Source organism: Adiantum capillus-veneris, chromosome 30 (assembly GCF_014529385.1).
Source record: "Adiantum capillus-veneris isolate H3 chromosome 30, ASM1452938v2, whole genome shotgun sequence".
Taxonomy (NCBI): domain Eukaryota; kingdom Viridiplantae; phylum Streptophyta; class Polypodiopsida; order Polypodiales; family Pteridaceae; genus Adiantum; species Adiantum capillus-veneris.
This window is the reverse complement of record NC_140960.1, coordinates 79,700,547-79,844,725: the sequence shown is the minus strand read 5'-3', so window position 1 is coordinate 79,844,725 and position 144,179 is coordinate 79,700,547. Positions and strand designations below refer to the sequence as shown.

General features: G+C 42.4%; 3 protein-coding genes across 3 annotated transcripts; 1 reads left to right on the top strand and 2 right to left on the bottom strand.

Annotated features, from left to right (window-relative positions):
- Positions 1-1,098: 1,098 nt before the first annotated feature.
- Positions 1,099-2,945, bottom strand: LOC147418276 (protein NOI4-like). Its single transcript, XM_086507405.1, has 3 exons — positions 2,614-2,945; positions 1,591-1,794; positions 1,099-1,398 (listed from the first exon to the last, which is right to left on the bottom strand). Exons 1-3 carry the CDS (start codon positions 2,617-2,619, stop codon positions 1,360-1,362), a joined length of 249 nt encoding a protein of 82 aa, XP_086363531.1. The 5' UTR covers positions 2,620-2,945; the 3' UTR covers positions 1,099-1,359.
- A 59,996-nt stretch (positions 2,946-62,941) lies between these two features.
- Positions 62,942-116,818, top strand: LOC147418275 (uncharacterized). The gene is made up of 7 exons (XM_086507004.1): positions 62,942-63,644; positions 63,737-63,779; positions 63,896-63,952; positions 64,031-64,145; positions 64,259-64,376; positions 64,768-64,867; positions 116,415-116,818. Exons 1-7 carry the CDS (start codon positions 63,310-63,312, stop codon positions 116,505-116,507), a joined length of 861 nt encoding a protein of 286 aa, XP_086363130.1. The 5' UTR covers positions 62,942-63,309; the 3' UTR covers positions 116,508-116,818.
- A 146-nt stretch (positions 116,819-116,964) lies between these two features.
- Positions 116,965-120,839, bottom strand: LOC147418274 (aureusidin synthase-like). The gene is made up of 3 exons (XM_086507003.1): positions 120,382-120,839; positions 119,927-120,229; positions 116,965-118,096 (listed from the first exon to the last, which is right to left on the bottom strand). The coding sequence occupies exons 1-3, from the start codon at positions 120,804-120,806 to the stop codon at positions 117,658-117,660; spliced, it is 1,167 nt and encodes a 388-aa protein (XP_086363129.1). The 5' UTR covers positions 120,807-120,839; the 3' UTR covers positions 116,965-117,657.
- Positions 120,840-144,179: the final 23,340 nt, after the last annotated feature.

Here is a 144,179-nt window from a genome sequence, read left to right as displayed (position 1 = left end):
CACTCAATTACTTCTGTGCCGAGTATTGACGAGTCAGACAACATGGAAAAGCTTCCTAGCAAAAGAACACTTTTGACATGATTTGTCCCTCAAATGCAACACGCAATGACGTGGGTCATAAAATAATTTCAACAAACCCTCGTTTTGAGAGGAAGCAATATAGAGCGCCGGCAATGATTCAAAATCATCTAGTCTTTAGAACACCTCTTACTGTGTGCTCCACATTATCCTCGAAAAATAAACAAAGTGTAAAACATTCAAGCTTCCATCCATAGCACATATTTCAGCTGCCAAATCACTGAACCAATGTCTATGGAGTTGAATATTTCCTTTATTAGATCCTCAAATGAAAGCACTCTTACAAGCGCCGACTACACGGGGGCAACTTACCTTCTACATGACATCCCCTTTGACAGGATAAAGTCTTGCATTGGCATTCTGAGACATAAAAATGAAACGGAAGCCATGTGAGGCTTGAAATGAAGGGGCCCATTGACAACCTAAAGTGCAAAGAAGATTACATGCAAAGGTAGGTTCTTAAGAATAAAGAATGATTAAATATTTAAATGTGTGCCTCCTAACTTTCTTCTTCACAAAGGCTTATTTTGAAAAGCCAAGAAGCAAGGGGCATACAAACATGTACATAATTTACTTCGTGGACAAAACGACAACGGCCTGTAACAAACGATATGAATTGTCTCACACATAATTAACATCAGGGAAAAAGATAATTAAAAACGTAAAAAAAACGAGGTCATGTGAAGCTTGAAATAAAGGGGCCTATTGAAAAGCTGAAAGACAAAGAAGATTTCAAGGCTTCACATGCAAAGGTACGTTCGAGAATCTAAAATTAGAAAAATGATAAAATATTCAAATGTGCACCTAACTCTCTTCTTCACAAAAGGGTTGTCTTAGAAAGACAACATAAGAGTACATCTACAGGAGGCATATAAACATAGCAATAATTTACTTTGTTGACAAAACACATTAGCAATATATAAGCTACAATGGCCAGTAATAGTACACATTGCCACCCACATAGTAAACATTGGCATAAAAATTGAGCTTTTTGGGCCTTATTACAGTGACTCATGAGTGTTGATTCAAAAAATCCAACTTGCATAATTTTTTGGCTTTTGCAATGACAAAGTTCAAAAATAAAAGCCAGCCCTGCCTTCAATCCAGCTCCATCAGTAAGATCTCCCCCTCCACATCATAGGCCCTCAAAGCAACTACCTTAAGAGCAAAGCTCAGCAAAAGGACCGAAAAAAAGGACGATAGTATCAATGTCTACTGACAAATCTGAGATATGCCTTTTAGTAGGAATTAACAGCCCTTTCCATTGCGCCAGTGAACGCATTACGCAGCATTTGATGACCGAAAGCAGCATCCCCATAGCTGACAAAGTCCATAAGAAAGGAAGATTAAGTTGGATTTAAAGTAAAAGACAGAAATTAGACAAGAAATTAAGTTGGATTTATTAAAAAAATCAGAAATTAGACAAGAAATCAAATTGGATTTAAAGAAAAATTAGAAATTAGACAAGAAGAAACTTGCAGCTGCAGAGTTGAGTCTAAAAGCAAAGCGCACCGAGGAGATTTTGGACGGTTCTGCTTTCTGCGGTTTGTCACCAAGTTGCATTTTTGCAGGAGGTTCGGGTTGTTGTAAGCGGGTTGGCCCACCTGTTTTTCTCTCGTCGCGGGCTTGATTGAAAATGACAGTAAACCCCTCACCTGAGGAAGGATCCTGCTCATCCCAAGCACCAAACTTGGGAAGTGGCGCACCTTTACCTGCCTGCAGAATGTTAAGAAAATGTTTTGAGAGACTCCAGATCAAAATGCCATCTTGCAGTTCATAGCAAGGAAACAGCTTCAGAAAATCCATGTGATTTCACAGCTCATATCATTGCAGCATCTGATGAAAACAAGCATAACGAAGGTGCGAACGTAGCATGACGCTCGCCTCTTGCTATTCGTGGCGTTTGATGCATCAAAATGATGCAGCAGATAAGTAAGCAGCGTAAAAGATGATGCTGAAAGGTCTTCCTAAGACCCTTAAGTGCAACTAATACACCAATAACTAGTACATGACACACTGAAGACAACCAAATTCCAATACAAAACATAGATAGTTAAATCTTCAATTTTGTTCATCAGCTGTAGCGCATTTGCACTTGCCCCTTATGTATGTAAACAGAATCTTGAGCGCTCAAGGTTACATAAAATAATAGCTTCACCCTTGAACTGCAATCATATTCATCATTTTATCTAAACCTGACGTTAGCAAAACTACTAATCCTCCCTTAGATGTGAAAAAATGAAACGAGGCCACCCAAAGCAAGCGTTCGTCCACAGCTACATAAAGATTGAGAAACATGCAAGTGCACTATCAAAAGCACCTTGAATTCAGTTGGCACACAAACGCGTGAACCTGATTGTTCTCCAAAGAAACCATCGAGAACCATTCATTCACATATATACATGTTCAAAACCAGGAAGTGTTCAGACGTGTCCAAAGATAGGTGAGAAGAAAAAGGATTTAATTGCAATTTTGTGCTTGAACAACAGTGATCAACAGCCAAAAATTTGACAGGTAGAAAGGGAGCCAACATACCGCCATAGCTGCAGTGGTACGAGCTCTTGTGGTTTTGCAGAAGAGCAATGCAGAGGGAGTAAGACTTCCGGTACTGGATCTGAAGAAGCCTGCGATTTGGCGCTTTTCTACCTTGCACAATGCTTACCTTCTTCGTCTTCCCTTGCGAAGTGTGGCAAACTGCTTCTTGCCCTCTCTCTGAGATGTTCGCTCACTTTCACAAGCAAGAACTCGCTATGGTGGAGAGAGCTGCGGAAAAGCAAGCTCTGCAGAAGACAAGAATGAGGAAGACGTGACAGGAGGGAGGGGGGGGGGGGGGGGGGCTATGGCGGTCACGAGCAGGCGAATTGTTTAATTGGGTAGAAAAGAAAGGGTTGCAAGTAGAGCGCACCCATGATGTGGGCATGTAATGGTAGGCACTGGGCAGCAATGTGCGCGGGAGTCAACAAGTCTCGGCTGTGGCAACACGGCAGTGGAGCTGGCAGCACACCCTCATTTGTCCCTTTAGCAAGTTGGGAGTTTCTTTTGACCGTGGGCGTTGTGTGTGAAAAGAGAGAGAGAGAGAGAGAGAGAGTGCGTGGATGTGCGTGTATTTAAGTGATTGGGTATGTGTCCAAGCGCTCACGAGCAAGAAGAAGACCTTTGTAGGAACAATCCCAAGCGACCTGTGATATCTAGCAAGAGTGCAACATCACACACATGCATACCTTGTCCAGTCTTTCGATGAAAAGCTCACCGCTTGTGGCAATATTACACCTTGTGCTTGTGCATTGCCATCATTGACCCATTCCAATAGCGGTTGGGAGTGCACACAAATTGTTGAGACGCCTGAGTTTCAAGCATTTATCGGTAGAATAAGTTTTGTGTGTGTGTGTGTGTTTTTCTATTAATAATTAATAATACTATATGAAAAATAACAAAATTTGTTTAAACTAGACTCGTAGTTTAATAGGACATAGAAGTCTCATGAAATTTCAAGGTTTTAAACAAAATTCATGTTCTCCTAGAAAGAGTGGGCTAAAACAATCATATAGCGTTGTGCGCTTTGTCGCACGTGTCGAACTTGCATGTGCATTGTGTGCGAGCCTCGAAAGGCTGCAAGCACATAACTAAACAGTCCTAGCGAGCTCAAAAGGGGTAGGGGTGTGTCACTCACCGCTCAATGCTTCCATCGTAAAGGATCCTATACCGCGAAGAAGAAGGAGCCGTCGTCGATGCCGCCGCAATGCTCTCTCTCTCTCTCTCTCTCTCTCTCTCTCTCTCTCTCTCTCTCTCAAGCATACACACACTCACACACATACACACGTGAGCACATGAAGGAGGAGAAGATAGAGGTAGAGCAAGAGCACTTCTTAGCTTGCACCTCAAAGAATGAGGATTTTTATATCAAATGGACCTTTTATAAGAGTTTGACCCATTCACACATAAGTGCCCACCACAGTGGCTTGCAAAACTACTGCAAAAATAAGATAAGTGGTACGCCTCTCATCGGCGATCACCTACACACCTATTGGACCGACAAGCTTGATCCAAACTCAGTCAAATAAATAATAAGGCGTCCGTCAAAGGTGATAGGGTGTCCGTGAGGGTTAACATGCCCCCCTTCCTTATGTAGATTCCGTCCTCAGAAGCTACTGAGATGAAGCTCGTCATGTATCTGCATAAGAGCAAGACAATGAGAGAGTGGGAGATTGTAGTGAGCAATCTTGTAGTGAGAGCATGCTTTTTCTGTCATTAGGGTCTCTTGAGATACTAGATTCTCAAGCGCATCTCTCAAAGGCAAAGATTTGACACCCACATGACAGATGGAGTGTGTTGGAGCAGCAACCGAGGAACTTATTCCGGCCAAGGTTTAGTTTTCTACATCGACATTATGTGACTACCTATAACCTATAGCCACTACAAGAATATGCAATTCTCACTCCTACAGGATGTGAGGGTGCACGTGTGTGGATGCATGCATGCATGGTGCGGTGTGGTGCGTGCGGGGAAGGGGAGAAGCACGAGAGTGTTGGTGGAGCAACCTTAGGAAGTGTTAAGTGAGGAGCTCCTTATTCTTATTCATACGTATATAATGACTAAGGGTATGTACACACAGTGGGCGGGCAACCGAACATCGGACGTCCAGCACCTAGAAAAGGTGCAACGCGGAAGAGCATCTGAGGTTGAATGTCTTTAGCTTTCGTCAAACACTGCAAAATCAACCAAAAATGGCACGATAATTGCATTCTTATATACAATTAAAAAGCATATGCAATGAATAGGCACACATATTGATTGGTAACAAAATATTAAACAATTTGTCAGCTACCATGGGCAAGCTTCTCAATTCTCTCTGGTCAATTAAGTTGTTTAATCGCGAGAGCAAAGTATCTCATGTTCAAGGGATGACTAGAGGCTATACCTAAAAGACCGTTTAGTTAAGCTATGAAAAAAAGAATTTCTTATGAAATCATCGCTTCAATTATTCCCATTGTTTGACTTTCCAAAGCTTTTTCACATTCTTTCAATTTTGATGTATGTGCTTATTTCGTATGTCTTGGGCTTTTTGTTACTTTTTGTTGCTCTCTCCACCCAAGCACTCTTGTTATTCTCATTAGGAATCTATTCTAATGAAATGCTCATTATGTTCATGCTATTTTCCGCTACACACAAGTTACTAGGCATTAGATGTTACATTGGTATCAGAGCACAAGGTTTCTCTTTTCTTGCTCAAGAAGGGAGGTCCTCAAGCTAGCTATAAATGGTTGGTATTATTAATTGCATGTGAGTAAGTAGAATAGGGACTTTTCAGCCTTGCAGTGCGCATGCCTTCATGTAGTTAACGGGGCATCACCGTCGAGAGCTATGGTCTTAATAGTGGAGTCCTACGGGGCTTTGCCTACAGCTTAACCACTATTGAGCTATTAGAAGCTTGACAGGAGCCGGTGTTGTTTTGGTGTTGAACGACCCTCTCTTCTATTCCTTGCAATTAATGGTATTCGAGCCACGGGTACAATAGCTTGAGTGCTTTTTCTAAAGGGGTAAAGAGGAGTAGCAACTAGGGCTTGAAGTGCCAAAGTAAACCTATAAAGTTTACACCTAAAAGTTGTTAGAATAGCTGACAATAGCAAAGAGAGTAAAATGAATGTTGATAACTTTGATTTTGCTAATGAGCAGGCTACTAATGATGCCCCTATGCTTGTTAACTACCTTGTTTCTAGGCTTCAACGAGCTATGGGCAATCCATCCCTCCAAAGTGAAGTGCAACGACAGCTTCGTGCTCATGGGATTCTCCAAGCTCCCCACCATGATGAGAGAGCAGCTAGGAAGCCTCCTTGCGAGACTTCTAAAAGAGGCCTCTCTCCGATTCGAGAAGAAGAAGAGGATCCATACGAAGGGCTCAGAAATTTGCTTCTTGATGACGCATCTCCTTTTCAAAGGAGAACTCAAGAGCCTCCACCAAAGGAACAAGAAAGAAGTGAGTCTCCTGCCACCTCGACGGAGATGGCTCCACGAAGATGGTGGGCTAAATGCTCTCCATCACCTCCAAAACGGAGAAGACCATTACACACTTCTCCACACCATACTTCAAAGAGGGATGACAAAAATCAAGAGAAGAAAAAGGCGAGAAAGAGGACACCCTCTTCTCCATCTTTTTCATCCTCTTCCTCTTATGAAAGTGATGGTGCAGACAAAGAAGATCAAGGCAAGAAAGAGGTCACCCTCTTCTCCATCTTCCTCAAATTCCTCATCTTCTAAAGAAAGTGATGGTGCAACTTTTGAACCATCAAAAAGAAGAGGCCATAGGAAATCCTATGCCGCGTGGAAGAGGTCATCCAAGCTCAAGAAGTTCAAAGAGGGAGGAAAGAGCAACTCTTTCCTTACCTACGATGGCACCTTTGGTTCCACGGACAAAGTCTTCACCTTTATCCAACAATTTGATGCGGCGTTTGGAGATGAGGGCTTCACGGAGTCCTCTAAGCTACGCCATGTAGCTATGCACTTTCAAAAGTCTGCCAGGCAATGGTGGTCTAGCCTACGGGCCAATAGTGAAGCTCCACAAACATGGAAAGCTTTAAGAGCTTCCATTAGTTTTTGGTGGCCACCGATGCCAAAGACAAAGTACTCACCGAATGGCGAAGCTTGAAGCTCTCTCCCTACGAATCTATTCACAAATATGTAGATAAGTTTTGGGACCTACAACTCAAAGCCACTGTCTTCAGAAAGTTGGATTTTGGAGAGCAAAAGCAACAATTTTGTGCGAGCTTAACTGAAAAAATGGCGGAGTATGTCAACTCTCAAAGGCCACACACCATATCGACGGTTATACACCATACTATGGTGGCTTCTCGAATCAATTTCCAAATAGGGGCTAAGAGAAATTCTAAGCCCACGGAAAACAAGGGTTCCAATGAGCCTAAGGGGAAGGACAATGTCCAAAAGTCTCCTAAGGGAAATTCCAACAAATCTAAGGAGAAGGGAGTTTACAAAGGTAAAAACAAACTCTCTCATGAAGAGCTTGAGCATTATTGCAAGAATAACCGATGTTTCAAGTGCGGCGAGCAAGGGCATGCGTATCGCGCTTGTCCCCAAAAGCACACCCGCCATGAGCCTCCTAGAGCTACCTTGGTTGAAATCCAAGAGGAGGAAACTCACCACAAAAGGATCTCCTCTATGCCATGCTTGGGGAAAGGTAAGAGAACATGATGCTTTTATTCTCTTTGACCCTGGTTCTGCTCACAATTTTATATCCACAGAGTTGGCCACCAAGCTAGGCATACAAGCTTACGAGATGGGAGATGTCCTATCCGCAGACGGTGCTTTCAAGGGACAAGAAGCTTCAATCACTCCCTTAATCGGGAAATTGAGGTTCCATGTCCAAAGCTATGTGGACAAAGAGGACTTCTTTATCTCTCCTCTCAAGCACGAGGATGTAATCCTAGGGGCACCATGGTTTGATCGCATGGCTGCCAATGTTAAATTCCCTGAAAGAAGAATCTACTTTAGGTTCAGGGAAAAAGATATGTACATAGATGCTAAGCAAATGAGTAACACCATACCCATTGTACATACGCAAGCTTTCAATAAGTCAATAAAGATCTCTATTTCCGTGTACATGATTTTTGTTAAAGATTCTTAAAATGAACCTAATGTTTTAGCAAAAGAAAATATACACACTCACAAGGAATTAGAGGTATCCAATTTTCTCAAGGGGTTTCAAGATGTCTTTATTGACGACATCCCTTGTGAGCTACCTCCTAAACGAGGCAATGATGACCATGCAATTGAACTTCTTCCAGGAAGTTCACCACCTAACCTCCTTATAGAGTTTCTCAAGCTCAACAAAAGGAGATTATGCGGCAAGTGCATGAGTTAGTTGAGAAGGGCATGGTTAGGCCTAGCTCATCTCCATTTTGCTCACCCGTGTAACTAGTACAAAAGAAACGCACATATCGAATGTGTGTCGACTATAGAGCACTAAATAGAATCACTATCAAGAATAGGTTTCCCGTTCCACAAGTAGAAGACCTATTTGATAAGCTATAAGGGTCCACCTACTTCAGTAGGATCGACCTAAAAAGCGGCTATCATCAAATAAGGATAGTTGATCAAGACATTGTAAAGACCGCATTTCGCACTACGTTTGGTCTTTACAAATATATAGTCATGCCTTTTGGCTTGACCAATGCATCAGCCACAGTCAACCGCTTGATGGAGAAGCTATTCTGACCTCATCGAACCTTTACTGGAGTGTTCTTTGATGATATCATCATCTACTCTATTTCATTAGACGAACACAAGAAACACCTCCAGGTAATATTTCAAGTTCTAAGAGAGAATAAACTTTATGTTAATCGAAAGAAAAGTGAATTTAGATTCAGTATTTAGGTCACATTATCTCTCAAGATGGCATCCAAATGGATCCATCAAAGTTAGAGGTAATAAAAGGATGGCCTAAACCAAGGAATCTTCATGAACTAAGAAGCTTTGTAGGTATGTGTGCATACTATAGATGCTTACAAAAGTTCTCACTAATAGCAGGACCATTACATGACCTAACAAAGAAAACCGTCAGGTATACATGGTCTGCCAAGGACAACAATGCTTTTGAAAAGCTTATCTCTCAACCTGTGCTTACACTACCAAATCTCTCAAAGCCATTTGAGGTCCAATGTGATGCTTGTGGTGATTGCCTTCTTCTTGGAGCTGTTTTGCTCCAAGAAGGGCACGCCATAGCCTATGAAAGTCGAAGGCTTGAGCCTATCGAGCAAGCTCTAGGCATATATGAAAAGGAACTCCTCGCAGTTCTACATGCCTTAGATTCATGGAAGCACTATTTATTGGGGACTCCTTTCATTTTGCGAACGGATCACCAAAGTCTTAAGTACTTCATGACGTAGACCAAGCTCTCCGACAAACAAATGAGGTGGACAAATTTCCTTTCGCAATTTCATTTTCATAATGCTCACATTGTTGGCAAGCATAATCAAGTAGCCGATGCACTCTCAAGATGGCCGAGAGTGAATGTGGTTTCCATAGCAACTCGTGATGATCTATCTTCTATGATAGATGAGTATGCTATTGATTCCAATTTTAGAGATGTGATTTCAGCCCTTGCACTAGGGAAGAAAGAGGAACCATTTACTTTACAAGATGGTTATCTTCTCTATGGCAATAGACTATGTGTTACTAACTCACTCCGTGAGAAAGTAATGTATGAATCTCATGCTCCTCCTTATGTGGGGCATAGGGGGATTCAATCTACCCTAAAGGGGATTGAATTATATTTTTATTGGCCTACCATGAAAGCAAACATACAAGAGTATGTTTCTAAATGTGTGGTATGCCAAAAGACGAAGTTTGATAGAGGGAAGCAACCTGGATTGCTTCAACCTTTGCCAATCCCTGATTCAACATTGGAGAGCATATCCATGGATTTTATCTTTGGATTGCCTAAGTCTATCCATGCGAATACTGGAATATGGACGATAGTAGATAGGTTCAGTAAACAAGCTCGTTTTATACCTATCAAAAAGACTATCAAAGCCCATCAAATGGCAACTCTCTTCATTTCACAAATCTTCAAGTACCATGGATTGCCAATGTCCATAGTGTCGGATAGAGATCCTAGAACGACCAGTAATTTTTGGAAGGGTCTCTTTGAGAATTTAGGGACAAGGCTAAACTTCTCTCCGGCTTATCACCCACAAACGGATGGCCAGAGTGAAATACACAACCTAACAATTCTTGATCTACTAAAAGCCTATGTAACGGAAGCAGATCAAAGATCACAATGGGAGAAGTATTTACCCTTAGTGGAGAAAAACATTGTACATATCTCAACTAGAAAAGCACCTTTTGAGGTAATTGAGGGAAGTCCCGTGCTACTTAAGGTAAACGGGGAGATCTTCGTTGCAGATGAGTATAGCCGAGACCTACAAGAATCTTTCCAAAAGATTAAGGATGCTACCTCTATCTCACAACAAAGGGAAAAGGCTCCCGCTGACAAGCACAGAAGAGCCCAAGCCTTTAAAGAAAATGATTGGGTCTTACTCAAATTTCCCAAGGCTTGATTAAGGCACACAACGGGCAAGAATCCTACGGAACACCAAAAGTACTATGCTAAGTTAGCAAAAAGGTACTATGGTCCCTTCCAGATTCTTAGAGCCATCAATGAGATGGCCTATCAACTCAAGTTGCCCAGCCATTGGCTCATACACAATGCTTTCCATGTGAGCCTACTAAAGCCTTACAAAGGAGAGCCACCTCAAGAACCAACTATTGAAGACCCACCGGAGATTGAGGACCAAGAAGAGGTGCTACAGCCCGAGTCCATCATCCGACATGAAGACAAGGTGCTAAAAGGCGGTAATACTATCCAACGATATCTTATTAAGTTTAAGAAGTATCCTTTTCAATATGCTAGATGGATGCAAGGCATACAATTAAAGGATAACCTAAACCTTGTCAATGCTTACAATGCTTCCCAAAAGTAAGCAAATGTACAAATGTTAAAAATGAGCAAAGTTTTTGTCTTATAAGGCTCTCTTTTTCTTTATTGTGCACAAAAATGAAGTGGTATGTGTAATGGAAATGTCCTATGAACTTTGAGAGTAGCGGAATTAGGAAATTAGGTGAAGCACTTTTGAGAGATTCTTTGTGAGTATAGCGGGTGAACTTATTTGATGGTAGCAACATAAACATGGTACTTAGTTTACTTGGCATGAATAATACTTTTGCAACAGAGAGAGTTTAGAGAACATGACAATAGTTGAGGACCGGATTCATATGAAGCCGGTCCCCCCTCAAATAGGCATTTGTATTATAGTTTCTCCCATCAAAAGAGACTTGGTACAATACAATCTTTGTGTTCCTTGTGACCTACGTGATGCAATGAAGATGGAAAGCTTCATGCATCACAAGCATAGCATAACTTAAAGAAAGCATTAACTATCCCAAGGCCTCAAACACCTTTGAAGGTGGAGAGAGCTAGCGGGGAATGAGGATAGGGAAGAGAAAGAAGAAACATTCCATAGGAGAAAGAAGTAGTTCCTCGCTTATCGTTACTCTTCTTGCTAGCATACATAATAGCATAGTAATGGAGATGGAGAAGATGGCAAGCTTAAGCATTGAAGCATGACTCTTGGTTGGATTTGCATTCCATAGCCAAGAGTGTTGGTGTAGGCTTTCACTCTCACAAGCTTGGAGAAGGAGGTGGTGTACCTCAACTTTCACCAAGTGAGAATGGTGTCTCAAATGAGTGTGTGTGATGGTGTATATCCCCCTAGCACCCCCCCTCCTTGCTTTGGGCGAGTGGAGACTTTTCCACATGCAGCAGGCTCATTGGACCCCCCTCCCCCTGGCCAATCACATGGAGCATGCAGTCAAGTACATGGGTAGTCTTTTGACAAGTGTCCTCCTTACCCCTTAGAGAGAGAGAGCTTGAAAATATCTAAATATTTCCTAGATGGAAATAGAAGCTCATTGGACCCCTCTTTAGCCCAACCAATAGCATTCAAGCACACCATGTGGTTAAGCTTAGTGGGAGTCTGACATGTGTCCCATGTGCTCTTTTAGAATTCCCCTAACTTTGAGTTTTTTATGTATAGAAAGTTTCTCAAGCAACTTCCTCATTAAGTGAGTAGGTTCTCTTTTTGACTCAAGCATCTTACCCCCCATGCATAGGAAGCTTCTTAAGCAACTTCCTCATTAAATGTGACAAGTACCTCGAGTACCTTAGTCACCAAGCATGACAAGCACCTTAGGTGGACTTCCCACCTCAAGCACAACCCTAGCTTGCCTAAGTTTAGGTCGGGTTCCCACCTCAAGCACAGCCCTAGCTTGCTTAAGGTTCCCACCTTAAGCACAACCCTATCTTGCTTAAGGTCAAAAGGACTTTTAACACCAATCATTGGAGGTCTTTTAGGCTTCATTAGTTAACCTTGCTCTTTGACATACCATCTCTTATTTGTGCCCCTTTACCATTGGCCCCGTGTTGAGATAGATCTGTAAGCACATGTCTATATTTTAACCCTTGTTCCCGTTTATTATCCCATATTAAATGATCAGTTTAATATGAGAAAATCATTTGGGTTGGTTAGATATTAGATAGATCCCTAAGCACAAGTCCCTAATCATTTGGATTGGTTAGATATTAGATAGATCCCTAAGCACAAGTCTATATTCTAACCCTTGTTCCTGTTTATTATCCCATATTAAATGATCAGTTTAATATGAGAAAATCATTTGTGTTGGTTAGATATTAGATATTTAATGACATTACCTCTCTCTTGAAATCATAGTCATCCTCGACTATGAGGTAAAAGAGATAAAGTCATAGTCATTAGTCAATTTGTCTTAGCGGGTAGAGGATCCCTTTTTACCCTACGACATCATTCCAAGATGGATGACTAATCCATTTAGTGCTTGGGAGACATAGCTGCCGCAAGCATGTCTGCTCTTTAGTTCATCCTCCCAAGTAGAGTGACAAATTCTACATGGTGTTTGAGAGACGTCGTCATCCCAAACATGATTCTTAGTATGCATACTACTTAAATTTTTTGTGCACAATAAAGAGAATTAGTCTTATAAGACAAAAACATTGATCATTTATAAGAAACATGTACATTTGGCTACTCTAATGTAGTATTGTAAGCGTTGACAAGGTTCATACTATCCTTAAGCTGGATTCCTTGCATCCATCTAGCATCTTCAAGAGGATAATTTTTGAACTTAATAAGATACCGTCGAATAATCTTACCATGTCGTAGTACCTTGTCTTCATGCCGAAGGATAGCTTCGGGTTGTAGTATCTCTTCTTGATCTTCGATTTCAGGAGGGTCTTCAATAATTGGTTCATTTGGAGGCTCACCTTTGTAGGGCTTGAGTAGGCTCACATGAAAAGCATTTTGTATGAGCCAATGGTTAGGTAACTTGAGTTGATAAGCTACCTCATTGATTGGCTTCAAGATTTGAAAAGGACCATAGTATCTTTTTGCTAGTTTAGCATAATACTTTTGATGGCCCATAGGATTTTTGCCCGTCGTTTTCCTCAATCGAGCCTTAGGAAACTTAAGTAAGACCCAATCATTTTCTTTGAACGTTAAAGCCCTTCTGTGCTTGTCAGCAACAACTTTTTGCCTTGGTTGGGAGATGGATATAGCCTCCTTAATCTTTTGAAAAGATGTTTGCAGGTCACGGATATACTCACCGGCAGCGAAGATCTTCCCATGTACTTTAAGTAGCAAGGGACTTTTAGGTCTTCCTTCTATGATTTCAAAAGGTGCTTTTCCCGTAGAAGTATGAATAGTATTATTATACGCATACTCTACAAGAGGTTAAGTACTTTTCCCATTGTGAGCGTTGATCTACTTCTGTGACATAGGTCTTTAGTAAATCAAGAATCGTAAGATTGGCTATCTCACTTTGGCCATCCGTTTGTGGGTGATAGGCGGAAGAGAAATTCAATCTTGTACCTAGATTTTTGAAGAGACCTTTCCAGAAATTACTGGTCATTCTAGGATCTCTATCTAACACAATGGATGTTGGCAATCCATTGTGTTTGAAAATATGTGATATGAAGAGAGTTGCCATTTGGTGTGCCTCAATAGTCTTCTTGACAGGGATAATGTGTGCTTGCTTGCTAAACCTGTCGACTATTGTCCATATTCCTGTATTCGCATGGATAGATTTTGGTAATCCAAAGATAAAATCCATGGATATACTCTCCCATGGTGAATTAGAAATTGGCAATGGCTGGAGTAATCCAGGTTGCTTCCCTCTATCATACTTGGTCTTTTGGCATACTTCACATTTTGAAACATACTCTTGTATGTCCACTTTCATGGTAGGCCAATAAAAGTACGTCTCTACTCCTCGAAGAGTAGGTTGAATGCCTCTATGCCCCGCATAGGGAGGAGCATGGGATTCATACATGACTTTCTCACGAAGGGAGTGGGTAACACATAGCCTATTGCCATGGAGAAGATAACCATCCTGCAAGGTGAATGGTTCCGAAATCTTCCCCAAAGCAATGGCTGACATTATGTCTTTAAAGTCAGGGTCAGTAGCATACTCATCTATCATAGAAGATAGATCATTGTGAGTTGCTATTGACACAACACTAACTTTTGGTCGTCCTGAAAGTGCATCAGCCACTTGATTGTGCTTACCAGCAATGTGAGCAATGTGGAAATTAAATTGTGAAAGAAAATTTATCCACCTCATTTGTTTGTCGGAAAGCTTTGTTTGCATCATGAAGTACTTGAGACTTTGATGGTCTGTTCGTAAGATGAATGGAGTCCCCAATAGATAGTGCTTCCATGTGTCTAGGACATGTAGAACAACTAACAGCTCTTTCTCATAAATTCCTAAGACTCGTTCATCCGTGTTGAACCTTCGGCTCTCATATGCTATGGCATGCCCTTCTTGAAGCAAGACTGCTCCAAGGCAATCACCACAAGCATCACATTGGACCTCAAATGGCTTTGAGAGATCTGGAAGCGTAAGGATTGGTTGGGAGATAAGCTTCTCTTTAAGCTTGTCAAAAGTACTTTGCTCCTTAGCAGTCCATGAATGCTTAACGTTTTTCTTTGTTAAGTCATGTGATGGTCCTGCTATGAAGAATTTTGCTATGAAGCGTCTATAGTATGCACACATACCAATAAAGCTTCTTAGGTCATGTAGATTCCTTGGATTAGGCCATGCTTTTATTACCTCTAACTTTGATGGATCCATACGGATACCATCTTGAGAGATAATATGACCTAAGTATTGAATCTCTTGAAGGAAAAATTTGCTTTTCTTTTGATTGAAAAAAAGCTTATTGTCCCTTCATGCTTGAAAAATCACTTGGAGATGTTGCTTGTGTTCCTCCAAGGAATTGGAGTAGATGATGATATCATCAAAGAACACTCCAGTGAATTTGCGGTAGGGTCTAAATTTTTTCTCCATTAATCGATTGAATGTAGTTGGTGCATTAGTTAAGCCAAAAGGCATGACTAGATATTCATAAAGGCCAAACGTTGTACGAAATGCGGTCTTTAGGATATCTTCATTCACTATCCTTATTTGATGGTAGCCACTTTTAAAGTCAATCTATTGAAGTAGGTAGAGCCTTGTAGCTTATCAAATAGATCTTCTACCCGGGGTACAGGAAATTTATTTTTGATAGTGATATGGTTTAGTGCGCGATAGTCCACACACATGCGGTATGTACCATCTTTCTTTTGCACTAAAAGGACAGAAGAGCAAAAGGGAGAGGAGTTAGGTCTCACCATTCCTTTGTCTACCAATTCTTGTACTTGCCTCATGATGTCCTCTTGTTGAGCTTGTGAAACTCGATAGGGAGGTTTGTTAGGCGGTGAGCTTCATGATAGGAGCTCAATTTGATGGTCATTGTCCCCTCGTTTTGGGGTAAGTCCATGGGGATATCATCAATGAACACATCTTGGAATCCTTTTAGAAAGTTAGACAAATCTAACTCTTCTGGATTCATACCATTCACCTTTGATGAAACATTAGGACCTTTTAGGGATTCTTTGATCATGTACAGAAATTGAGCTTTTCATTGATTTATCAAGGGCAAGAGGATTTACAAGTGGTATAGTACAACCAGACTCATTAGCATCTATATAAATATTATTTCCCCTGTAGGTGAAGTAGATTCTCCTTTCAGGGAACTTCATGTTGGCATCCATGCGGTTGAACCATGGTATCCCTAGGATAACATCCTCATGTTGGAGAGAGAGATGAAGAAGTCTTCTTTGTCGACATAGCTTTGGACATGAAGCCTCAACTTCCAAATCAAGGGAGTAACGGAGGCTTATTGTCCCTTGAAACCGGCATCGGCTGTTACAACATCTCTCATCTCAAAAGCTTGAATGCCCAACTTGGTGGCCAATTCCATTGAGATGAAGTTGAGAGCAGAACCAAGGTCAAACAAGATGAAAGCATCATGATCCCTTACCTTTCCCAAGCATAGGAGAGAGGTGATCCTTTGCAATGAGTATCCTCTTTTGGATCTTTGATAGTGGAAGCTCTAGGAGTCTCATTGCGAGCATTTCTTTTGGGGCAAGAACGATAGCCATGTCCTTGCTCCCCACACTTAAAACATTTGTGATCCTTGCGAAAAGTTTCAAGCTCTTCAGGAGAGAGTTTATTTTTATCTTTGTAAACTCCTTTCTCCATGGCCCGATTGTTGTTGTTGTTGGAATGGCCGTGGGAAAAATTTTGGGCATTATTTTTTCCTTTGCATCACTTTTGCCTTTATTTTCCATGGGTTTGACATCCGTCTAACCCGTTGTTGGAAATTGATGCGTGAAGCAACCATGGTATGATGGATTACCTCGCTAATAGAGTCAGGCCGTTGATAGTTGACATACTCGGCCATCTCTTCAGGTAATCCCGCACAAAATTGTTGTTTTTGCTCAGCATTTTGAAAGACATAGTCTTGAGATGTAAATTCCAAAACTTATCCACATATTTGTGGATAACTCATGAGAGAAAGCCTTAAACTTCGCCATTCGGTGAGCACTTTGTCCTTTGCATCACTTGCAAGGAATTGCTTCATGATGGAAACTGTAGAGTTTTCCATGTCTTTGGGCTTTGCCATTGCCTCGAAGGCTAGCCCACCATTGACGAGCCGATTTTTGGAAGTGCATAGCTACATGGCGTGGCTTGGAGGACTCGTGAAGTCCTCGTCTCCAAAGGCCGCATCAAATTGTTGGATGAAGGCCGATACTTTGTCGGTAGCACCAAAGGTGCCATCATAGGTGAGAAAAGAGATACTCTTTCCTCCCTCTTTGAACTTCTTGAGCTTTTGTGACCTTTGCCATGCAGGGTAAGATTTGCGATGTCCTCCCCTCTTATATTCTCTAGGAGAATAGCCATAGCTTTCATCGGTAGAGGAGGAAGGTGAAGAAGAAGGAGAAGAGGGTGACCTCTTCTTGCCCTTTTCTTTTCCTTGGGAAGGACTATGGGTTAACCGTTTCCTCTTCGGAGGAGTTGGCGATCGTTTAGTCCTCCTTCTTCGTGGAGCCACATCTTGGGAGGAATTTAGGGATTCATTGCTTTCTTGATCTTTGGATTCCTCCTCTCGTATGGGAGAGAATCTTCTTTTTGGGTCTCTTCAAGAGGCCTCGTAAGCTCTCTCTCCTCTCGGAGAGGAAAGATAATCCCATAAGCACAAAGTTGTTGAGTAACTTCGGCTTGCAAAGTGGGTTGCCCATAGCTTGTTGCAACCTAGTGACAAGATAATTAACAAACATGGGAGCATCATCATTGGCACCTTCATGTGCAAAAACAAAGTTATCAATGTTCATTCTCCTCTCTTGATTATTGTCAGCCATGCTAATTAAACTTATGTGTTTACTTAGTGTATGCTTTGGCAATTCAAAACCTTAGTTGCTACTCCTCTTAGCCTTTGAAAATAGGCATTTAAGTATCTACACCCATGGCTCGAATTGGTTAATTAAAGAGAGTAGTGGAGTGAATCTAACATAGCGAAGTTGTCGAGGGATAGCTCCATTAGGACTTCTTATGGCTCAATAATGGTAAAGCCGTAGGCAAGTCTAAAAGACTCCATTATTAAGTCCAAAGCTCCTGAGGTGTGCGCCATATCCCACATAGTGGGCTCAACAAAACCGATAATAGATCCCAGTCCCACTTACCCTAATATAATTAATAAAATCAACCATTAATAGGTTACTTAAGGACCTCTCTTCTTAAGCAAGAAAAGAGAAACCAAATGCTCTGATACCAATGTAATGAAAATTGCCTATGAACTTTGAGAGTAGCGGAATTAGGAAATTAGGTGAAGCACTTTTGAGAGATTCTTTGTGAGCATAGCGGGTGAACTTATTTGATGGTAGCAACATAAACATGGTACTTAGTTAACTTGGCATGAACAATACTTTTGCAAGAGAGAGAGTTTAGAGAACATGACAATAGTTGAGGACCGGATTCATATGGAGCCGGTCCCCCCTCCAATAGGCATTTGTATTATAGTTTCTCCATCAAGAGAGACTTGGTACAATACAATCTTTGTGTTCCTTGTGACCTACGTGATGCAATGAAGATGGAAAGCTTCATGCATCACAAGCATAGCATAACTTAAAGAAAGCATTAACTATCCCAAGGCCTCAAACACCTTTGAAGGTGGAGAGAGCTAGCGGGGAATGAGGATAGGGAAGAGAAAGAAGAAACATTCCATAGGAGAAAGAAGTAGTTCCTCACTTATCGTTACTCTTCTTGCTAGCATACATAATATCATAGTAATGGAGATGGAGAAGATGGCAAGATTAAGCATTGAAGCATGACTCTTGTTGGATTTGCATTCCATAGCCAAGAGTGTTGGTGTAGGCTTTCACTCTCACAAGCTTGGAGAAGGAGGTGGTGTACCTCAACTTTCACCAAGTGAGAATGGTGTCTCAAATGAGTGTGTGTGATGGTGTATATCCCCCTAGCACCCCCCCCCCTTGCTTTGGGCGAGTGGAGACTTTTCCACATGCAGCAGGCTCATTGGACCCCTCTCCCCTTGGCCAATCACATGTAGCATGCAGTCAAGTACATGGGTAGTCTTTTGACAAGTGTCCTCCTTACTCCTTAGAGAGAGAGAGAGCTTGAAAATATTTAAATATTTCTTAGATGGAAATAGAAGCTCATTGGACCCTCGTTAGCCCAGCCAATAGCATTCAAGCACACCATGTGCTTAAGCTTAGTGGGAGTCTGACATGTGTCCCCTAACTTTGAGATTTTTATACACTGGAAGTTTCTCAAGCAACTTCCTCATTAAGTGAGTAGGTTCTCTTTTTGACTCAAGCATCTTGTATGTCTTTGGGCTTTGCCATTGCCTCGAAGGCTAGCCCACCATTGACGAGCCGATTTTTGGAAGTGCATAGCTACATGGCGTGGCTTGGAGGACTCCGTGAAGTCCTCGTCTCCAAAGGCCGCATCAAATTGTTGGATGAAGGCCGATACTTTGTCGGTAGCACCAAAGGTGCCATCATAGGTGAGAAAAGAGATACTCTTTCCTCCCTCTTTGAACTTCTTGAGCTTTTGTGACCTTTGCCATGCAGGGTAAGATTTGCGATGTCCTCCCCTCTTATATTCTCTAGGAGAATAGCCATAGCTTTCATCGGTAGAGGAGGAAGGTGAAGAAGAAGGAGAAGAGGGTGACCTCTTTCTTGCCCTTTTCTTCCTTGGTTTCCCTCTTCCCTTTTGGAGTGACGAGGAGAAGGACTATGGGTTAACCGTTTCCTCTTCGGAGGAGTTGGCGATCGTTTAGTCCTCCTTCTTCGTGGAGCCACATCTTGGGAGGAATTTAGGGATTCATTGCTTTCTTGATCTTTGGATTCCTCCTCTCGTATGGGAGAGAATCTTCTTTTTGGGGTCTCTTCAAGAGGCCTCGTAAGCTCTCTCTCCTCTCGGAGAGGAAAGATAATCCCATAAGCACAAAGTTGTTGAGTAACTTCGGCTTGCAAAGTGGGGTTGCCCATAGCTTGTTGCAACCTAGTGACAAGATAATTAACAAACATGGGAGCATCATCATTGGCACCTTCATGTGCAAAAACAAAGTTATCAATGTTCATTCTCCTCTCTTGATTATTGTCAGCCATGCTAATTAACTTATGTGTTTACTTAGTGTATGCTTTGGCAATTCAAAACCTTAGTTGCTACTCCTCTTAGCCTTTGAAAATAGGCATTTAAGTATCTACACCCATGGCTCGAATTGGTTAATTAAAGAGAGTAGTGGAGTGAATCTAACATAGCGAAGTTGTCGAGGGATAGCTCCATTAGGACTTCTTATGGCTCAATAATGGTAAAGCCGTAGGCAAGTCTAAAAGACTCCATTATTAAGTCCAAAGCTCCTGAGGTGTGCGCCATATCCCACATAGTGGGCTCAACAAAAACCGATAATAGATCCCAGTCCCACTTACCCTAATATAATTAATAAAATCAACCATTATAGGTTACTTAAGGACCTCTCTTCTTAAGCAAGAAAAGAGAAACCAAATGCTCTGATACCAATGTAATGAAAATTGCCTATGAACTTTGAGAGTAGCGGAATTAGGAAATTAGGTGAAGCACTTTTGAGAGATTCTTTGTGAGCATAGCGGGTGAACTTATTTGATGGTAGCAACATAAACATGGTACTTAGTTAACTTGGCATGAACAATACTTTTGCAAGAGAGAGAGTTTAGAGAACATGACAATAGTTGAGGACCGGATTCATATGGAGCCGGTCCCCCCTCCAATAGGCATTTGTATTTTAGTTTCTCCATCAAGAGAGACTTGGTACAATACAATCTTTGTGTTCCTTGTGACCTACGTGAACCAAAGCAAACAACATACGCAAAGTAGACATCTTCACCACTGGGGAGAAGATCTCATCAAAATCAATGCCCTTCTGTTGCTTGAATCCTTTAGCACAAGCCTTGCTTTGTACCTAGGCTTTGCATCCATTGAACACAATTTTATCTTGTAAACCCACTTGCATGGTAGTGCCTTCTTACCCTTTGGCAAAGGAGGTAAGCTCCCACGTTTCATTTTGGATCAACGAATCCATCTCTGACTGCATAGCCTGCTCCCACTTGAGCTTGTCAACACTAGACATGGCCTCATCATAACATGATGGCTCCCCGCAAATCAGTCAACAATACATAATCCATAGAAGCACAAAACGTTGAGGCTGTCTTGCACGCCGCTCTGAACGCCTCAAAGACTATGCAGGAGGGTGCATCTGGCTGTCCCACATCTACATGATCTCCCAACAAGGGTCTATCTCCCACTTGAGGGTCAATGGGCTGCCCACGAGCAGCCATGGGACCATCATACCGATGACCATCCTCCTCAAATATCACACGCCGAACCTCAACCGTTCGTGGTGATGCTCTATACATAGAGTCCTCATGAAAAACAACATCATGGCTGCGCGCAATCTTCCTGTCAATAGGATCCCACAATCGATAACCCATCTCACCAGGGCTACCATAACCCAAGAAGATACATCTCTTGCTCTTTGGATCCAATTTGTTGCGTTTTGCCTTAGGTACATGTACATAAGCTTCACAGCCAAAAACACGAAGGTGACCATACGAAGGTGGCAAACCTGTCCATACCTCTTCAGGAACTTTGAAGCCCAAAGGAACACTAGGTGAACGATTTATCAAATGCACAGAAGTGGCAACTGCTTCAGCCCAAAATCCATTTGACAAACCAGCCATAGAAATCATACTACGGACTTTCTCCTGTATAGTCCTGTTCATGCGCTCTGCCACACCATTTTGAGGAGGTGTATAGGGAGCACTAAGCTCACGCCGTATACCCTTCTCAACACATAATGTAGTGAAAGCGTGAGACATAAATTCACCCCCATTGTCCGTACGTAAGCACTTCAACTTACAACCTGATTGGTTCTCAACAAGAGCCAACCATTGCTTAAATATATCAAAAACCATATCCTTCTTACGAATGGGGTATGCCCATACCTTCCTGCTAGCATCATCAATGGACGTAACAAAGTACATAGCACCTCCAAGAGAAGCATTGGGCATCGGCCCACATACATCACTATGCACCAAAGCTAGCTTTTCCAAAGATCTATGTGGAACACTCTTCTTATGAGAAGACCGAACATGTCAACCATAAAGGCAATGCTCACAAAACTCAAAACCACCAAATCTGAACGGGAATGTAATCCGCACGTGCCAACAACTTCAAACCTTTCAGTGACATATGCCCCAAACGCTGATGCCATAAAGAAGCAGGAGGTTGCTCAATGATCCCCACAATGTGATCAGCCACACTAGCTACACAAAGGAATACAACGTATTCCTCTTAGCACCTTTAACCAAAACAAGGCTGCCCTTAGTGAGCTTCCAACCTCCATCACCAAAATATACATTAAAACCAAGTGAATCCAACTGACCCACACTAATCAAGCTTTTTGCAAGAGCCGGCACATGACGCACGCTGCAAGACAAACGTAGTAGAGTTTGGCATAGCCAAATGAATATCCCCAATGCCATGAATCTGCATAGAACGCCCATCAGCAATCCTAATAGTACCTGTGCTCGAAGCATCATAGTGATGAAACCACGACCTATTAGGCGTTACGTGAAAAGAAGCACCACTGTCAATGACCCAATCCATAGGCATACTACTCTCATGAATGAGAAGAAAAGCATCATCAAAATAGGATGCAAGCAACACATCACCAAGCTCTTCACTAGTAGCACTAGTCGGAGCACATACATGGTCATCTTGAGAGCTACACTCTCCCTGTGTTGCATTTAACTCCTCAATCTTGACATTGGACTTAGGCTTGTCCTTAGCATCATGGTCTTTCTTCTTACCATCTCCATTTTTCCTTTTCCACTTGTAGCAATCCTTTTTGAAATGGCCTTTTCTACCACAATGAAAACATTCCACATCCATTTTACTTGTGCTTGCACGGGACTTGCTTCTAGATTTACCCCTGTTGGACTTATACTTGTCCATAGTCCTGCTCTGACAACCATTGCACTAGAAGACTTACTACCTGCATTATTCTTTCGATTAATCTCTTCCGTGAGAAGACTAGACTCCACATTAGTACTTGTCAACTCATCCGTAGGAACCGAGTTACTTATGGCTGTCCTAAATGTGTCCCATGACTCAAGCAACGTGACAAGTAAAAACATAGCTTTTACATTGTCCTCAAACGTAATTTTCTGCGTAGCAAGTTGGCTGAAAATTGTATTGAACTCATTCAAATGCACATTCATGGAAGCACCTTCCTCCATTCGCAAATCAATAAGCTTTTTAATCCAATACACCATAGAAGCAACCGAATGCTTATCATACATATCGCAAATCCGCTGCCATAGCTCATAAGCTCCACCCTGTGCATCTTTCACATTGTAATAAACAGACTTTGAAAGGGAAAGCCTAATGGTAGACCTGCACATCTCATCCAACTCCTCCCAATCATCCCTCTCCATGTTCTCTGGCTTAACTCCCTGCAACTTTAGAGGTCGAATATGTTTCTTCTGCACCAAGACATCCCAAATCTGATCTTTCCAATATGAGAAGTTAGCACCATCCAACTTCTCAATATTGAAAACTGTGTCCTCTTTAGTGCCCATTACAACAAGAATGCAACAATGAGAAAACTGTAACCAACCAACAAACTGCCACAACAAAGTAGTGTTGCAAATCTGACAACACCTTCTGCTCAATCAAAGAGCAAACGCATAGAGTATAAATCAACCCATAATATGGTCAAAAAACGTACGTAGAAATCCACAAACAAATGCATAAACCCGTGACACCTGTAACTCAACCGGCCTAGGCAAACCGTGCCACAAAATGCATCAACAATGAGCTCTCATAGAGGCATAAACATACTCCATGTCTGAATAACCACAATAGAGACATAAGCTGACCAAGCTTACACAAATCCGTGAGCATAAATGGATCCAAGTGAGCATATAACCAATGCACAAGCTCAACGAAGTCCAATCTCTACTGTCAACCAAGTACCTGTCCGTACTCAAACTGCAACATTGCAAGCAAGAGCAAACCCGCTTCATGTATAAGTGAACCAAATCTCCACAATATCATGCATAAAGAGTGTCTGTCAAACTGCCATATCCACATCCATTGACATACATAGATGATGCAAACCTGTAGCTCAAGAACACGCATAAACAGACTGCCCAGAAGAGTAGAAGCTCCCACTCAAACCACAACCATATACATGGCTATCCCACAGTCAAAATACATGTTTTGTAACCACAGAAGAAACCTGTATCCAAAGCTCCCTGTAACCTGTAACCTGTACCCGTACATGTACCTGTACCTGCACCTGTACCTGTACTTGTAGTCGAAGAAGACAATGCCGCCAAACTCCCACTCTATCTGTGTGTATGAGGCCACTCCAAGAAGAGGCTACACACTCTCAAATGAGCTGTGGGCTCACGTAAGTGGAAGACACTACAGCAATGGCACCTGTAATGGCTATGGAAGCTCTTGCAACAGAAAACTACCAAAGAGAGCTGAAAAACGCAGCTCCTAGTCTGTAGCTCAGATGGGATTTCTAATGGCATGAATGGCTCCGAAAGGGGGTTAAACTCCAGGACACCTCAGGACACCTACTGAAAATACTCGCGGAGTGCTGAACCTTCCAATGCCAAGCTCGGAAAAACCTTCTGCTCTTTAGAAATGCGCGCGTGCGCGAAACCAAAAAACGGCAATGAAACAGTAGCAATTTCCACCACACTCAAAAATGATGATGAAGCTCTCAATGCTCTCACTACCAAGCTCTGATACCACTTGTTGGGATCGGAGAGCACACACAGAGAGCCAGCACAAAGAAGGAGATAGACGCAGTGTGTGGCGGGGCGGTACTCACACTACAATGTGTAGTTTTGAGTATAGTTATTATGAATGAGTAAATGAATGGTTGTACATGGGCGGCTGAAAAACGTGCAGCCGGGCACACGGGCCTTTAACCCAACACATCTTACCCCCCATGCATAGGAAGCTTCTTAAGCAACTTTCTCATTAAATGTGACAAGTACCTCAAGTACCTTAGTCATCAAGCATGACAAGCACCTTAGGTAGATTAAGGTGCTTGAGGTGCCTTGAGAAGCTTGCCTGAGATGCTTGTGGGAACACCCCCTACTTCAAGTGCTTAGTCATGCGATGACTAAGGGGCTTGCTCATCCAAAGTCAAAAAGATCCCTACAAGGAGGGGGGCGAGCCTACAAGGGGGGGGGGGGATGAGAGAGAACACACACACACACACACACACACACACACACACACACACACACACACACACACACACACACACACACACACAAGGGAAGCCCCAGCTTGAAGAGGCAGCAAGGACACTTGTCAAGTTCCTCCTCATGTTGCCCTCATGGTGTGCTTGAAACCTATTGGTTGGCCACCCAAGGGGTCCAATGATAATAAAGGATATTTAATTAATTGATTTTGCATTTATCAAGTCCTCTCTCTCAAAGGGGAAAGGGGGACACTTGTCCCAAGGCTATCCCTGTTGCTTGTAATGGCTCCTGCTTGTGATTGGCTAGGCCTGGAGGGGTCCAATGAGCTTCAACCATGAGCTACAAGGGGGGTCGACCCAAGCAAGCTAGGGGGGTGCTTAGGGGTATACTCACCCACACACACTCACAAACACTCTCATTGTGTACTATGCCAAGTTAACTAATTGCTATGATTATGTTGCTATCTTCAATTATGTCTACCCGCTATGCTCACAAAATCATTTCTTGAAAGTACTCTCATTAAATTCCGCTACTCTCAAATTGAATAGGCAAATTCCATTACATTGGTATCAAAGCATTTGGTTTCTCTTTTCTTGCTTAAGAAGAGAGGTCCTTAAGTAGCCTATAAATGGTTGATGTTGTTAATTATAATAGAGTAAGTGGAAATGGGATCTAATATCGGTTTTTTTAAGCCCACTATGTGGGGGATGGTGCACACCTCGGGAGCTTTGGACTTAATAATGGAGTCATTTTAGACTTGCCTACGGCTTTACCATTATTGAGCCATAAGAAGTCCGAAAGGAGCTAGCCCTTGGCAACTCTGCTATGTTAGACCTACTCCTCTACTCTCTATAATTAACCACTTTGAGCCGTGGGTGTAGATACTGAAGAGCCGATTTTCAAAAGCTAAGAGGAGTGGCAACTAAGGTTTTGTATTGCCAAAGCATACACTAAGTATAAACATAAATCTTGTTAACATGGCTGACAATAATCAAGAGAGTAGAATGAACATTGATAGCTTTGATTTTGCACATGAAGGTGCTAATGATGATGCTCCCATGTTTGTGAATTATCTCGTCACTAGGTTGCAACAAGCTATGGGCAACCCTGCTTTGCAAGCCGAAGTTACTCAACAACTTCGTGCTTATGGAATTTCCCTTCCTCTCCCAGAGGAGAGAGAGCTTAGGAGGCCTCTTGAAGAGACCTCCAAAAGAAGACTCTCTCCCATTCGAGAGGAGGAATCCAAAGAGAAAGAAAGAAATGACAGTCTAAGTTCTTCTGAAGATGTGGCTCCACGAAGACGGCGGTCTAGACGATCGCCTACTCCTCCCAAGAGGAAAAGAGCAACCCATAGTCCTTCTCCTCATCACTCTGAAAGGCAAGAGAGGAAACAAAGGAAGAAAAGGGCTAGGAAGAGGTCACCCTCTTCTCCTTCTTCTTCACCTTCCTCCTCTTCCGATGAAAGTTATGGCTATTCTCCTAGAGAATACAAGAGGGGAGGACATCGCAAATCATTTCCTGCATGGCGAAGGTCACAAAAGCTAAAGAAGTTCAAGGAGGGAGGAAAGAGTATCTCTTTTCTCACCTATGATGGCACCTTTGGTGCTACCGACAAAGTGTTGGCCTTCATCCAGCAATTTGATGCGGCCTTTGGGGACGAGGGCTTCACAGAGTCCTCCAAGCTACGCCATGTAGCTATGCACTTCCAAAAATAAGCTCGTCAATGGTGGGCTAGCCTTCGTGGCAATGGAGAAGCCCCAAAGACATGGAAAACTCTACGAGTTTCCATCATGAAGCAATTTCTTCCAAGTGATACTAAAGATAAAGTTCTTACCGAATGGCGCGGCTTGAAGCTTCTCTCTCATGAGTCTATCAACAAGTATGTAGACAAGTTTTGGGATTTACATCTCAAAGCTACTGTCTTTCAAAAGATAGACTTTGCCGAGCAAAGACAACAATTCTGTGCGGGATTACCTGAAGAGATGGCCGAATACATCAACTCTCAACGGCCCGGTACTATTACCGAAGTAATCCACCACACCATGGTTGCTTCACGCATCAATTTCCATCAAGGGGCTAGACGTAATGTCAAGCCCATGGAAAACAAAGATAAAAATGATGCAAAGGGAAAATCCAATGCTCAAAATAATTCCCAAGGCACTTCCAACAACAACAATAACAACAACAACAATCGGTCCAAGGAGAAGGGAGTTTACAAAGGTAAAAACAAACTCTCTCCTGAAGAGCTTGAAGCTTTTCGCAAGGACCATAAGTGTTTCAAGTGTGGGGAGCAAGGACATGGCTATCGTTCTTGCCCCAAGAAGAATACTCGCAATGAGACTTCTAGGGCTTCCACCATCGAAGCTCCAAAAGAGGATGCTCATTGCAAAGGATCATCACTTTCCTATGCGTGGGGAAAGGTAAGAGAGCATGATGCCTTCATCTTGTTTGACCCAGGCTCTACTCTCAACTTCATATCAATAGAGTTGGCCACCAAGTTGGGCATTCAAGCTTTTGAGATGGGAGATATAGTAACAACTGATGCAGCTTTCAAGGGACAACAGGCCTCCGTTACTCCCTTGATTGGGAAGTTGAGGCTTCATGTCCAAAGCTATGTCGACAAAGAAGACTTCTTCATCTCTCTTCTCCAACATCAGGATGTTATCCTAGGGGCACCATGGTTTGATCGCATGGCTGCCAACATGAAGTTCCCTGAAAGGAGAATTTACTTCACCTACAGGGGAAAGAACATGTATATAGATGCTAGTGAGCGTGGTCGCACTATTCCACTTGTAAATCCTCTTTCTCTTGATAAATCAATGAAGAGCTCAGTTCCTGCGTACATGATTTATGTCAAAGAGTCTCTAAAAGCTAATAATGTTTCATCAAATGAAAATGATAGGAATCAAGAAGATTTAGACTTGTCTACTTTTCTAAAAGGATTCCAAGATGTGTTCATCGATGATATCCCTATGGACCTACCTCCAAAACGAGGGGATGATGACCATCGTATTGAGCTGCTTCCAGGAAGCTCACCGCCTAACAAACCTCCTTATCGAGTCTCACAAGCTCAACAAGAGGAGATTATGAGGCAAGTACAGGAATTGGTAGACAAAGGGATGGTGAGGCCTAGTTCCTCTCCCTTTTGTTCTCTAGTCCTTTTAGTGCAAAAAAAAGATGGTACATACCGTATGTGTGTGGACTATCGAGCACTACACCTTATCACTATCAAAAACAGATTTCCCGTGCCTCGGGTAGAAGATCTGTTTGATAAGATACAAGGCTCTACCTACTTCAGCAGGATTGACCTTAAGAGTGGCTATCATCAAATAAGGATAGTGGATGAAGATATCCTAAAGACCGCGTTTCGCACAACATTTGGTCTTTATGAATATCTAGTCATGCCTTTTGGCTTGACTAATGCACCAGCTACTTTCAATGGTCTCATGGAGAAAATTTTTAGACCATATCGTAAATTCACTGGAGTGTTCTTTGATGATATCATCATCTACTCCAAGTCTTTGGAGGAACATAAGCAACATCTCCAAGTGATTTTTCAAGCCTTGAGGGAGAACAAACTTTTTCTCAACCAAAAGAAAAGTGAATTCTTCCTTCAAGAGATTCAATATCTAGGTCATATTATCTCTCACGATGGTATTCGTATGGATCCATCAAAGTTAGAGGTAATAAAATCATGGCCTAACCCAAGGAATCTACATCAGCTAAGAAGCTTTATTGGTATGTGTGCATACTATAGACGCTTCATAGCAAAATTCTCTCAAGTAGTAGGACCACTACATGACTTAACAAAGAAGAACGTTAAGTTTGTATGGACTGCTAAGGAGCAAAATGCTTTTGAAAAACTCAAAGAGAAGCTTACTTCCCAACCAGTCCTCGTGCTTCCGGATCTCTCAAAGCCATTTGAGGTCCAATGTGATGCTTGTGGTGATTGCCTTGGAGCGGTTTTGCTTCAAGAAGGACATGCCATAGCATATGAGAGCCGAAGGCTCAATAGTGATGAACGAGTCTTGGACATTTATGAGAAAGAGCTTTTAGCTGTTCTACATGTCCTAGACACATGGAAGCACTACCTATTGGGGACTCCATTTATCCTACGAACGGACCACCAAAGTCTCAAGTATTTCATGACGCAAACCAAGCTTTCTGACAAACAAATGAGGTGGGTAAATTTTCTTTCGCAATTTAATTTCCATATTGCTCACATAGCTGGTAAGCACAATCAAGTTGCCGATGCACTTTCACGACGACCAAAAGTTAATGCGGTGTCTATAGCTACTCACAATGATCTATCCTCTATGATAGATGAGTATGCTACTGACCCTGACTTTAGAGACATAATGTCAACCCTTGCTTTGGGGAAGAAAGAGAAACCATTCACCTTGCAGGATGGTTATCTTCTCCACGACAATAGGCTATGTGTTACCCATTCCCTTCGTGAGAAGATTATGTATGAATCCCATGCTCCTCCATATGCAGGGCATAGAGGTATTCAACCTACTCTCCGAGGAGTAGAGACGTATTTCTATTGGCCTACCATGAAAGTGGACATACAAGAGTATGTTTCAAAATGTGTAGTATGCCAAAAGACCAAGTATGATAGAGGGAAGCAACCTGGATTACTCCAGCCATTGCCTATTCCAAATTCACCATGGGAGAGTATATCCATGGATTTCATCTTTGGATTACCCAAGTCTATCCATGGGAATACAAGAATATGGACAATAGTCGACAGGTTTAGCAAGCAAGCACATTTTATTCCTGTCAAAAAGACTATTAAGGCACATCAAAGGGCAACTCTCTTCATATCTCAGATTTTCAAGCACCATGGATTACCCACATCCATCGTGTCAGATAGAGATCCTAGAATGACCAGTAATTTTTGGAAAGGTCTCTTTGAAAATCTAGGAACAAGATTGAATTTCTCTTCGGCCTATCACCCACAAACGGATGGCCAAAGTGAGATAGCCAATCTTACGATACTTGATCTACTCAAGACTTATGTTACTGAAGTAGATCAACGCTCACAATGGGAAAAGTATTTACCTCTAGTAGAGTATGCCTACAATAATACTGTCCATACTTCTACGGGGAAAACACCTTTCGAGATCATAGAGGGAAGACCTAAAAGTCCCTTGCTACTCAAAGTACATGGGAAGATCTTCGCCGCTAATGAGTATAGCCGTGACCTACAAGAATCTTTTCAAAAGATTAGGGAGGCTATAGCCATCTCTCAACAAAGGCAAAAAGCTGCTGCTGATAAGCACAGAAGAGCCTTAATGTTCAAAGAGAATGATTGGGTCTTACTCAAGTTTCCTAAGGCTCGATTAAGGCAAACGACGGGCAAAAATCCTACGGGCCATCAAAAGTATTATGCTAAACTAGCAAAAAGATACTATGGTCCTTTCCAAATCTTGAAGCCCATCAATGAGACGGCTTATCAACTTAAGTTGCCCAACCATTGGCTTATACACAATGCCTTTCATGTAAGCCTACTTAAGCCCTACAAAGGAGAGCCACCAACTGAACCAATTATTGAAGACCCTCTCGAAGTTGAAGACCAAGAAGAGGTGCTACAACCCGAAGATGTCCTTCGGCATGAAGACAAGGTACTACGATATGGTAAGATAATCCGACGGTATCTTATTAAGTTCAAAAATTATCCTTTTGAAGATGCTAGATGGATGCAAGGAGTACAACTTAAGGATAGTATGAACCTTGTCAATGCTTACAATGCTACATTAGAGTAAGCAAATGTACAAATTTCTTTTAAATGACTCATGTTTTTGTCTTATAAAACTAGTCCTCTTTTTAATTGTGCACAAATTTAACTAGTATGCATGCTTAGAATCATGTTTGTGATGACGACGTCTCTCAAACACCAAGTAGAATTTGTCACTCTACTTTGGGAGAATGAAATGGACTAAAGAGCAGACATGCTTGTGGCAGCTATCTCTCCGAAGCACCAAATGGATTAGTCATCCATCTTGGAAAGATGTCGTAGGGTAAAAAAGGGATCCTCTACCCGCTAAGTACGATTGACTAATGACTAAGGCTTTATCTCTTCTACCTCATAGTCGAGGACGACTATGATTTCAAGAGAGAGGTAATGTCATAAAATCTAATATCTAACCAACCCAAATGATTTTCTCATATTAAATTGATCACTTAATGTGGGAGAATAAACGGGAACAAGTGTTAAGATATAGATATGTGCTTATAGATCTATCTCAACACGGGGCCAATAGAAAAGGGGCCCAAATGGGAGATGGTCTATCAAGAGCAAGGCTAACCAATGGAGCATAAGACCTTAGGGTTAGCTTCATTGAAGACCTCCAATAATGTGTATAAAAGTCCTTTGACCTTAGGTAAGCTAGGGCTGAGCTTGAGGTGGAAACCAAGCCCAAACTTGAGGTGCTTGTCGTGCTTGAGGTGCTTGTCATGCTTGAGGTGCTTGATTAAGATGCTTGAGGTGCTTGACTGGCTCCATGCTTAAGGTGCTTGACTTGGTGCATGATTAAGGTGCTTGAGGTGCCTTGAGAAGCTTGCCTGAGATGCTTGTGGGAACACCCCCTACTTCAAGTGCTTAGTCATGCGATGACTAAGGGGCTTGCTCATCCAAAGTCAAAAAGATCCCTACAAGGAGGGGGGCGAGCCTACAAGGGGGGGGGGGATGAGAGAGAACACACACACACACACACACACACACACACACACACACACACACACACACACACACACACAAGGGAAGCCCCAGCTTGAAGAGGCAGCAAGGACACTTGTCAAGTTCCTCCTCATGTTGCCCTCATGGTGTGCTTGAAACCTATTAGTTGGCCACCCAAGGGGTCCAATGATAATAAAGGATATTTAATTAATTGATTTTGCATTTATCAAGTCCTCTCTCTCAAAGGGGAAAGGGGGACACTTGTCCCAAGGCTATCCCTGTTGCTTGTAATGGCTCCTGCTTGTGATTGGCTAGGCCTGGAGGGGTCCAATGAGCTTCAAGCATGAGCTACAAGGGGGGGTCGACCCAAGCAAGCTAGGGGGGTGCTTAGGGGGTATACTCACCCACACACACTCACAAACACTCTCATTGTGTACTATGCCAAGTTAACTAATTGCTATGATTATGTTGCTATCTTCAATTATGTCTACCCGCTATGCTCACAAAATCATTTCTTGAAAGTACTCTCATTAAATTCCGCTACTCTCAAATTGAATAGGCAAATTCCATTACAGTCTATTCCTCTCGGTAGCAGGCCTTGTGATTTATCGCTTGTTGAAATTCAAAGCTGACATACTGGGTCTATCATGCTGTTCATTAATTTATTAATGAAGAAGATTCTTCATTCGTCGCCCTCGGGGAAGCAAAAGTTGCTCCATCCGCGGTTCCCACACCGCGTCCATCGGTTGTGCCAGCGCAGAGCAACGCAACCCTTCCCCTAGCACGCGCTGTTGCATATCTGCTGCGTACCCTCCATCTCTGTTCCTCATGGCCAACCTTAGTGTTGGTTAAGTTATTGCGATGCGTATCCCTTCACAGGTTCGAACTGGTCTCTCCTCCTCATGGTATGTTGCAGCAGCTCCATAGGAGAGCTCGTGTGTACCCAGGTTGTATACTGGGTCTACAGATGCCTTTTCATTAGCCTGCAAAACCATATTGACCACTTCTCTTGCTTCGTAGTCTCCTCCCTGCCCCAAGCCTGGGTCTCTCTCTCAGTTTCCTCGCGATGGTGATAACCATCACCTTCTCATGAAACTAGACGAAGACAAAGGGCTGCTGCATCATCTGCTTGTCCTTTGCTGGGCACACAACATGCTCCCCTCTCGTGGCCCTGCAAATGCAAAACGAAAAGGCATCGTAGTGCTAGTTCACGCCCACAATCGCTTCCCAACCCTGCGGACTGTGTCCTGCATCCACCCCGTTCAGGGCCTGCCTTGCATGCCATCCCCTCATCATCGTCGCCTTCCCTCTTGTATTGAGTTCCGTTCACAAAAGGCAAGAACGTCTCGTCTCCCACCTGCACACAACCACCAAACAGAGCATGACCTATGCACACAGAGAGAGAGGGAGAGATCAACACAGCACGTCCGCCACTTGGGATAATTTCCTACGACGTTAAAACTCTCTTCTTTTTCTTCTTCTCTCTCGCCTACTAGATGGCGACCCCTCACTTTTCCTATTTGATCAAGAAGTCGGCATCGTCCAAGATTTGCACTAATGCGACCATCTTCCAAAATTAGAGGGACATACTAAGCTGAGACACATTTTTCCCAAACACTGGCACTGCTGAATGTCCTACAAATGATTGGAAAACTCCGAAAGTTGCGAGCCTAGGCGCCTCGAAAGATCTACAGTTGATCGTGGACGTGACAAGGCAAGCCACGTTTGCCTTCTGCGAGAGTGTCCACCGCTCTTAAAACCAAGGCGTGGCAGGGCCAAGGATTACAGTACCACCGCTCTGCACCTCCAAGAGGAGGAAACTCACCACAAAAGGATCTCCTCTATGCCATGCTTGGGGAAAGGTAAGAGAACATGATGCTTTTATTCTCTTTGACCCTGGTTCTGCTCACAATTTTATATCCACAGAGTTGGCCACCAAGCTAGGCATACAAGCTTACGAGATGGGAGATGTCCTATCCGCAGACGGTGCTTTCAAGGGACAAGAAGCTTCAATCACTCCCTTAATCGGGAAATTGAGGTTCCATGTCCAAAGCTATGTGGACAAAGAGGACTTCTTTATCTCTCCTCTCAAGCACGAGGATGTAATCCTAGGGGCACCATGGTTTGATCGCATGGCTGCCAATGTTAAATTCCCTGAAAGAAGAATCTACTTTAGGTTCAGGGAAAAAGATATGTACATAGATGCTAAGCAAATGAGTAACACCATACCCATTGTACATACGCAAGCTTTCAATAAGTCAATAAAGATCTCTATTTCCGTGTACATGATTTTTGTTAAAGATTCTTAAAATGAACCTAATGTTTTAGCAAAAGAAAATATACACACTCACAAGGAATTAGAGGTATCCAATTTTCTCAAGGGGTTTCAAGATGTCTTTATTGACGACATCCCTTGTGAGCTACCTCCTAAACGAGGCAATGATGACCATGCAATTGAACTTCTTCCAGGAAGTTCACCACCTAACCTCCTTATAGAGTTTCTCAAGCTCAACAAAAGGAGATTATGCGGCAAGTGCATGAGTTAGTTGAGAAGGGCATGGTTAGGCCTAGCTCATCTCCATTTTGCTCACCCGTGTAACTAGTACAAAAGAAACGCACATATCGAATGTGTGTCGACTATAGAGCACTAAATAGAATCACTATCAAGAATAGGTTTCCCGTTCCACAAGTAGAAGACCTATTTGATAAGCTATAAGGGTCCACCTACTTCAGTAGGATCGACCTAAAAAGCGGCTATCATCAAATAAGGATAGTTGATCAAGACATTGTAAAGACCGCATTTCGCACTACGTTTGGTCTTTACAAATATATAGTCATGCCTTTTGGCTTGACCAATGCATCAGCCACAGTCAACCGCTTGATGGAGAAGCTATTCTGACCTCATCGAACCTTTACTGGAGTGTTCTTTGATGATATCATCATCTACTCTATTTCATTAGACGAACACAAGAAACACCTCCAGGTAATATTTCAAGTTCTAAGAGAGAATAAACTTTATGTTAATCGAAAGAAAAGTGAATTTAGATTCAGTATTTAGGTCACATTATCTCTCAAGATGGCATCCAAATGGATCCATCAAAGTTAGAGGTAATAAAAGGATGGCCTAAACCAAGGAATCTTCATGAACTAAGAAGCTTTGTAGGTATGTGTGCATACTATAGATGCTTACAAAAGTTCTCACTAATAGCAGGACCATTACATGACCTAACAAAGAAAACCGTCAGGTATACATGGTCTGCCAAGGACAACAATGCTTTTGAAAAGCTTATCTCTCAACCTGTGCTTACACTACCAAATCTCTCAAAGCCATTTGAGGTCCAATGTGATGCTTGTGGTGATTGCCTTCTTCTTGGAGCTGTTTTGCTCCAAGAAGGGCACGCCATAGCCTATGAAAGTCGAAGGCTTGAGCCTATCGAGCAAGCTCTAGGCATATATGAAAAGGAACTCCTCGCAGTTCTACATGCCTTAGATTCATGGAAGCACTATTTATTGGGGACTCCTTTCATTTTGCGAACGGATCACCAAAGTCTTAAGTACTTCATGACGTAGACCAAGCTCTCCGACAAACAAATGAGGTGGACAAATTTCCTTTCGCAATTTCATTTTCATAATGCTCACATTGTTGGCAAGCATAATCAAGTAGCCGATGCACTCTCAAGATGGCCGAGAGTGAATGTGGTTTCCATAGCAACTCGTAATGATCTATCTTCTATGATAGATGAGTATGCTATTGATTCCAATTTTAGAGATGTGATTTCAGCCCTTGCACTAGGGAAGAAAGAGGAACCATTTACTTTACAAGATGGTTATCTTCTCTATGGCAATAGACTATGTGTTACTAACTCACTCCGTGAGAAAGTAATGTATGAATCTCATGCTCCTCCTTATGTGGGGCATAGGGGGATTCAATCTACCCTAAAGGGGATTGAATTATATTTTTATTGGCCTACCATGAAAGCAAACATACAAGAGTATGTTTCTAAATGTGTGGTATGCCAAAAGACGAAGTTTGATAGAGGGAAGCAACCTGGATTGCTTCAACCTTTGCCAATCCCTGATTCAACATTGGAGAGCATATCCATGGATTTTATCTTTGGATTGCCTAAGTCTATCCATGCGAATACTGGAATATGGACGATAGTAGATAGGTTCAGTAAACAAGCTCGTTTTATACCTATCAAAAAGACTATCAAAGCCCATCAAATGGCAACTCTCTTCATTTCACAAATCTTCAAGTACCATGGATTGCCAATGTCCATAGTGTCGGATAGAGATCCTAGAACGACCAGTAATTTTTGGAAGGGTCTCTTTGAGAATTTAGGGACAAGGCTAAACTTCTCTCCGGCCTATCACCCACAAACGGATGGCCAGAGTGAAATACACAACCTAACAATTCTTGATCTACTAAAAGCCTATGTAACGGAAGCAGATCAAAGATCACAATGGGAGAAGTATTTACCCTTAGTGGAGAAAAACATTGTACATATCTCAACTAGAAAAGCACCTTTTGAGGTAATTGAGGGAAGTCCCGTGCTACTTAAGGTAAACGGGGAGATCTTCGTTGCAGATGAGTATAGCCGAGACCTACAAGAATCTTTCCAAAAGATTAAGGATGCTACCTCTATCTCACAACAAAGGGAAAAGGCTCCCGCTGACAAGCACAGAAGAGCCCAAGCCTTTAAAGAAAATGATTGGGTCTTACTCAAATTTCCCAAGGCTTGATTAAGGCACACAACGGGCAAGAATCCTACGGAACACCAAAAGTACTATGCTAAGTTAGCAAAAAGGTACTATGGTCCCTTCCAGATTCTTAGAGCCATCAATGAGATGGCCTATCAACTCAAGTTGCCCAGCCATTGGCTCATACACAATGCTTTCCATGTGAGCCTACTAAAGCCTTACAAAGGAGAGCCACCTCAAGAACCAACTATTGAAGACCCACCGGGGATTGAGGACCAAGAAGAGGTGCTACAGCCCGAGTCCATCATCCGACATGAAGACAAGGTGCTAAAAGGCGGTAATACTATCCAACGATATCTTATTAAGTTTAAGAAGTATCCTTTTCAATATGCTAGATGGATGCAAGGCATACAATTAAAGGATAACCTAAACCTTGTCAATGCTTACAATGCTTCCCAAAAGTAAGCAAATGTACAAATGTTAAAAATGAGCAAAGTTTTTGTCTTATAAGGCTCTCTTTTTCTTTATTGTGCACAAAAATGAAGTGGTATGTGTAATGGAAATGTCCTATGAACTTTGAGAGTAGCGGAATTAGGAAATTAGGTGAAGCACTTTTGAGAGATTCTTTGTGAGTATAGCGGGTGAACTTATTTGATGGTAGCAACATAAACATGGTACTTAGTTTACTTGGCATGAATAATACTTTTGCAACAGAGAGAGTTTAGAGAACATGACAATAGTTGAGGACCGGATTCATATGAAGCCGGTCCCCCCTCAAATAGGCATTTGTATTATAGTTTCTCCCATCAAAAGAGACTTGGTACAATACAATCTTTGTGTTCCTTGTGACCTACGTGATGCAATGAAGATGGAAAGCTTCATGCATCACAAGCATAGCATAACTTAAAGAAAGCATTAACTATCCCAAGGCCTCAAACACCTTTGAAGGTGGAGAGAGCTAGCGGGGAATGAGGATAGGGAAGAGAAAGAAGAAACATTCCATAGGAGAAAGAAGTAGTTCCTCGCTTATCGTTACTCTTCTTGCTAGCATACATAATAGCATAGTAATGGAGATGGAGAAGATGGCAAGCTTAAGCATTGAAGCATGACTCTTGGTTGGATTTGCATTCCATAGCCAAGAGTGTTGGTGTAGGCTTTCACTCTCACAAGCTTGGAGAAGGAGGTGGTGTACCTCAACTTTCACCAAGTGAGAATGGTGTCTCAAATGAGTGTGTGTGATGGTGTATATCCCCCTAGCACCCCCCCTCCTTGCTTTGGGCGAGTGGAGACTTTTCCACATGCAGCAGGCTCATTGGACCCCCCTCCCCCTGGCCAATCACATGGAGCATGCAGTCAAGTACATGGGTAGTCTTTTGACAAGTGTCCTCCTTACCCCTTAGAGAGAGAGAGCTTGAAAATATCTAAATATTTCCTAGATGGAAATAGAAGCTCATTGGACCCCTCTTTAGCCCAACCAATAGCATTCAAGCACACCATGTGGTTAAGCTTAGTGGGAGTCTGACATGTGTCCCATGTGCTCTTTTAGAATTCCCCTAACTTTGAGTTTTTTATGTATAGAAAGTTTCTCAAGCAACTTCCTCATTAAGTGAGTAGGTTCTCTTTTTGACTCAAGCATCTTACCCCCCATGCATAGGAAGCTTCTTAAGCAACTTCCTCATTAAATGTGACAAGTACCTCGAGTACCTTAGTCACCAAGCATGACAAGCACCTTAGGTGGACTTCCCACCTCAAGCACAACCCTAGCTTGCCTAAGTTTAGGTCGGGTTCCCACCTCAAGCACAGCCCTAGCTTGCTTAAGGTTCCCACCTTAAGCACAACCCTATCTTGCTTAAGGTCAAAAGGACTTTTAACACCAATCATTGGAGGTCTTTTAGGCTTCATTAGTTAACCTTGCTCTTTGACATACCATCTCTTATTTGTGCCCCTTTACCATTGGCCCCGTGTTGAGATAGATCTGTAAGCACATGTCTATATTTTAACCCTTGTTCCCGTTTATTATCCCATATTAAATGATCAGTTTAATATGAGAAAATCATTTGGGTTGGTTAGATATTAGATAGATCCCTAAGCACAAGTCCCTAATCATTTGGATTGGTTAGATATTAGATAGATCCCTAAGCACAAGTCTATATTCTAACCCTTGTTCCTGTTTATTATCCCATATTAAATGATCAGTTTAATATGAGAAAATCATTTGTGTTGGTTAGATATTAGATATTTAATGACATTACCTCTCTCTTGAAATCATAGTCATCCTCGACTATGAGGTAAAAGAGATAAAGTCATAGTCATTAGTCAATTTGTCTTAGCGGGTAGAGGATCCCTTTTTACCCTACGACATCATTCCAAGATGGATGACTAATCCATTTAGTGCTTGGGAGACATAGCTGCCGCAAGCATGTCTGCTCTTTAGTTCATCCTCCCAAGTAGAGTGACAAATTCTACATGGTGTTTGAGAGACGTCGTCATCCCAAACATGATTCTTAGTATGCATACTACTTAAATTTTTTGTGCACAATAAAGAGAATTAGTCTTATAAGACAAAAACATTGATCATTTATAAGAAACATGTACATTTGGCTACTCTAATGTAGTATTGTAAGCGTTGACAAGGTTCATACTATCCTTAAGCTGGATTCCTTGCATCCATCTAGCATCTTCAAGAGGATAATTTTTGAACTTAATAAGATACCGTCGAATAATCTTACCATGTCGTAGTACCTTGTCTTCATGCCGAAGGATAGCTTCGGGTTGTAGTATCTCTTCTTGATCTTCGATTTCAGGAGGGTCTTCAATAATTGGTTCATTTGGAGGCTCACCTTTGTAGGGCTTGAGTAGGCTCACATGAAAAGCATTTTGTATGAGCCAATGGTTAGGTAACTTGAGTTGATAAGCTACCTCATTGATTGGCTTCAAGATTTGAAAAGGACCATAGTATCTTTTTGCTAGTTTAGCATAATACTTTTGATGGCCCATAGGATTTTTGCCCGTCGTTTTCCTCAATCGAGCCTTAGGAAACTTAAGTAAGACCCAATCATTTTCTTTGAACGTTAAAGCCCTTCTGTGCTTGTCAGCAACAACTTTTTGCCTTGGTTGGGAGATGGATATAGCCTCCTTAATCTTTTGAAAAGATGTTTGCAGGTCACGGATATACTCACCGGCAGCGAAGATCTTCCCATGTACTTTAAGTAGCAAGGGACTTTTAGGTCTTCCTTCTATGATTTCAAAAGGTGCTTTTCCCGTAGAAGTATGAATAGTATTATTATACGCATACTCTACAAGAGGTTAAGTACTTTTCCCATTGTGAGCGTTGATCTACTTCTGTGACATAGGTCTTTAGTAAATCAAGAATCGTAAGATTGGCTATCTCACTTTGGCCATCCGTTTGTGGGTGATAGGCGGAAGAGAAATTCAATCTTGTACCTAGATTTTTGAAGAGACCTTTCCAGAAATTACTGGTCATTCTAGGATCTCTATCTAACACAATGGATGTTGGCAATCCATTGTGTTTGAAAATATGTGATATGAAGAGAGTTGCCATTTGGTGTGCCTCAATAGTCTTCTTGACAGGGATAATGTGTGCTTGCTTGCTAAACCTGTCGACTATTGTCCATATTCCTGTATTCGCATGGATAGATTTTGGTAATCCAAAGATAAAATCCATGGATATACTCTCCCATGGTGAATTAGAAATTGGCAATGGCTGGAGTAATCCAGGTTGCTTCCCTCTATCATACTTGGTCTTTTGGCATACTTCACATTTTGAAACATACTCTTGTATGTCCACTTTCATGGTAGGCCAATAAAAGTACGTCTCTACTCCTCGAAGAGTAGGTTGAATGCCTCTATGCCCCGCATAGGGAGGAGCATGGGATTCATACATGACTTTCTCACGAAGGGAGTGGGTAACACATAGCCTATTGCCATGGAGAAGATAACCATCCTGCAAGGTGAATGGTTCCGAAATCTTCCCCAAAGCAATGGCTGACATTATGTCTTTAAAGTCAGGGTCAGTAGCATACTCATCTATCATAGAAGATAGATCATTGTGAGTTGCTATTGACACAACACTAACTTTTGGTCGTCCTGAAAGTGCATCAGCCACTTGATTGTGCTTACCAGCAATGTGAGCAATGTGGAAATTAAATTGTGAAAGAAAATTTATCCACCTCATTTGTTTGTCGGAAAGCTTTGTTTGCATCATGAAGTACTTGAGACTTTGATGGTCTGTTCGTAAGATGAATGGAGTCCCCAATAGATAGTGCTTCCATGTGTCTAGGACATGTAGAACAACTAACAGCTCTTTCTCATAAATTCCTAAGACTCGTTCATCCGTGTTGAACCTTCGGCTCTCATATGCTATGGCATGCCCTTCTTGAAGCAAGACTGCTCCAAGGCAATCACCACAAGCATCACATTGGACCTCAAATGGCTTTGAGAGATCTGGAAGCGTAAGGATTGGTTGGGAGATAAGCTTCTCTTTAAGCTTGTCAAAAGTACTTTGCTCCTTAGCAGTCCATGAATGCTTAACGTTTTTCTTTGTTAAGTCATGTGATGGTCCTGCTATGAAGAATTTTGCTATGAAGCGTCTATAGTATGCACACATACCAATAAAGCTTCTTAGGTCATGTAGATTCCTTGGATTAGGCCATGCTTTTATTACCTCTAACTTTGATGGATCCATACGGATACCATCTTGAGAGATAATATGACCTAAGTATTGAATCTCTTGAAGGAAAAATTTGCTTTTCTTTTGATTGAAAAAAAGCTTATTGTCCCTTCATGCTTGAAAAATCACTTGGAGATGTTGCTTGTGTTCCTCCAAGGAATTGGAGTAGATGATGATATCATCAAAGAACACTCCAGTGAATTTGCGGTAGGGTCTAAATTTTTTCTCCATTAATCGATTGAATGTAGTTGGTGCATTAGTTAAGCCAAAAGGCATGACTAGATATTCATAAAGGCCAAACGTTGTACGAAATGCGGTCTTTAGGATATCTTCATTCACTATCCTTATTTGATGGTAGCCACTTTTAAAGTCAATCTATTGAAGTAGGTAGAGCCTTGTAGCTTATCAAATAGATCTTCTACCCGGGGTACAGGAAATTTATTTTTGATAGTGATATGGTTTAGTGCGCGATAGTCCACACACATGCGGTATGTACCATCTTTCTTTTGCACTAAAAGGACAGAAGAGCAAAAGGGAGAGGAGTTAGGTCTCACCATTCCTTTGTCTACCAATTCTTGTACTTGCCTCATGATGTCCTCTTGTTGAGCTTGTGAAACTCGATAGGGAGGTTTGTTAGGCGGTGAGCTTCATGATAGGAGCTCAATTTGATGGTCATTGTCCCCTCGTTTTGGGGGTAAGTCCATGGGGATATCATCAATGAACACATCTTGGAATCCTTTTAGAAAGTTAGACAAATCTAACTCTTCTGGATTCATACCATTCACCTTTGATGAAACATTAGGACCTTTTAGGGATTCTTTGATCATGTACAGAAATTGAGCTTTTCATTGATTTATCAAGGGCAAGAGGATTTACAAGTGGTATAGTACAACCAGACTCATTAGCATCTATATAAATATTATTTCCCCTGTAGGTGAAGTAGATTCTCCTTTCAGGGAACTTCATGTTGGCATCCATGCGGTTGAACCATGGTATCCCTAGGATAACATCCTCATGTTGGAGAGGAGAGATGAAGAAGTCTTCTTTGTCGACATAGCTTTGGACATGAAGCCTCAACTTCCAAATCAAGGGAGTAACGGAGGCTTATTGTCCCTTGAAACCGGCATCGGCTGTTACAACATCTCTCATCTCAAAAGCTTGAATGCCCAACTTGGTGGCCAATTCCATTGAGATGAAGTTGAGAGCAGAACCAAGGTCAAACAAGATGAAAGCATCATGATCCCTTACCTTTTCCCAAGCATAGGAGAGAGGTGATCCTTTGCAATGAGTATCCTCTTTTGGATCTTTGATAGTGGAAGCTCTAGGAGTCTCATTGCGAGCATTTCTTTTGGGGCAAGAACGATAGCCATGTCCTTGCTCCCCACACTTAAAACATTTGTGATCCTTGCGAAAAGTTTCAAGCTCTTCAGGAGAGAGTTTATTTTTATCTTTGTAAACTCCTTTCTCCATGGCCCGATTGTTGTTGTTGTTGGAATGGCCGTGGGAAAAATTTTGGGCATTAATTTTTTCCTTTGCATCACTTTTGCCTTTATTTTCCATGGGTTTGACATCCGTCTAACCCGTTGTTGGAAATTGATGCGTGAAGCAACCATGGTATGATGGATTACCTCGCTAATAGAGTCAGGCCGTTGATAGTTGACATACTCGGCCATCTCTTCAGGTAATCCCGCACAAAATTGTTGTTTTTGCTCAGCAAAGTCTATCTTTTGAAAGACAGTAGTCTTGAGATGTAAATTCCAAAACTTATCCACATATTTGTGGATAGACTCATGAGAGAGAAGCCTTAAACTTCGCCATTCGGTGAGCACTTTGTCCTTTGCATCACTTGCAAGGAATTGCTTCATGATGGAAACTTGTAGAGTTTTCCATGTCTTTGGGGCTTTGCCATTGCCTCGAAGGCTAGCCCACCATTGACGAGCCGATTTTTGGAAGTGCATAGCTACATGGCGTGGCTTGGAGGACTCCGTGAAGTCCTCGTCTCCAAAGGCCGCATCAAATTGTTGGATGAAGGCCGATACTTTGTCGGTAGCACCAAAGGTGCCATCATAGGTGAGAAAAGAGATACTCTTTCCTCCCTCTTTGAACTTCTTGAGCTTTTGTGACCTTTGCCATGCAGGGTAAGATTTGCGATGTCCTCCCCTCTTATATTCTCTAGGAGAATAGCCATAGCTTTCATCGGTAGAGGAGGAAGGTGAAGAAGAAGGAGAAGAGGGTGACCTCTTTCTTGCCCTTTTCTTCCTTGGTTTCCTCTCTTCCCTTTTGGAGTGACGAGGAGAAGGACTATGGGTTAACCGTTTCCTCTTCGGAGGAGTTGGCGATCGTTTAGTCCTCCTTCTTCGTGGAGCCACATCTTGGGAGGAATTTAGGGATTCATTGCTTTCTTGATCTTTGGATTCCTCCTCTCGTATGGGAGAGAATCTTCTTTTTGGGGTCTCTTCAAGAGGCCTCGTAAGCTCTCTCTCCTCTCGGAGAGGAAAGATAATCCCATAAGCACAAAGTTGTTGAGTAACTTCGGCTTGCAAAGTGGGGTTGCCCATAGCTTGTTGCAACCTAGTGACAAGATAATTAACAAACATGGGAGCATCATCATTGGCACCTTCATGTGCAAAAACAAAGTTATCAATGTTCATTCTCCTCTCTTGATTATTGTCAGCCATGCTAATTAAACTTATGTGTTTACTTAGTGTATGCTTTGGCAATTCAAAACCTTAGTTGCTACTCCTCTTAGCCTTTGAAAATAGGCATTTAAGTATCTACACCCATGGCTCGAATTGGTTAATTAAAGAGAGTAGTGGAGTGAATCTAACATAGCGAAGTTGTCGAGGGATAGCTCCATTAGGACTTCTTATGGCTCAATAATGGTAAAGCCGTAGGCAAGTCTAAAAGACTCCATTATTAAGTCCAAAGCTCCTGAGGTGTGCGCCATATCCCACATAGTGGGCTCAACAAAACCGATAATAGATCCCAGTCCCACTTACCCTAATATAATTAATAAAATCAACCATTAATAGGTTACTTAAGGACCTCTCTTCTTAAGCAAGAAAAGAGAAACCAAATGCTCTGATACCAATGTAATGAAAATTGCCTATGAACTTTGAGAGTAGCGGAATTAGGAAATTAGGTGAAGCACTTTTGAGAGATTCTTTGTGAGCATAGCGGGTGAACTTATTTGATGGTAGCAACATAAACATGGTACTTAGTTAACTTGGCATGAACAATACTTTTGCAAGAGAGAGAGTTTAGAGAACATGACAATAGTTGAGGACCGGATTCATATGGAGCCGGTCCCCCCTCCAATAGGCATTTGTATTATAGTTTCTCCCATCAAGAGAGACTTGGTACAATACAATCTTTGTGTTCCTTGTGACCTACGTGATGCAATGAAGATGGAAAGCTTCATGCATCACAAGCATAGCATAACTTAAAGAAAGCATTAACTATCCCAAGGCCTCAAACACCTTTGAAGGTGGAGAGAGCTAGCGGGGAATGAGGATAGGGAAGAGAAAGAAGAAACATTCCATAGGAGAAAGAAGTAGTTCCTCACTTATCGTTACTCTTCTTGCTAGCATACATAATATCATAGTAATGGAGATGGAGAAGATGGCAAGATTAAGCATTGAAGCATGACTCTTGGTTGGATTTGCATTCCATAGCCAAGAGTGTTGGTGTAGGCTTTCACTCTCACAAGCTTGGAGAAGGAGGTGGTGTACCTCAACTTTCACCAAGTGAGAATGGTGTCTCAAATGAGTGTGTGTGATGGTGTATATCCCCCTAGCACCCCCCCTCCTTGCTTTGGGCGAGTGGAGACTTTTCCACATGCAGCAGGCTCATTGGACCCCTCTCCCCTTGGCCAATCACATGTAGCATGCAGTCAAGTACATGGGTAGTCTTTTGACAAGTGTCCTCCTTACTCCTTAGAGAGAGAGAGAGCTTGAAAATATTTAAATATTTCTTAGATGGAAATAGAAGCTCATTGGACCCTCGTTAGCCCAGCCAATAGCATTCAAGCACACCATGTGCTTAAGCTTAGTGGGAGTCTGACATGTGTCCCCTAACTTTGAGATTTTTATACACTGGAAGTTTCTCAAGCAACTTCCTCATTAAGTGAGTAGGTTCTCTTTTTGACTCAAGCATCTTGTTGGGATCGGAGAGCACACACAGAGAGCCAGCATGAAGAAGGAGATAGACGCAGTGTGTGGCGGGGCGGTACTCACACGACAATGTGTAGTTTTGAGTATAGTTATTATGAATGAGTAAATGAATGGTTGTACATGGGCGGCTGAACAACGGGCAGCCGGGCACACGGGCCTTTAACCCAACAATCTCCCACTTAAAGGCAGTGTGCCTTTAAAGTGGCCAAAGTACAACTAAAGAAGTCAAGCCATACCCATCAGCGATTTGCAGTGTGCAAACCGCTATGAGGCTAACGATTTCGTGAGTAGATCAGCAGGGTTATCGTCAATGTGTGCCTTGACAAGCTCTATGCGCTTGTCCTCTAGCACCTCTCGTATGAAGTGATACCTCACCTCAATGTGCTTTGTCTTTGCATGGAAGACAGGATTCCGTGCCAACGCTATGGTACTCTGGCTATCACAATGTAGAATTGAAGCATCACCAGCCATACCAAGATCTCCCACTAGTCGTGAGAGCCATACGGCCTCCTTGGCAGCCTCAGTGGTAGCCATATATTCAGCCTCTGTAGTGCTCAAAGCAACGCATGGCTGTAAACGTGATGCCCACAAAACCGGTCCACCTGCAATTGTGAACACATAGCCGCTAGTAGACTTCCTCGAGTCCACTGACCCTGCATAGTCTGAATCTGTATATCCGCAAACATACATATCCTTCTCACCATAACATAGGGACAACTCTGAAGTCCCTCTCAAGTATCTGAGAATACCTCTCACTACATCCCAATGACGCTTGCTCGGGTTAGACATGTACCTGCTAACCACACCAACTGCATGAGCAAGATCTGGACGCGTAGCCACCATGGCATACATCAAGGAACCAACAGCTGACGCATAGGGAATCTAAGACATCTCTGTAGTCTCCAAATCTGTCTGAGGGCAATCATCATGGCTGAGTTTTACATATGGAGGCAACGGGGTACTAATGGCCTTCCCCCCTTCCATATGAAAACGCTCAAGCACCCTGTCAATGTACTCTTTCTGACTAAGAAAGAGCATCTTGCGAGAACGATCACGAGTGAGCCGCATACCCAAAATATGACTGGCATCCCCAAGATCCTTCATGGCAAAGGTCTCATGTAGCCTATGTTTCAAGGCATCCACATCAGAAATACACTTCCCTGCGATCAGCATGTCATCCACATACAAAACCAAAACAATAAGACTACCATCTGCAGCCTTGAGAGTATAGAGGCATGGGTCCTCATAACTGCGTACATAGCCCAATGAACTCATGAATGCATCAAACTTACGATACCATTCACGAGATGATTGCTTCAGCCCATACAAGGTCTTAAGAAGCTGGCATACCATCTTCTTTGAACCATGAATAACAAACCCACTTGGTTGCTCCATGTACAAATCCTCGTGCAAGTCCGGATGTAAGAAAGCTGTCTTTACATCCATTTGCTTCAACTCCATGTCTTCTGTAGCTACCAAAGCAAACAACATACGCAAAGTAGACATCTTCACCACTGGGGAGAAGATCTCATCAAAATCAATGCCCTTCTGTTGCTTGAATCCTTTAGCCACAAGCCTTGCTTTGTACCTAGGCTTTGCATCCATTGAACACAATTTTATCTTGTAAACCCACTTGCATGGTAGTGCCTTCTTACCCTTTGGCAAAGGAGTAAGCTCCCACGTTTCATTTTGGATCAACGAATCCATCTCTGACTGCATAGCCTGCTCCCACTTGAGCTTGTCAACACTAGACATGGCCTCATCATAACATGATGGCTCCCCGCAATCAGTCAACAATACATAATCCATAGAAGGCACAAAACGTTGAGGCTGTCTTGCACGCCGCTCTGAACGCCTCAAAGACTATGCAGGAGGTGCATCTGGCTGTCCCACATCTACATGATCTCCCAACAAGGGTCTATCTCCCACTTGAGGGTCAATGGGCTGCCCACGAGCAGCCATGGGACCATCATACCGATGACCATCCTCCTCAAATATCACACGCCGAACCTCAACCGTTCGTGGTGATGCTCTATACATAGAGTCCTCATGAAAAACAACATCATGGCTGCGCGCAATCTTCCTGTCAATAGGATCCCACAATCGATAACCCATCTCACCAGGGCTACCATAACCCAAGAAGATACATCTCTTGCTCTTTGGATCCAATTTGTTGCGTTTTGCCTTAGGTACATGTACATAAGCTTCACAGCCAAAAACACGAAGGTGACCATACGAAGGTGGCAAACCTGTCCATACCTCTTCAGGAACTTTGAAGCCCAAAGGAACACTAGGTGAACGATTTATCAAATGCACAGAAGTGGCAACTGCTTCAGCCCAAAATCCATTTGACAAACCAGCCATAGAAATCATACTACGGACTTTCTCCTGTATAGTCCTGTTCATGCGCTCTGCCACACCATTTTGAGGAGGTGTATAGGGAGCACTAAGCTCACGCCGTATACCCTTCTCAACACATAATGTAGTGAAAGCGTGAGACATAAATTCACCCCCATTGTCCGTACGTAAGCACTTCAACTTACAACCTGATTGGTTCTCAACAAGAGCCAACCATTGCTTAAATATATCAAAAACCATATCCTTCTTACGAATGGGGTATGCCCATACCTTCCTGCTAGCATCATCAATGGACGTAACAAAGTACATAGCACCTCCAAGAGAAGCATTGGGCATCGGCCCACATACATCACTATGCACCAAAGCTAGCTTTTCCAAAGATCTATGTGGAACACTCTTCTTATGAGAAGACCGAACATGTCAACCATAAAGGCAATGCTCACAAAACTCAAAACCACCAAAATCTGAACGGGAATGTAATCCGCACGTGCCAACAACTTCAAACCTTTCAGTGACATATGCCCCAAACGCTGATGCCATAAAGAAGCAGGAGGTTGCTCAATGATCCCCACAATGTGATCAGCCACACTAGCTACACAAAGGGAATACAACGTATTCCTCTTAGCACCTTTAACCAAAACAAGGCTGCCCTTAGTGAGCTTCCAACCTCCATCACCAAAATATACATTAAAACCAAGTGAATCCAACTGACCCACACTAATCAAGCTTTTTGCAAGAGCCGGCACATGACGCACACGCTGCAAGACAAACGTAGTAGAGTTTGGCATAGCCAAATGAATATCCCCAATGCCATGAATCTGCATAGAACGCCCATCAGCAATCCTAATAGTACCTGTGCTCGAAGCATCATAGTGATGAAACCACGACCTATTAGGCGTTACGTGAAAAGAAGCACCACTGTCAATGACCCAATCCATAGGCATACTACTCTCATGAATGAGAAGAAAAGCATCATCAAAATAGGATGCAAGCAACACATCACCAAGCTCTTCACTAGTAGCACTAGTCGGAGCACATACATGGTCATCTTGAGAGCTACACTCTTCCTGTGTTGCATTTAACTCCTCAATCTTGACATTGGACTTAGGCTTGTCCTTAGCATCATGGTCTTTCTTCTTACCATCTCCATTTTTCCTTTTCCACTTGTAGCAATCCTTTTTGAAATGGCCTTTTCTACCACAATGAAAACATTCCACATCCATTTTACTTGTGCTTGCACGGGACTTGCTTCTAGATTTACCCATGTTGGACTTATACTTGTCCATAGTCCTGCCTCTGACAACCATTGCACTAGAAGACTTACTACCTGCATTATTCTTTCGATTAATCTCTTCCGTGAGAAGACTAGACTCCACATTAGTACTTGTCAACTCATCCGTAGGAACCGAGTTACTTATGGCTGTCCTAAATGTGTCCCATGACTCAAGCAACGTGACAAGTAAAAACATAGCTTTTACATTGTCCTCAAACGTAATTTTCTGCGTAGCAAGTTGGCTGAAAATTGTATTGAACTCATTCAAATGCACATTCATGGAAGCACCTTCCTCCATTCGCAAATCAATAAGCTTTTTAATCCAATACACCATAGAAGCAACCGAATGCTTATCATACATATCGCAAATCCGCTGCCATAGCTCATAAGCTCCACCCTGTGCATCTTTCACATTGTAATAAACAGACTTTGAAAGGGAAAGCCTAATGGTAGACCTGCACATCTCATCCAACTCCTCCCAATCATCCCTCTCCATGTTCTTTGGCTTAACTCCCTGCAACTTTAGAGGTCGAATATGTTTCTTCTGCACCAAGACATCCCAAATCTGATCTTTCCAATATGAGAAGTTAGCACCATCCAACTTCTCAATATTGAAAACTGTGTCCTCTTTAGTGCCCATTACAACAAGAATGCAACAATGAGAAAACTGTAACCAACCAACAAACTGCCACAACAAAGTAGTGTTGCAAATCTGACAACACCTTCTGCTCAATCAAAGAGCAAACGCATAGAGTATAAATCAACCCATAATATGGTCAAAAAACGTACGTAGAAATCCACAAACAAATGCATAAACCCGTGACACCTGTAACTCAACCGGCCTAGGCAAACCGTGCCACAAAATGCATCAACAATGAGCTCTCATAGAGGCATAAACATACTCCATGTCTGAATAACCACAATAGAGACATAAGCTGACCAAGCTTACACAAATCCGTGAGCATAAATGGATCCAAGTGAGCATATAACCAATGCACAAGCTCAACGAAGTCCAATCTCTACTGTCAACCAAGTACCTGTCCGTACTCAAACTGCAACATTGCAAGCAAGAGCAAACCCGCTTCATGTATAAGTGAACCAAATCTCCACAATATCATGCATAAAGAGTGTCTGTCAAACTGCCATATCCACATCCATTGACATACATAGATGATGCAAACCTGTAGCTCAAGAACACGCATAAACAGACTGCCCAGAAGAGTAGAAGCTCCCACTCAAACCACAACCATATACATGGCTATCCCACAGTCAAAATACATGTTTTGTAACCACAGAAGAAACCTGTATCCAAAGCTCCCTGTAACCTGTAACCTGTACCCGTACATGTACCTGTACCTGCACCTGTACCTGTACTTGTAGTCGAAGAAGACAATGCCGCCAAACTCCCACTCTATCTGTGTGTATGAGGCCACTCCAAGAAGAGGCTACACACTCTCAAATGAGCTGTGGGCTCACGTAAGTGGAAGACACTACAGCAATGGCACCTGTAATGGCTATGGAAGCTCTTGCAACAGAAAACTACCAAAGAGAGCTGAAAAACGCAGCTCCTAGTCTGTAGCTCAGATGGGATTTCTAATGGCATGAATGGCTCCGAAAGGGGGGTTAAACTCCAGGACACCTCAGGACACCTACTGAAAATACTCGCGGAGTGCTGAACCTTCCAATGCCAAGCTTGGAAAAACCTTCTGCTCTTTAGAAATGCGCGCGTGCGCGAAACCAAAAAACGGCAATGAAACAGTAGCAATTTCCACCACACTCAAAAATGATGATGAAGCTCTCAATGCTCTCACTACCAAGCTCTGATACCACTTGTTGGGATCGGAGAGCACACACAGAGAGCCAACACAAAGAAGGAGATAGACGCAGTGTGTGGCGGGGCGGTACTCACACTACAATGTGTAGTTTTGAGTATAGTTATTATGAATGAGTAAATGAATGGTTGTACATGGGCGGCTGAAAAACGTGCAGCCGGGCACACGGGCCTTTAACCCAACACATCTTACCCCCCATGCATAGGAAGCTTCTTAAGCAACTTTCTCATTAAATGTGACAAGTACCTCAAGTACCTTAGTCATCAAGCATGACAAGCACCTTAGGTAGAGTTCCCACCTCAAGCACAGCCCTAGCTTGCCTAATTTTAGGTCGGGTTCCCACCTCAAGCACAGCCCTAGCTTGCTTAAGGTTCCCACCTTAAGCACAACCCTAGCTTGCTTAAGGTCAAAAGGACTTTTAACACAAATCATTGGAGGTCTTTAATGAAGCTAACCCTAAGGTCTTTTAAGCTTCATTAGTTAACCTTGCTCTTTGACATGCCATCTCTTATTTGGGCCCCTTTACCATTGGCCCCGTGTTGAGATAGATCCGTAAGGACGTGTCTATATTCTAACCCTTGTTCCCGTTTATTATCCCATATTAAATTATCAGTTTAATATGAGAAAATCATTTGGATTTATTAGATATTAGATATTAGATAGATCCGTAAGCACATGTCTATATTCTAACCCTTATTCCCGTTTATTATCCCATATTAAATGATCAGTTTAATATGAGAAAATCATTTGAGTTGGTTAGATATTAGATATTTAATGACAATATGCATGCTTAGATCAAGTTTGCGGAGACGACGTCTCCCGAACACCAAGTAGAGCTTGTCACTCTCCTATGGAAGATTGATAGGACTAATGTGCAGACATGCTTGCGGTGGCAACTTAGGCTCTCAAGCGCCAAATTGACTAGTCGTCTATTCTAGAACAATGTCGTAGGGTAACATAGGGATCCTCTACCCGCTAGAAAAAGAACTAATGAATATGCTTTATCTTCTCTACCCCATAGTCGAGGACGACTATGATTTCAAGAGAGAGGTAATATCATAATAACTAATATGTAATTCTCCTAAATGATTTTCTCATGTTAAACTGATCATTTAATATTGGGAAGTGCCAGGGGAGAAAAAGCTAGAATATTGGTTAAGCTGGTAGACCGGCCACAATAGGGATTCAAAGGAGGGAAAATAGGGATCCAAAGGAGGGGCCATCTGCAAAAGAGCAAGGTGCACAATGGGCTTAAAAGACCCTAAGGTTAAGCCCATTAAGACTTCCAAAAATGCTAAGGTTCCTAAATTCAAAGGTTGTGTCCAAAGGTCAAACACTAGGGAAATTGGATGCTTTGTGTGTGTCCCAAAAAGTCTTCATAATCCCTACATAGGAGGGGGCGAGCCTTGCAAGTAGGGGATGAGAGAGAAACACACACACACACACACAAGCTCCCTTTACACAAAGGGAATGAGGGCACATGTCAGCTCCCTAGGCCAAATGCCCACAAGGTGTACTCAAATCCTATTAGATGACCATGGAGGTCGACCAATGAGAATTAGGCTAGAGTAAAACTAGTTTAATTAATTTAAAACACTTAATAAAAGAACCAATAAGAATTAAGCTCTCTAGAAGACTATTGGACAGTCTCCCAAGGGGTCCAATGAGCATTCAACAGCCCAATGGCTTGCCTGATTCTTATTGGCCACGAGGCAAAGGTGTCCAATGAGAGTTTAGTTGCATTTTTTAATTACCTAAAGCTCTCATAAAAGGGGAAAGGGGGATACATGTTAGAAGGCTATCACTTATGCTTCTTAATACTCATTGGCGAAGCCTGGAAAGGGCCAATAGGGTTGCAACATGAGCAAATAGCAAGAGGGGTGGACCAAGAGAGAGAGGGGGCTGATTTTCTCGAGGCATTATCCACACACACTCACACAAAACCCATGTGTGAAGCAAGAAGACTCTCTCTCTCTCCTTCTCAAGCTTTAATGGAAAGCTTATTACCTACTCCAAGCTTGTGAGAAGGGAGGCCTACACCAACAACTCTTGGCTTTGTGATGCAAATCCAACCAAGATCCAAGCTTCAATGCATGCTCATCTCCTCTACCATGCTAATTACTAAGCTAAGCTATGCTAATATGAGTGACTATGTGAGGAGATGTATATCTTTCTTGTAAGACTACTCCTTCTTCCTCTCAATCTACTCTCATACCCCGCTAGCTCTCACCATCTTTGAAGGTGAGTGAGGTCTTGGGTCTGAGACTGTGAGGGAATTGATGTTGTGTTTAATAAGTGTTTTGCTTAGTGCTTGAAGTTTCCATCTTCGTTGCACTAGCTAGTATTGAAGGAACACAAAGAATTGTATTGTAAAATGTCTCTCTTGATGGGAGAAACCATAATACAAAGCCTTTTGGAGGGGGGGACCGGTTCCATGCAAATTCGGTCCTCAACTAATGTCAATAGCTTAATTTCTCTCTCTTTTGAAGTATTGTTCATGCTATCTAACTAGGTGCTATACTTTTTGTTGCTCTCTCCACCCAAGCACTCTTGTTATTCTCATTAGGAATCTATTCTAATGAAATGCTCATTATGTTCGTGCTACACACAAGTTACTAGGCCATTAAATGTTACAAAAGGTTGTGTCCTTGTGCATAATGTGTTTTTCATTTGGGTCATATACTTGAACTTATAGGTTTTCAGCTTTTTGTTTAGTGGCTCTTGCTCATTTACTTTTTAAAAATTTTGTTTTCTTGAGTATGGGGCTATATATATACATTCCCTAAGATTGGGAGATTGAGAGATCAGGGAGGAAGGTTAAGAGGGGAGCAAGTGAATGATGGATGTTAGCAAACACTCCCCCCTTCCTTGGGTAGATCATACCTTTTGAAACGATGTCATCAAATTTTGAAACCAATTGTTTCAAGTTTTTACGTGTGAAGACTTTGACCAATAGTTTTCGACCGCCCTAGGCATTTCATCTAGTTGCAAGAGTGGTAAGGCACTCGCCCATGATTTAGTTACAACGTTGTTATAGGTGGCGAACTTACAACGGGAGGTGCAAAGTCTTTCTTGTTTTTATGGGATATTTACAATGGTAGGTGGAGGTTGTGTCGAAGCTTGTATTTTCGAATATGAACTACCTGAAGACCAAGAAGCTTCATTTGTTTTTCCTCTAATTGAGCCCTTGGGTACCCAAACTAGCTCCAGATGAGGTGTATAGTGTTCTATGATCTTTCCCTTCCCACGATCTTCAATCGGATTTATCGTTACAGGATTTGAATCACATAGGTCTATAGGTGATAGGTAAGAACACAATTTACATTTTGGCACCCAGATTTAATCATTCCCTTCATAGTAGCTTTGGGCTTCCAATAGTCTTTTATGAATCCAACGCAACGTTTTCTTACATTTTTTGGAGCAAGTGGGACGTTTCTTACAAGGATTCTGTTTTTTAGCATAAAAATTTGTCACTAAAGAAGCTTTACGGACCCATTTGTATATTTTCTTAGTTATATTACGATGGGTCTTGTGTGTCTCATTTTTTGTTTCAACTACAGAAGTTGAAGCTCTAGAGAGTTGAGCTATAGTTACATTTGGGTCAACCTCATGGACATGCTTTATTTTGGGTTGTAATTTCTCGGGAGGCAATATCCTAGGGACTATCGCTTGAGTGGTAGGGCTAAGAGTTGGTTTTTGTGTTGTGACACTCTCAGTCCCCCAATCAATAGTGCATTTGGTGGCTATCATCCATGCACATCCTAGGTTTATATTGCCTTGCATAGTTCCAGCAGGCATGACCAAATATTATTGAGCCACAACCCATTGTCATAACCGACAGAGATGGCTTTCCTAATTGACACCACACCCCATATGAAAGCAGATTATATTTAGCACCCGTGTCCAATAAGGCGTTATATAGCACTTTCCCATAGGCGCTATTTAGCTCAATAGGGTATCGTAGATCATCCTCTGTTTCAACGTGGAATGCATGTGTAACTCCAAGGTTGGCCTCTCGTTGGCGTCTTATATGTTGTTGTTGCTCCTTACCCTCAGCTTGAGCTTGTATCCTTTTCAATTCTGCTTGTGTCTTGGTTGCTTTTTTTAAATGGATGGCACGTAGCTCCTCTTGGCTTAAAGGATCATAATATCTTTAAATTTACTCCCATTGAGGAATCCAATGGTTTCAACTCCATCAAGAGTTTCCACACGAATGGTACCTTGTGGGGTGATTTCGCATACTCTATATGGTCCTTTTCTCGCATATTTCAACTTTTTCTTCTCGTTTCACAACCCATACATAAAAAAATTTTCCCAACCTTGATATCTTTGTTCTTTAGATGACGGTCAAACCATCTCTTTCTCCTATCTTTCTCCACAAGCGTATTTTGCACAACCAATTGTCTTTCTTCATTTATCCTCTCGAGGATATATAAGCGCTCAACTAAAGGGTTTCCAACCTTCTTATGAAGCTACCCGCAGACTATGAATTACAAACTCCCATGGCATAACTGCTTCATGGTGATATACGATTTTAAATGGTGTACAATTAATAGCCACTTTGTAAGGAGTACGATAAGCCCATAGAGCTGAAGTCAACTTCAAATCCCAATATGTGCGATGAGCTTCCACTATTTTGGTCAAGATAGAAATTAAGGTCTTGTTAGTGCTCTCAGCTTGGCCATTTGCTTGTATAAGGTGTAGACTTATATTGAGCTATCATGTTGTGAGTTTCTTTATCACTCTATTTATAAAATGAGTAGCATTGTCACTCACAATTTCAAAGGGACAACCAAATCGCGTAATAATGTTCTCAAAGAGAAACTTGGCAGTTGACCTTGTATCAGCTTTGCGTGTCGCCTTGGCTTCCGCCCACTTTGTCGCATAGTCAGTGGCAACGATATTATATTAAGATTGCGTTACGAGCTGCCGGACTAATTGGGCTTACAAAGTCTAAACTCCATTTTTCAAATGGTTGAGTCACTTTAATAGGATGTAAGGGCATCTTATCCTTTCGTTGTGTGATCTTGTAATGTTGGCATTCATCACACCCTTTTGCAAAAAGTGATGCATCCTTGAATAAGGTAGGCTACCAATAGCCTGATTGCAACACCTTTCTAGCAGTCAATTCCCCTGAGAAATGTCCTCCGGCTATACCCATGTGGGCTTCTTGCAGTATGTATAGATACATGTCCTCACAAGCACAACGTTTAAGAAAATCGTCCTTCCCTAACTTGTAGAGAGTTCCTGCAATTAGAGAATAAGGTTCACATTCCTTTAACAATTTTTGAGCTATATCTTTACGAATCTCTTTGGGTGGAAAACCATTAACTAGAAAGTTCACAATCTTCTCACTCCATTCAGGTATGGTCTCGACTAGGAACAGGGAAGTATCGGTCAATTCATCATTGATTCCAGTAGGGGCTTCACCATTGGGTATGCGAGACAAATGATCCGCCATGACACGTCTTTTACCAGGTCTCACGACAACGGTAAAATCAAAAGCAACAAGAATTAACAACCATCGTGTAATTCTTCCCGTGGAACAAGGTTTATTTACTAGATACAACAATGCTTGATGATCATCATAGAAAACAAACTCGTTGGTAAGAAGGTAGTAGCAAAATTTCTTCACTGCGTAAATCATAGCTAAACCTTCCCTCTTTGTAGCGGTGTAGTTTCTCTCAGCATCATTTAATTGACGACTTGCAAAGTTAATGGGGGTAGTCCAATTTACGTTCTCCTGATTGAGCTAGAACACACCCAATACCAAAGTTTGATGCATCAATATACACATGAAAATTACATTCCAACCGTGCACTCGTAGAATGGGAGCACTTGTCAAGGTCTTTTTCAATGACTCATAAGCATGGTCATACTCCGCGGTCCAGTGGAACTCAATAAGAAGATTGTACAAAGAGCGAGCTATCTCGGCAAAGTTTAAAATAAACCGACTGTAATAACCAACATGGCCCATTAACCTTTGAACTCCTTTATAGTTTGTAGGTGGAGGAAATTGGAAATGGCTTTAATTTTTATCTTATCTGTGGAAATCCCATTTTTGGACACTATATGCCCTAAAATAACTCCATGTTTAACCCAAGATTGGCATTTGAAAGGGTGTAAGGAGAAAGCTTACACCCTTTCAAAAGTCATCTAAGAAAGCTTCGCAAAACTCCCTCAAATGTTCTCTAAAAGCAATGTTTATTAATCTTTGGAAGGTAGTAGGGGCATTGGTTAATCCAAAAGCCATAACACAAAATGCGAACACTCCAAATTTAGTTATATAAGCAGTTTTAGCTTGGTCCTCTAGTGCAATTGTGATTTGATTGTATCCAAAGTACCCATGCAACTCTTTCAAGCACATGTTCTGAATATGGCAAGGGGTAATGGTCTCTCCTAGTGGCGGCATTGACCTTCTTGAGATCCACGCACACTCTGAGTTTCCCATTCTTTTTTGGCACAATAACTATTGGAGGCACCTATTCTGAGTGCTCAAAAGGGTATATGAATCCGCATTTGACAAGCTTTTCAGTCTCTTCTTGAACAATCTTTGCATACTTAGGATTCATTGGGTCGGGTTGTTGTTGGACCGGTTTAGCCATGCTATTCATGGGGATTGTGTGTTGCACCACGGAAGGTGGAACGCCTTTCATATCATGATATGTCCAAGCAAATATATCTTTGAATTCCTTGAGAAGCTCCTTGAGTACATATTCCTCAGTTTGTGTCAGATCTTGGGAAATGAAAACAGGTTTGGACTCCTCACCTGGGTCTGCTAACTCTATTTCCTTAACTATTGTGAGACCATCATAGACGCCATTGATTCCATCAATAGGTTTTCTTTGGTCCTTTGTATACACAACCTTACGCTCCTCTGTAATGTAGGATTTGAATTGCTCAGGTGCAGGATGTAAGTCTGTGGGGTCTTGTTGTTCTGTGGACTATGATTTCTCTTCCACTTCCTTTTGTTGTTGAGCTAGCTCTCAATTTTGTCGTCTCCTTATGGTACAGCTCAACGTTGGCTTCTCTGTAGCCTCTAACTGTGCGATGTCAATGTTTTGTGGACTACACCACATGACGCTTTGAAGGTATTCATCCCAATTATCTACCAGCTTTCGATGAGCATCACATGCCCCCATATAATTAAGCCATTCTGCGATAGATTTCTTTTCATTTATTCTAGCACGCACATTTGCTCGATATCTCCACCTCTTATATCTCTTACTTTTCTTGTATAATTTTTTATTACGACCTTCCTCCAGTGAAGAGTCACTAGATGAATCGCTACTCGTGTCTTCTCCTCTCCCGGATAGATTGTCATCTTGGGTACCATCAGGTTTTGAATGGTTTGTCCCCACATTTGCACCAAGATTTAACTCAAATTTTTCGTCCTCAGAGTCAATTTCAATTGATGATTTTGACTCCGAATTGTGTGGGCCATAGTCTTTTTAGTTGCTACTAGTTCCAATGTCAGTCAAGCCTTCATTTGGTAGGTCATCAAAAGCTATATGTATTGCTCCTATCATATTTAAAGGTACGAGTGGTGCCATTTCATCCCCCTCAGGTGTTACCTAAGTCGTCCCCCTGTTTCTCAAAGTGTCTATGGTTGTTGCTACGTGGACCCAATCCACATTGTCAAACTAAGTCATCCCAGGTAGAACATCCATATAAGGAGAATCTTCCCCAACATCACTGTCCATTTTAGACGTATAACAATACTGCAATGGGACCGAGTGAATTGTGGTGTCAGATCTATGATCGATTATAATTCTGTTTCCTAGAGGATGTGCCGGACCAGTTACAAGATCAACTCGAATGACATAATCTTGGAACTGCAAGTAGACATGGTTTTAAGACCAGGCATGCACCATTTTTGTTTCCTTCATGAAAGGACGTCCTAAGATCATCTCAGATGACTTAGTGTGCTTGGAAAAATCCATAAAAATAAAGGTATGCTTATTTTGTGTCCAAAGGCCTTTAGCTTGAGATCTTCTAGCATCCCAATAGGTTTAATAATAGTCCTATTAGCCATCTTTACCACTATGTTTGTAGTCCCAAGGTGAGGTCTTCCCATAGTTTCCCAGCAATTTTTAGTCACAATGCTAACCCCAGTGCCACGATCAAGGATTCACTTCACAGTTAATCCCTTGGTAGTGATTGGTATGGTCGCATTGGATTCATCGCCTTCAAAGTATTGTCCCAACTTGTTAACTGGTATTTCAACAATAGAGTTCTCATCTAGGTTGGGTTGTGGATCTAAGTGTTCCTCCTCTATTGGAACCTCCCTAGCTCCATCCATCTGTGCAAATTGTGGTAGCCCGACTTTCAATTCTCCATTGAGGAAAGCTCGAAGAGCTAAGAATAGCTTAGGGTCTCCATATAGTTTAGACATGATGGTGGTTCTAACTTCTAAAGCCATGAAGTCCATCAGCTTGGTAATATTTATCTTCACTTTTTGGGCTTCAGTCCCTTGACATGGGGAAGATGGAATCTCCATTTCTTCAATAGGGTCAGGTAATCCCTCTGTAAAAATTCTCTCCAACAAGAAGGGATTATGCCCACTACCCAATGACTTAAAGTCACTTTCTTTTTGGATGACACTAGGTATCGCTAGTGGTCTATGGACTTTGTGAGGTTGCTTTTTTGTAGGGAACACTGTGTCTGTAATCTGGATTTGTTTAGGTGCTGGCTCTAGATCCCTTTGGGTCTCTTCTACCAAACCCATTAATTGCTTAACCTGCTTGATCTCTTTCTTCGTGTTTTCTTCTTCTTCTGAGATTGGGCAATTGATGCCATGTCTCTTTCTTCAAGAATATAATTTTGGTTTTGGAGCAACGATCATGTGAGTACATTCACTGGTACCACATGTGTACTTTGTGTGAGTCTTACAAGATGGTGAGCGAGCTTTTCCGAGCAACAAAAAAAACAAGCAAGTCCCTCAATAAATTTATTTGTAAATTAATGAGATTTTTAAAAATGATAAGGAAAAAGAGACATAGTGTGATAACACTGTGATAAGTGGTTGTAGAGTATGATAAAGACTTTCATATATTCTATCCATGATAAATATGTACTAACATCCAAGCATATTTTTGTATCCGTGGCAGAGGCGAACATTGATGATTCTCTTTAGCGACTGATGCAATACTTTCTCGAACAGCGCCCGATGCTGGGCATCCTTGGGTATCATTGATGATGATGATGATTTTAGTCTTTCACTTTATTTTTATATTGTACCTAGACAATGTATTACATCCACCAAGATTGTATCGGTTTGGTCTCATAGGTCATTTTGGCCTTTTGAAGATGTTTAATATAATATTTCTTTTCATTTCATTTCTCTCTCTGCAACCAGCTTGTGCTCTCTCTCCCTGTTGAAAGAAGAGGAATGAAACCGTTGAGACGATCGTAGACATGATATCAAAAGTGAATGGAACAATTTTGAAAGGGCTAAATTTTGAATTTGTGGGTTAGCAAAAACTTTAGTGAGGCATTGCTAGGTCCACAATCTGTGAGCATACTCCCTTCTCTCTTTACTTTGTATCCCTCAAAGAAGTATTGTGAGTATATGGGAGTGATTGTCTTTTTCAATTAAGACCGCTGTCCTTTTGGGTCTTGACTTTGTGTGTGTGGCAGTATTTGTCCCTCATTGTTCTCAATGATGAACTTGGAAACAATTGGCTCACATTTAACATTTTGGAAACAATTAGCACAAATGATTTTTGCAAATGATTTATGTATGCTAATGGTTAGAGATCTCTTGAGTTACTATATGTTTGCAAGGAACATGATTCCTAAGTTGCTTGCCTTTTCTTTTTCATCATGAGACATGTGCCTTTCTACGACGAACCTAGCTAAGTGCATTTCCAGAAATATCAGCATCTGCCTATAGAAGCAAACATGGATGGTATATAATAAGTCTTTCTTTTGTGAGCTCACTTGAAAAGTGCTAAGAAGAAGGATTTGTACCAAGGCAGCAAGGTACATGCTGATATTCGTGATAGTGGGTTACTTAAAGAATACATACTTAGGCAACACATTAGTCAGTATGTATGTCAAGTGTGACAAGTTCCGACGAGCTTCGTCTCCGCGATGCTGGCGGACTTTATAAAGCACAAAAAGTGCTTGAGGAGATTCTTGTTCGTGATGTCGTCTCTTGAAATGCATTGATTGTGAGATATGCCCACTTGGCAGGGCCAAGACATTATGGGCTGTTTTTGGCGAATGTGAAGCGAGGCTGTCTCTCTAGATGCAATCACATACACTTGCATCTTGAAGGCAAGGGTCATGGTCGGGAAGCTCTGGGTTGTTTTCAGGTGATGCAGAGAGCGTATCTCTCCAAATGCAATCACATACACTTGCACCTTGAAAGGCATGTGGCATCACACAAGATGTTGATATGGGCAAAATAATTCACGATGATATTGCTAGTCAAGGGTTGTTGAAAGAAGACGTCGTGCTTTAGCACTACCTTGATCGACAGGTATGCCAAATGTGGTGCGCTTCATAAAGCACAAAAAGTGTTTGAGGAGCTTTCTGTCTGAGATGTTGTCTCTTGGAATGTGTTGATTGCGGGATATGCCCAACTTGAGTAGGGCCAAGAAGCTTAGGGCTATTTTTGATGGATATGAAACGAGGGTGTCTCTCCAAAATGCAATCACATATGCTTGCATCTTGAAGGCAAGGCTGGGTTAGGGTAAAGAAGCTTTGGGTTGTTTGCGTAGATGGCAAGAGAGGGCATCTGTCCAAATGCAATCATGTACACTTGCACCTTGAAAGCATGTGGCAGTACACAAGATGCTGATATGGGCAAAAGAATTGACAATGATATTGTTAGTTAGGGGTTATTGAAAGAAAACAGTGTGCTTGGCATTGCCTTGGTCGACTAAGGATTTCTATTCACATGCTATATGAAGAATGAACCTTATAAATTACAACATATGTATAGATGTATACCATTCTCTTTGTAAAGTAGCGTGTAAGCCTAAGGCATGTCTCAAACTCTATAGCTATTCATGTATTCACAATTCCATGCTTTTTGGAGTTGATTTCTTCCAAGTTGAGCTTAGCCATGTCCGTCATCGTCATTTCATGCAATGGCGTATTATGTGAGTATGGTAATTGCAACTTTTTTTGCATACGTTTCGAGATTTTGGACTATTGGGTAAATGCCACTATGGCTATACCAACCCGTAGCAAGTGGGGAATTGACTTCATCATGTCACCACCCCTAGCGTGAAGGACAAAACATCAATTGTCATAGCAATGGACTACCTGGCAATGCAAGCGACCATTCTTCATTACTTCTAGCATTTTTTTTAATAACTAGAGAAGTTCATCCCGTTGGTTTTATGGAGACACCCTTAACGCTGATGGTGGTTGTATGTCTTATTCCTAGGAGGCTTCGTTTTTGGATGAGGTTGTCGACATCCTTCACATCTTTGAGGTTTTTGTGCTACGATATTTGTCTCAATTAATGTGCCATGAGTTTATGCTTGCCACAAATTTCTAATAACATCATTGTAAGATCATGCTACAAGAGTCAAAACAGGATTGGACCTTCGTTGTGATTTATCCAAGGGACCATAAAAGGTTCTATATGGATGTAACTTTGAGTAGTAGCCTTTGTTGTTGCCGTAGGCAGTAGTAGTCTAACTTGTGATATTTTAACATCTACAAATTATTATTATTATTGGCAACATCAGATGGCTCTAAATATTTCTAATTTTACAAGGTTGGGACATTGAATGCATTGTGCACAAATGCTGGGATCAGCTCAGAGCTGGGTCGCACCTCGTGATAGTCGGAGGATTGGGGGAAAAGGGATTCCTATTCAATGAAAATCCAAAAAGCGTGCCAGAAGAATCGAAGCCCTGTTAAATTTCTGCTAGTACCCTCAAAATCAAAGGTGCTAAGCTATTCTTAGAGAAGCTATGCTCTCTCCTTATTTTGGGGAGGGTTTACTACAATCTAAAGGACCTGTTTGCATCGCGATTGTCTCATCAATTATCCTTCCCTCATTTCTTTGTGCAATGAGACCTGCATGCTTCAAAAACCTTGCCACTGACTCGAACTACAACGCAACTTAAAGAATACTCGCAACACCATGCATAGTGTTAGGTTGGGTTCAGACAGGCGGCAACACAACAACAAACAGGGGCGTCTTCGCTAGGTGGCACACGAGCATTGGATGAAGCGAAGGGAGAGTTCTCTGGCCCCACCAGGAAAATGCTCCCCCCCCCCCCCCCCCCCCCCGCCCCCCCCCCGGCCCCGCTCCCGCTCGGAAGATGAGGATTTCCGCTCACCTTTTCAGCGGGAATGACAGAGATATAGGTTTTGCTCTGACAAAGCCTGTCATAGCCTATCGCTCGCCCAGCGCAGGCTGAGGTGGCGCCCTCGTCTGAACCCACCCTTATTTTTACCGGATCGTGGGGCACGCCTGGGTTCGATCCGCAATCACTAGTTCTTTCAAACCCGAGTTTATGACATGCAATACTGCTTGGCGTGCGTTGCCATAGCCAGCTGTGGAGCTGGCTTTCAAGCAGTAGAAGAGCGAGCATCTTATTCCTCGACTCTGCTGTCTGCGTATTTTCCCCTTGTTTTGGAAGCTGCGATTAGTCTGCACCCTCATGCAATCGAGAATTCGAGCGCAGATAGTCAGAATTCAACCACATTGTGCATAGTGAAGCTTGGTTGATCCAGCAAGAGGCACAGGGAAGGAGGAGTAAATTTTTTCTGTTATCAGCCATGGCTATAGCTGTGTTTTCGCTCTACCAGTCTGTTGATGAGGCTATTTCCCAGACTTTCTTCGGGTTTCTGGACTATGCAGGCGTGAAGCTAACCAGCACTCCTCCTACGAAGGGGCTCCCTGGAGTAGACAGCCCTACGCCTGTGCTGTTTGGCATCTTAGCCTACCTTACTGCTGTGATTCTCGGGCTTCAGTGGATTAAATCTTCTGGTTTGAAGCCACGCCTCCATGAACCTTTCCTCCTCCAGGCTTTTGTGATCCTGCACAATCTCTTCTGTCTTGGCCTTAGTCTCTACATGTGCCTCAACATTTCTATTCGTGCCTTTCAACTCAAGTAATTTCTCTTCACCCGTTCGTTTTTGAGAATAAGTTTTTGTCTGCACTGTTAAGCCAGATCTTCTTCTAATGGAAATGTTTGAAATGCAGTTATGCTCTCTGGGGTAATGCATACGACCAACACGAAACTTTGGTATGTTTGGACAAGCATTACATCTGGTTGCAAATTAGCACTCTCCACTGCATTTTTAAAGTGAAGCAATCCAAGCTCGAATGTACAACAACTGATGTTTTTTCGATTTCTTTTAGATGGCATTTTACATCTACATATTCTACATGTCAAAATATCCAGAGTTTTTGGATACGGTACGAGTGCTTGATCTAAGACCTCTACAATAGTACCGCTCATTTATTCAAACATTTACACATGCCTTTGCTTGGCAGATTATAATGCTTTGGAAACGCAATACTCGCCAAGTCTCAGTGCTTCATGTTTACCATCACGTTTCCATTGCGTTCATATGGTGGTTGATTGCGCATCATGCACCTGGTGGTGATGGTAGGTGATGTGGCTTTCTTTGTTTCTCATCAAAACTAGTTTTTAGCATCTTACATCTTGCTATCAAGTTTCTATGATGTTTTTGACCTGGTGTCTGCATGGTCGGTTTCCAGCATACTTTTCTGCAGCAATCAACTCAGCAGTGCATGTGTTCATGTACCTTTATTATCTTCTGTCTGCTTTGCTTCGAAACAATGAAAAGGCGAGGCGGAAATACCTGTTCTGGGGAAAGTAAGCCTCCTGCCCTTTTACTAGATGTAACTTTTAATCATTCCAGTGAGCCTTGTCTCTTATGAGATTTTATTTAATGGTGAAAGGAAATGTTTGTTTTTCTTAACTGTCTGTCTATAGGTTTGAATTGTGATTTAGATCAAGCAAGAAGGCCCTAATCTAGTCACCTAATCAGAACATTCAATTTAATCAGATTGGTATTTTGTAGAGGTTGTCTTGCTTGTGGTGATTTCCCCAGACTTACTTCGTGGGGAGTTTTCTTGTAGGAATAAAATCGTTTCAGAAGAGTCAATTTATCAAAAGGCTTGTTTGAGCAGTATCTGGTCATCCTTGAATGGATGCCGGCCAACTGTTGCGACATTAATTGTCATCTTATGTTTCAAATTTTCAGATACTTAACTCAACTCCAGATGCTCCAGTTTCTTTTCAACATGATTCAAGCATACTATTGCATCAAGCTCAAACCATTGTATCCACAATTTTTGTGCAAGGTCAATACTCTTCTGCCAACTTGTCGTAGCATATATGATACCACCTTTTGTTTCATATTGTGATGGTCTGTCTGCCTGTGAATAGGGTATCTGCCAGCGATTTTATTTGGCCGTTTATAAATTTTAGCTTGGTTTTTTGATGTTCATGGAATTATTACAAGTGCTAGTAGATTAGTTTTATGTGGTAGTTCTTGGTCAAATTTCACAAGTTTGTGCTTCTAACTCGAAACAAGTGTACTCTGAGGGAAATTGTGCAGTAAATTTTCTTAGTTGTTGTGATTTACTCAAGCACTGTATAACATCTAGGTGCAGACAGTGCCCAAAGAAAGTCAGATACACTGTCATGTTGGAGGTGTCTCATGAAAATACCGCTGCTGTGGCAGTGGGCATTGGTAGGCAGGATAGGACTCTCAGGATTATGCTTTTCTAGTCGTCGTTTGTGTGATGACTGCTGTAAGGCAGTATAGACTATATTTTAGCCTAATTATATCATTGCTTGAATTTTTTGACAAGAGCTAGTGATCTGGTAGTTTTAGTTGAATTTGTTGTTCATTTAAAGTTTTGGCTTCTAGCCTGGGAGAGGTAATACTTGGGAAGGGGAGAGGGGGTCATGCGACAATTTTACCTTTTTTTGGTTACTCAATTATCTCATAATATTAAGTTCAGACAATTCCAAGGAAGGTGGTGTCACCTAAACATGCAGCAAGGTAGCGTAAAAACGTGTATGTCCTTGTTGTGCATGTGGAACTGTGTGGCTGAAAAGTTCTGTGAGCTCTTTTTTGCCAGAGTAGGGTTTGTGCATCAGGTTGCTGATCGTTCCATGATTTGGTGATGTGAGTATGGACTCTGAGGTTAGACCGGAATGTTTGATTTTTCTTATGAGAAGCCCAAAACATGGTTTTCACTCCATCTATCCGCCGCAATAGGACAACCATAGAGTTCCCAACACGCGTGCAATCCTTGCAATTCTTTCTTTATGTAAGTCGCTTGACCCTTCAAGTGTGTTGTCTGCAATGCTTCTGCATTGACAGCATGCAGTCGAGTAGCTCCGACAGCTGCGGCAGCAACAAAGGTATTGGAGAATCAATGATATAAATCCAAGATGTATCAACTTGTGGTTCATTGATGTATGCTATGGTTGCTACTCGTCTAGATATTCCTTATGCCGTAGGAGTTGTGAGTAGGTACATGGCAAAGCTTGGCAAGCCACATTGGGTAGCAGTCAGATGTATTTTCTGCTATCTGAAGGGTTCATTGAGTAGATGTCTGTGCTTTGGAAAGGGCTCTATGCAGTTAGAGCCTAGAGGGATTTTGTGATGCTGACATGGCAGGTGATATTGATACTCGTAAGTCTACTAACGGGTATGTATTTACTGTGGCTGGTGCTGCAGTTCATGGTGTTCTAGATTGGAAAAGATAGTTTCACTATCTACTACAGAGACTGACTATATTTCATCCACTGAGGCTTCTAAGGAAGCCATTTGGTTTAGCAGACTTGCTACTAATTTAGGATTGTTGCGTCAGATGTCTATTATACATTGTGATAGTCAGAGTGCTATACATTTGGCTAAGAATGCCATGTTTCATGCTCGCACAAAGCATATTGACGTGCAATATCACTTCACTAGACATATAATTGAGGATGTTCTAGTCACTTTGACTAAGATCAAGACACATGATAATCCCTCAAACATGCCGACAAAAAGTCTAGCAAAGGCTTAGCATGAGCTTTGCACTACTTGAGTGGGAGTCACATACACATTCTTTTACTAAAGGTTGCCCAAAAGGTGGTTAAGTGGGAGGTTGTTAGGGTAAAGTTCTTTTTGACCCCTTATAGTGTGTACAAAGTTCAAACTCATTACACTACTCAAAATGAGCCGTTTATTATTTTTTGCAATTGGCTTGCCGCCCGGCCATGTGAAAACGTCAACTTTTAATAAAACCTAAAACATAAAGAAGGAGGTTGCACACAAAAACGTGAGCCTTCCTAAAACGAGTCTCTCTCTCTCTCTCTCTCTCTCTGTGTGTGTGTGCGTGAGCTCCACGTGCACACAATGGTGCTGTCACTTGCACACACCCTCTAGCACATTCTCTCCTCTACTTGTTGCACTACATTCCTCTCTACTTGCACTTGCTGTTGTGCTCCTACGAGCACTTTTGTCACCAACACTTAATCTTCGGATTGGCGAGTACAAGGACCGCGAATCATTTTTGATGGTACCCATTGAGGGATGTGATAGCATGTTGAGTATCCCATGGCGCTTCCACATCCAACCGATCCCGGACTATGTGAAAAAGTCCTTTATTTTTGAGGATGAGGGCAAGAACATTAAATTTTTTGTTGATGTTGGGGATTTGCTATTCCCTATTGTAAGCCATATCTCCATTAAATAAGAAATAAAGTACGTTTCTGCGTACTTGATTTTCATAGGGGAAAAGAGGTAAATCTAACGAGGGGCCACTCTCGAGTCTTGAAATTAAACGCTTTCTATTTATTGAAAGGCATAAGGACTGTTTCGTTGAAACTCTTCTTGATAAGCTTACCTTCGGAACGTCCGGAATCATCGTATTGATCTCATACCGGGTAGCTCTCACCAACCTCTTACAGGGTAAGTCTTGCTTAGCAAGAGGAAATTTTGAAGCAAGTCAACGAGCTATTGGAAAAAGGTCTAGTACGACTGAGTACTTCACCCTATTGCTCTCTATATTGGTGCAGAAGAAAGATGGCACGTTTTGAAAGTGCATAGATTTTCAATTCCTCGGATTGATAATAAGTTGCAGGGTGCAAGCATCTTTAGTTGCATAGACTTGAAGAGGGGGTATCATCAGTCACGAATCGCTCCTGAGGATGTCCATGACTGCTTTTCGCGCTACCTTTGGACTCTATGAATTTTGGTTTTGCCTTTTGGCTTGACCAATTGTAAGGTGTCACGACACCGAGAAAACTACTCAAAACCACTTAACAGAATCTTATCACAATTTAATAGAGAGACGACACGCCTCGACGTAGTTTTGTGCCCAGAGGTATCGGCCCCAAAGTTTGGCGCCCCTTTTGGTATTTATTTTTATATCAATGCTTGAGCAAAGTACAAAGTCCGAGGGCCCTCTTTGCTCAGTGCTCCTCGGCACACAGGGAGTTTCCCCAATTACAACTTTATAGACTCCATGGCCTTCCAAGAGCAGTACATGAAAAGCTTCAAGTTCTAAAAGCATCCTGGCCCAATAGCTAGCACTCCCAGCAGCCAACGCTATTCACGGAAATCGGTACGGTGCCATGTCAAGAGTCAGTGAAAATTGCGGAATTGTACGGACAGCCTGCCACGTCAGCATCTTTGTACGAGTTTTCTTTTTAATAACTCGTGTCCCCCAAGGCCCCATCAGATGGGGCCTTATAAGTTGGAAACAATTTATTCTTTAATTCTTGTCAGTTTCTAGGGCGGACATGCCATGTCATCATTTTGTGAGATATCCCCCTCTTGAAATATTTATGATCGCCCTCGATTAGCCTGCAAAGTCAAACATAACATAGAAACCAGTCCATTAGACACTGCCTCTAAGTATTGACGCACTAGACAACACAAATCCAACACTTACACAAAGACCACAATCACTAAACATTCAAAACAAATCACAGGAAGTCCATCGAGATATCTGATCATGATCTATCGGCAATGTGTTTAGCAATCGCATCTAGATCTATCCTAGATCTCATGGATGTCTCGATTGACTAATTCTTATTGCTATCATGTGACATGTCCATCTCATATAAAATGACAAGACGGAAATAGTTGGTCATTTCGTCTTTCAAACATGCACTCAAACACTACTCACATGAGAGAGCACACATAAATCAGATTCATTTCGGGAACTCCTATTTCGAAGTACTTCTTTAATAAAGTCATGGTACTCGTGCTCTGCACCTTCACCTAGAAGAGTGCCAGAGACTGAGCCCTTTGCACATATTTAAAGGCCCTTGGCCTTGAAAAGCAGTTACATGAAAAGTAGTCAAACTCAAAATCATTTAGCCTAAAAGCTGCGAGCGCATTTTGTGGAAATCCGTACACTACCACGTCATCATGTCAGCGTGAATTGCGGAAATCCGTACAACTACCATGGCATCATGTCAGTGCAAATTCCGGGAATCCGTACAGCTTCCACATCATCAGTTCTCCATGTGCGTGTGTGTGGGCTTGCTTTATTTTAATGCCTTTATGTCATTTGGGCCCTATCGGACGGGGTCCCATAAGTTGGTGAGAACCCTTCTTTAAAAATAGGTCACTCGGCAAGACTTTGCAAGTTGGTAAAGCTTCTTCTGCTGCATCTGCTTCTTCACTTAGGGTTTAGGCCCCTCGGCCGAGATCTGAAGGTTGGCTCTGTTATTCAGTGACTTGACACGTTAGCTGTTTGTGATATTGTGACTCCCCTCTTGTGCAGTCTCGTCTGCACCAAATTCAACCCTGCTGATTTGCGGGATCTCTCGGAATAGTCGAAGCTAGACTGAATGTTAGGTGCAGTGGAAGTGAATCTTGAACTTTGCTCAAGATGAGTGCTCCGAACTGTGCTCAAGGTTCCTTTTACTTACGGAAGGGAAAGCCTTCCGTTCCTTTAGAGAGATAGTGCAATGGACACAAACAAAGTGGATGAACACTATGAATGGAAGTGCATGAGACTGAGAGATAGAGAGAGAAGAGAATATGACACGAGAGATGTCGTCAAACCCTCCTCCAAGGGCCCCACTCTCGATGGCGAGAGTGGTCTACTATTGATTGCACAATCTGGTACAATATGCTGATGCAAATCCAAATGGGGCTATGTCGAGGTCGACGGTGTGGATGACGAGGACGAGACTATGGCTGAAAACTGAATGCTTCGAATCAGTAACTGTGGCACCAAGTCGGGGAATGATCTGCTAACTTGATGGTTGAAAACACGCTGCTTCTTATGGCTTGAAAAACGCTAGCAGTGCTGAGGTTTTAAAACGTTGATGTTGTCCTTCCAAAAACGCTGTTCATGCTGTTACCAAAATGCTGGACTTGCATGTGCAACAATGCTGCCCTGCTGCCTATAAAACGCTGATATGTTGCCTTCTTTATCGCTTGATATTGGGGTTCCAAAACGCTAATAAGCATTAGGAGAAAACGTTGATTTGAGGCTGAAGTTGCTGATGCAGAATGGCTAATGCAGGGCTGTGAAAACGCTAAGTTGGTTGCTGAAAAACGCTAGTTGCAGATGCTTAAAAACGCTGGATTTTCCCTTGCTGAAAACGCCAGGTTGAAGAGGGGGTTGTCTTGCTGAGAAGGTTCTCCAGAGGGCCTGCTGTACTGGGTGCTTGTTGCTCTCCTTCTTCTTCTCCAGATAGTGCTAGCCCTAGGTTGCTTATATATTTACTTAGTCAAATTGCCCTACCTAGTTCCCAACAAAAGTCACTTAATAAATAAGTGAAAAATTTCAAAAATAGGAAAAATAGGTTTAATGCACTGGAAAATTCCCCTGATGGATTCTGATGGGAATGCTGATGATCATGCTGTGTGCAACCGGAGGATATGCATCTAATCTAAGTGTCTGGACATGCACGATCTGCTAACACTCACAAAAGTGCCACAACACTTCCTAAGCTAGACTAACTGAACCCTTGTCATGTTGTAGCTTGTCCACGGACACATAGGGTTGGATGTGTCACGTGACATCCTCTCCTTTTTAAAGTGAGGTATTGGTACCAAGCTGCATGGCTTCCTTGAACTCTGGGTAATCTTTGAAAAACTCTTCGTCGACCCACACTGCTTCGTGGGTCCCTCGATCCTTGAACTTACAAAATGTATTGTCTCACTTGCTTCTTCGAACCATGACGAAACCGATGCAACAACACTTGCTGCGGCTCCATGACTTCAGCTTCATCTATGATCTCCGGTTCTTCTTCTTCTGAAATGTCCTGTGGAGGTGTTCCTTGAAACACTTTCAACCAAGAAACATGGAAAACGTTGTGCATTCACCATGAGTTAGGCAAGTGCAATTTCATTGAAACCTCATTTATCTTTTTAATGACAGGAAATGGACCATACATTCGAAAAGACAACTTTGGACACTTCTTTCCAACTTGCTTAAGACGTTTCATGATTCTTAAATACACCCAATCCCCTTCCTTGATCGAAACATCCTGACGATGCTTATTAGCCTGCCGTGAATAAGATCCCTGAGCCTTGCTTAGCCGAAGCTTCACACTCTTAGAAATCTCATCCAATGACTTACCTTCCGCATTGGCATCAGGCATTTGATTGACTGAGCGAGTCAAAAGTGACTGGAACGGGCGGCCAAAAGCTGCCTCATACAGAGTTCGACCAATGGCAGAGGAAAGAGTCATTCAAAATAGCCTGAACCAATGGGAGATAGAGCTCCCACTGAGTCTGCTGATCATGCACATATTACTTTAAAGCATCAAAAGCCAATTGATTGTAAATCTCTGTCTGACCAGTCGATTAAAAATTCAACTTAGTGCCAAAATTTTCAAAGAGTGCGTGCCAAAAGTTGGACGTGAACTTAACATCCCTATCTGAAACAATCGATTTTGGCAAACCACAGAGGGGTACCAATGCTTAATGAACAACCGTGCTACATCTTGTGCAGTGACTGTGGCTTTACAAGGAATCAACATGCAAAACTTGTTGAAACGATCAACAATTGTTAAACATTGAGTGTTCCTTGAATGGCGACTCGGTGGAAGGTTAGTCACAAAATCCATGGAAATATCTTGAAAAGGTCCATCGGGAATAGGCAGCGGAAGCAAGAGGCCTTGCTGCTTACCCCGAGGAGCTTTTACATTTTGACATATAGTGCATTGTGTGACATAACGAAACACATCCTTTTGCATTTTAGGCCAATAAAAGAATCTTTCTATTTTTTCCAAAGTGGTGTTCATTCCTCTGTGCCCACTCGTGAGAGAATCATGTGTATCATGCAATATGGTTGGCTTGAGAGAGGGCAACACACATAAACGTTGACGAAAATACAACAAACCATCACGAATGAGATAGTTGCTTGGCCCTTGGGAAGCAAGAGCCTGCAACCATTGCTTACCAAACTCGGAATCCGCATATTGGTTCTTCATGTTGTCCAAAGACACACCCTGTATAGAAAATGTGGACCTTGACTCAAGAGTCAAAATCTGTCTTTTGCGACTCAACGCATCTGCAATAGGGTTAGTGAAGGAGTACGAGCGGAAGTGCGACGCGAGAGAGAGAGTGCAAGAAGAAGAGCACGACGATATGGTGAACTCGCTCTACTGTAATGTGTAGAGCATAGTGAGTTCTTATTAGGTTTTTACAAAAGAATATGTGTACATACCTGGCGGCCCGTCCACTTACCTGGGCGACCACATTGGGCTTTATACCCCAACAACCTCCCACTTAAAGTCCAATGTGGTACTTTAAGTGTGAGAGAAGCTACTATACAAGCTAATATACAAGAGATGTAGAGAAGTGATGTAATACCCTACACCTATCTGCTTGCGAAAATGCGCAAAGCTCTCTGAGGGAAGTCCTTTTGTAAGTAGATCAGCAGGATTTTCTGTGGTGTGAACTTTGACAAGCTGAAGTTGCTTATCCTCGAGTATTTCCCTGATGAAATGATACTTCACATCCACATGCTTTGTCTTTGAGTGATAAACTGGATTGCGAGCCAATTGTATAGCACTTTGACTATCACAATATAACACAGGCATCTCTTCTTTGATTCCCAAATCTATTACTAGTCGATTAAGCCAAATTGATTCTTTGGATGCCTGTGATGCTGCAACATATTCAGCCCCTGTAGTAGACCGAGTAACACAATCTTGTAATCTAGAACGCCATGATACTGCTCCACCAGCCAATGTAAAGACATACCCTGACGTAGACCTTCGGTTGTCTAAGTCACCTGCATAATCTGAGTCTGTAAAACCCTTTACACTTAGCTCCTGACTCCCATAGCATATACGCATACTCTTTGTAGCTTTCAGGTATCTCAATATTCCTTTCACTGCCTCCCAATGTTTCTTGCCTGGGTTTGACATGTATCGACTTACTACTCCCACTGCAAATGCAATGTCTGGGCGAGTAGCAATCATTGCATACATCAAACTACCCACTGCAGACGCATATGGAATCTTATCCATTTCAGCCTGTTCTTCCTCAGACACAGGACAATCCTATTTGCTAAGTTTCACATATGGTGGCAATGGAACACTCAGTGCCTTTCCCTTCTCCATATTGAAACGTTGCAAAACCTTGTCAATATACTCTGTTTGAGATAACCAAATCAACTTCTTTGATCTGTCTCTCTCAATGCGCATACCAAGTATATGACTTGCCTCACCCATGTCTTTCATGTCAAACGATTTTGCCATCTTTGACTTCAAAGCTGAAATTTCTTCCAAGTGCTTGCCAGCAATCAACATGTCATCCACATACAAAATAAGGATCAGCCAACTGCCACCTTTAGCCTTCTTTGTATATAGACAGTGATCGAACTCACTACGTTTGTAGCCTTGAGAAAGCATAAACTTGTGGAATTTATGCTACCATGCCTTCGGTGATTGTTTTAAGCCATAAAGACTCTTTAACAACTGGCATACCCAATCTTCCTTGCCTTTCTCAACAAACCCTTCTGGCTGCTGCATGTAAATTCCCACATCTAAATCACCATGCAAGAACGCTGTCTTGACATCCATTTGGTGCAACACCAAATCTAATATGGCAACCAATGCAAGAAAGCATCTCAATGTAGTCATCTTGACCACCGGAGAGAAGACTTCATCAAAGTCAATGCCTTGTTCTTGCTTAAAGCCCTTGGCAACAAGCCTTGCTTTGTACTTTGGCTGACTATCATGAGCGGTGATCTTATACCTGTAAACCCAGGTAGAGCCTTTTTGTCCCGTGGTAATTTAACTAGCTACCATGTCTGGTTTTTATGCAGAACTGTCATCTCTGACTGCATGGCCAATTGCCAATTCTCGGAGTCCTTCATTTGCACTGCTTCCTTGTAACATGAAGGCTCATTGCAATCAGTCAACATGACATAGTTCATAGATGGAACAAACCTGTCAGGAGGTCGCGTGACACGTCCAGATCTACGCACAATAGGTGGCTCAGGATCAGCCACAACCTGTGGTTCCAATCTATCCTGTTCTTGCTCCTCTTGAGCCCTGACATTTTGTCTTGCACGTGCAGGTCCATCTTCTTGGAAGACAACTCTTCTAATCTCCTCAACCCTCTCTGGTTTAGAATGATATTTGGATTCATTAAAGTGAACATCATTGCTGCGGACAATCTTTCTGGATTCGGGATCCCAAAGTCTGTACCCCATCTCACCAGAATTACCATAGCCTAGAAAGATGCACTTTCTACTCTTTGGCTCAAGTTTGTTCCTAAATTCCTTTGGAACGTGAGTATATGCCTCACAACCAAAGACTCTGAGATGCTTGTATGAGGGCACCTTGCCTGACCATACCATCTCTGGCACTGAATCCTTCTGCAAAACCTTGCTAGGAGATCTATTTACAAGATGAACAATTGTTGATACAGCTTCAGCCCAAAACCCATTTGGCAGCTGTGCATTAGACAACATACTTCTGACCTTCTCTTGTATGGTCCTATTCATCCTCTCAGCAACACCATTTTGAGGAGGATTGTAAGGAGCAGTAAGTTCACGTTTTATACCTTTTGACTCACAAAAGTCCTGAAAGGCCTTTGAAATATACTCTCCACCATTGTCAGTGCGTAAGCATTTAAGCTTCTTGCCACTCTGATTCTCCACAAGTGTCACAAACGTTTTGAAAACACTAAACGCTTCATCCTTGTGCTTGAGAAAGTAAACCCATACTTTCCTCGAGTAAAATCATCTATAAATGTCATAAAGTAAGAAGCTCCCCCTAGAGATAGGTTAGGCATAGGTCCACACAAATCACTATGAACAAGTGCCAATTGTGTATCTCTTCTACTGCTTCTATGTTTATGTGGCTGCTGTGTTTGCTTACCATACAGACAATGTTCACAGAATTCAAAATCATTAAATGAAAAGCCAGGCAAATAACCAGAACGAGACAAGATTTCCATTCCCTTCTTGGACATATGTCCTAACCGGCTATGTCACAAAGAAACGTTCGGCTGCTCGGTTACATTGATTACATTTTTAGAGACATTTGATACATAAATCATGTAAAGTCCTCCAGACTTTACTCCATGTGCTACTGTCATAGAACCCTTGGATATCTTCCATATGTTCTGTCCAAAAGTGGTGACGTAGCCAGCATCATCAAGTAAATTTGTGCTGATCAAGCTCTTTGTAATTGCGGGAACATGTCTCACATTCTTCAGCGTGAAAGAAGAGCCATTCTGAAACTTCAATTGAACATCTCCAACACCTAAGATCTCACATGTCTGCCCATTGCCTAGCCGAACATGATGTTTAGTGGTCACATAAGAGGTAAACCACTCCTTGTTTGGAGACACATGAAGTGATGCCCCTGAGTCTATAATCCAATCACTCAGTGCATTTCCATCAGATGCTGTAAGAAGAGCTGAGTCCATTGTATTCTTCAAGAAGTAGATGTCTCCTGACACTAGACTGTCATCCTCTGCAACAGTGTTTGTCACATTTATTTCTTGAATCTTCACTGAGGACTTGTTCTTCTCACCATGGTCTTCAACTTTCTCTTTGCCTTTTTCTGCTTTCCATTCTCTGCAGTCTCTTTTCATGTGACCCTTCTTCCCACAATGGTAGCATTCTATGTCACTTTTGCCTTTAGCACTGCGGGACTTGCTACGAGACTGATTCCTCTTTCCACCTTTGTACTTTTCTTTGGTCCTTCCCCTGACAACTAAGGTTGTTCCTTTGCCTTTGTCCATTGTCTTTCTATTGGTTTCTTCAGTAAGCAGACTTCCTTCTACACTTGCTATGTTCAAACCATCTGGAGGTGCAGAATTACTCAAAGTTGTGCGAAAAGTGTCCCAACTTTCCGGCAATGTGATTAACAGGAACATAGCTCTAACAGGTTCATCAAACTTGACACCTTGAGTTGACAACTGACTATAGATTGTGTTGAATTCATTCAGATGATTGGACATAGGTGTCCTTTCTTTCATCTTCAAGTCAACAAGCTTCTTAAGCCAGTATATCTGTGAAGCTGCACTCTTCTTCTCATAAAGATCACTCAGCTTTAACCATGCTTGATAAGCCGACATCTCGTCTGCTACATTGAAGTAAACGCTTTCTGCCAAAGTCAGCATAATGGTAGAAAGTGCCAATTCATCCATTTCGCTCCATTCATCTTCGTCCATATCTTCTGGTTTTATCCCTTTGAGCTTAATAGGTTTTATCTGCTTCTTTTGTACCAACACGTGCCAAATCTGCTTCTTCCACAATGGGAAATTGGTTCCATCCAGCTTCTTGATATTGTAAAGAGCAGTGTCCTGTGATCCAGCCATAGCTACGCTTCACAATGGTTTACTTTCCTGGGAAATATTCGATAGAGTTTCCCCTGTAAACTGACCTCTGAACCAATATCAACTTGTCAAATGAACCAAAAAAGCTTCAGATTCTGCATAAATTTCGGCAGAGTCTCCTTTGTAAAATGGCTCTGGTGTACTCAAAAAACAGACCAAAAACAGCTCAAAAACATTGTCTCTCTGACACTGTAAGCTGCGGGTAAACCTGTCCTGCACCTGTACTGTCTCTGACTGTCCTGTCACTGTCCTGTAAGCATAGACTGCGACAATGCCTCAACGGCAGTAAAGCAAAGATGCAATCCCAACTGTCTAACTCACAGTCAATACATCCTAGCTGCCTATCTAAGGGTGCTCGAGGGATCGCTCCAAGACCTGTATCACCGAAAGGATCTCAACATTCGAGAATCCCCTAGCTCAATAAAACCTCACTCGACCCTCAACAAAGGCTGCAGTAGATCTGACAGTACATAGACTTCCCACAAAGTCATACATCCACAAATTTCCCACTGTATGCTGTAACCGCTGCGGCGGTTGTTTGCTGCGTGACTCACGGCCAGCAAACCCTCAAGAGACATACATCATCTCTGACAATACATCCCATGTGGAAGTACCTGCAATGTCAGGATGAAATCTGGAATATCAAGCAGCAAACACAAGCTACCTGATGAACTAGTGGATGTCGCCTACAGACTGTGTGTAGATGCGCCCGTGTCGTATGTGACACGCCTCCAAGAACTGTGAGCCGTCCTTCGATGTGTAGACAGCCACAAATCAACACTCTGGGAGTGTCGATATCCTCAGCACCTGCAGTCATAGGCCGAAAACCCCAAATTTGCAGAGTCGGATCTGCACCCGCCAAGACCACGTAGTCGAAAATGGCCTGCGTAGACCTTTGTCGAAGCCGAACGGTGACCGAGATGACCTCAGAATGAAATTCTGAGCACACCGAGATTTGGGGCCGTGTCTTCGCCTGTCGAATTTCACTCCAATCTGAGCTGGTGACTCTAGCCTCCCGCAGTGCTGCCCTGAGCCTCGATCTGAGCTCTGATACCAGTTGAAGGAGTACAAGCAGAAGTGCGACGCGAGAGAGAGAGAGTGCGAGAAGAAGAGCACGACGATATGGTGAACTCGCTCTACTGTAATGTGTAGAGCATAGAGAGTTCTTATTAGGTTTTTACAAAAGAATATGTGTACATACCTGGCGGCCCGTCCACTTACCTGGGCGACCACATTGGGCTTTATACCCCAACAGTTAGCTTTTCCAGGCACAATCAAACCTCCAAATTGCTCAAAAAATTGTGACCACCGTGCTTGGCGATCACTCCAATGTGCAGTAGGCATAGACTGGAGCCACTTGAGGACTTGATGATCTGTGCGAACTGTAAACTCTCTACCATATAGAAAATGCTTCCAATGCTTAAGAGAGTGAATGACAGACAAAAGTTCTTTATCATAAACTGAATAATTCTTTTCTGCACTATTGAGCTTCTGACTAAGGAAAGCTACAGGACGATCATGCTGCTGAAGCACAGCGCCGATGGCGACATTGCTCGCATCCGTCCATACCTCAAAGGGGTCATCCCAAGAGGCAAGGATAAGATATGGTGCTTCTGTCACCGCAACCTTGAGAGCTGCGAAAGCTTCAATGACTGCTTCGGGCAAGTCTACGCGCTGACGGCGAGTCTTGACCCCTTTCAAAACATCAGTCATAGGTGCGGCAATGCGTGCAAAATTCTCTATGTGCGAACTATATACTTGACATAAACCAAGAAAAGAACGCACATCATATGCAGTTTTGGGCAAATCCCAATTACGAACCTGTTCCACCTTCGCGGTGTTATGTGTGCGTATAGAGTTAGAAGAGAGCAAGAGGATGCGCTCACAATGTACAAGAACTTGGACTTGATGATAAGCTTAATATTGATTATAAGACTTAATACTTTATTAAGAGAGCTAGATACAAGACTTGGATTGCATGACTTGAGTACAAGACAAGGCTTGATTGCAAGGACAAGACTTGAACATAAGAACTAGAAGAGGGATTTCCTCATAGGAGGTTCACAACTAGTGTTGGGAAGAGTGAGGGGCTTGTGGCCCAAGACCCCTATTTATACTAGTGCTTGAGGAGGCTACTTGAGGAGGTTAGGACTTTCTAGGTTCTTCTTGAGGAGGTTAGAATCTTCTAGAACCTTCTTGATCCTTCTAGTTCTTCTAGAACCTTCTAGCGATGATGTAGGCGATGACACAGGCGATGATGCAGGCAGCGATTGACTCTCAAGCATCCATGACATTACCCCCTCCTCTAGGGACGAGTTCCACGAGGAGGAGTGGTGTTCCTTGACTGAGGTTGCTATGGATGCTGTTGATGGAACTCTTGGACTTTGAGAGATGCATGTTGAAGATTGTGTGCTGGTTCCCAGGTCCGTTGACTAACATCATAGCCTTTCCAATGCACCAAGTACTGTAACCTGCCACGCGAAACTCGAGAATCTAGGACTTTCTCAACCTCATATTCGTCATGTCCTTGAATCTCAACCAGAGGAGGTGGTTGTAGGGCTCTTCCTGGGATCTTAGATGTGTGACAAGGTTCTAGGACTGAGACATGAAAGACCGGATGGATTTTCATGGATGAGAGCAATCAGAGTCGATAGGTGACTGATTGACTTGACGGATAATTTTAAACGGGCCAAGCCTTCGATAATCAAGCTTTTGACAGGGACGAGATGAACGCAGATCACGTTGGAGGAGCCACACTTTATCCTCTTCTTTGTATTTTGGATGTTGCATGCGATGGAGATCTGCACTTTCCTTATACTTGGATCGAGCTTCTTTGATATGAATTGTAAGTTCTTTGTGAATTGCAGATAATTGTTGTGTAAGATGAATAGCAGATGGATTCTTGACTTGATGGTGTCTGTGGATATCCTGTTTGGGATGTTGAGTATAATTAGCAAAGAATGGAGTTTGATGGGTGGAGGCATGAAAACTGTTAGTGTAGGAATCTCTGTTTGTCCATCACTTTGTGGGTGATTGTCTGAGGAGAGGTTGATTGTACTCCGATGTAAGGTGCAGCGGAATGAATGTTTGAATCTTGCTCAAGGTGAGTGCTCCGAACTGTGCTCAAGGTTCCTTTTGTTCTTATGGAAGGGAGAGCCTTCCGTTCTTAATGAGAGAGTGCAATGATCACAAACAAGTGGATGGACACTGTGCGTGCAAGTGTATGAGACTGAGAGATAGAGAGAGAATACGACACCAGAGACGTTGTAAAACCCTCCTTCGAAGGCCCCACTCTCTATGGCGAGAGCGGTCTACTTATGATTGCACAAATCTCTACAATGCTTGGACTTGCCGACGATGAGAACGACGACAAGACGGGCTGAAATCTGAAAATGCTAATGGCTGAAATTTGCAAATCTTTATCTGCTGAATTCTGACTCTATGCTGGTGACGATGTCGATGGCGACGATGACGCGCTGAAAACGCAGATGCTGAAATCTGCGTTTTTCGGGCTGAAACTGTAAACCTTGCGGAAACTGACCGTGCGGCGAGGAACTGCTGCGGGAAGGTGAGATCTGTGAGGTTCGGGACTTCTTCTGCGAGTGCTAAGGATTGAAAACTGAAAACGCTGGTCCTAGGGTTGAATCTGTCGCGAAGATCTGCAAAAACGCTGAGGTTGATCTGCAAACCGAAAACGCTAGGGCTGAAAACTGACCTTGCAGGGAAATCTGCTAACGCTAGGAAATCTGTTGTGTTGCCGTGGGAATCTGCTAACGCTAGGGCTGATCGGCCGTCTACTGTCGCCGGGAATGTGTAAGTGCAAAAACGCTGGCTGATCTGGGGCAAAAACGCTAGGCCTTCTGTTGAGAGAAAACGCCACAGTTGTCGCGGGGGTTGGTCTTGTCGAGAAGTTGCCTGTTGAGCAAGGTGCTCCTGTTGCCTCTTCTGCCATTTAGTGCTAGTCTAGGTTTGCTTATATACAAACTTACTCAATTTGCCCTACCTACTTTCCAACAAAAGTCACTTAAAAATAATAAGTGAAAAATGTCAAAAATAGGGAAAATAGGCTAAATGCACTGGAAAATTCCCTGAAGGATTATGATGGGAATGCTTATGATTATGCTGTGTGCAACCAAAGGATATGCATCTACACTAAGTGACTGGGCATGCACGGTCTACGAATATACTCACAAAAGTACTAGATCTCTTCTAAATCTAGACTGATTGGACTGACGGAACCCTGTTATGCTGTAGCTTGTCCACGGACACATAGGGTTGGATGTGTCACGTGACATCCCCTCCTTTTCAAAGTGAGGTACTGGTACCAAACTGTATCTGCGTGAATTAGAATGGGTGCGGTCGTGAAAGCTTGCTGGAGAGTTTGAAATGCTTTCACGGCCTCTGAGTCCCAGACAAACGTATTATGGCCTGTCAACCTTGTGAATGCTGTAACCACCTTGAAGTATCCCTGTATAAAGATATGATAAAAACGATAAAAATTTGCAAATCCGAGGAAACATTGAACATCTCTTATCGAGGTGGGTGTCTCCCAATCAAGGATGGTTTGAACCAGGATGGTATGAACCTTCTTTGGATCCATGGAGATTTTCTTTTCAGAAATTACATAACCAAGAAATTCCACCTTAGATTGATGAAAAGAGCACTTCTCCAACTTTGCATATAACCTTGATGCACAAAGCTTTTCAAGCACTAATCGTACATTGTGCTCACGCTCTTCTTGATCCTTGGAAAATATCAAGATATCATCTAAATATATTACCACAAAATAATCCAAATACTCCCGAAAGATATTGTTCATTAAATGTTGAAAAACAGTTGGGGCATTTGTGAGACCAAATAGCATGACGGTATATTCAAAGTGGCCATACCTTGTCCGAAAGGCTGTCTTCCATTCATCACCTTCTTTGATTCTGACTAGGTTGTTAGCACCACGAAGGTCTATTTTTGTAAATATTCTTGCCTTGCCAAGGTGCTCAAGAAGCTTTGGGATCAAGGGAAGGGGATAGCGATTCTTGACGGTGATCTTGTTCAAGCCCCTATAATCCACGCACATCCGGAGAGTTCCGTTCTTCTTTTTTACAAAGAGTATTGGAGCTCTTGTTGGGAACTTTGAATGCCGTATGAACCCCTTAGCAAGATTCTCATCAATATTTTCTCGTAATTCTACCAATTCATCTTGAGATAGCTTGTATATTGGGCCAAAAGGGGGTTGGGTTCCCTCTTGAAGCTCTATAGCACAATCTTAGGGTCGATGCTCCGGTAAGAGGTCTGCATTCTTCTTCTCATAAACATCATTGTAATCTTGATATTGACGTGGCAATGCCTCCATGATTTTTGTTGTCGACGTGTCTGTCGGTGTAGCAAATATCAGGAAAGTTGGATACTTTTTGGCTGCACGCATGAAGATCTTGACTCCAAGATATATAGGCCTATTATACCTTCCCTTCTTCTTTTGGACTTTTCGTGATTCAACCCTCCAATCGATGTCAGGATTATGTAATTCAAGCCACGGTAGCCCAATAACAATTGGACTGCTTGGGCTTTGTATAATATTGAACGCTATTCTTGAAACATGCTCTTGCAATGTTACTTCTATGGGGCGAGTTTCATACCTGACATCCTCTGAAGCGAGGGGACGACCATCAATGACTTTTACAGTTGCTGGATTAGACTTCTCCACAAGTGGTATGCCTTATTCTTTTGCAAATTCTTTGTTCATGAAGCACGCCGTTGCGCCTGAATCTAGTATTGCTTCACAATCCATGTGCCTACCCGGCATATGGATCTTGACTGGTAGCATAAAACTTGAAGTGGGATCTGCGGGAAGAAAGAGATCTTTTTTTGCTTGTCTTTTGTCCAACCGGTCGGTCTCGATTGGGGTTGGACGTCCATGTTTTCCAAACACGTTGAGGCCATTGCACCATGAACCTTCATCCTTCTCTTCCTTGGACACTGTGGAACTATGTGCCCCTGCTCTTTGCAATACATACATAAGCCATTAATGTGTCGCCTTTGCTTCTCTTGGATTGAGAGAGGTTGAAACCGTGCTGAATCAATTTGCATGGGCTCAATGCTTGATTCATGGCCCTGTTGAGGTGTGTAGCCCTTATGTCTCACTTTTGTTTGGGGTCGCAATGGTGCCCCAAGACGCCTCTCGTCTCCTCTCAAATAGTCGATTATCACATTCTATTGCTTGAGAGATGAACTCGCTTAGTGTGTGAACCTTTGGCATAGTCAATAAAAGGTCTTTTACGTTATCCTTTAATCCCCACCGAAATTGGCTAATGAAATATTCCTCATGCCAAGTCAGATCACAAGTGAGTTGTTGAAATTTGGATGCATAGACGGATGCAGGTCTTATCCTTGGCGGAAATTTCTAAGTTTGGTTTCAGAAACCCTTGCTCTATCAGTATCCCCAAAGGTTGCAAAGAACTCCCGCACAAAAGCTTCAAAGTCATGAAGGAGAGGAAATTCGTTTTCAAGTAAGGGAGCAAACCAAGAGAGAGACGAACCCGAGAGGAGGGTCCCAATAAGGCCTACTTGAGAGGCATCATCTGGATAACGCTCTCGTTGCATTCGAATGAAAAGACGCACTTGTTGGAGAAAACCTCTAAACTTTGATCTAGTCCCATCAAATTTTTCAGGCATGCTGATCTTCGGCTCCTTCTTATGTTGTTGAGAATAGCTAGATCTTGCAGCTTGTGCTTGATGTGTGCTTGTCTCTTGAAGCTCTTGAATTTGACGTTGAAGATCTTGCAATGCCGGTCACAAGATTAGGGGTTGCTTTGCTTGAAGTTGAGCGTACTCTCGCGAAGTTCTTGTAACTGAGCTTGAATGCTTTGCAATGCGTTGATGACACCTTCCATCGTCGGCTCCATGATGGCTTGAGAAGATTAAGAGATGGTAGTCTTGCCAAACTGTTACGAGTGCGTATAGAGCTAGGAGAGAGCAAGAGGAGGCGCTCACAATGTACAAGAACTTGGACTTGATGATAAGCTTAATATTGATTACAAGACTTAATACTTTATTAGAGAGCTACATACAGACTTGGATTACATGACTTGAGTACAAGACAAGGCTTGATTGCAGGGACAAGACTTGAGCATAAGAACTAGAAGAGGGATTTCCTCCTAGGAGGCTCACAATTGGTGTTGGCAAGACTGAGGGGAGGGGCTTGTGGCCCAAGACCCCTATTTATACTAGTGCTTGAGGAGGTTACTTGAGGAGGTTACTTGAGGAGGTTAGGACTTTCTAGGTTCTTTTTCTAGAACCTTCTTGATCCTTCTAGTTCTTCTAGAATCTTCTAGCGATGATGTAGTCGATGACACAGGCGATGATGCAGGCAGCGACTGACTCTCAAGCATCCATGACACGCGGGATCTAGCTTGACACCTTCTGCAGAAATGATATAACCTGGATAAGTGACTTTAGCAAGAAAAAATTCAGACTTCTTAGCTGCAATGTACAACTGACACTCATCCAAACGGGTTAGTACCCTTTTGACATCCTTTTCATGTTGTTCCCATGACGTAGAAAAAATGAGAATATCATCGGAAAAGATGAACACACATACACCGACCATATCGCCGAACGGCCTACTATGAGACGATTAAATGTACTCACGGCATCTGTCAATACAAAAGGCATAACAATATACTCCCATTGCCCTCGCTCGGTGCGAAAAGCGGTCTTGAAGATGTCGCCTTTGAATACCCGTACTTGATGGTATCCACTCTTGAGATCGACCTTGATGAAAACCTTTGCCCCATTGAGCCTATCAAGGATATACTCAATGCGAGGTATCGGAAACTTGTTTTTGATGGTCATCTTGTTCAATGCCCTGTAATCAACACACAAACGAGACGAACCATCTTTCTTTCGGACAAACAAAATAGGAGTAGCAAAAGGACTTGCACTAGGACGTATGAATCCTCTAGCCACCAACTCCGTGAATTGTCGCGACTCGCTCTACCTCTTTCTCCTGAGTCTTGTTCAAACGGTAGGGAGCCTTACTGACAGGCTGTGCCTCTCCAATAAGCTCGATGCGATGGTCCTCCGGTCGCTCGGGTGGGAGACGGGGTGGAAGATCATCCTGCAAAAAGAGATGCTTAAACTTGGTAAACAAATCTTGATACTTGGCTGGAGCCTGAATGCTCTGGGAAACTGGAGTAGCATAGATGAATGCCGCTTGTGCTCCTCGTCCTAATTCACGCTTTACCTGCACACGAGAAATGAGAGGCAAAGAATGCTGACCTTCCTCAGTATGAATGATGATAGGTGAGTCAGTCTTGGCATTTAATGTGAGTGTTGGCCTCCCAATCAATGAGAGGGTTATGCTCACGAAACCATCTAATGCCCAAAAGCATATCACATCCTGAAAGAGGAAACACAAGAAATTTTCTACGGAAACAGCTTGCCGAATTGTAAACAACACATCAAGGCACTCTTTTGTGATGAGAGAGTCCATATTGGGGGCGAAGCCAGAAACCTCGAGAGGAGATTTCTGACTAACCTTTAGGCGGGCTCTCTCAACAAGAGAAGCACTAATCACATCATGCATACTGCCTGGATCAAACAATATGATAAAACGTTGACCCTTTACATGACCATAACACTTCATGAGAGACTCATCAATGTGTGTGTCAGAGACATGAGAAGATTCAGCTTGGTTCATTAAAGTGCTTGTGGTTGCTGTGGGTGCCTTTGGTTCTTTAGGTGGGACTGTCTTAGGACAAGCCTTCTTAATGTGACATTGACAACATCTACCTTCCTTAGCATAAATCACTTGTTCTTCAGCTGTGATGTATCCTCCTATAATTCCTTGTGCAGTTTTTTCATCCGGGGTTAGCTTAGGTTTTGTAGGTGCTTTAGCTTTACCCTTAGAGTCATTTTGAGAGTTCTTTTCTAAAGAACTAGAGGAAGATGGGCTAGAAGAGTTACCACTCTTACCATTCTTACCGTTCTTACCATTCTGCAGGTTCTGAGAAGTCTGAGAGGTTTCTTGAGAAGTCTTGTTCTCCTTAGGCTTTCCCTTGTTGTGTTTCATCTCCTGTGCGAGAGCAATCGCTACCGCCTTGTTGAGATCGATTGGATCAAGTACCTCCACATCAAACTTGATATACTCATAATACTCGTCCAATCCATAAAGGAATGCCTCTTTGCGCTCCGCATCCGATTTGCGTAATTGAGTGCCGAGCTACAAAACCTGATTAGAGAAAGACATAACTGGCATACCATTTTGCTTGAGAGCGCGTCAATTGTCCTTCAATCGTGCGAGGTATTGAGGTGGCATAAACCGCGCCTTGATCTTGTCTTGGAAATCGGCCCAATTGAAGGAAAGGGGCGTGAATTCGTCGGCTTCCTCCAGGTGCGCTGCCAACTGTGCCTCTTGCCATGCGTGGTACCAACTTATGGCATCACCGGCAAGGTACATGGCTGCCGTCAAAACCTTGCTATTTCCTGTCTTCTTACTTGTCGCAAAATAAGCATTAAATTGATGCAACCAAGAAGGAATAACCGTGGCATCCATCTTACCATCATACTTACTGAAAGTCAACTTCTCTGTGACTGGGTTGTTGGAGTCCGAATCTCGGCTTGCACCATTTGAGGAACTACCAACATCTTTGGTTGGTTCAGACTTAGAGGCAAAAACCTGTCTAACCAATTCGTGCGTCTATAGGTCTCTGAACCTCACGTGTCACAAAGTGATGAGGTGGCTACGGACAACAGAAACCTAATTTCTGCGAGAAACCCTAAAATTCCTGCAAACCCTAATTTCTGCCAGAAACTCTAATTTCCGGAAATGGCGAAGGTGGAGATTTTTTTTCTCTTTTTTTTGTGTTTTTTTTTAGCGACGCAAATCTGCTTGCTTTTTGCTATGCAAGGATTTGGAGATAGAGAGAGAGTTGAATTGCTTTAATTTGCCCTCTCTTGAGATAGAGAGAGAGAATCTGCTTTTGCTTTTAAGCTTTTGGGGCTCTACTTTTGGGCATCCCTTGTAACCTTTAAATTGGTGGTGAGGGCCTTACTTCTCAGAGCATTTGGACGCAGAGTCTGAGAGTGAAACCCGAGCCACTCTCTTGTACTTTGAACTGATTAATACAAAAAGAAATACCGAAAGGGGCGCCAGTCTTTGGGGCCAATATCTCTAGGCACGGAACTTCGCCGGGCTAGTGCAAATCTATTGTGATCTGTGAATTGTTTTGAAGTGGTTATTTGGTGCTATCGCGATTGATTCATGACTTGGAGTGTCCAAGTCTGTTATAGTGGTATCAGAGCACGACCGATTTCTCTTGTACGGGAAATCCGATCCCCAATTTTTTTCCCGCGGCACCTATGGCTTCACGCAAGGATCAATCGACTCCCTCTGCATCTGGAGATGCAGCGAGGGATCGCAACGAAGATTCCGGCAGAGAGTATGGCCCGCCTCGGCCTACTCAGACGGAGCAAAGAGAGATGAAGCGTCGTCAATTGATCGGCGATGCAACAAAGATGATGCTCAGTTTTGCGAAGGATCCGAAATTGGCAAAATATATGAGCGAGACTTGCAGTGCATGCGCAGTGGCAGAAAACCACTACAACAACCTATGAAACCCACTCTCAAGAAACCTTCTGATCACAAACAGTACTCAAAGAAGGAATTACAAGAGGTGGTTGATGCACGGATTGCTCAGCTTTTTGACGCGCAAAAGAAAGCCAAAAGGCACGGCAAAAAGCAGAAGAAAAGCACTGACTTCCCGGGATATTTAGGTCGTCAGTCGACGTTTGACAAGGCAAAGAAACAGAAGAAGCGTGTTCGATTTGAAGGAGTACCCAATTCTTCTTCTTCTTTTGACAATTCTTCTAGCTCTTCGATTCAAGCGAAGAAGACAGAAAAGGTAAAAAGCGAAGCAAGAAACAAAGCTTCGGAAAGGGCAAAAAAAGGCAAAGAAGACTAAATCTCGCCCAGAGACTGACAGTTCTACTGAGGACTCGTCTATAGACAACTTAGATTCTGATGATGGAAACTTTTGTGCGAACAAGAAGAATTTTTACAAAGCCAACCGGTATGACTTTCTCGAAGATAAAAGCAAGAGAGTCCGAGAGTTTAAGGAAGGTGGCCACTCGATCAAGTTTGATACTTTTTCAGGATACTCAGATGCTTCGAAGGCTTTGTCTTTTATACAACAGTTTGACATCGCTTTCGCGGGAGGACGCTATTCAGAGCACTCCAAGATTCGGAGAGCTACCTCTTACCTTAAGGGGAATGCTCGTACTTGGTGGTCCACGCTTCTTTTAAACAAGACTGCGCCAGTTAAGTGGCTGAAATTTAAGAAGCTTTTTATTTCTTCTTGGTTGACGCAAGAATATGAACGAGATGTATGAGCTGCTTGGAACCATCTTCGGATGACCAAGAAAGATACAATCAATGCTTACTGTGAAAGATTCTGGAGCTCTTTTCTACCCACCTCTTCGTTCAAGAAAATCTCATTCAGAGAACAGATTGAGCGGTTTACCTTGGGTCTACCTACAGAGATCCGAGATCACTGCTTGGAACAGAAGTCAACTTCTATTCAGGAGTTGATGAGTCATGCGAAGCGGGGCTTTGCCATTCACTTTGGCAATCTGACCTTCCCCACAGATGAGGCCATGACACAACGAGCCGAACAGACTTTTGGGAATGAAAGTAGAAAGAAAAAGAGCAATTCAGAGAAAAAGGATGCACGACCCAAGCTTACTCCTGAGGAGAGAGCTCGCTTCATCAGAGAGGGGAAGTGCTTTGGATGCGGGGAACAGGGACATATCTCCGCGAAGTGCCCTAAAAAGGCACAGAAAGAACAGAATGATAAAGACAACGACATGCTTGAGAGTTCGAGAGCAGCTGAGGAACGTGGCAGGAAAGGCAGATAGAAAAGCAGAATTGGTACCACATGGCGTGGGACTTGCACCAAATCTAATGAATGAAAGTACAAACTTTGCCGCTTTTGGGGCAAAGTGAAGGATCAGGAAGCTCTTTTGAAGGAGCCAAGGCCAACTTCTTTTCACTTGGAATTGGCGGCTCGATTTAGAACTTACGCCCGACAGACTGACGCCACAGGCGGAGGTAGTTCGACTGGCACCCGGATGGGATGTTGCCATTACACCGAGCATTGGCAAACTTTGTTTGCAATGAGAGGGGTGTTCAGGGCACGGGAGTGACGTTCTACTCAGGATCCCTTGGTACCAGAAGAACTACGCCGTGCTTGACTACCGGGCCGAGAAAGCGACTTTGACAAATGAAGGGCTCAGAGATTGTACTTGATAAACTTCAGTTTTCTTTACTCATTCTTATGGGAGAGACCTGAACGATGGATAAAGGTTGAATATGTTTTGACTTGATCAAAAGAACGCCAAGATTTTTCTCCACACTCATGCCGATTGCTTTTTAGAGGGCTTGAAGATCAGACCATTGACTTGATACCTGGAAGCACGTCATCGAACCGGCCACCTTACCGTGTGAGCCGAGTACAGACTGCAAAGATTATGAATCAGTGAAAGACCTCTTGGAAAAGGGTCTTGTCCAGCATAGTACTTCACTGTATTGCTCTCCACTATTGTTGGATTTGAAGAAAGACGGATCTTGGAGAATGTGCATCGATTATAGCGCTCTCAACAAAATCACTATCAAGAACAGATTCCGATTCCTAGGACTGATGATATACTCGACAGGTTATAGGGATCCTCGTGCTTTAGCAGGATTGACTTGAAGAGTGGATATCATCAGATCCGAATCGCGCCGGGAGACGTCTACAAGACAGCCTTTCGGACGACTTTTGGGTTATTTGAGTTTTTGGTGATGCCTTTTGGCTTAACCAATGCTCCTGCGACATTTAACCGGATGATGGACAGGATTTTTCGAGAGTACAGGCTATTTGTTGGCACTTTCTTTGATGATATCATTGTTATCTCCAAGAATGAGGCAGAACACAGAGATCATTTGCTTCAAAGAGAAACTTTTTGGGACACTTTGTCTCAGCAGCAGCAGGAGTGCAAATGGATTCGGCCAAGATAAACGCTATCCGTGATTGGCCCGATTTGAAGAATGTCCATGAAGTTGAAAGCTTCTTGGGACTGTGTTCGTACTACAGACGGTTCATTCGAAAGTTTGCAAAGGTTACTTCCCCTTTGCATATCTTGATACAGAAAGGAGTCCCTTTTCTCGTGGGGATCCACAGAGGTGACTGCCTTTCAGACATTGAAAGAGAAATTGACTACAGGACCAGATTTGACTTTGCCGGACTTGCAGAAGTCATTTGAAGTATTTTGTGATGCTTGTGGTCGTAGTCTGGGTGCGGCCTTGATGCAAGAAGGCCATGTCATTGCCTACGAGACCCGATTGTTCTCTAGGCCGGAGATGACAGCACAGATATATGAGAAAGAGCTTTTGGCGGTTATCCATGCTCTTACTCAGTGGGGCGGCATTACCTACTCGGAGCAGATTTTACTGTCTTTACAAATCATCAGAGTTTGCGCCACTTCTTGTCACAGAAGCAGCTTTCGGAAAAGAAGATGCGGTGGGCGAACATCTTGTCACAGTTTCACTTCCAGATTGTCCATGTTCACGGATAGAAGAATGTGGTGGCAGATGCTTTGTCGCGGAAGCCGTTGGTTTTGGCTATTTCCGCGATACATCATAGGAGCTTCGAGCATATGGTCGATCAGTATGCCACATATACAGATTTTGTAGATATTTTCACACGGATACGGGATGGGGAGACGGTAGCTGGATACTCCCTTCGGGAAGGCTACTTGATGAGAAAGACTATGTTGTGCGTTACACAGCTGCTGAGGGAAAAGGTTATAATTGAATGCCATTGTCCACCTTTTACAGGTCACCGCGGCATTGCTACCACCATGAAGGGGGTAGAGAGATACTTCTTTTGGCCGAGACTCAAAAAGGATGTGGAAGAGTTGTGCGCAGTATGCCAGAAGGTCAAGTCTGACAAGCATAAGGCACAGGGATTGTTACAGCCTTTACCCATACCCACCCGCCCCTGGGAAAGTATTGAAATGGATTTCATCTTTGATCTCCCGAGAACACAGAATGATCACGATGATTTTCCGATTACATGGCACGTCTGAGACGATTGCCTCCGACAGAGACCCCAGATTTATGAGTTTGTTTTGGAAGGCAATTTGGAAGAACATTGGCACGCGGTTGTAGTTCACGTCATCGTTCCACTTGCAAACTAACGGGCAATCTGAGATTGCCATTCAATGGTTTTAGATTTATTGAAGTCTTGTATCTCGGATCAGAAGACTCAATGGGAAAAGAACTTACCTTTGGTGGAATTTGCCTACAATAACAAGATACACTCTTCGACGGGGAAGACGCCATTTGAGATTGTTGAAAGTGTTGTGAAGGTTCCATCCTTCCTGAGCACGAAAGATTAGATACTTGAAGCGGATGAATATTCGCAAGATTTGGATACGGCTTTTGCCAAGGTTCGCGAGAACGATAGAAAAAGGTAGCGGATCGCCATCGTCGCGATTTGAAATTAAAGGAGGATGCTTGGGTGCTCTTACGTTTTGAGAAGGCACGCCTACGAAAGAAAAAGGGAAAGGAGAGGCTTTTTCCAAAGCTTAGTATGCGGTACTATGGACCTTTCGAGATCTCTGAAAAGATAAATGATGTCTCCTTCCGATTGAAACTGCCAGATACTTGGAGGATCACAATGCATTGCATGTGAGTCTCTTGAACCCTTTTAAAGGTGTTGTGCTTGATGATGGGGAGCCTAATGAGCAACCCGAAGTGGAAGAAAACGAGGGGATCCTTGTTTCTGAACAGATTTGGCACAAAAGGATACAAAGACTAAAGGTAAAGTCCGAAGGCGGTTCTTGGTTAAGTTCAAGAACTATCCTGCATTGGATGCGAAGTGGATGGAGGAGGAGGACCTAGCATATACTCCTTAGATTGTGAAACTTTACCTCGATGCTTTGGTTTAGCATAGTCTACTCCAAACGGAACCCGGAAATTCAGCTTGGCCAAAGATCTGGTGCAGTGGGATGCACAAGAGGGGAGTTACTCCGCTCCTTTGTCAACAGATGCCTTGATTTTGATACTAAAGTCACTGATGTCTCTTTGAGCTTCAAGGATACTGAGAGCTGATAGTATTTTGCTGGATGACTTTATGAAACGGAATTCCTGATTATGATACTAATTTGTTCTTGACTTCTTTTAAGTGCAAGAAGTGATAGACGAAATGACTGGAGCATTTTGGTCTGATTGATCTCGAAAAGACATGGTTGCAATAGGGGTTAGTCAATCGGACATCGATGAGGTCCCGATTGGACCTAGATGTGATTGCTAGCTACATTGCTGATAAATCATGGTCTAAGATCCGAATGAATGTTGAATGTCATGTGGATATGTCCTGTGATGTGACTGTCGATTTTGTACATGTGCTAGATGTGTGTTTCTAGTACGTAGGTACTAACAGTCAGTGTCTGCTAAGACGGTTTATGGCTTTTGTCGGTTTTGCAGGCGTAATCGCGGTCAATTACAATGCTTTCAAGAGGGGGGTATGTTACAAAGTGATGACGTGGCTACGGATAGCAGAAACCTAATTTTTGCCAGAAACCCTAAAATTCTTGCAAACCCTAATTTTTTGTTTTTTTTTGGGTGTTTTTCTTGAGCGACGCAAATCTGCTGGCTTTTTGCTACGCAAGGATTTGGAGATAGAGAGAGTTGAATCGCTATAATTTCCCCTCTCTTGAGATAGAGAGAGAGAATCTGCTTTTGCTTTTAAGCTTTTGGGGCTCTGCTTTTGGGCATCCCTTATAACCTTTAAATTGGTGGTGAGGGCCTCACTTCTCAGAGCATCTGGACGTAGAGTCTGAGAGTGAAACCCGAGCTACTCTCTTGTACTTTGAACTGATGAATACAAAAGAAATACCGAAAGGGGCGCCAGTCTTTGGGCCAATATCTCTGGTCACGGAACTCCGTCGGGCCAGTGCAAATCTATTGTGATCTGTGAATTGTTTTGAAGTGGTTATTTGGTGCTGTCGCAATTGATTCATGATTTGGAGCGTCCAAGTCTGTTACATCACGATCAGCCTCCAAGGACGCTCGTCTTTCTTCGGCTACCTCCTTTCTTTGTGCTTTTCTTTCTTTTCGTGCCTTGTGCTCACGTTCCAAAGCGATGCGAGTCGCTTCTTGTTGTGCCATCCTGTCCATCATCGATTTCACCAAAGCCTCCATAGGATTTGGTGCAATCCTTGGCGTAGATGGCGAAGGGGGAGGGTCAGGAAAACCTCCATGGTCCATGGTGAGGAAATTCTTCTTCACTACTTTCATGCCCATCACCTCCATGCGAAGTATCCATTCCGCTTCGGGTGATGACCATACACTGTGATCTTTGGTTTTTAAGTTCATGAGGAAATTGGGTTCTTGTGGGTCTTGGGTTCTTGAGGGTCTTGAGGTTCTTCTTTCGCTCGCAATCTGTGTTAGAGAAGGATCTTCTCTTCACCCGAGTTCTGCTCTTTTCCGCGGGCGCACCCCTTGGCGGCCTTGCGCTCACACAAAGGTTGCTTTTTCCCACCTCACGTCTATTGGCCGGCCGCTAAGTGCACGGTCCGCTCTCAATGAGTGAAAAGAGGCACAAGGGGAGGCTGGACAAGCCCTTCTTTCTTGGGTTTCCTGTCACTCTTCACTCTTCAAAAACACGATTAGGAATCGACACGCCCAAGAGGACTTGAGTTACGTGCGATTGCTACAAGCAAAAAAAATTCTGTGGTTCTTGTGGTTCTTTCCTTGAGTGATACAGAACACTACCAAAGCTCTGATACCAATGTTAGGTACAACGGAAGTGAATGTTGAACTTTGCTCAAGATGAGTGCTCTGAATTGTACTCAAGGTTCCTTTTACTTACAGAAGGGAAAGCCTTCCGTTCCTTTAGAGAGAGAGTGCATGTCACAAGACGGGCACCACGTGCCAATAGAAAAGAACAGACTGAACAAACTTTTAGCACCTCAATAACAACTGAACTAAAAGAGAGAGAGACGACACGGAGTGGCGGAATTCCACCCCAGAGAGTATTGGCCCCAAACCTTGGCGCCCCTTTCGGTATTTCTTTATATTGCATCAACATAGTACAAGCCGGTACTCCAGACTCTGCACCTTCTCCAGGAAGCAACCTAACCTCATATATAAAGGCCCTCGGCGTAAAAAACAATTACAGTGAAAAGCCTTCAAAACTCGAAAGCTCCTGGTCCAAAAAGCAATGCCAAAAGCTGTCAGCTTTTCATAAATCACGTTGGTGTCCGTATAGTAGGCCACGTGTCAGCCCGCCATGTCAACAAATCAGGGTTAGGGTGAGGGTTTTTGATTTTAGGGTTAGGGTTTCAACAGAAATAGGGTTTCTGATTTTAGGGTTAGGGTTTCAGCAGAATTAGTGTTTTGGGCAGAATTAGGGTTTCTAATTTTAGGGTTAGGGTTTCACCGAATTAGGTTTTTGGGCAGAATTAGGGTTTTTGATTTTAGGGTTAGGGTTTCAGCAGAATTAGGGTTTCGACACGTCAGTAGTTTGTTACATCTCCCCTTCTTGAAAGAGAGTAATCGTCCGCGATTACAACATATCAAAACAACTCAAGTTAGCTCAAAAATTTCCGAGGGTCATCCGAGGGACATTCCGAGGGACAATCAATTTGCTCTTTTTATTAAGGAGTTAGCTTCTCCTTTCTGCTCTTTTGATCAAGGAGTTAGCTTCTGCTTTCGGCTCTTTTAATCGAGGAGTTAGCTTCTCCTTTCATCCAGATCGGAACTCTTGATATTCCGGTGTAGTAAAATTAGCCAGCACACCCAAACCGTACTGATCTTCACGGGTGTCTTGATGCACTAAAATTACATACCCAGTCAATCTCATGCAATTAGGAATATACAGTGGTTGGCACATCACAATGCAACACAAATGCTTACATATGCATGTTACAAGACATAGAAACATAAAGCCGCCGATGAACACTCCTCCCGCATAACCTAACAAGGTCCGGGCCGGGAGATATTCAACGACTCCCTCATCACTCCTCCCGCATAACCTAAAAAGGTCCGGGCCGAGAGATGTAGAGGCCTTTTACAACCAAACGCCCCCCAGAGCGCAGCCTGCGTCGTTTGGAGGTGCTGGGAGTAACCACTGCTCAGACTTCTTAATACTCCTCCCGCATAACCATCCAGGTCCGGGCCGGGAGTCACAACAACAATTATTTTACAAGCATACAACCAAACGCTCCCCAGGCATCGGCGTGCATCGTTCGGAGGTTTTCAAACATACAACGAAATGCTCCCCCTAGGCATCGGCCTGCGTCATTCGGAGGTTCAAACAATACCAAAACAGTATTTCTCACTTCTCCACCTGGGAGTAAAATCACCAACCATTGAAACCAGTATCAAACCGGAGTCGAACAATTCAAATCGGCACCAAAACAGGTTCAAAACAGATACCATTCATTTCAAACAAATTCCAAACAGGATCACCAAACGAGATCAAACAGAACTCAAACTTAAAAAGCAATCTTGACATCAGTCGAGCTCGAAAAGTCGACTGACTTTCTATCTTGAAACCTGCACAAAAAATTAGGGTTAGGTTCCTTCCGTGAGGTCGTAGCCGAGCACAACATGGTCTGTCAGCTCTTGGACGCGATGGTAGTCCCAAGATAGCAATCGCACTAAACCTCCAAGGTCATCTGCTTGTGAAGAGACATCTATTGAGAGATGTCGAGAAATTTCAAGATATAATCTGCTAGGGTTTCCATGGCAAGCATTTCAGGATACTCCACTCTGCCAGAAGTTGCACTCCGAAGAAAGATGTCAGAAACCATATAACTTTGGGTAATTTTGTTTTTCTTGAAAGCTTGCCAAGTACTTGGAGTGTGCGGCTTGGTAGCTATAGACATCAACATCTGCATGGCACTGCTTTTGAGAAAAACAGTGACTCGAAACAAATATTGGATCCTTCTTTGCAAGTGATCTTCATGGCTTATGCCCTGTAAGATATGAGCGGTGAAGATGGGAGCGTGCCCGATGTGCGATGAAGTAAGGGTGGGAGTGGCTATTAAGTTCGGGTTGGACGGCGAAGATGCCTCAAATAAAATTCCAATAGCTCTATCTGCTCTTTTGTAGGACCGATATGCTTTCAAGAAAGCACACGCCTGATGCTTTGATACCACTGTCACAAGACGGGCACCACGTGCCAATAGAAAAGAACAGACCGAACAAACTTTTAGCACTTCAATAACAACTGAACTGAAAGAGAGAGAGATGACACGGAGTGGCGGAATTCCACCCCAGAGAGTATTGGCCCCAAACCTTGGCGCCCCTTTCGGTATTTCTTTATATAGCATCAACATAGTACAAGCCGGTACTCCAGACTTTGCACCTTCTCCAAGAAGCATGCCAGAGAATGAGCCCTAACCTCGTATTTAAAGGCCCTTGGCCTAAAAAGCAATTACAGTGAAAAGCCTTCAAAACTCAAAAGCTCCTGGTCCAAAAAGCAATGCCAAAAGCTGCTAGCTTTTCGTAAATAGCGTTGGTGTCCGTACAGCAGGCCACGTGTCAGCTCGCCATGTTAGCAAATCAGGGTTAGGGTTAGGGTTTTCTGATTTTAGGGTTAGGGTTCTGGGCAGAATTAGGGTTTTTGATTTTAGGGTTAGGGTTTCAACAGAATTAGGGTTAAATGTTGCAGTCATTTCGTCTATCAATTCCTGCACTTAAACAAGTCAAGAACAAATCAGTATCATATTATCGAGAATTCCAATTCATAAAGTCATTTCAGCAGAGTACTGTCAGCTCATAGTATCCTTGAAACTCAAAGAGACATCGGTGACTTTAATATAAAAAATCGAGGCAATCCGTTGACAAAGGAGTGGAGCGACTCCCCTCTTGTGCATACCCGTTGCACCAGATTTCGCCCAAGCTGAGTTTGGGGTTCCATTTAGAATAGACTATGCTAATCCAAATGCTTCGAGGTAAAGATTCACAATCCGAGGAGTATCTGCCAGATCCTTCTCCTCTATTCACTTTGCATCCAATGCGGAGTAGGTCTTGAATTGAATCAAGAACCGTCTTATCACTTAACTTTTTATCTTTCTATCTTTCTGTGCCAATTTCTGTTCTGGAACGAGTATCTGCTCGTTTTCCTCCAATTCGGGTTGCTCATCTGGCTCCCCATCATCAGGCACATCGCCTTCAAAAGGCTTCAAGAGACTCACATGAAAAACATTGTGAATTCTTTAAGTATCGGGCAGCTTCAGTCCAAAGGAGACATCATTTATCTTTTCGAAAAATCTGGAAAGGTCCATAGTATCTCATGCTAAGTTTTCGAAAAAGCCGCTCCTTTCCCTTTTTCTTTCTCAGGCGTGCCTCCTCAAAATGTAAGAGCACCCGACCGTTCTCCTTCGATTCAAATCGCGACGATGTCGATCTGCTTCCTTTTTCTGAGATTTCTTGAAAGCCTTCCTGACCAAGTTCAAGTCCCTCGTGAATTGGTCGGCTTCAAAGAAAAAAAATCTTATCTTTCGTGCTAAGGAAGGGTGAAACCTTCGTAGCAAATTCAATAATCTCAAATGGCACCTTCCCCATCAAAGAGTTAATCGTGTTTCTGTAGGCATATCCACCAAAGGTAAAAACCCTTTTCCCATGAAGTCTTAAGATTCAAAGAAGAAGACTTTAACAAATCGAGTACCACTGAATTAGCAATCTTTGATTGCCTGTCAGTCTGCGGGTGGAACGATGACGAGAACTGCAACTGCATGCCAATGTTCTCCCAAATAGCCTTCCAAAACAAACTCGTGAATCTGGGGTCCCTGTCGGAGACAATCCTCTCAGGCATGCCATGTAATTTGAAGATCTGGGCAAATATCGTGCGGACATTGTGTTTTCGGGAGATAAAAAATGAAATCCATTGCAATACTTTTCCAGGGGAGGGTGGGTATGGATAAAGGCTGTAACAATCCTTGTGCTTTATGCCTGTCAAAACTTGACCTTCTGGCATACCAAGCAACTGCGTACAAAATCATCCACGTCCTTCTTGAGTCTCGGCCAAACAAAAGTATCTCTCCATATCATTCAAGGTGGTAACAATGCCGCGGTGACCCGTAAAAGGTGGACAGTGGCATTTGGTTAAAACCTTTTCCCTCAACGGCTGTGTAACGCACAACATCGTTTTCTTCATCAAGTAGCCATTCCAGATGGAATATTCCGCTACTGCCTCTCCATTCTGTATTCAACTGAACACATCTGCAAAATCTGTATTTGTGGCGTATTGACTGACCATATCCTCAAAGATTCTATGATGTATCACGGAAAATAGCCAGAACCAACGGCTTTGGGGACAAAGTATCTACCATCAATTTCTTCTGTCCCTGCACATGGACAATCCGGAAGTAAAAGTGTGACCAGATGTTTGCCCACCGCATCTGCTTTTCTGATAGTTGCTTCTGTGACAAGAAGTAGCGTAAACTCCAACCATCTGCGAAAACAGTAAAATCGGCTCCGAGTAGGTAATGCCGTCACTGAGTAAGAGCATGGATAACCGCCAAAAGCTCTTTCTCACATATCTGTACTGTCCATTCCGGCCTTGAAAACAATCGGCTCTCATAGGCAATGACATGGCCTTCATGCATTAAGACCGCATCCAAACTATGACCACAAGTATCACAATATATTTCAAACGACTTTTGCAAATCCGACAAAGTCAAAACTGGTCCTGTAGTCAATTTCTGTTTCAATTTTTGAAAGGCAGTCACCTGTCATGTGACACATCCAACCCTATGTGTCCGTGGACAAGCTACAGCATGATTAGGGTTCAATCAGTCAAGTCAGTCTAGAATAGGAAGTGATCTGGCACTTTCGTGAGTCTGTTCGCAGACCTTGCATGTCCAGACACTTAGATTAGATGCATATCCTTTGGTTGCACACATCATGACCATCAGATTCGAGTCAGATCCCATCAGTAGCATTTTTACAATGCATAGACCTATTTTCCCTATTTTTGACATTTTTCACTTGTTATTTTTAAGTGACTTTTGTTGGAAAGTAGGTAGGGCAATTTTGCTAAGTATATATATATATATATATATATATATATATATATATATATAGAAACCTAGCGCTAGCACTTTCTGGCAGAAGAGGCAGCAGGGACCTGACATCCACAGTGCACCTTCTCAGCAAGACCCCCCCCGGGCGGATGACTTAGCGTTTTCAGCCAAGAACAGCCAGCGTTTTTCTCCATTGCAGATCAGCCCAGCGTTTTGCATTGCAGACCAACCTGGCGACCTCAGACTCTGCAAATTCCCTAGCGTTTTTGCAGCAGGACAGAATTCAGCCCTAGCGTTTTTGGTTTGCAGATCAACCTCAGTGTTTTTGCAGATCTGCGCGACGGAATCAGCCCTAGCACCAGCGTTTCCAGTTTTCAGCAGTCAGACTCCGCAGTAGAACCCCCGAACCTCGCAGATCTCACCTTCCCGCAACAGATCCTTGCCGCACGGTCATATTCCGCAAGGTTTACAGATTCAGCCCGGAAAACACAGATTTCAGCATCTGCGTTTTCAGCGCGTCGTCATCGCATCGTCGTCATTGACATAGAGTCAGAGTTCAGCAGATACAAGATTTGCAGATTTCAGCCGTTAGCGTTTTCAGATTTCAGCCATCTCGTCGTCGTCCTGATCGTTGTCGACATCGTCGGCAAGTCCAAGCATTGTAGAGATTTGTGCAATCATAAGTAGACCGCTCTCGCCATAGAGAGTGGGGCCTTCGGAGGAGGGTTTGACAACATTCTGGTGTCGTATTCTCTTCTCTCTCTATCTCTCAGTCTCATACACTTCCATTCACAATGTCCATTCACTTTGTTTGTGCCCATTGTACTCTCTCATTAAGAACGAAAGGCTTTCCCTTCCATAAGAAAAAGGAACCTTGAGCACAGTTCGGAGCACTCATCTTAAGCAAAGTTCAACATTCACTTCAGCTGCACCTTACATCACCTCTGTGGGTCCCAACGAGAAACGGACTCCTTTCTATGTCAACATATGCAAAGGAATAAGCAGCCTTTGCAAACTTTTTGATGAACTGCCGGTAGTAAGAACATAAGCCAAAGAAGCTTCGAACGTCATGGACATTCTTCAAATTGGGCCAATCACGGATAGTCTCTATCTTGGTCGGGTTCATCTGCACTCCTGTTGCTAAGACAATGTGTCCCAAAAAAGTGCATCTCTGGTAGGAAAAATTCACTTTTCTTTGCATTATCACCAACTTGTGATCTTGTAATGCCTATGTTCTGCCTCATCCTTGGAGAAAACAATGATGTCGTCAAAGAAAGTGCCAAACAATAGTTTGTACTCTTGAAAAATCTTGTCCATCATCCGGTTAAATGTCGCAGGATCATTGGTTAGGCCAAAAGACATCACCAAAAACTCAAATAACCCAAAAGTCGTTCGAAAAGCTATCTTATAGACATCTCCTGGCACGATTCGGATCTGATGATATCCACTCTTCAAGTCGATCCTGCTAAAGCACGAGGATCCGTGTAGTCGGTCAAGAATATCATCGATCCTAGGAATCGAAAATCTGTTCTTGATGGTGATTTTGTTGAGAGCTCTATAATCGATGCACATTCTCCGAGGTCCGTCTTTCTTCAAAACCAACAACATTAGAGAGCAATACGGTGAAGTACTAGGCTGGACAAGACCCTTTTCCAAGAGGTCTTTCACTCGGTTCATAATTTTTTCGTTTTGGGCTCGGCTCACACGGTAAGGGCCGGTTTGGTGGTGTGCTTCCAGGTATCAGATCAATGATATGATCCTCAGGACGAGCGGGTGGCAGGCCCTCTGAAAAGCAATCGGCATGAGTGTGGAGAAAATCCTAGCATTCTTTATCAAGTTCAGACATAGTTGTCCTATGCTCATCACTCAACTCTCTCAAAAAGGTCGAGTAAACAAACAGACTGGATTTTATTAATTTTGAAACGGCCGAAGCCGATACAATAGGAAGAGACTCGCCCTTAAGTTTCACATCAAGTACAATGGTTCGGCCCTTCTCTATAGTCAAAGTCGCTTTTCTCTCCGGATAGTCGACCATGGCGTTGTTCTTATGGTACCAGGGAATTCCCAAGAGGACATCACAACCTTCCAAGGGCATTATGTAGAAGTCCTCGTGCCCGAAATACCCCTGACAATGCAACCGAAGTTTTCCAATGACAGGTGTAATGGCTACGTCCCTACCGGGTGCTGCTAGAACTGCCTTTGCTAGTGGTCCCATCCGATCGGGTGTGATCTCGAGTTGCGCCGCCAATTCAGGTGAAATGAAGTTGCCCTTGGCTCCTCCGTCAAAGAAATTCAGGGCTTCTTGGTCTTTCACTTTGCCCCAAGCTCGGCAAAGTTTTGTACTCTCATCAATTGTGCTTGGGTCAGTACCCATGCAATCTGGAACCAGTCTTGCTTTCATCTTGCCTTTTCGTCCACGTTCCTCAGCTGCTTTCGAATCCTCAGGCTTGTCTTCATTCTTGTTCTGTTCTTTCGGTGCCTTTTTAGGGCCCTTCGTGGAGATACGCCCAGTTTCCCCGCATCCGAAGCACTTTTCCTTTTTGATGTAGAGAGCTCTCTCCCAAAAAGAGTAAGCTTGGGTCGTGCATCCTTTTCTTTCTTTTTTGGGTTGCTCTTCTTCTTTCTACTTTCTTTGTTCGAAGTCAGTTCGTTCCTTTGCGTCACGATTTCATATGTGGGGTAGGTGAAACTACCTGAGTGAATGGCAAAACCCCGTTTCGCATGACTCATCAATTCCTGAATGGAATCTGACTTTTGCTCTAAGCAGTGATCTTGGATCTCTGTAGGAAGTCCCAAGGTAAACTGCTCAGTCTGTTCTTTGAACGAGATCTTCTTAAATGAAGAGGCTGGTAGAAAAGAGCTCCAGAATCTCTCGTAATATGCGTCCAATGAATCCCTCTTGGTCATCCGAAGATGGTTCCAAGCAGTTCGTATGTCACGTTCATACTCTCGAGTCAACCAAGAAGAAATAAAAAGCCTTTTAAATTTTAGCCATTTAACTGGCGCTTTCTTGTTCAATAGAAGCGTGGACCACCAAGTTTGAGCATTTCCCCTGAAGTAAGAAGTAGCCCTCCGAATCTTGGAGTGCTCTGAGTAACGCCCTCCAGAGAAAGCTACATCAAACTGCTGTATGAAGGCCAAAGCCTTCGAAGCATCTAGAAATCTCGAAAATGTGTCAAACTTAATTGACTGTCCACCTTCTTTGAACTCTCGGACTTTCTTGCTTTTATCTTCCAGAAAGTCATATTGGTTGGCTTTATAAAAATTCTTCTTCTTTGCATAAAATCTACGGTCATCGGAGTTTGAACTATCCAAAGACGAGTCCTCTGTAGTGTAGAAGTGTCCGAAACTAGGCGAGATTTAGACTTCTTTGCCTTTTTCTTGCCCTTTCCGAAGCTTTGCTTTTTGCTTCGCTTTTTGTCTTTTCTGTCTTCTTCGCTCGAATCGGAAGAGCTAGAAGAACTCTCAGAAGAAGAAGAACTAGGTAATCCTTCAAACCGCACACGCTTTTTCTGCTTTCTTGTCGAGGCAAAAGTAGATTGACGACCCAAATAACTCGGGAAGTGAGTTCCTTTCTTCTGCTTTTTGTCGTGCTTTTTAGTTTTCTTTTGCGCGTCAAAAAGATGAGAAATCCATGCATCAACCACCTCTTCTAATTCTTGCTCAGTAAACATCCTTGGAGTAAGAGGTTTCTAATTCCTACATCGTCGATGAATCGTTGACGCTCCATCTCTTCAAGCTCCGCCAGAGTAGGCCGAGGCAGGCTGTACTCCTCACGTGAATCCTCTTCGTGATCTCTTACCGCATCTCCGGATGCAGAGGAAGTCAACTGATCTTTGTCTGAATCCATAACTGCCGCGTAAAAGGGATCGGATTTCCCGATAGAAGAGAAATCGACCGCGCTTTGATACCACTGTAACAGACTTGGAGACTCCAAGTCAAGATTCTACCGGGACACGACAAGAATTCACTTCAAAACAGTTCACAATTCACAATTGATTCGACATTGGCCCGACAGAGTTCCGTGCGTAGAGATATTGGCCCCAAAGACTGACGCCCCTTTCGGTATTTCTTTTTGTATTAATCTGTTGCTCAAAGTACACTGAGTGGTTGGGACTCACTCTTAGACTCTGCATCCAGATGCTCTGCGTTGAGAAGTGAGAGCCCAACAACACTTATAAAGAGATTACAAGGGATGCCAAAAGCAGAGCCCCAAAAGCTGCCCCAAAAGCTTTCAAAAATAAAGCATGGCTCTCTCTCACAAGCTCTCTTGAGTAAATAAAGCGAAGCTTTTAAAAAAAGTAAAGCTCCCTCTCTCTCAATCATTGCGTAGACAAAAGCAGGCCCAAAAGCTGCCAGAAAAATCCGTTCGCAAATCTGCCACGTCAGCAGCCCGAAAATCGCGGAGATTGTACGGCTGCCACGTTAGCTTTTCTGCCAGCGCATTAAGCGGCAGAAATTCCAGGAGACTGTACGGCTGCCACTACAGCATCTCAGCAGGGCGGCATGTGTGTGTGTGTGTGTACCAGGTAGCCACACACCAATTTGTGACACCAGTAGTTAGTGGAAATTGCGGAATTCTGCGGACAACATGCCACGTCAGCATCCTAGTTCCCTTTTTAATAAGTCGTGTCCCCATCGAACGGGACCCTATAAGTTGGAACAACTTATTCTTTAATTCTTGTCAGCTTCTAGGGCGGACATGCCACGCCATCATTTTGTGACACCAATGGCCCTGCCACATTCAATCGAATGATGGATTGGATCTTTAGTGCACAGAGCTTTTATAGGAGTATTCTTTGATGACGTACTCGTCTTTTTGAAGAGAGAGGAGGAACATCGGAATCACTTGGATATAGTGTTTCAAGAACTGCGCAAGCATGAGTTGCATGTAAATGCGAAAAAAGTGAGTTCTTTCTCACAGACACTATCTCTGCCATACAGTCTCTCCACAACCAAGTGAGTATGGATCCAGCAAAGATCCAGGTCGTACAAGACTGGCCAACTCCCACTACTGTTCATGATGTATGTAGCCTTTTGGGATTGTGTTCATATTATCGGAGATTCATCCAAGGCTTTGCTCATGTAGTTGGACCACTCCATGACCTAACAAGGAAGAATGTCCCTTTTAAATGGGGATCGAGACAACAAGGTGCCTTTGAAAGGCTAAAGTATTTTATTAAGCCATAGTCCTATTTTGATAGTGCCAGACTTATGGAAACTATTTGAGGTTCATTGGGATGCTTCAGGTCTTAACCAAGAAGCCCATGCAGTGGCTTATGAAAGTAGATGACTTAAGGATGCAGAATTGCATGCCTCGATCTACGAGAAGGATCTTATGGTGGTGATTCACGCCTTGTCTACATAGAAGCATTACCTTCTAGGAGCGGATTTTGTGATCAAGATAAATCATCAAAGTTTGCGGTATTTTCTTACACAATGGAATTTATATGAGCAGTAGATGAGATGGGCAAACTTCTTGTCCATGCTTCTTTTCCAGATCCTTCATATGGTTGGAAGTAAGAACGTGGCTGCGGACGCACTGTCTAGACGGCCAAGGGTGAATGCAATCACTTCTGCGTATCACCAAGAACTCAACATCAGTATCCCTTCCAGTGTCCTTTCCAGTATTTAGTTCATCTTCTGGTCAACAGCTCTGTCCAACTCTTCGTGCGAGTAAAGCTTTCGCTTTTTTGCACTCGTTTGTCCTCTCAGCTTTCCTCTCGTCCTGAGAGGAGAATCAATGGCCTCATGACATCTTGAGTGAATCTCTTTAATCAGATAATTCTTCAGGAATTAGGTGCTCCGCAAATCTCGGGTCTCTGGAGTACTTGATCAATCTTTTCACACTCGTGTCCACCTGTAGTTGACACTTGTACTTTGCTCTGGCAAACTTCTCCGCGAAAAAATTTGCCCAAACTTTCATTCTTTTCTTCAGTTCCCACAACGGAATTCAACTTTTCTTTGCCTTCCCGCTGAGAGGTGTTATCTCTGTTAGATTCTCCACGAGAACCCATGTGTCATCTGGGATTCTTTATGGCTTATGCCCTTTAAGCCCTTTAAGAGGTATTGACACGTCATGAGTTTGTGACGTGCCCAACCAGTGTGAGGTAGGTCTCTCATGTCGGGTCGTGTCCAGCCATTTTAGCTGAGGTTCTGGCTTGGTTCCATGGCCATCTGTGCTCCTGCAGACTTGTCATATTTTTCCCCCCGAGCACTATGGCCATCTGCTGCCCTCTCCCATTTTTCTCCTATTTTCTCCCTTTTTTCCAAGGTTGTGGAGGTATAGGGCTGGGTCGGGCAGGCTGATGTGTGGCCTATATAGGCAAGGGGAGGGTCACCTCTTACAGCATAGCAGTATAGCCCAGAGGGGGGCGCCCTCCCTTGCGTGCCCCAAGGGGACTTGGTGCAGAGGCAGTGCAGCCAGCGTTTTGCTGCAGATCAGCCAGCGTTTTTGGCTTGGATCAGCCCAGCGTTTTGCTCAGTAGTTCACCCCAGCGTTTTTCATGGGCAGCAGACGCAGTGCTCGGAGATCATCTCTACGGTGCAGTATCACCTCAGGGTAGCCTTTCATAGCCCTTGTGCCCATGTAGTAGCAGGTTTCCTCCACCGAGTTCTAGATCCACATCTAGATGTAGCGAGGATGAGATGTACCAGATCTATGCTCTCAGAGCATGTTGGAGGTGCTGTCCAAGACCGTGTCAATAGTCTCGTGTGCGGGAGCAGTTGGCAGTGTCAGTAGCAGTTGTGTGCGCCTCGGGTCTATCCACTGGGCATGTCATCTCTATGCTGGACCAATGAGCATATTGTTATCAGCATGGAGAGCCTCTCCCAGATCTCTCTCTCTCTCTTTCTCTCTCTCTCTCTCTCTCTCTCTCTCTCTCTCTCTCTCTCTCTCTCTCTCTCTCAGATGTCCTCTATCTCACTCTACCTCAGTGATCTCTCTTCTCCACAAGTGTGCCTTGTTCATGTGTTTGGCATTGGTGGAGGGGTTCTAGATCGGAGTCGAGGTACCCACCAGATCACGAGCTAGTTCTTGTCTTCATTGCTGCCACCTTTGACATGGTATTAGAGCCCTATGGTGATACGACCACCTGGATGCTCGGATGTGGTTGATCCGGTGTGGTTTTTGACATGATTGAGAGAGAAGAAGCTTGCTGTTTTTTCCTGTTTTTCTCTAAGTTTGGGGCAGATTTGGGTATGTGGAGGCCTTGGATCCTCGTGTACGACTTCCCCGTCTTTACCCCGACTTCTCTTCACCGAGGGGAACCCGATGGAGGCTTCAGGATGTGTAGCATGCTGGATGCTTTGGTTACTTCTCAGATGGAGTCATGTTACCTTGCCTTTCCGCAAGTTGGATCCAGAGGGGGAGCTATTCACTTCCAGCTTCTTCCTCAGAGAGAAGCGTTTGGACAGTAGCAGGATCTTCTTCCTCACTTCTGGAGGGGGTTTCTATGGCTGTGTTTTCTTCGAGGAGATGGATTGGCAGATTTGTTGCGTCTCTTGTAAATGCACATCTTCCTTGGAAATTGTCAATGGAGCTACCTATCCGTTGGTAGCGGGTTGATCACTTCTGGAGGGGGTTTCTATGGCTTTGTTTTCTTGGAGGAGATGGATTGGCAGATTTGTTGTGTCTTTTACAAATGCACATCTTTCTTGGAAATTGTCGACGGAGCTACCTATACAATGGGTATGATTCGGTTGCACTTTTGTACCAGATTGTGGATTATGGATGACAGAGGGGGATCTCTTCCCTTCTTGGAGCAGAGGATGTTCTTTGATTTTACATTGTCCATCCAAGGATGGAAGTTCCAGTTTCGACTTCAGTTGACTCTTGGTTATACGATATGCAACAGTTCTGGTGCGTGTGTTGGAGTTGGCTTTGACAGGCAGATGGGGGATATTTCTATCTCCCAAACCACTTCTTTTTTTGATCATCCGGCTTCCTTGGATGAGGTTTCGAGGTGGAGCATGTGGTGCCAAACCCTTAGCCAACAATGACAACAGCTCGAGGAGGTTTTGTTGGAGTGTGGACCCTTCCTTTCTCCATGTTCTCTCTTTTCCCCAATGGTAGTGTGGCCCTACAGATTTGGTCACTTTTGTGAGCTTGTCAGTACTAGGTGTTGGACAGCTTACGACTTGTAAGCTTGTGAGCAGTGAGCACCAATTTGGGATAGGTTTACAACCTTCTATGGGCAGTTTTCTTGATGATCGATAGTAGATTTGTCGAGATCCTTTGGATGACAGGTTTGCACTTATTGTTGGCAGCTGGTGGGGTCACGTAGTTCCTACTCCCGCAGTCGGCTACATTCGGATGCTTCTATCATACATCCCTTTGGAGAGCTCCAACCTTTGGGGAAACCATTCTTCAGATGTGCAGATTTGGCCACGGTTGGCTAGTATAGCAGGTTCTTTCCTTGCAGTCTTTTGCCCAGTCTTCTGGCATGTTACAACTCAGCCCCAACGTTCCTCACGGGCTTGTTCCCCGAGCTGGTTCCTTTACTCTTACTTTGAGTATTGGAGTCATGTTGTGTATTGGATATTGATTGCACAGTTCAGTTGTGGATATATTCTTCTCAGCACAAGTACAAAGGACAATTTTGCATAGTTACAGGGAATCGCCATTTTCAGGTCCCCGTTCCCCATTCCCATCCTAATTTCCCGTTCCGGATCCTCGTTCCGTGTTTCGGACGTGAGTATCCGAAACAGGGAATGGCATTTCATGCATGTTGCTGTTCCCTGTTCCCCGTTCCGATTTCCCGTTCCGGGTAACTATGCAATTTTGATGCAGATTTTGAGGAAGCAAGTTACAAAAGTGGGAATATATGTGCTCTTCCGAGTCTATATGTAGTTTGGCAATATTTGTATTGGATTGTACCTGCAGGGTTGATCTTGGCCGATGCAGAGAAGTAACAGATCTTTGGTTTGTTCTTAGGGAGTTTGCTTGAGTAGCTATTTGGATCCCGACGGCTTCTTTGGCAAACATGATCCTCAGGTGACGACCTTTCATGTCGTCCTATTCTTAGCTGTTCGAGTTTACCGATGGTGTGATTCTCTTTGAGTCTTGAGTTCCATGAGATTTAGGCTTTGCTATTCAGTTATAAAGGAAGCAATTTTACTCTAGGTTGTCTCATATTTCTTTTTGGTGTTATTTATTCTCTTTTCTCAGGATTGAGCGGGAGGGGGACTTCCTATCTTTGGGGGAGTTCTCAGCTTTAGCTCTAGAGCTTTCAGTGATAATGTTTGCTCTGTTCTGACGTGGGTTGAGTCAGTTGCTACCTTAGAGCATACTTTTGAGGAAACTTCTCTTTCAGAGGGGGATTCCAGGTTATTATCTTCAATCGATTACCGGTGCTCCATTCAACGGAGTACAATGCACGATGTCTTTCAGTCCTTGGTTCCCTCATCTATTTCTTGCGGTTTTGGATGGTGTGCTTTCAGCCCACAATGCAATTAGTATCTTGGCGGATGTTTTCCTTATCCATTTCGGTGGTTGCCTCGTCTTTTGGATTTGTGGTGTGAATGTTGCTCTTCCCAGTGCATCCGAGCAGTAGGTCCTATGCCTCGTCTTCCAGACCGATCCCTAGAGACTGTACCATACACGACACGCCTACTTCCCTTATCCTCAGACTGGCATGTTATCTTTCGTATAGGTGGATAGTGGTCCTTCTCGGACTAGGAACCAATTAGAGTTAGTCGACATTCTTCATAGTGGAAAGACGGTCTTCTTGGTTTTCCCAGATTTGGTTCCAGGTTTCACATGTATATTTTCCTTCAGGATTCACCTTCCTTTGGTGATCCAGTTACACAGGCAGAGACTGTTGAAGAGCTATGACAGTTGTCCATGGTTCGGGTGTTCTCCCTTCAGAGGGGGATGTGGAGCCAGCTTGGGAGTAAGTTTGCGTAGACTACTTCCATACAGTTCTTGTGGATTGACAGTCTAGTTGGTGGCTTTCTATAGCACCTTGTCCTTCTCTTGCAAAGCTTGGGAACTGGGTCTCTTGATCTTGCCGTGTTAGCTGCAGTCTCAATATTGATGTGTGTTCCTTTTTTGCTGGATGTTTATCCTGATTCACTTTGAGAGTGGGGTGATATCCTCTTGGGTGGTGTTCCAGACAGTTGAAGATCAGTTACAGTTTCACTCTCAGTTCCGATGAAGTTCCTTCAGATACAGTTTGCACTTCATCATCCTATATGGTGGTTTGTGCAATTCTTTGGTTCTTCATCATCGGACATAAAGTTCCTTAGTAGCCTCGGTTGTCCCTTTCCTTGGACTTCCGTAGCAGCTTGGAGTTTTTGGCATGTGGTATATGACTAGAGCCCGCAGGTGCAGATTTTTGACTCTTTCCTTGAGGTTAGAGTTGGGAAATGATGCCTTTACCCTCAATTTTGATGCATTCTCTTGGAGCGGTGAACAACAGTACTTTTTGTAGATGTTGATTGTGCGACTTGTGAGTCGGTTGGCTCGAGGAGATTCTTGGTAGAGCTGGATTACTTTCAACAGGCATCATTATACTTTCCAGACGTCTTTCGGGGGTAGCGGTTGGATGATATACTGGCTAGGTACAATTCAACCTCAGAGTTCTGGAGCAGATATCCTCGTCCACAAAACCCTCTCTTTCCAGTTGCAGATTGCTCACTCCAGCTTCCTGGTCCGACTTCCTTTCCAAGAGCTGAGTCGGTCCCGGTTTCTCCCAAGGACAGGTGTTAGGGAGTGAGGACTGTTTTGTGGCTATGCCCGGCCAGTGTGAGGTAGGTCTCTCATGTCGGGTCGTGTCTAGCCATGTTTAGCTTGGGTTTTGGCTTGGTTCCATGGCCATCTGTGCTCCTGCAGGCTTGTCATATTTTTTCTCCTTGAGCACTATGGTCATCTGCTGCCATCTCCCATTATTCTCCTATTTTCTCCCTTTTCTCCAAGGTCGTGGAGATATAGGGCTGTGTTGGGCAGGTTGATGTATGGCCTATATAGGCAGGGAGAGGGTCACCTCTTACAGCATAGCAATATAGCCCAAGGGTGGCGCCGTCCCTTGGGTGCCCCAAGGGGACTTGGTGCAAATGCTAGAGGCAGGGCAGCCAGCGTTTTGCCCTTGGATCAGTCCAGCGCTTTTGCTCAGCAGTTCAGCCCCAACGTTTTTATGGGCAGCAGATGCAGTGCTCAGAGATCATCTCTACGGTGCAGTACCACCTCAGGGCAACCTTTGTCAGAAGACGGGGCACCACGTGCCAATAGAAAAGAACAGATTGAACAGACTTTAGCACTTCAATAACAACTGAAACTGAAAGAGAGAGACGACACGCGACACGGAGTGGCGGAATTCCACCCCAGAGAGTATTGGCCCCAAACCTTGGCGCCCCTTTGGGTATTTCTTTGTATTGCATCATCAAAGTACAAGCCGGTACTCCATCCTTTGCACCTTCGTCCAGAAGCATGCCAAAGAATGAGCCCATGGCCTCATATTTAAAGGCCTTAGGTTCAAAAGCAGTTTACATGAAAAGCTACTCAAAAGCATCTGGTCCAAAAGCAATGCCCAAAAGCTGTCAGCGTGATTTACGGAAATCCGTACAATTGTCACGTCAGCAGTGCAAACTGCGGAAATCTGTACAAGCCACCACGTCAGCACAGTCAGCGGAAAATCCGGAAATCCTTACAATTTTGCCACGTCAGCAATCAACGGAAAATCTGGGCTTTCCGTATAGGCCTGCCACATCATCAGCTGGCTGTGTATCTTTTGTGTGTGTGTGTTGGTCCTTCTTCATCTTCTTCACTTCGGGTTTAGGCCCCTCTGTCGGGTATGTGTACAATGGCTCCGTTCTTCAGTGGCTTGACACGTCAGTAGTTTGTGACAACCTTTCATAGCCCTTGTGCCCATGCAGTAGCAGGTTTCCTCGACCGAGATCTAGATCGACATCTAGATGTAGCCAAGAGAAGATGCGCCAGATCTATGCTCTTGAAGCATGTTGGAGGTGATGTTCAGGTGGAGGCCGTGTCACTGTTCTCGTGTGCAGGAGCAGCTAGCAGTGTCAGTAGCCATCGCAATTGTGTGTGCCTCGGGTCTATCCATTGGGCATGCTAGTTCTATGCCGGACCACCCTTGGTCACTTTTATGAGTTGATTGTTATCAACCTGGAGAGCCTTTCCTAGTTCTCTCTCTCTCTCTCTCTCTCTCTCTCTCTCATTCTCAGATGTCCCGTCTCTTTCTATCTCAGTGTTCTCTCTTCTCCACAAGTGTGTCTTGTTCACGTGTTTGGCATTGTAGGTGTTCTAGATCGGAGTGGAGGTACCCACTGGATCATGAGCTAGTTCTTGTCTTCATTGCATCTTCTGTTGCCACCTTTGACAGGTCTTGGCTTTAAAGGCTATGGAGTAAAAAGCGTCAAGGTTTGCTGCCCTTGAGTTAGCATTTTCGAGGTTGACTCCTGTTTAGATTTGTAATGTTGTAGGCTATAGTGAAGGTCAACAATCAATGACTCTTGCTTGAGGATTGGCAATGTTGACACTCAGAAACCTATGATGTTTGTGTAGAGTTAGGAAGTAGAACGTTATTATTTGGTTATGTTTTCCCTTAGCTTTCACAATGCGAGATGAGACCGACCCTTCACTAGTGCTTCATGTCTAAAGCTACAAGTGTAGCAAGGGCAATGCCCACAGGTTCTCTCTCAGTCTATGGAAATAGGGTTGGAGGCTTATCAAAGGTACCCCATACTTCATTTTGATTGGGTGGGGACCTCACACTGGTATTAGAGTGCGGTTTAATAATCCTAGGAGAAAATAATGTTTTTTTGTAGTAGGGAATGATTGTTTGATATTTAGTTAGCTTAGGAATACTGTTTTCTTGTGCTACATAGGCTTACAGTTCGATTTGCCCAATGTAGGGAGATATTCATATGGCTTACCAGAAGTTTGTGATATTCTCCATCATGTATGAGGCTGCTTGTCAATCATCGAAATATGTTTTTTGAACGACGGTGATGAAGATTCTTGACAAGTTTTTTGTACCACTTGTCTCAAGGATTCAAAGAGGATGGAAGATTGATTAGATACCATTTGATGGCATCTACTGCATTGAAGCCAACCAACTAGGACATATGGCTGGGCTGAAGATCATTGAAGTCTACTTCTTCATTGGTATCACAATTGAAGGCAAAGGAGTCTCTCAGATCCAATGGGTTTATGATTAGATCAATAAAGATTCCCGGTGGTAGAATTAGACCTATGTGTATAATATGTATTATTGTAAGGTGCAGCGGAATGAATGTTTGCGCTTTGCTCAAGATGAGTGCTCCGAATTGTGCTCAAGGTTCCTTTTGTTCAAATGAAAGGTAGAGCCTTCCGTTCTTAATGAGAGAATGCTATGATCACAAACAAAGTGAATAGACACTGTGCGTGCAAGTGTATGAGACTGAGCGATAGAGAGAGAAGAGAGATACGACACCAGAGACGTAAAACCCTCCTCCGAAGGCCCCACTCTTGTCGGCGAGAGTGGTCTACTTATGATTGCACAAACTGGTACAACTGAATGCAAGTGATTGATGCAAGTCTAGGCTATGTCGACGATGGCGACGGGGATGACGAAGTCGACCTAAGGGCTGAAATCTGCAATCTTCCTACTGTTGTCCAAAAACGCTATGGGCTGAAATCTGTTGCGGGTCCGAAAACACTGATTTTTGGGGCTTTTTTTGTGGGTCTTTGTGGCTGAAAATTTGCAGGTTTAGGGCTGAAAACTGAGGTGTCTTTAGGCTGAAAACCGATGGTCTATCCGGGTTGAATCTGCTACTCCTTTTAGGGCTGATCTTGATGGTCTTTTAGGGCTGCAAATCGCTGCATATGCTGGATCTGCAAGGGCTGAAGATGGGACCAAAAACGCTGGACTCTTGTGTTCCAAAAACGCTAGGGAGGCTGGTCCAAAAACGCTAGCTGCTGTGATCTGCTTGCGGGAGGATCCGATGGCAAAAACGCCAATGCTGATGCTTTGCTTGGGTGATGAAGCTTGATGCAAAACGTTGGGGAGGCTTGTGGATGGCGTTGGATTCTTGTGGGAGGAAAACGCTAGTGATGGGTTTTCTTGCTTGGAGGGAATCCACCAAGGTCCTGTTGAGAAGTTGCCTGTTGAGCTTGGTTCTTGTTGCCTCTTTTGCCATTTAGTGCTAACTTTGGTTTGCTTATATATTTTCTTACCCAAATTGCCGTACCTACTTTTGTTGGAAAGTCACTTAAATTTATAAGTGAAAAATGTCAAAAATAGAGAAAATAGGCTAAATGCACTGGAAAATTTCCCCGATGGAATCTAATGGGAATACTGATGATCATGCTGTGTGCAACCAAAGGATATGCATCTATACTAAGTGACTGGGCATGCACTGTCTACGAATAGACTCACAAAAGTGCCAGATCACTGCTAAATCTAGACTGACTTGACTGACTGAACCCTGATCATGCTGTAGCTTGTCCACGGACACATAGGGTTGGATGTGTCACGTGACAATTATTTCTTGATCCTATAGCATAACCCCCAATATTTTATAGACTCAATGCATAGGGATTGTGGGAAATGCTACTTGTGTATATGAAATCGCCTTTATGGAAACTCATGTAAAGAATTATATACATATGAATAAAAACGAGTTCGTTGATCTTTCTTGTTTGCAATGTTGTTTGAAATCTTGTCTTAAGTAAGTTGAAAAATCAGCTAAGTATATAAGGCTAAGTTAGTCCGTTTAAAATAGGACGTGATCTATACATCTCTTCAAGAGAAGAAACTTCTTCTTAAACAAGTCCTACCACCCTCTGTCAAAGGGGAAGGAATGTATGACTACTTTACTACTGCTGGCACTTCCATTGAGAATAAAGCTATGTTAGGCATGTCATAGTTAGCCGGAACTGGAATGGGATGCCATTTCCTGTTGTAGATACTCAAGTTTGAAACACGAAACGGGGATTCGGAATGGGAAGTTGGAGTGGGAACGAGGAATTGAAAACCGTCATTCCCTATAACTATGAGGCATGTTCTGTCTTGTTTGTGATGCTAAGCTTGGGTGGAAGCAGCACTGCAAGGATAATGGTGTGGCACAAGGCACAAGGCACAAGGCAACCAAACTTGGGAAGGCCTTAAGATTGCTGTAAAAGAACGGTATCTCCCACCCTGCACACGAGTCTCTTAAGATTGAATGAGTTCTTCAATCTGTGCCAGGATTATCTTACTTTAGAAAAGTATTACTCAAAATATGCAACCCTTAGGCGCTATGCTCCTAAGATGTCTGCAGAACAGCAAGTAGCTCGTTTTTGCCAAGGTCTAAATGCTCCTATGAACACTGGCCTTGAAGCAGTTAGGCCAATTAAACCTGCAAGATGCTCTTCTAATAGCCAAACCTTGAGCTAAAGAAATGGCTAATTCTCAAAAGGGGGACATTGGGAATCCAAGAAACGGTGCTAGGAGAGGAAGGCTCTTGAGTTGGAATCAAAGGCCAGCTAACCCACCCTTTCGACCTCAACGTGTAGCTGTAGCTCAAGCAATTGGAACTTTAAATTCCGATCTCCGATGCTTTGAATGCAATGAGCCAGGACATGACTTGTTTGAGGTGGGCTTTAGCTACAAATACCCAAGTTCAAGGAAGAGAAATCAATAGTGGGGGAAGACATGGTGGATGAGGACGCGGAAGTGCTTCTGCAAGAGTTCATGTTGCCAGAGGGGAACCGATCTTGGGAGAAGAGTAAGAGCAAAGAGCAATTATTCATGCTGCTATTGACAACCTCGGGGCACGTCAACAATATGCTGTCATTCAAACATATGCAAATCACCAAGGTTAATCATTTGAGCTTCTCATTGAGTGTGGTAGTACTCAATTCATTTTTGTCACTGAGATGTCTAAGGAGGTTAAGGCTTAATCAACATCCGGCAAGGAAAATGAAGGTAGAATTAGCAAACAGAAAGAAAGTCACATCTCAGTTCTCTGTGGGTAATATGGAATCTGAGTTAGGGGGTTGTTCTACTTCAGCTATTTTTCGAACCCCTCCAGTAGGCATTGATGATGTAATTCTTGAGATGGACTGGTTAACTAGTCATCATGCACATATCCATTGTGCACAAGGAACCCTATCATTTATTGACAACCAAGGCCAAGAAGTATCAGTTCAAGGAATGAACAGACAATGGAAGGCTCATTTGGTCAAAGCAAATTGAGCTCCTAGAACGTGTCTGGAAGTTAAACAACTTTTTGCATCTTTATGGTTGACCGTGTCCTTGCGAAGGAGACGTTCCCTCAGATTGGATCAATTGCTTTTTGGAGGAGGAGAGACTCTTCACGACTATAGTCGGAAGATTTAAAATTCTTATTTTCCTGTAGCTTCTTTCCGACTAGCTACCTTGGAAGAGTGAATGGAGAAGTATTGTTGGTCAAGAGCTCAAGTGTTATTACCTAAAGCAAATGTTGGCAGGAGGAAACCAAGGAATCGGTTCATAGTCCACTTAGGATGCTCTTCATGATGCCCTTCTTGGAGAGCTCGGAGACGGCCATAGGATCAAACAAGTTTTGAGCCTAGTTCACAATAGCCACAAGCAAGCAAGAAGCGGGCTTGTGTCATGCAGGAGGAGGAGGAGGATGTTTTTTCACAGAATATTACTGATATAGGGGATGCTAGTGTGCCAAGACAAACAAATTGACAATTAGGTCAAGGAGCAACAAAAGGTGGCCGAGATGGAGATTGCGTGCACTCTTATTGAGGGCAATATCTTCTTGAATGTCTTAAGAGGACTGGCCGGTGGAAGCGAATGTTATGGCTATTGCTCAAGTTGGTACCAGGACCCACAGAGACATGGAGTGGTCTGGAGTACAGCAGATGTGCATTACTATGCTTGATGAGCAGAAGGACTTGATTGATAGGGCATTGGTGCCACTAAAAGATGAATGGAAGCAGTTGGGTGCACCATCATCCAGATGGTTGGAGTGACATTTGGGTCAACATCATCTTCACTCGAGTGGGACCTACGTGCTCTTTAGGATAACCAACCAAAAGTGCATTACAAAGAGCTCGTTCCCAGAGACTATGCTAGGAAAGTTCGATGATACCATGTCCCCATCGCCTTGCAGTTTGACACATCATCTATCCATCACATTCTCTAAGCGGTGATACATTTGACCTAAGAACTAGACTGACATGTTCTTAATTTAAATGCTCGTATTGCCGGATGCTCACCGAAGTGTAACAGAAGCAGTCAAACACGTGTACAAACAGGGCCCTGCCTTGTTCTGTGTGAGCCCTTGATCTCTGTGCTGCCACTGTATTCATCCTGTGTAGGAGTCCTGCTACCTCATTGATGCTAATGCTGCCAGCTTCTCCCCCCACACAGCATCCTGGGCTGTTGCCGACAGATTATGGGGTTTTGGCTGATGCCTCCCGCCCCCCCGCGGCCCTCATCTGAATTCTCCTATTCTGCCTATCTTTGCTTTTTTGGCTGATTGTTGGTTGTGTGCTGTGCTTGGTCTGTTTGTGTTTAGTGTGCGCGCGCGCGCTGGTCCGATGCTGTATGTGACTGTTCTACGGCTCTTTCTTTGGCTTGGGGCAGACTTTGGATTTTGGGGGTCAGGTGTTGGTTGAAAATGTTTATGCAAGACTGCCCTTTCACCGCCTTGTAGGTCGAAGATTTCTTTTTGCAAGTTGGTTGGGCTCTCTTTGGTGGGTTTTTATCGGTCTCAACATCTTCTGCAGGGGCTGGTCTTATTGATATGGATGTTAGTTTGGCCTTATTGTTGTCCCGATGGTGTGCGCCAGGGGCTAGTCGGGGGAAGTTTTCTTAGGATAGCTTCTTTGCAGTGTTTCATTGCGGGGGGCTTCAGTTGGTCTTAGGCACATTTGTGCGGCCCTGTTAACAAGTCATCTGCCTCTTTAGCTTCCTATTTTGCGGTGTCTACATGTTATTTTGTTCTTGTATTGTGGGCTTAACTTTGTGCTTTGTATTTCTTTGATCTGCTCAGTATTAATAGTCTTGCATTTTTTGTTGCAGATACTATTTTATTACATGATATCGTTGCTGCTATTGTTCAGCAACTTCTATTTGAAGAAATACATCGTTGGGACTAAGGCAAAAAAGCAATAGAGCAAGTTGAAATGTGTTGCTTCTTGGCTGGACAGGATTTTGCAAGCACAGCTAGGGTTTTGAAGATGTCTTAAGATATGGGCAGTAGTTTCTGATAGATCTCATCATAATGTGCCCCTTTTTTATGGTTGGGTTTTTCATCATTAGGATTTACAACTGCAAATTTTGGAATTTCAGTAGATCCATAAGTTTCATATAGAGATGGCCCCAAGCAAGAAGAGGGATTTTTCCGGATGAGGGCTGCACACTTTTGTTGGTGTGCTGTGATTAAACTATAGGGAAAATTGGAATTGGGACATGTTGATATTGACCATCGCCGTGCATGTGTGCGTTGTGTGTCTGTGCATGAGAGAGAGAGAGAGCTGTAAATGTCTATTAAGGCCCCCAAAATCCTTCCTGCCATACATTTATGATACCTACCATGTAATGGTAATATTACATGAGTTCAATTAGGATTACATCATATCTTAGATGATAGGCAATAATATTAGTAACCTAGTGAGTGTGCAAGTGCAAAGACAAAATTGTTGCTGCCATTGTAAGCACACAATCAGGGTCCATGCTTGATATCTTGAACAGAAGAAGTTTGAAGGCTTAGGTGAGGCCAATTAGAGAGAGAGAGACAGCAAGAGTGCGTCTAAACCTTTTGTTGACTGCCCAATCTCCTCAAGATCCGCACTGAGGTTTGGTTTTACAAGCCCGCCCTTCCTATTATTTGAACATTAAGACAATGTGCCATTCAAACTAATGGATATCTAGACTTTAGAGGGTACATTGCAAACTTTGGGAGGAGGTGGAAAAAGCCAAGGCTATAAATAGTAATGCTCCTATACCCTGATAAATTTCGAGTTGAAAATGAAAAATTCCTAGTTGCAATTTTCTTGTTCTTGAATTTTGAAGGTTTAAATTTGGGCATTGTAGTTATTAATTCCAAAAAAATGTATCATTATACAAACCAAAGCCAAGAAAAAATTGGTTTTCGATAATGTTAGAAAATTGAATGCACAAAGTTCATTTGAGTAGAAGCTCAAATAATTGTTTGATCATCAATATGAATGAGAGTCTAATGAAATCTCTTTTTTACATTAATTGTTAGGAGTCGTTGCTATTTGATAAGGAGTGGGAGTTTCTCGATTCCTAGAATTCTCTATCAAGGCAGTAGGTCTTTCTTTGGAGTTGAAGGTTGTTCTTCTCCAGGAACATAGTTGATCCATAGTTTGTCTGCTTCTACCTTGGAGTATTTAACTCCAAGTTTTTCATTGTCAAGGCTATCACGTATTGTGACCCGAACAAGGTTTGCATTCTCATCATAGAAAACAAAGCTTGCATCGAGAAAGTCAGGGTCAGTGAAGACTTGTCGAGGGCCACCGGGTAAGGAAGTTCGCCATATCTCCCAAAGGCGATCGACATTGGCATGGTGTGCATAAAATATGGGATCACGAGCAGCGGTTGAAAAGGTTCCCATGTCGCTCCTATTTGGTTGTACAGGGTCTCCCACCCACCAATGCACTCTACTGTGTACTGTGTTATCCATTATCCCTCCTATAGCTGCCTGTTGTGTGTCAGAGCTAGAGTAGTTATCACCATGCCTGCCATATACACATGACAACCAAGTTAGCCTCTCCTACCATCATTCATAAGAGTTTCATTCTCGCAATTAAACACCGTTCAAGAACCAATGGCTTTTGTGTATTTTAAAAGAGTGTAATTTAATGACTAAAGAGAATAAGAAGATGGGAAGCGTTAAGGTGGGAAGAGAGAGGGAGCTAGAGAATGCCTAAGTAAGTATGAGTCTCACGGTTATTATATTCTCAACCTAAAAATTCTTTATGAAGATTTCCCAAAGGAGGTTTGTAAAATGTATTAGAAACAAGAGTAGAGAATGATAAAATCAGAAAAAACGGGAGGGACTAACTATGGAGCCTTTTCCATCCTAAGGTAGGAGCATCATAAACCAAATCATGGATGCATGATTGCAAACAAAAAACATTTGAGTTTGAAACAAAGAGAGAAGGTTGGCCCCATGTAGAGCCTTTCTCAAGGACTTGGCTAGGTAAGTGTAATAGAACTATATGCTAGAAGGAAGTCCACATTAATGAGAGGGACTTTGAGCCAAATTTATAATTGAAATGCCCAATTTGCAGGTCCCTTTTTTCTTTTATACATGATAAGGGGATGGTAAATTTAAGTGGATACCATTGTTCCTTCTTCAATGCTAGATTTGGAGATAAGAAAAAGACTAGGTATTCATTGCCAAAGATAAAAAAGACTAGGTATTCTTTTATACATGTAAGCTCTCTCTCTCTCTCTCTCTCTCTCTCTCTCTCTCTCTCTCTCATTGAAAGTCATGATGATAGTTTAAAGATGTCATTTCCTAGTTTTCTTTCCCAAAGGAAACTTGCACTCTCTCATCTCAGTCTATATTGAACATTCCCAAGATTTTGCCTTTTGACAACTGGATGGAGATTCTTTAAAACTGGCAGGCCATTGGGGAATGAAATTCCACAAACCTTTAGATTATGTATTCTACTTCAAATTGCAAGCAATCATACAATCGGTCTCGCTTTTTGTTTCAGCTCCAATGTATAGTAAAAGTTTGGAAAAGGTCTTAAAACATTATGGAGGTTTAATATTTATCTAATGGTAGATGTATTGATAGGGTGATAGATGATTAATATGGTTTAATAAGGAAGTTACATGAAAGAATTTGGCAATTTCCTTGTCCCATTTCTAGAAAGGGAATCTTCCATGTAGCTTCCTTCTCTCATCTTTCCATTATCTACACTCATAAATCGTACAATAGCTCTTAACGAATAAATTGTAAACATTTAACCTCCTCATAACTTTTGAGTGTTTGCAACAAGTTTTTCAACACCCATTTTCAAGGGAACCTAATGGCATGGACCTTCTTAGAGTGCCTTTTTGAGACCCCAAAAATGTTTAATATCATATGGGATACAGTCCCTGTATTTGATTGATAATATCAAAGGAATCAATGTTGTTTGAGGAGAGAGGGTGGTTTAATCAAATACATTCAATTATAAGTGCAAAGGTGTATATAATAGTGTTTAGAAAGACAACATTGCCTTGAAAACTTTATTTGAGTCTCTATCAAGATTAAGAATGTGTAGGTGGGCTTCCTATACATTATCCTACCCATAATGTGAACTACAAAATAGAATGTCTAGAAAGACAACCTCTATGAAAAGAGGCAAAACTTGTTCATTGCAACCGGATTGACTCTATCTACCAATGAATTGTGTAGCATAGTCCATTGTATGGGTGCGAGATCAACCATACAAATTTGACGCTTTGTGGTGCCTAACTTCTAATGATCTACCTCATAGTAACGTCATGTAAACCTTTCAATAAAGAATAGAACACATTTTAAATACTTTCAACACTTTTAAGCAATTTACCTAAATGCACCCCCCATGAAAACATCTGCTGTGGAAGGAACTACCATAACTTGATACATTTCAAGGAGATTTTGAGCGACAATCTCACTTCTTTCTCTTATGCCATCACCTCCATCAAGTTGAATGAGGGTTGGTGGAGAGTGGGTTGCATCACGATATGAATCATAGAGAGCACTATTCTTGTCATTAAACACAATGGGAATAAAATTGCCATCAATTTGGTTGTCCCAATCCCAAAAAGGCAAAGAAAAACTTGGATCCCTTAGAAGTTTTCCAAGTATACGTTCATGGAAGTAGATGAACCTGTGAGATAGAAACTTGATTAGTTTTTGTGGATGTTGAGATTAGTAATAGTTATCTTAATGACCAACATAAAGAGAGAAACTTGATTAATTTTGTGGATGTTGTGATTGGTAATTATTATCTTAATGACCAACATAAAGATTGAGATATACCAACGATGCCAAGGAAGAAAGAGCCAAGAGAAATGAACTTGCAAAATGGCATTTGTGCCTGGTTGCAAATAGGCACTAGTACACATTGAGCAATGTGCATTTGCTTGCTGCATGAGGCTACGAGGATCATCAAGAGGCAATGACCGCAGGAGCTCATAACCTTTTTTATACTTCGCAATATACTTGTTATCCACAAGGTGAGCCGATGCCCTTACTTTCTTTACTTGTGGATACATATCGAATGAAAAGTTAAGTACTTCATTTTGTGGCAGAAGTATGCAACAACCAGAGTCCTGATTTCTACACTCGTCAAGGTTGGGAGGTTGAATGGGATCTGCATGGACCACTCTTACAAAACTTAGCACGAGGATTTCTAAAACAAATTGCACTTTGCATAGACCACTTGAAAATTTTGTGTTCTTCATGACTCCAAATTGACAAGGAGATGTCTTTGAGAGTCCTCCTCCTTTCTAAAGTTTCAAGGATCTCAAGGTTTTATAGCCCTAATTTGGTTTTATCCATTATGACACATATAAGGCATTTTACTTCAAGCTAACAAATTGAGTTAGAGAGTAGTGCAAGTACAAAGGAAAGAAATAACTTTTGTTGATATAAAGAAGAAGATGGCTAAGCAAAGGTTACCGTAGTCTTCGAACATGCCACATACACACTCTAAGCTTCCCTTTGAAAATGCCACCTACTCTCTCTTAAGCTTCCGTGTACAACTCAAAAGTTTATGAATGCATGCCTTGAATGATATGGCAAGCAACCCTTACCTTGACATATCCTTCTTTCTTGTGCATATCAACAATGCAATTAAGGCGATAGTGTGTCTAAACACACAACTGTAGCAATCACGGTTGCATGCAAATTTAACCTTTTTTTGGGGTGTTTGAATTTGAAGGGCAAGGGAGTTAGTCAAAAGTCAACCTTGGTAACAAAGTGTGCATAAGTTTATATTGTGATATACTTATATCATATAAAGAGAGGAAAGCATATATACATGTGCGTACACACACACACAATAAGGGTGTGTGTGTGTTCTTGTTTAATATAAACTAAAATATCCACAATTGAAAACAAACACACACACACACACACACACACACACACACACACGTGCACGCACACGCACACACACACACACGCACGCACACACACTATAAGGGTGTGTGTGTTCTTGTTTAATATAAACTAAAATATCCACAATTGAAGAGAAAAAAATGTTACAAATGACAAATGACAACAAACGACGAAGTGGTTTGTACTAAAATCCAAGTTGTTTTCAAATTAAGTACCAAGGTGATAAACTTATAGCTTATTAAAAAATGTACTTTATCCATAGTTGAAGATTTTCAATCTTCTTTTGAACAACAACCATTTAGGGGGGGGTTGGGGGGAGAGAGAGAGAGAGAGAGAGAGAGAGAGGTTTGCATTTTGCAAACCTCAGTAGACTTTTATTTCTTATCAATGTCCCTCACATTTTTAGATTTAGACAAGTAAAAAAATGTGATTTAAAAAAAAAAAACATGTAAGATACATTTAAGATTGCTTCGTCTTCTTTTTAAAAATATTTGTATACTTCAAAAAGAAAAAACCTTGATGGAAATTCTAGAGCGATTTTCTCTAGACTTATTAATGTTTTCTTAATGGGCATATGGCTTCAGACCCAAGGGATCACATGAATCTAGTACTTTCTGAGTGGTTAATGCTATCTTTCATTGAACACAATTACATGATAATAGTATCATCTCTACTCCTCCTTTGTAGACAAATAATTATGGGTTTATTCACAATCCATTTCTATACTGCCCCTTGGGTTTGCACCTGTGCAAAACAAAACATATGGCAATATATAGAATTAGAGAAATATCCCCCTCCCCTCCCTCTCTTCCCACCAAAAATAAAATAAAATAAATAAATCACTTTCTTGTCTCTTATATGGAAAACACTGCAACAACCTGCTAATATAGACCAAAACAAGGGTAATCAAAAGCAATAATCAGTGTATCTGAAAACAAGATAGAATTCAAGGGAAGCCAACACACACACACACACACACACACACACACACACACACACACACACACACACACACACACACACACACACACACAAAGTATGGGTATTTCTCTATTTACAACGCAAAGTGCTTTGCTAGCATTCATGTGAAACAAGGCTTCTATCTTGTACCACAATACTATTCGTTGACTTGAGATTAAGAATAATGGTACACATATTTCAAACTAAGTGGATACAAGCTCACAGTTTGCATTTGGCAATGATGCATTACAATGTATCCATGCCCATGTAATCGTGCAAGGAACGTATAGCAATAGCTCACAAGGTTGATACTGTGATTAAAGCCAAGGGCTTATCAATCTATTTGTCTAATATGCATGCATGGCATGCGAATAAGATGGTAGTACATCCACTCCATTATTGTTTATGTTCCAAAATACCATCAACTACTTTGCCCAAGAAGATTTGAGGCTGGTAGATGGACTTTCGTTGTATATGTATACATTGGTGAGCACTCCACATCATTGGCTCTATGCACAAAGTGCAGCCAATCCCAACCTAGTAATCAAGTAGCTGATTCATGGCACTATATATGGTCCAAAATACCATCAATTACTTTGACCAAGAAGATTTGAGGCTGGTAGATGGACTTCCAATCGTTGTATATGTATACATCGGTGAGCACTTCACATCCTTGGCTCTATACACAAGGTGCAACCAATCCCAACCTAGTAATCAAGTAACTGATTTATGGCACTACATGAATCAATTAAGAGAGCCTCCACGAATGTAAGCTCTTGTGTAACCACTTGAGAACATCTAGTATAACTATTTTATTTGGGGATTTTTGACATCTTTCTTCTCTGCTCATGGAGGGAGAATATTCTCTCACGACTTAGTTGAGTAAGATTCTACCTGCAGAAGATCTATTGCTTGGTTGCAACATTGATTATGTCTCTAGGAGTGGTATTTTCAGGGGTATGACTCAGCTAATACACAATCACTCCATAGGTGTTCAGAGTCATGATTTGAGCTCAATACAGTTGTACTTTCAAGGATAGAAGTTTGCAATCTACCAAGGGGTAGTGGACAAATTCAACTTTCTCAAATGACTCCACACACTTTTGACAACGGTAGACCTTGTTCGTCACCATTGGCTACAATTTTCTAGCAAAGTCAAACCAAGTGGTTTGACAGTGCAAAAGCTAACCAAGGGGTTATGATTCAAAGACAACACTCAGGGTTACTAGTTTCTACTGCTTATTTTTTCAGTTGTTCCTTTCAGATTTGCAAAGTGCACGTGACTATGGGTAAGTGAACATTAGGTTCAACTTCCATTTTGCATACGATTTGGTTTTATTCCCTTTTTGAATATGCCAAATGAATAAGCTTTAATGCTTTTATCCATTTTTCTTTTCAGAGACATGACAAGGTTATGTAAGAGCAAAGCATTCTGGGCCGCATTGTCCCAAATACATTTTTGCATTATGTAGTTATGGACTTATATGTAAGGTTTTCTTTGGCACATATGTTGTCACATGGGATACAAAATGGTCTAGGAACTCAAGGACTTTGGTTTAGCTAGTGTGGAGCAAGGTAAAGGAGGGTCCCCCTCACTCATGTTGCTGAGTGTTTACAATTACCTCTGCACACAAGTACATCTCGTACTTGAAAGAAGTCGTTTTTTAGACATCTTTATTTGAGACATATTCCACATGTGGAGAATATGAGTCTTTGGGACTGACATTGGCGCTTGCTATTTCATTTATGTATCACGACAAAGTCCGTAGGTGCTGGTCAAATTCGTTTATAAGACAATTTTGAGCACTTTTCTAGAATTTATGGGATACTTAGTCAAACTTGTTAAGGTACAAGTGATGTTAAACAACTTTACTAGATGGTTGTTTATACATGTAGCAAGGCTCTGTACTATTGATGAACATGTTTCATTGGTACCTAGGTGTGATCGCTTTTCACATTTCATTATGGTCCAATTCTAGGCCAAGGGCTCAAGATGGACATGGATATGCATGTTCGGATCTGTTTTTTCTAAATGCATGCACACTAGATGTTATGGGCCCTAGTGGTTAGCAAAGGCTGCTTTGGAGCGGCATGCATATTCATTACACTAGTTGCTTATGAAGCATTTTTCACTCCATGTGCAGTATCTCTATGAGATTGCTTTTGGATCTACCAATCACCAATAGAGGTCATGGATTGGTTTGGGTGCTTGTGGATCCCTGAAGTTAACCAAGATGGTTATTTATAACATTGTTGATTCCTGTTTACAAGTCATTTTGGATGACTATCCGTAAACGATTTTTATCTTCATTTTGTATTCTTATGAAGATACAACCATTTTTTTTTTTGAGGACAAAAATGATTCTCCAAGGGGGGAGTAATGTCATGCCTAAGGTAGGATAGGCCAAGGCCAAGGGTCAAGATGGAACTCAGATGTAGTATGAGGGTCTATGTGTAGCTAAAAGCCAGAGGACTAGGGGCCTATATATAGTACGGTTGGGAGGTTATTAGCATGTGGAATTACTCAGAGTCTTACAACATTAAAATATAGAGATGATCAAATGGAGTTTAGCTTAGTACTTCAAGAACTAACTAAAAAATCTTTTACTAACACAATTGTCAGCCCTTGAAGTAAGAAAAGGATGGGTTTATATAAGCTTAAAGAATAGGATCAATTTTTTGCACATATAGGATTGCATCTTAGTCTAATACTTTTTAAGTTTGAAGTGATAACTACTAATAGGTTCTTTTACACCTCTTATATGTGACCAAGTTTAATAGATCTTTTGACTTGTCTATATGAATGTAGTGAAAATTCTATCTTTACTTAAAAAGGTTTAGCATTGTCGTAGTCTGACTCTATATATCCCTGCCAACTTAACCTGGATGACCTCGACAACTCTACTACTTTTGTATGAGATCATTGGATTGGTGCCTCATTCTTATTATGTTGTACAAAAATGAATCTAAGACTAAGTCATTTTTGTACAAATCATTTCTAGTTATTTGAATCCAGTTGTCTTTTGAATGTTATGTTATGTTGTGTATATGGATTAAGTTTAATAAAGAAACACACATGTCCTAAACATAAGGCCTTCCTAGGTAAAATGGGTGGACCAGGACACTGGCTTTAGATTTTTTTTTTCTATAGGCTATGACTCACCCATTGTCTATAATTCCTTGTTATGTTGATAAGTTTTAGGTGGTCTTTCCGTTTAACATCCACAACGGCACGCCCCCCAATGAGCAATCAAACATTGGTTCTAAGCTTACTAAACAAGCACCACTTTGAAGGGAGGGAAACTGTCACAAAAGTGATCCAAGGAGAGCTATTGATTAAGCAAGCTCTTTCTTTCTCCCTCAAGGGTGAGGTTAAGGGGTGAGGGCGTGTTTGTGTGTGTGTCTTTCATTCTTTTGATTGATCAGAAGAGAGAGAGAGAGAGAGAGAGAGAGAGAGAGAGAGAGAGAGAGCTTGAGCTTGTGGAGACATTTATCTTCTTCCCTTCCGAGGCAAGGCATCATTTTTTTCCATAAAGGACTTAAGTAATTTTGGTTGGCTGCTGAGAGAGAGAGAGAGAGAGAGAGAGAGAGAGAGAGAGAGAGAGAGAGATCTATTAAAGTCATTTTCATACATACAAAGCATGAGCAAGGCATTGATTCAAAAGAAGAGAAGAAGATGGGAAGTAAAGTAGTAACTTTTTCAAGTCCAAGAAAAGGCACGTGCATGTGGAAGATTTTGGAGAAACTCGAGGGGCAAGCGGGTTGAGAATTTTGGTAACTTGAGTCTTATGGATATGTACACACATTGTAGACAATTATATGAGCAACCAAATGTTGAAAAAATGCCATTTTATGGTTCACTCCCATGTATGCCCTCTTCTTTTACTATTGAGGATGTATGTGGTGGGCTTGAAAAGTTGGCATTTGCAAAGCGAGAGATTTTCAAGGTATCAAGCCGGAGATGATCAAATGGATGGGAGATTTTACCCATGAATGGATGTGTGATATATTCAACCTTGCACTTCAACATGGTATGCCTTATGATTGGAGTACTAATTGTGTCAAGCCTTTGCATAAAGGAGGGGATGTAAAGAATGTAAACAACTATCGAACCATAATGATTGGGTCTCTTATGGCAAAGTTGTTTGGGTGCATAATGGAGATAAAATTGAGTGATTGGGCTGAAGAGAATGACAAGCGTGCAAAAGGACAAGCGGGTTTTTGTTGATGTGATAACACCATTGATCACATTGTCACTCTTCGTGTTCTCATGGAGGAAAGTCAATTGAAAGGCAAGCAATTATATTGTTGTTTTGTGGACTTTAAGAAAGCCTTTTATATGATTCCATGTAAAAATTTGTGGATAACTCCAAGTGCCAAGTGAGTTTATGCTTGCGATTTCTCAAATCTATAAGAAGGTGATGTGTCAATTGCGCATGGGAAGAGGAATTTCAAATTTTTTTGTAAGCACTATTGGGGTTAATCAAGGATGTCCAATGTCACAAACTCTCTTTGATCTATGCATCAATCAATTGGAACAAATGGTACTTGACTTTATGCAAGAAGAAGGCATTGAAGATATCACTATTTGCAATGCAATATTCATGCTTCTATTGCATGCGGATGATGTAGTGCTTCTAGAACACACTTTAGAAGATGCACAAAAGCTTATGGTTGTTCTTGAGAACTTTTGCTTGCATAGTGGGCTGATTGTGAATGAATCCAAAATAAAGGTTATGCTTGTGAAAACCAACCATAAGGAGAAGCCATGCATTGTGTACAACAATGAGACACTCAAAGTTGTTAAGAACTTTAAGTACCTTGGCCTTGAGGTTCCGTCCAATCACAAGTGGCATGAATGTGCTATGAGTCATTTGGAAGTGGAAAAGAGAGCATATTATGCATTTGAGAACATGTGTAATAATGCAGGAAACATCAAGTGTTGGGTTCTCAAAAAGCACCTATTTGATGCATTGGTGACACCGGTTCTCCTTTATGGAGTTGAAGCGTGGGGCGGGAGCATCTCAAAGTCTACTTGAAAAGAGTTTGAGAATGTCCAAAAGTGTTTTCTTACAACCTTTCTCCAAGTTAAGACACAAACACCATATATGCTCCTACTTCTTGGAGTCGGGATCTCTTCCAATTGAGGTTATGGGCATGGAAAGGGTTGTGGAGTACATGATAAAGATGCATCAAAACCCCTCACGTCAACTTCCTACAATTTCATGGGAAGCAAGCAAAAAAGTTAAAAGACGCATAAAAGCAAGATCTTAAGCACGGGATAGATGCAAGACATAAAGAAGTGGTTTGGGAGATGGGATGCATTACACTTGCTACATGATGCCTCAATTGACTCCAAAGTGAATGAAGCATTTCTACAACGTCAATGTATTACGGCTTGAGAGAAATCGGATGGGTCGTGCTTCATACATTACACCACCCATATTGCCCCCGACTTCAAAACCATGTTCTTCAGTAAAAGAGGAAACCTTACTCACACTTATATGTTTGAGCCTATCCCCTTGTTGGCAATACGCACTATCGCAGCCATTCGTCTTAGCTCCCATTCCCTTCGATGTGAGACAGAGCGTTGGGGAAATGGAGAAGAGTCAAATCAATTGTGCACATTATGCTCACTACAAGTTCAAGAGTCTGAGTACCACACACTACTAGAGTGCTCAGCTTTTGGTCACATCCAAACTTGCTTCTCGCACATTTTCAGCCATGACTTAGACCTACACACTTTCCTCTCCTAGCCATAATGTGGGCTCTCCATTGTGACTCTCATCACCAAATTTTGGAGCATCGAGAGTCACTCATCAGCCATACACATACTACATCACTTGTAACTTTGGTCCCATAGGTCATAATGACCTCCGAGGACGATAATAAAATCTCTCTCTCTCTCTCTCTCTCTCTCTCTCACACACACACACACACACACACACACACACACACACACACACACGCACACACGTACACACGTACGCATGCACACACGCAGGCACGCACACACGCACGCACGCACACACACATTATCATTGTAAGAGACCTAAAAAAACAAGGTGAAGACTTATAGCCGCTTGCAATGCATAATTGCACGCTAAGGGTTCTTGTGGTTGAGAATGAGAATCTCAAGAGGACACTTGAGATGCAAACAACACGTTTGATGCAACTTAAAGAGGAAGTCAAGGAATGCAAACACTCTCTTGTGGACTTGAATGATTTGAAGGAGCGCTTGAGCAAAGTAGAACATGACCATGTATTGAGAGAGAAGGAATTTGACACCATGAGACGGATGTATGCGACATAAAAAATGTATGCTCAAGCAAATCTAAGGGTTGATGTATGTGGTAGCAATGTGGTTCCTAATTCCTCCCTCATGCAAGCTATGTCTCAAACAAAGAATGTTGAGAATGTGGATGTAGAGGAGTTGAAGAAATGGGAGCAACATTCCAAGAACATCACTAATTTATGGAATTTCCAAAGAAAAGTTAGAGACACCTCCTTCTCTTGTCATTGTTATCGAAGATTTCTTCAAAATCCACTTTGGCATGTCAAGAGTTATGGTTCATGGAGCACATAGAGTTGGTAAGCAAGGAGCTCCTCGCTCAGGAGAATCCTGCTTTGCAAGTGGTCAGCTTTTCAAGCCCACTACATGCATCCTCAATCGTAAAAAAAAAGAAGACATACATGGGAGTGAACCATAATATGGTATTTTTTCAACATTTGGTTGCTCATATAGTTGCCTACAATGTGTGTACATATCCACAAGACTCAAGTTACCAAAACTCTTAACCCGCTTGCCCTTCAAGTTTCTCCAAAATCTTCCACATGCACGTGCCTTTTCTTGGACTTGAAAAAATTGTTGTTTTACTTCCGAGCTTCTTCTCCTCTTTTGAACCAATGCCTTGTATGTATGCAAATGACTTTGATAGTTGTCTTTGTCCATAGTTGTATCAAGCTTTATCAAGGACTTTTTAGCATCATGATATTTGTTATCAAATCACCTTTTGCGTGATTTATCTTTGTTGATACCATAGACATGCTTTATGGCAAAGCATTCTTTGGCACAAGAACAAATAACTTTCTTGAAAGCTTCCCATTTAGTTTCCAATGGTGAGTCATATTGAAACTTTGTCATCCATAACTTTTGCTCAACCATTTCAATGTACATAGGTGTCCGTTTGAAATCCATACATAGTGATAACTTCTCTTCCCTTTGGTTGAGATTATCATGCGCTTAGTTGCTTCTCTACATGCAAGGTCAATACATAGGGTCCAATGGTCTAATTTTGAGGTCCATTTGCCAAGCATAGGACTCTTTGTGCAATACATGATGGCTTTGGAGAGTAGCATATGGTCAATCACACTATCCCCATTATGTTTTCTACATGCAAATCCCTTAGTTCCACTCCACAAAGATAAACCATTGGCAATGAGCATACCCATGCTATTACACATGTGTAAAAGTAACTTTCCTTAGTGATCCGGCTCTTTCCCATCCATTGAAATACAATCATATAATTAAACTGCCTTCAAATCCCTTGAAATGTATGGCATATCAAATTGTTGAGTATCAAGTTATCATGTTGTAATGTTCTTGTGCGAGCATTCATATCCCAAAAAACAATAACATCAACTTCGTCTTTAGAATAAGCAATGTCCTCTTCTACATCAAAAAATTGTTGATCTCTATCTATGCAAGCATAAAGGGGGAATCATGATTAGGAATGTAGCAACTGGCTACAAAAATGGGATCTCTTTTTGATGTCATAATTTTCAACCATACATAATGTTTGTACTTGTCATCTTTCACAATTGATACAAAACCTTTCAACAATTTCTTAACCATACATGCTACCCCTCCTTGCCCTTTTCATTGCTTGATATTCTTTGACCACATCAATATATATACATTGTAATCCTCCAGCCCATTAATCCTTTGTGTATCAACAAGAAGTAAAACATCATCTTTGCTTTAATGTTCATCAATACCAACCCCCACATTCCATGGGTATCCATTGCAATTACAAAAGCATATTTTCAATTGTAACTTGGCTTCATAGGTTGCACATTCCTATTTGCTCGAGAAACTTACCTCCTCCTTGGGCACATTTTCTTGTGAGATCTCCTTGTTTTTCTTATTCCTCTCCTTATATACCTTGTGATGCATATTTTGTTGCTTGATAGTGCAATCTTCACAAACAAACCATTTTGTATCCCTCAAATAGATCCAGCTATTATCAAGGATAACCTTTTGTTTAGTCTCATTCGGCATGGTGCATACAATTGGCCATTCACAAACAAACCATTTTGTATCCCTCAAATAGATCCAGCTATTATCAAGGATAACCTTTTGTTTAGTGTCATTCGGCATGGTGCATACAATTGGCCATTACCTTCATGGTATCAAGCCGGAGATGATTAAATGGACGAGAGATTTTACACATGAGTGGATGTGCGATATGTTCAACCTTGCACTTCAACATGGTATGCCTTATGATTGGAGTACTAATTGGGTCAAGCCTTTGCATAAAGAAAGGGATGTAAAGAATGTAAACAACTACCGAACTATAATGATTGGGTCTTTTATGGCAAAGTTGTTTGGGTGCATAATGGACATAAAATTGAGTGATTGGGCTAAAGAGAATGCAAGCGTGCAAAAGGACAAGCGGGTTTTCATCGATGCCATAGCACCATTGATCATCTTGTCACTCTTCGTGTTCTCATGGAGGAAATCCAATTGAAAGGCAAGCGATTGTATTGTTGCTTTGTGGAATTTAAGAAAGCCTTTGATATGATTATACTTAACAATTTGTGGAGAAGGATGGAAGAAATCCAAGTGCCAAGTGAGTTTATGCTCGTGATTTCTTGAATCTATGAGAAGGTGATGTGTCAATTGCGCATGGGAAGAGGAATTGAAAAAAAATTTGCAAGCACTATTGGTTAAACAAGGATGTTTGTTGTCACCAACTCTCTTTGGGCTATGCATCGATCAATTGGAACAATGGTACTTAACTTATGCAAGAAGAAGGCATTGTATAGGTCCTTATTTGCAATGCGGTAATCATGCTTTTGTTGTATGCGGACAATGTAGTGCTTCTAGCACACACTTTAGAGGATGCACAAAAGCTTATGGTTGTTCTTGAGAACTTTTGCTTGCATAGTAAGCTGATTGTGAATGAATCCAGAATAAAGGTTATGCTTGTGAAAACCAACCATAAGGAGAAGCCATGCATTGCGTACAACAATGAGACATTTGAAGTTGTTGAGAGCTTTAAGTACCAATTACAAGTGGAATGAATGTGCTATGTGTCTTTTGGAAGTGGGAAAGAGAGCCTACTATACATTTGAGAACATGTGTAATGCGAGAAACATCAAGTGTTGGGTTCTCAAGAAGTACTTTTTGACACATTGGTGACACCGGTTCTTCTTTATGGAGTTCAAGTATGGGGTGGGAGCATCTCAAAGTGTACTTGGAAAGAGTTTGAGAATGTCCAAAAGTGTTTTCTTACAATCTTTCTCCAAGTTAAGACACAAACACCATATATGCTCCTACTTCTTGAGTCGGGATCTCTTCCAATTGAGGTTATGGGCATGGAAAGCATTGTGGAGTACATGATAAAGATACGCCACAACTCCTCACATCAACTTTCTACAATTGCATGGGAAGCAAGCAAAAAAGTTCAAAAGACACATAAAAGCAAGATCTCGAGCACGAGATGGATGCAAGACATAAAGAAGTGGTTTGGGAGATGGATGCATTACACTTGCTACATGATGCCACAATTGACTTGCAAGTGAATGAAGCTTTTCTACAATGCCAATGTATTACGGCTTGGGAGGAATTCGGTGGGTCATACTTCATACATTACACCACCCATATTTCCCCCAACTACAAAACCATGTTCTTAGCTAAAAGAGGAAATTATACTCACCCAAGTACATGCTTGAGCCTATCCCCTTGTTAGCAATACGCACTATCATGGCCATTTGGCTTAGCTCCCACTCCCTTCGATGCGAGACAGGGAGTTGGGGCAATGGAGAAAAGTCGAATTGATTGTGCACATTATGCTCACTACAAAGTTTGGGATTCTGAGTACCACACACTACTAGAGTGCTCAGCTCTTGGTCACATCCGAACTTGCTTCTCTTACATATTTCGCCATGACAGACCTACACACTTTCCTCTCCCCACCACAGTGTGGCCTCTTTGTTGCAACTCTTATCACCACAATTTGGAGCATCGAGAGTCACTTATCATCCACACACATACTATATCACATGTAGCGTTGTTCCCATAGGACATATTTGACCTCCAAGAACAATAATAAAATCTCTCTCTCTCTCTCTCTCTCTCTCTCTCTCTCTCTCTCTCTCTCTCTCTCCATAGATATTCAATTATTGAAGAATTGTGTAACTTTAGTGTCTCTTTAGATTGTTCCTACACCCTTAAACATTTTGCTTTCTCTTTTTCTCTCCCCCTTCTCCTTGACACGTCATTTGTTGAACGCTAAAAAATGTCCCCTCTCTCTCTCTCTCTCTCTCTCTCTCTCTCTCTCTCTCTCTCTCTCTCTCTCTCTCTCTAGAGACTTTATAGATTTTAAAGCATGTACCACAGTTCGACTCTAAAAAATTAAAAGTACAAGTTATCTTAGAACTGGTAGAAGGTATGTCAATTGGGAAATCTCTCTCTGACCCCTTCATTGCATGCATATTCCCAAGTCGACGCCATGCAAGTATTTTTCTTTTTCCAATCTCTTTAAAGAAATTCAAACTTCTATCTTTTTAATAAAAGATATCAATATTGATCTTAAAAAAAACCCCCTGTTAAAAAAAGCCAAATATATCTTCAAAAAGTAAATTCTCATTAAATAACAAAATCTTGACTCAAATTATCCATTTTTTAAACCAAGTAAAATTATCCATGTTTTGCTATGTGCATTTAAATTGGCACATCTATTGTATGCTCACTACCATCATTTTAATTCCGCTACAATCAATGTTACTAGCTTAATTCCATTAGATTGATATCATAGCCATTGGTTTCTCTTTTCTTGCTTAAGAGGAGAGATCCTTAAGCTTTTTACGAGAGGTTTTTAAGTTACCAAAGAATAAGTTAGCATACACCTAAATTTTGCTAGCATGGCTGACAACAATAAAGAGAGTAGAATAAATATTGATGACTTTGATTTTGCACATGATGGTGCTACTAATGATGCCCCTATGCTTGTGAATTATCTTTTCATTAGGCTACAACAAGCCATGGGCAACCCCGCTCTACAAGAAGGTGAAGTTGTCCAACAACTTTGCACCCATAGGATTTTCCAAACTCCCCAAGAAGAGAGAGTACTTAGGAAGCCCCTCGGTGAGACTTCCAAAATAAGACTATCTCTGGTGAGATAAGAGGAGGAACCATACGAAAGAGAAAGAAGTTAGCCTTCAAACCCTTTGGAAGATGTGGCTCACAACAACAATGCTCATGAAGATGTACTCCTAGGAAAAGATCACCACATAGTCGTTTTCCTTGTAATCCAAGAAGGGAGAAAAAAATCAAAAGATGAAAAAGGAGAGAAAGAGGTTACCCTCTTCTCTATCTTCATCACCTTCTTCCTTGAAGAGAAAGAGGTCACCCTCTTCTTCATCCTCATCACATTCCTCCTCTTCTGATGAAAGTAGAATCTTTTCCCCCTTAAAAGGTCCAACAAGCTCAAGAAGTTCAAAGAGGGAGGAAAGAACATCTCTTTTCTCACCTATGATGACACCTTTGGTGCTACGGACAAAGTCTTGGCCTTTATCCATCAGTTTGATGCAACCTTTGGAGATGAGGGCTTCATGGAGTCCTCTAAGCTACGTGTAGCTATGCATTTTCAAAAGTCTACGAGACAATGGTGGGCTAGTCTACGAGCTTATGGAAAAGCTCCAAGGATGTGGAAAGCCCTAATGGCTTCCATAATGAAGCAGTTTCTTGCAAGCGAACGAAGCTATCTCCCCATGAATCTATCCACAAGCATGTGGACAAGTTTTTATTACCATATCATGTGGTAGTGATGCGTGTGAACACACTTAGGACAATCGGGGCATTTTTTCCCTCACCCCAGGAGGTTATTTTCCCCGTGCATTGTATATATGCCCATCACTCTAGGGCTAACTTATCTTTCCATTGCACACTAAGTAATACACTCTCTATTGTGTGCCTTGATCTTCCTTCATATTCTCCAAGCTGTGTGTGTTTTCCTGTAACCCTAATTCCAACAATTGGTATCAGAGCAAGTTGCATCGTCTGAAGCTTGATTGCCAGCAGCTCCAACACACGCCTACTCACTTTCTCTGATTTTTATGAGCTTTGGCGAGCGATAGCAGGTCGTCAAACTTTGTAGATATTTGTCTACTCAGATTTTTGATTTGGGCTCATTTTGACCTTTGTTGCTACTACAAGCAGTATTGTGCAGGCAATTTTGTCATTTTTTTGCATAATTTTTGTCACTGCCGTTTTTTGCATAGCAGGTCTCTTACAGTTTTCTACAGTTTGTGTTGTATAGCACGTGTTTTTTCCACCCTTGTTTCTCCTCTTTTTGAGCAGTATTCACATTAGTGCATCATTTGCCATGGCTGATAACAACACAGATGTGTTCAAGATGCTTGCTTTTGAGGACAAATTGGATGGGGACAATTACCCTATGTGGGCTTACATGATGCAACATGTCCTTGTGTCAAAGGGCATTTGGAAAATTGTGCAGGGCATTGATGTACGTCCTAGTTCTGAGGATGTAGGTGATGTTGAGGATGTTGCAAGTTTTGGTTTTTGGTAGGATTGCTACTGCCAGATTTGTTTTGCCTACGGCTGAGCAAGCTCGTTGGGATGTAAAAGATGCACATGCTCATGCATTGATTGCGTTGTCTCTGAAGCGCACTATTATTCCTCACATTCGTTCAAAACAGACTTGGGATATTTTGACTGGTCTTTATGAAAGTCGCAATGAGGCTAAAATTGTATTGCTACGTAAAGGGCTGGAGTCAAAGATTATGTATGCAAAAGATGAGATGGACACTTTCCTTGCTGGTGTCAAGGATATCAATGAGCAACTTATTTTTTTAGGTGAAGTCATTTTCGACAGTTCGCTTGTGGAGACCGTTCTTGATGCTTTAAGAAATTCTTACTAGACTTTTGCTAGTACTTAGAGATTCACGAGACCCAAAGGAAATCCAAAAGTTTTCAAGTTTGATGCGTTCTGCACATTGCTATTGCAAGAGCCACTTTCCAAAAAAATAAGGACTAGACCACGTGCAGTTGAATAGACCTTTATTGTTAATCAAAGAAAAGGTGGTAACAACAATGGAGCCACTTCTCATGGTTCTTCTACGAGTGGAAAATCACACGTTCCTAATGCTTTTGTTGGCAGCAATTTGTCTGGGAATTATGGTGATAAGGGAAAAAAGAAGATGCATTGAAATTATTGTAAAGCTAATGATCACTTGATCAAGAAGTGTCCAAAATTAAAGGCAAAAGAGGCTAGGAAGAAAGAGTCTGGATCAATTACACGGTCCAATACGAGTGCAGCTATTGTAGAGTCTTCTGTGAAAGGAGATTGTGATGCTGACGTTGATGCTGTTGGGGTATAAAGCCCAATGTGGTAGCCCAGGTAAGTGGGCGGGCCGCCAGGTATGTACACATATTCTTTTGTAAAAACCTAATAAGAACTCACTATGCTCTACACATTACAGTAGAGCGAGTTCACCATATCGTCGTGCTCTTCTTCTCGCACTCTCTCTCGCGTCGCACTTCCGCTCGTACTCCTTCAACTGGTATCAGATCTCAGATCGAGGCTCGGGGCAGCACTGCAAGAGGCTAGAGTCACCAGCTCAGATTGGAGTGAAATTCAACAGGCGAAGACACGGCCCCATATCTCGTGGAAAAGCTCGAAGGGCTTTGGTGTTGTCAGAATTTCATTCTGAGGTCATCTCGGCCACCGTTCGGCTTCGACAAAGGTCTGCGCAGGCCATTTTCGACTACGTGGTCTTGGCGGGTGCAAATCCGACTCTGCAAATTTGGGGTTTTCGGCCTACGACTGTAGGTGCTGAGGATATCGACACTCCCAAAGTGTTGATTTGTGGCCGTCTACACATCGAAGGACGGCTCACAGTTCTTGGAGGCGTGTCACATACGACACAGGCGCATCTACACACAGACTGTAGGCGACATCCACTAGTTCATCAGGTAGCTTGTGTTTGCTGCTTGATATTCCAGATTTCATCCTGACATTGCAGGTACTTCCACATGGGATGTATTGTCAGAGATTATGTATGTCTGTTGAGGGTTTTCTGGATGTGAGTCATGCAGCAAACAACCGCCGCAGCGGTTACAACATACAATGGGAAATTTGTGGATGTATGACTTTGTGGGAAGTCTATGTACTGTCAGATTTACTGCAGCCTTTGTTGAGGGTCGAGTGAGGTTTTATTGAGCTGGGGGATTCTCGAATGTTGAGATCCTTTCGGTGATACAGGTCTTGGAGCGATCCCTCGAGCACCCTTAGATAGGCAGCTAGGATGTATTGATTGTGAGTTAGACAGTTGGGATTGCATCTTTGCTTTACTGCCGTTGAGGCATTGTCGCAGTCTATGCTTACAGGACAGGTTTACCCACAGCTTACAGTGTCAGAGAGACAGTGTTTTTTGAGCTGTTTTTTGGTCTGTTTTTGAGTACACCAGAGCCATTTTACAAAGGAGACTATGTCGAAATTTATGCAGAATCTGAAGCTTTCTTGGTTCATTTGACAGGTTGATATTGGTTCAGAGGTCAATTTACAGGGGAAACTCTGACGAATTTTTCCCAGGAAAGTAAACTACTGTGAAGCGTAACTATGGTTGGATCACAGGACACTGCTCTTTACAATATCAAGAAGCTGGATGGAACCAATTTCCCATTGTGGAAGAAGAAGATTTGGCATGTGTTGGTACAAAAGAAGCAGATAAAACCTATTAAGCTCAAGGGGATAAAACCAGAAGATATGGACGAAGATGAATGGAGCGAAATGGATGAATTGGCACTTTCTACCATTATGCTGACTTTGGCAGAAAGCATTTACTTCAATGTAGCAGACGAGATGTCGGCTTATCAAGCATGGTTAAAGCTGAGTGATCTTTATGAGAAGCAGAGTGCAGCTTCACAGGTATACTGGCTTAAGAAGCTTGTTGACTTGAAGATGAAAGAAGGGACACCTATGTCCAATCATCTGAATGAATTCAACACAATCTACAGTCAGTTGTCAGCTCAAGGTGTCAAGTTTGATGAACCTGTTAGAGCTATGTTCCTGTTGATCACATTGCCGGAAAGTTGGGACACTTTTTGCACAGCTTTGAGTAATTCTGCACCTCAAGATGGTTTGAACATAGCAGGTGTAGAAGGAAGTCTGCTTACTGAAGAAACCAATAGAAAGACAATGGACAAAGGCAAAGGAACAGCCTTAGTTGTCAAGGGAAGGACCAAAGAAAAGTACAAAGGTGGACAGAGGAATCAGTCTCGTAGCAAGTCCCGCAGTGCTTAAGGCAAGAGTGACATAGAATGCTACCATTGTGGCAAGAAGGGTCACATGAAAAGAGACTGCAGAGAAGGGAAAGCAGAAAAAGGCAAAGAGAAAGCTGAAGACCATGGTGAGAAGAACAAGTCCTCAGTAAAGATTCAAGAAATAAATGTGACAAACACTGTTGCAGAGGATGACAGTCTAGTGTCAAGAGACATCTACCTCTTGAAGAATACAATGGACTCAGCTCTTCTTACAGCATCTGATGGAAATTCACTGAGTGACTGGATTATAGACTCAGGGGCATCACTTCATGTGTCTCCAAACAAGGAGTGGTTTACTTCTTATGTGACCACTAAAGATCATGTTCGGCTAGGCAATGGGCAGACATGTGAGATCTTAGGTGTTGGAGATGTTCAATTGAAGTTTCAGAATGGCTCTTCTTTCACGCTGAAGAATGTGAGACATGTTCGCGCAATTAAAAAGAGCTTGATCAGCACAGGTTTACTTGATGATGCCAGTGATGGTATGGTTAGGCAAAATGCCCTCATACAAGCATCTTAGAGTCTTTGGCTGTGAGGCATATACTCACGTTCCAAAGGAATTTAGGAACAAACTTGAGCCAAAGAGTAGAAAGTGCATCTTTCTAGGCTATGGTAATTCTGGTGAGATGGGGTACAGACTTTGGGATTCCGAATCCAGAAAGGTTGTCCGCAGCAATGATGTTCACTTTAATGAATCCAAATATCATTCTAAACCAGAGAGGGTTGAGGAGATTAGAAGAGTTGTCTTCCAAGAAGATGGACCTGCACGTGCAAGACTAAATGTTAGGGCTCAAGAGGAGCAAGGACAGGATAGAGTGGAACCACAGGTTGTGGCTGAGCCTGAGCCACCTATTGTGCGTAGATCTGGACGTGTCACGCGACCTCCTGATAGGTTTGTTCCATCTATGAACTATGTCATGTTGACTGATTGCAATGAGCCTTCATGTTACAAGGAAGCAGTGCAAATGAAGGACTCCGGGAATTGGCAATTGGCCATGTAGTCAGAGATGACAGCTCTGCATAAAAACAAGACATGGAAGTTAGTTAAATTACCACAGGGCAAAAAGGCTCTACCTTGTAAATGGGTTTACAGGTATAAGATCACCGCTCATGATAGTCAGCCAAAGTACAAAGCAAGGCTTGTTGCCAAGGGCTGTAAGCAAGAACAAGGCATTGACTTTGATGAAGTCTCACCAAATGGATGTCAAGACAACGTTCTTGCATGGTGATTTAGATGTGGAAATTTACATGCAGTAGCCAGAAGGGTTTGTTGAGAAAGGCAAGGAAGATTGGGTATGCCAGTTGTTAAAGAGTCTTTATGGCTTAAAACAATCACCGAGGGCATGGTACCATAAATTCCACAAGTTTATGCTTTCTCAAGGCTACAAACGTAGTGAGTTCGATCACTGTCTATATACAAAGAAGGCTAAGGATGGTAGTTGGCTGATCCTTATTTTGTATGTGGATGACATGTTGATTGTTGGCAAGCACTTGGAAGAAATTTCAGCTTTGAAGTCAAAGATGGCAAAATCGTTTGACATGAAAGACATGGGTGAGGCAAGTCATATACTTGGTATGCGCATTGAGAGAGACAGATCAAAGAAGTTGATTTGGTTATCTCAAACAGAGTATATTGACAAGGTTTTGCAACGTTTCAATATGGAGAAGGGAAAGGCATTGAGTGTTCCATTGCCACCATATGTGAAACTTAGCAAACAAGATTGTCCTGTGTCTGAGGAAGAACAGGCTGAAATGGATAAGATTCCATATGCGTCTGCAGTGGGTAGTTTGATGTATGCAATGATTGCTAGTCGCCCAGACATTGCATTTGCAGTGGGAGTAGTAAGTCGATACATGTCAAACCCAGGCAAGAAACATTGGGAGGCAGTGAAAGGAATATTGAGATACCTGAAAGCTACAAAGAGTATGCGTATATGCTATGGGAGTCATGAGCTAAGTGTAAAGGGTTTTACAGACTCAGATTATGCAGGTGACTTAGACAACTGAAGGTCTACGTCAGGGTATGTCTTTACATTGGCTGGTGGAGCAGTATCATGGCGTTCTAGATTACAAGATTGTGTTACTCAGTCTACTACAGAGGCTGAATATGTTGCAGCATCAGAGGCATGCAAAGAATCAATTTGGCTTAATCGACTAGTAACAGATTTGGGAATCAAAGAAGAGATGCCTGTGTTATATTGTGATAGTCAAAGTGCTATACAATTGGCTCGCAATCCAGTTTATCACTCAAAGACAAAGCATGTGGATGTGAAGTATCATTTCATCAGGGAAATGCTCGAGGATAAGCAACTTCAACTTGTCAAAGTTCACACCACAGAAAATCCTGCTGATCTACTTACAAAAGGACTTCCCTCAGAGAGCTTTGCGCATTTTCGGAAGCAGTTAGGTGTAGGGTAGTACATCACTTCTCTACATCTCTTGTATTTTAGCTTGTATAGTAGCTTCTCTCACACTTAAAGTACCACATTGGACTTTAAGTGGGAGGTTGTTGGGGTATAAAGCCCAATGTGGTCGCCCAGGTAAGTGGGCGGGCCGCCAGGTATGTACACATATTCTTTTGTAAAAACCTAATAAGAACTCACTATGCTCTACAAATTACAGTAGAGAGAGTTCACCATATTGTCGTGCTCTTCTTCTTGCACTCTCTCTTGCGTCGCACTTCCGCTCGTACTCCTTCAGGTGCATATTGGGATTTTAGTGCAAAGTGTACTTGTGATCCTGCTATCCAGGATGCATGCATGTCAGCTGTTGCTACAGATTCACATGTGTGGTATTTTGACAGTGGTGCTACAAAGCACATTACCTCACATTGTGATTTATTTACCTCTTTTGAGTCTGTCTCTTACGGGAATTCAGTTAATTGTGCCACTAATGCCTCTTATCCGATTCAAGGAGTTGGAAAGATTGTGCTTACTAATGCAAATGGTAGTTCTTTCACACTTGTTGAGCATTGTATGTACCTGGGATCAAGAAGAATCTTTTGTCCGTATTTGCACTTGCTAGACTTGGACTTGTAGTCTAGATGATAGACGTACACTACATGCTCTCAGTTTTGGTGATGAAATTGTTGCACCTGGCATTTTATGCCGTGGGCTGTATAAGCTCACTTTGTATGACAAGTGTGAGCAAAATTTTGCAAATGCAGTTGTGGATTCTAAGGCTATTTTAGATGCAAAACTTTGGCATGCACGTTTTGGACATCTAAATTTTGCCAGTTTCCTACATTTGTAGAAATCCGATATGGTTACTTCTTTGATGCCTCTTGAAGCATCTATCAAACATGTTTGTGAAGGCTCTATTTTGGATAAGATGCAACAATCAAAGTTTCAAAAGGATGGTTCAGTTCCCGGGGGATTCACTCTATATACAAAATGGGATGCCTCCTGTGAGCGGAAAACTTTGATAAAACCCCTATATACGACTTCTATTAGGGAATATGACCCCCCTTTCTACGCTTATACGCCAATCAATGAAGAAAACTATCATACCCCTATCTTACATATAAAATTTAGGTCTCGCATGATCTAGCTAAGTAAAATTAGTCAAAGAGTGTGTAGCATAATGACTGGCAACATATTAAGGAACCACTTCTATTGATAACTAGATGCACCCTCAATGTATCTTAGTTTGACTTTCAAACTATGTGGCCGATCAGCCTGCACTCTGGCTACTCGTCCAATTTTGACCTATCTAAATTACTCAAAAAACATGGTCATAAAGTTGTGTTAGGTTCTCCATGTAAATTTGCATCTAGACAAACTCTTTACAGCTTTCATCCCCCAGCAAATGAATCATAATCACAAAACAAGAAATTGATACAAAGCAATGTTAGTTCTTGCATGTATCTTTGTAGCTATTGACTCACAAGGTCAAGGGCAGACTCTTTTGGGAAGCCATGATTTTGAAACACAAAAACTTCCTCTCATTTTTCCTTTTTCTCATTTCTCCCCCTCCCCCCCCCACACACACGTAGGATACCCCCCTCCCTTATTTTTAAGCTTGGGAGATAAATTTTTGGGGGCCTACCCTAAATTATATGCTTATGTAAGTTGTGAAAAAAACCCCCTCCCCTGCACTTACGTGATTCAGTAAGTTTTCCATGGTGAATCCCCCGGGGGTTCAGCTAGGGCCACATGCAGGTTGCAGCGTGTGCATAGTGATGTTTGTGGGTCCATGTAAACTCCATCCTTGGGAATTTACCTTTACTTTGTGACTTTCATTGATGATTACTCTAAGCATGATGGGTGTATCCACTTAAAGTGAAGTTCGAAGTATTTTTGTGCTTCAAGCAATTTCTAGCTATGACTGAAAATGTCTCAAAATGTACTATGGGCACCCTTTGTTCCGATCGACGGGGGAGATATATGTATCATGAATTTAATGCATTTTTTATTAGTCATGGGATAAAACACCCATGTATAGTGCCGTATACACCTTAACAAAATGGTGTTGCTGAGAGGAAAAACACGTCACTTACAGAAATAACACGATGTATGGTCAAAAGTCAAAATTTTCCGCATTCGTTTCAACTTGATCCATCATGTGTGCCACTTATGTACTAAACAGGTGTCCTACAACAGCTTTGTAGTCTATGTCTCCATATGAAGCATGGCATGATACAAAGCCTTCTATTGAGGACATATGTGTTTTTGTATGTTTGGCATATGCTTTGGTGCCACAAACACAACGCAAAAAATTGGATGATAAGGCTGTCAAATGTAATTTGTTTGGTTGTAATCCTGAAAGCAAAGGTTACAGGTTGTATCATTTGCAAACAAAGCGCATCTTGGTCTCATGAGATGTTGTGTTCGTGGAAGATTGTATTCAGCCCTTGCTATCATGTACTAGAGACAATAAGCTCACAATACATTTATAACACTTTGTTGCCTCTTTTAAGTGGTGGAAGTTTGAATGTAAACTCCAATGAGGCAAATGTACAGCGTATGGGGATTTTTGAAAATGTTACAGATGAGCAAAGTACTGATGTAGATGTACATGATGTACTTTTGATAAGGAGAGGGCTGAGAATGAGCAGGCTAGAGGTATGCCAAAATGGCTCGTGAATACTTTGCGTGACAGTAAATGGATGCACCTTTCTCTAGACGTACTCGTTCAGGTTCTCTCCATGCATCTTATGTATTAGATTGTTATGCTTTGGCTGTATCTAGATTATGCAATGTTGAGGAACCTCTATCTTTTGATGAGGCATGCAATTTAGACAATTGGATGGCTGCCATGCAATTTGAATATGATGCACTTATAAAAAAATGACACATGGACTTTATGTGATTTGCCTCCTAGCAAAAAGGCCATTGGTACGAAGTGGGTTTACAAGTTGGAACACAAGCCATATGGTGGGATTGATTGCTATAAGGCTCAACTTGTTGCAAAGGGTTATGCACAACAAAAAGGTATAGATTATGAATAGACTTTGGCTCCCACTTGTCGTATAACTACTGCGAATTTTCTATGTGCATTGGCAGCTCATTTTGGTTGGGATGTACATCAGTCAAACATTGTTACTGCTTTCTTGAATGGTGACATATTTGAGGAATTATGTAGCGCAGCCTCACGGTTTTTCAAGAAAGGACAAGAGGATAAAGTGTGCAGATGTAAGAAAGATTTGTATCGGTTGAAGCAATCTCCTCATGCTTGGTATGAGAAAGTTGGTACTCATTTGGTCAAACGAGGGTTTCCTAAGAGTCCATGTTAACCCTCACGGCTCACGGACACCCTATTACCTACGACGGACGTTGTAACCTACGACGGACATTGTATTATTTATTTGGTAGAGTCAGGTATCGGCCTTGTCAGTCCAATAGGAAAAGGGTAAGAGTGATCGCCGATGAGAAGCGCACTCTAATTGGAACATTCAAGGGATTAGTTGGCTAAGCATGGGCGCCCAAGTGTGAATGGGGCGAGCTCATATAAAAGTCAACTAAACCTAAAATTCACTCATTCTCTAGTTTGTGCAATAGAAGAGTGCTCTTGCTCCATCTCCATCTTCTTCTTCTTCATCTCCTTGTGTGTGTGTGTGTGTGTATGCGTGAGAGAGAGAGAGAGAGAGAGAGAGAGACTGAGAGAGAGAGAGAGAGAGAGAGAGTGTGCGATCGAACATTGCGACGACGGCACGGCGGCGACGAAGCGGTTGAGCACGGCGAAG

Coding starts and splice junctions, on each gene's coding strand:
- LOC147418276 (XM_086507405.1), bottom strand. Junction 1,399..1,590: donor AACCGTCCAAAATCTCCTCG/GTGCGCTTTGCT, acceptor GGACTTTGTCAG/CTATGGGGATGCTGCTTTCG.
- LOC147418275 (XM_086507004.1), top strand. CDS start 63,310: ATGGCTATAGCTGTGTTTTCGCTCTACCAGTCTGTTGATGAGGCTATT. Junction 63,953..64,030: donor ATCCAGAGTTTTTGGATACG/GTACGAGTGCTT, acceptor TTTGCTTGGCAG/ATTATAATGCTTTGGAAACG. Junction 64,146..64,258: donor TCATGCACCTGGTGGTGATG/GTAGGTGATGTG, acceptor GTCGGTTTCCAG/CATACTTTTCTGCAGCAATC.
- LOC147418274 (XM_086507003.1), bottom strand. CDS start 120,806: ATGAAGAACACAAAATTTTCAAGTGGTCTATGCAAAGTGCAATTTGTT. Junction 120,230..120,381: donor TTTCTTCCTTGGCATCGTTG/GTATATCTCAAT, acceptor TCTATCTCACAG/GTTCATCTACTTCCATGAAC. Junction 118,097..119,926: donor TTCATGGGGGGTGCATTTAG/GTAAATTGCTTA, acceptor TGTATATGGCAG/GCATGGTGATAACTACTCTA.